Source organism: Nelumbo nucifera, chromosome 6, assembly GCF_055504915.1.
Source record: "Nelumbo nucifera cultivar China Antique chromosome 6, China Antique-T2T, whole genome shotgun sequence".
Lineage (NCBI taxonomy): Eukaryota > Viridiplantae > Streptophyta > Magnoliopsida > Proteales > Nelumbonaceae > Nelumbo > Nelumbo nucifera.
Window position 1 is genome coordinate 3,466,562 of NC_142654.1, and position 144,179 is coordinate 3,610,740.

Sequence of the window (144,179 nt, forward strand, 5' to 3'; positions counted from 1 at the left end):
GTTTTTTTCCTTGCTTCCATGTCTGCATTAGTTTATTTTTTTGTACTTTAGAGAGAACATAGTTTGAACTTTCATGGGGATGGATCCTTGAATTGAATGGTGTTTTTCATGATTTTTATTTAATATCTGATCTTGAATTCCCGCCAAGTAGTAATCACTTACTGGTGCAAGTGAGTGAATGTAAAAATAATTATTGATCGGGAAGTGTATTAAATATTCACCATAAACAATAAATTGATCTGAAAGTTCATTTACTTGATTAAGTATCCATCACTAATCCATATATGAATTGAGGCAGAGGTTCTCATCACAATACTGATTTAAAGATCAATACCAAGTTTTCATGCGAGTTGATTCTTTTAACTCTATAGGGATTTTAATCACTAATTGTGGTTTTATTTTATAATAACAACTTTAATATAGTTTTGAAGGATATCCAAGCATGTAGTTTTCTTTATTGGATTGTTAACAAGATCTAAACAAAACATTAAGAAAACAGTTAGAGTAGAAAAGTGCAAGGAACTAGCTTGAAGTCCACTAGCACAACACAGCTTGCCATGAGCCCCCAAACAACAAATTGGAAACTGAGCCTTGTCACATCCAATGGCCTAATCCATAGCCCCCGCCCCCAAGCCCAATCTACATCTCATAACACTTTAAGCTAAGGGTCCATTTGGTTCAGACGGGAATCAGAATTATAATTGGAATAAGCTGGAATGAGATCTCATTCCCAAGGGAGGGGGAGTGAATGGCCATTTCCTCAAATGGGGGAATGCCACTCCACCAGGAATGGGAATGTGATTCCGATTCTACCCAAACAGTTGGAATCGGAATGGGCTATTTCAATTCAGATTTGAGACCCCTATTCCCACAAGACAGGCCCTAGGAACAATTAGCCTCCCAAAGCCTAAAGCACATTGGTTTTTTTCTTTATTTCCTTGAGCTTTTAGTAATTGATTATATTATGATTTTCATATGCACTCTTATATAAAATCTCCTATGCATAAGCATTACTTTGGAAGGTTCTAGCATCTCGCCTTACTCCCCTGCCTTTTAAAACATTGCATAAGCATTACTTTTTTTTTTTTTTTTTTTTGAGAAGCATTACTGATATTGCATCATACAAATCTCTCTCTAAAACTAGACAAAATAACATTTGAATCAGACTTCACACAAATCCCTGACAATTAAAATACTCTAAATTATAAACATATTTGATGAAATAATTCTGCAGCCACAGAACCGCATTTCATTAGACAGGAAAAAAGTTTTATATAAAAATCACTTAAACATTTTTCTAAATCACTTCTCCTATTTTCTACCACATGGAGGAATTGATAACAACTTTCATTCAAAAGAAAAGGGAATGAACGATATGAGAAGATGCTATAATGTAGGGGCACCTAAGCTGAAAATAGGGTGATGTAATAAATATATGTGATGCAATTGCTTGGGCTGAGAAAAGGGAAACAACAATCATGTTTTTCTCTAGGCCTGCATAGAACTTATATATGTCTATGCAGGGTGATGTAGTAAACATATGTGATGCAATGGATATTTATATTGTCTGATTACCATTCTATGTTATTAGTGTGATGATGCTATTAATATATACTTGTCAGGTCTGATCTGGAAGCTGTTTTAATTGCAACCTTTGATGCTATTTTTCCTTGAAAGAATGCTGAAACTGGATTGAGTTCACAACAGTACATCATCCGTGTATTTCTTAATGCTACAAAATTTTCCTTCAGCAGTACCACCATTCCGGCTAACCTCTGCAAGAGAGAGTCCACAATGCCAAGATTATGTAATTCCTATCATCCAGATTATCATTCAGATGTTTTGAAGTTGGATGATGGAGAAACAACACTTAGGCTTTGACATCTTTGAAATTTGCAAGTTTAATGGCATCTAATTCCGCTTTTGAATTTTTTGATTGTTTTAGTTTAAGAGGAGGAACTAGCCTAATTATAAAATTAATTGAAGCATGGATTTTTCATAGATTTGATGCCTCAAAACTTAGACCCTTGGTTAGTATCTCTTGGCCTTTAAATTTAGTTTATTTGTATCAAATGTGTGGCGAGCTTGATATGCAAAGAAATCATAATTACTGTGGTATTTGGCAATATGCAAAGAAAAGACCCAACATCTTAGATATGCTTTTGCATCTTACTATGGTGGAGAGCACAAAACTAAATAGATCAAAATGATTTAAGTGGGGAGTCCAGACAAAATATAAATGTTTGAATGAGTCTAAATTTTGTTTACCAATAAAATTACAAAACTCTAATACCAACGCTTCAGTGTTCACTCTTATGCCATTAAGCTATCATTCCAATACTTGCAAAATCTTTTGGCACACATATAACACAAGCCTTAAGCTTTACTGATTAATGAACATCTATCATTTGGAATCCAACTTAGCTCTATTGTCCAAGGGCAGTAACACAATTATAGTTACAGGTCAGTTGGTTGCAAAATAGGACTACTAGCTGTTGTTGCATGGGGCCATAACTTGTCATATGAAATTCAAATGACGTGGGCCCATCATTGGTCTGTATCAAATGTGATGGTTACAGTCAACATCATTAAAATATGATTCTAAAAATATATATAAGTTGGATTACATCAACTAGTTTGGCTGTTTGGCCCTTAATTCACTTCATTAATTCATAATATGAGAGGGAAAGAAACATGGGAAAATGAATTTTCTCATTAAACAAACATATGAAAATGATTTTTTTCACTATTTCCCCTTGTACAACCAAACAGTGGAAAGTAAAATTTTCACACTTTCTCATCCCATCCCATCCCATCCCACCATTTTCCATCCCACCCAAACTTTCCCTCAAACGAAATGGAGCCTAAGTTATTTATTTGAGTAAATGCATTTATCCAGGTAAGTGTTTTTTAGGAAAGACTTACCCATGTTCTTTTATTTTCCTTGTATATAAGGCAATGACCATTTTAGTTATAAAAATCCATTATTACAAGGGGCATTTTTGTCCCATTTAAGTGTTGGCAACTTTCCTCTAAGGTGAAAAAGTTATTTATCCACTTAAGAGATGAGTATCACTTACCCAAGAAAATAAACTTTTCCTGATCCCCACATAAATCTGATTCCCCCCTCTCAAAATCTAGAAAAAGAACGCCCCCAGAAAGTAAAATAAGTCCTTATGAGTGTTTTTTGCTCTTTGAGCCACTAGATGTGCTAGGATATTATACTTTCTAATTCCTATTTACACAATAAAAAGAAATGGATCTAAATTGCAAGAGTTGTTGTTTGGTATTAAACAAAAGCCAAAGGCAAGACCAAAGTAGAGAAGATTTTGATTAAAACACTTGAATCATTCAGGCTCTGTTCGTTTTTTGGTAAGTAATTTATCTGGGTAAATACAATTATCTGTGTAAGTTTTTCTTGGGAAACACTTACCCAGATAAGTGCATTTATCCATGTTCTTTTATTTCTCAGGTAAATAAGATAATGACCATTTTAATAATAAAAATCCATTATTAAAAGGGCATTTTTGGTCAATGGAAACTTTCCCTGGTCCCCACATTAATCTGAAAAACGAGTATGATATTCCTGGTCAATGGGAACCAAAATCCCATTGACCAACTTTTCCCCTCTCAAAATCTAAAAAAGAACGCCCCCTCAATGAATTGAGTATATCAAAATCTTGTTTTTAAAAGTTAAACAGTATGCTATATTCTTTGCAAAATAACGAACAATTCAGCTTCCTCAACAGATTCCAAATTCACAGCTTTACCCCAACAATACCTAATAAGCAAAAGAATTGTTTGGTAAGGCGATAGGACCAACAGAAAATAAATTTGGGGATAGGCTGAGAGTGAAAACGATTAAGTCTGTTTGGGTATTCAGTCTTAAATTAAACTTCTTAGATAACAGAAGATATAGACATATTAGAAGTGGGCTGCATTACCATATTGAAAAATATTATTGACTCTCATCAATATCCATTGCGGTGAAACTTGTCTTTAAAACATTTTGCATTTTTTTGCAAATTAGGTACAATAGAGAGTAATCTCATACATATATGATGAGATATGTATTATTTATTAATACATATATGATGTGGTAAATTAGTAAAACATATTTCATCAACACAACGCCAATATACCAAACACGCCCTTAATATTTTATCAAAGATTATGTCCGGGTTAGTGAATATAAAGTCGGGTCACATTCTGATTTAGCTTAACCCGTACTTAACCCCAATACGCTGACATACTTGTCGAAGGCCAGAAGAGCTCTTGCGTGAAGGAACAGTTGATCCGTCACTCCGCATGTCACCCACGTGTGAGAAGGATAAGTCATAAGTTTTCCGTAGCTAAAGGTCTTTCCTTCCTGAGTTCAGATGGGCTCCCTACTCAGAGCGCCCCACAACACATCGCCCCCGTGCATTGGGAACATCTCCTGTAAATGCACGGGGCGCGCTCGGTCTTGGTGGGGAGCCCATCTAAATTCTCCTTCCGCGGGTAGTAGGCTCTTGAGTCTTGAGTTCTAAGACTTCTTTAATTTTTTCTGTTGATATTTAAATGCGATTGAGGGCACGCAGGCTAATTGCAATTTGGCACTCCACAGGTCACCTTCCTCCGAGTCCCTGAAACAGAGAAGTGAGATGGAGACGAAACAGAAACGTGAGCAGTTCAAAGGCCAGCCGAGACTACCGAAATTTGCAGTCCCGAAACGTTACGATCTGAAGCTCAAACCGGACCTTGTCGCCTGTAAATTCACTGGAATCGTGGAGATCGACGTCAACATAGTTGAGGACACTAAATTTATCGTTCTCAATGCAGCTGATCTCATCGTTGATAATGGCTCTGTGTGGTTCAGGAATCGGAGCTCGTCCAAGGTATAAATTCTATTCACAATCTTTCGTCCTTTTTTTCCTGAACCGGCGTGGGAATTACTTATCGGATGAATAGAACTCAGAGATGATAGGACTTTTTCTGATGTTTCTGTCAGGAATTTCGACCTTTGGAGGTTGAAATGGTGGAGCAGGACGAGGTCATGGTGTTGGAGTTCGAAGACATTCTTCCCGTCGGAGAGGGGATTTTGGCTATCGGATTTGAAGGAACCCTAAATGACAAGATGAAAGGATTCTACAGAAGGTAATTTAATGTGCTACTCTCTCACATACGTAATTTATTTTGTTTACTTGCTTATGAAGTTCTATCGGGGATTAATAATTGTTTTTATCTAGTACTTATGAGATTAATGGGGAGAAGAAGAACATGGCGGTCACACAGTTCGAACCCGCAGATGCGAGGCGCTGTTTTCCATGCTGGGACGAACCTGCCGTTAAGGTGTTTGAGTGTTTCACATTATTTTTCTTTTTCATTGCTAATGAATATTCGGCAATATGATGTTCTCCTGTTTCAAATCCTTATCTGATTAGTTTGATGAAACTCTGTTACCACTTTGATTGATTTGTTCGTCGTTAGGAAACCATGTGGATGCAATTATTTCATTCAAGTTTTATCCTTAAAATTTGAAAACAAAAATACCTTCATAGTCTAAAATTGATGTACGAGGGGAATGTTAATGGAGATGGAAATGAAATAATTTTATAAGTTAGCTCATTTATAATTCTTGTCTCTTTTTCGATTATCAATCTGTCTTAGGTAATGCGTTTATGCTTTCAAAATTCAAATGCTGTGGGAAACTACTATTAATATGATTTCATCCTGTGTTTCTTCCAAATGTCCACTCAAAGTTGGTGATTTACCAGTGCTTGTGACCATCGAAATATAATATTCTGATTGTACATATAAATAAGAAGTTATTTTCTCCCGCTTTACATGCTATTATGCTTATCATTGTTCTCCGTTTGTGCTACTTCCAGGTTTATTTCAATTCTATTTTGTTCCCTCCCCTATAAGAGTGGTGTTAGGATCATATCTGCGGGATTGCTGTTTAAATGTGCCTCAGATAAAACTAGCCAAGTTTATAATGATTGATAAATATTCCTAAAATCTTCGGCTAACACCCTGTGTTCCAGGCAACGTTCAAAATAACATTGGACGTGCCATCTGATCTGATGGCTTTGTCCAATATGCCAGTTGTTGAAGAAAAGCTTGATGGACATTACAAAACAGTTTTCTTTCAGGAGTCACCAATTATGTCAACTTATTTGGTGGCTATTGTTGTTGGCCTGTTTGATTATGTAGAAGATGCGACACCTGATGGTATAGAACTATGCAAGTGCTATCCTCCATTTCTTGTATAAGGGTTGCTTGCATTTCTGATCGCCTTGATCTTTGCATCAATTTTTAGGGGTTAAGGTTGGGGTGTACTGCCAAGTTGGTAAGGGAAATCAAGGAAAATTTGCTCTAGATGTTGCTGTCAGGACACTCGATCTATATAAAATGTATGTTTTCTTAACAACTTTTACTTATTATTGATTTCTTTTTGAGAGATCAGGTGTTTGCATGGTGCTTTTGGATATTCAGTGTCTAACATGCTTTTTTCAAGTTATACAGGTACTTTGATGTACCATATCCACTTCCCAAATTGGATATGGTTGCCATTCCTGATTTTGCTGCTGGGGCCATGGAGAACTATGGTTTGGTTACATATCGTGAAACAGCTTTACTCTATGATGACCAGCATTCAGCAGCTGCTAACAAGCAAAGGGTATGTAAAATAGTTTGAGATTTGATATGGATGTCAAAATTCACCATGTCATTCTATTTTAGAGTCATCTGGTCTATGTTAAGAAATGTCTCTTTGAATGTCTCATAACGACAATTTGCTTCGTTTCAGGTTGCTATTGTAGTGGCCCATGAGCTGGCACACCAGTGGTTTGGAAATCTTGTAACAATGGAATGGTGGACTCATTTGTGGCTTAATGAGGGATTTGCCACATGGGTATACTGATGAAATCCTTTACCTCTATTATATACTGGCAGGATTGAAGATAATGTAGTAAATGCCCAATTGCCCATTAAACAACTGTGTTTTCAGGTGAGTTATTTAGCAGCTGACAAGTTGTTTCCCGAATGGAAAATTTGGACCCAATTTCTTGACCAAACTACTGAGGGTCTTAGGTTGGATGGGCTTGCAGAGTCACACCCTATTGAGGTAATTAACTATGATTAATCTTTCATCCAAGTGGTATGTTCCGGAAGTTGGATTACTTCTTGTTAGTATTTGCATTTTTATTTAATTCAGTATATGCTATTTTCTTAATATTTCCTACAATGCCCATGTTTCAGGTGGAGATTGGCCATGCTGGTGAGATTGATGAAATTTTTGATGCAATAAGTTATAGAAAAGGTGCCTCTGTTATCCGTATGCTGCAAAGTTATCTTGGTCCTGAGTGTTTTCAGGTTAGGCCATTTGGTTTCTTCTTTCCATGTTTCCCCTTACATGGTTCCCATAGTCTCTGTATATATATTATTTGATAATTCCATAGTCTCTGTATATCTTGGTCATGCTGTGGATGTTTTGTAACTATTAGACTAGGAGCTATTCATAACATTCCTTGGATGTAAAGTATTTGTAGACAATTTGACAGAATATGCAGTTAGAATCAAACGACAAATTATGGAGTTTGACTATGATACTGGAAAGGCATGATACCCAAAAAATTCGCAACCAATCAGCTGGTATCATAAAAGGGGTAACCATTCAGTTAGTTTTTCATCAAAATTTGCGCCCGGGGGGGGCATTGGTCAAAGTTCTTTTATCATTCCTTTCTAGCATCATAGATATTTCTCTAATTATGAGAAGAAATAAGAAATGTACAGCATATGAAACATTGAACTGCTCTTTCTTTTTGGATTATTTAACAACAGACATGGCACTGAATAGATAGGAATGGTGGAAGTTTGGAACATGATTTATATATCTGACATATGGTTTGGAGGCTTTGTTGAGTTGAATATGGTGTTCTAATGTTTTAGGAGCTATCTTTCTCTTGCAATGAACATGATTTTTTTTTTCATGCAATTAGAGATCGTTGGCTTCATACATAAAAAGGCATGCTTACTCAAATGCAAAGACAGAAGATTTATGGGCTGCTCTTGAGGAGGGATCTGGTCAGCCAGTTAACATGCTAATGAACTCATGGACAAAGCAAAAGGGATATCCGGTTGTCTCTGTGAAGGTCAATGATAACAAGTTGGAGTTTGAGCAGGTTTGCTTATTACCCACTTCAAAGTGCTGTTTTCAGCCATCCAATTAGAAGCAACACTTATTAGCTAGTAGACAGCATGGTTTCTAGACATGCTCTTTTGGGTATATATTTCTTTTGAATTCACTTTCCGGATGACGTTTCTAGCATTGAAATCATGTTTACTTGTTTAGGTTGAAAATAGTTGGTTTCCATGCACAATTTAATTGTTCCAAGAATACAAATGCTTAATTGAAGAGAACAAGAATTATTGTCTTATATGCATGAGTAGGTAATTAGTTACATGCCAATTGAACACAAAGTCCTTCCTACAAAACCCTTGAAATCTGTAAGGCTGGAGCCTAGTCCATAAGAAAACTACCATGATCACTGCACAATCAAAGAGAAGTGCCATCCTTCCCTTCAAAGACCCTATTATTTGTTTCTTTCTAGATAGTCCAACAAATAGTAAAAGGTATTATGGCCCATGAGGCCACAACTAACATGTGCCCATCATCTCTTTTCTCTATTTACTTGATCCTCTAATTCTTAGTACTTGTTTTTACTAGTATAATGACTTCAAAGGCATTGCTTATGTTTCTTCAACATTTTTTTGTACTTCTATGAAGGTTAATTATCAAAACAAAGTTTCCTACTTTGGTATATAGCTTCAAAGAACCCTCTTGTGGTAGGATGCAGCTTGGGTTGGGTTGGGTTAGGTTAAGCATTTATCAAATTTTGAATGGGTCCAAAAGCTAATCCTAGCCTTATGTTGTTTTTTCCTAATAGGTAGCTCAATGCAATTGAAGTTACTCAATTCAAGGAACCCAACTTGCACCCCTGTCTCTTGGTTGGGGGGGGGGGTTAACTTCTTGACCCTTTAGAAGATTTCCCATCATTCATCCCTAAGTTCACCTCTTCTGCTCTCAAAGTCTGAGTTTCTCTTGTATTAGTCAATATATGTTTCTTTAAGGAGACTCTGACTGACCTAGACAATCTAATTAAGATTTGCTTCTTTAAATTTTTGCTCTATTATCATTTCCTTTTTGATCAGCAACCACAAAAAAATAAAGATTTTAATTAATGATTAAAGGAAATAGATACAACAAGAAGTTGTGAGCAATTAGCATGCCAGATACAAGAAACTGTGAGAAATTTGCTCTATTATTATTTCAGCAGCCAACCCCATATAGTTGGGAGCTTAGATGATGCCTAGCTTATAAAAAAAGGGGCTTAGGTGATGATATAAGGTATCAATGAGTCCTAGTGAAGATAGATTCATCAAAAAAAAAAAAAAATTATGATACCTTTCTGACCTCCTATTCTATGAGCTCCACATGACATTCCAAACCACAATTCCTCTATCCTTCTTGCTAGGCCCGCAGGTCAGGTTGCCTGATTTGAAGAACTTCAAATACATTGGGCTCAGGTTAGGGTTCAAGCTCATTGAAAATTTAACAAATTCCCACCCCAACCTGACTCAATTGCACCTTTGTGCTGTGATTTCAAAAGACAATACCTTGTTTTGCAGGCAGTGCTAGGTAATAATTGCTGCCTAGGTGGTTTAAGATTACATGGCACTCAAGTCTAGCTGCTTTTCATTTTTCTCGTTATTAGGATTATATGAAAATGGTCTGCGGCGTCTACTGAAGCACTTGAGAAAATCCAATTTTACTTTGCTCTTTCTACTTGCTTCTGTTTCATACCTTCCTCTTCTTTCTCTACCATGTTTCGTTGCGTTGGAACTTTCCTCCTCATTTCTGCTTTGTTCATCTTCAAAGTGTCCAGGCATGTCTTTTCCAGTATTTCCTGATATTGCCCAAGCATTTTTGGCAAATTGTACCTTAGGCTCAGTTTGGAAGAAGTACAAATACAAATATGTACAATACATATACATATCAAATAATACAAAATACAAGGTTTTGCACTCTACGTATTTGTATTTGTACTCCTTTACTTTCTTCTTGTGGTCTGTCACAGTCATTGTTTTCTTTTGGATTTTGGATCTTGTTCAGAACATTTCTATATGTTTGTAAGAAAAGCTTACCAAGTTTTAAGTTAATGCCTAAGACGATGAATCTTATCCCTTTCATTTGGTTACTTTTGCTTTATGTTGGGGATCTGAAAGGAATGTAACTTCTCAATTGATGTAGATAAGCTTACCTTTTCTTTACTTGATTCAATGCTCAACTCTAAAGGAATATAAAGACATTAGATTGCATATTTTTTAACCAGATGGATGCATTAGTGAAGCCAAGGTGCATAGACAACACGTATGCATCTTGGCCTAGTGAGGTGTCGACATCATCTTTGTAAGAGAGCCAGAAGATGTTTGAAATTTCTGACAACTAAAGATGTTGAAAAACTAAAGTACTACATATATAAATAACAAAAGATGAATTGAAGTTTTTTATTTTTAGAAAAGTAAAGATATTTTTAGTTCTCATGTTTCTGCTTTCCTGTTGGTCCACCCCAACTGTGCCTCCAAACAAAAGGTATGGGACCATTGTCTAAGAAAATAATCATTTAATCATATTAAGTATGCTAAATAACATGCAAAAATAATTAAATTATATACCAAATGTATGGGAATATTGTCTAGTTCTTATTTCTTTCCTTTTTACACTTGATATGAAATAATATCTATTAACTTCTATGCTTAAATAGATATCCCATGGTTATTTTTCAGTAGAAAGTCCATGGTACGAAATACAATTTTGTTATGATATTTTTTTTATGTAATTTATTATTTGGATGTTTTTATCTCACATGGTCTTAGCTATCCTTTTGATTATGCATTTGATTGTTAAATTTTATTTTTTCCCCATTGTCCTTGCTTCTGTGGAAACCTGATGTTTATTCATCATTTTCCCCCATATCTAAGCTAGTAGAGATCTGAGAGGTTTTATGCAAATTTGCAGGCACAATTCTTGTCAAGTGGAGCCCCTGGGGATGGGCAATGGATTGTTCCTATAACACTATGTTGTGGTTCATATGATACCCAAAGGAATTTCCTTCTACAAACAAAATCGGAAACACTAGATATAAAGGAATTTCTTGGTTGCTCATTTTCTAAAAACATATGTGTGGAGAAAGAAAATCAAGAGAAATGCAGCAAAAGCAATGCAGAATGCACTTGGATTAAGCTCAATGTTGATCAGACTGGTTTCTACAGGGTGAAGTATGACGATGAGCTTGCCACCAGGCTTAGATATGCAATAGAGGCTCACCATCTATCTGAGACAGACAGATTTGGTAATATGGTGTTTTTGAACTCACTTTCTGATCTTTTATTCCTTGTTTTTGTAGTTATAGATAATGTTAACTCCAAGTTTATACTTTTATAGGTATTTTGGAAGATTCATATGCCCTTTGTGTGGCTTGCAAGCAATCATTATCCTCTTTGTTTTCACTGATGAGTGCTTACAGGGAGGAACTTGATTATACTGTGCTGTCATGCTTGATAAGTGTAATATGCTTATCTTTATTTTGATTAGTTTCCTTAAGTTAACTCATTTGTGCCTAATTCTGGCCATATCTGATTCCACAGATAAGTTATAAAGTTTCAACAATTGCAGCTGATGCCACTCCTGAATTGCTAGATGTCATTAAACAATTTTTCGTTAATCTTTTCCAGTATCCTGCAGAGTAAGTTCTTAGCACTATTTTGTAGTAAAAGCCAAATGGTCTATTTCAGAAGCCCATACATATTTCCATTTAAGAGGTATTAGATAGCGAAATGTGGAGTACAAAATGGGTGAGAGGGACCCACTATCAACCTTTTTAAAATTTTTTTTTCTTCTCACTCCTTTCTAACCAAAGAACCTTTTGTTCTTTTGTTATCTTTGGTTTTCATTTTAACTTTCTTTGACTTTATTTTTTTAATTTTCTTGAAAAAAGTTAGGTATAACTTGTAGTGCCATAAGATTTTTTTAATAAAATCCAAGGACAAAGGTAGCCCTCTATACACTTCATTTTGTTTTATTAGCAATCAAACAGAGCCTACATGTTTGAAGTCTGGTTTTCATTCTAGTGGATAATCTAGGAGCCTACTGGGGTTTGATATTAAACTGAAATGTTTGATGGTATGTTTTATTTGTTTATTTATTTTATTTTAACTTGTTTCACTGTTTATGGCTGTGAAATTTGTACATTTTTATCTGACAAGTCATTTGTTTACGTTCCATAATATTTTATTGTCTTTCCAATTTTCATCCATCAGACGGTAACTTGTACAGGAAATTAGGTTGGGAGCCTAGGAAAGGTGAGAGTCACTTGGATGCCATGTTGAGAGGGGAGCTTTTAACTGCACTTGCTCTATTTGGACATGCTGCTACACAAAAGGAAGCAATTAGACGTTTTGAAGCATTCTTAGAAGATAGAAATACACATCTTCTCCCTCCTGACTTAAGAAAGGTTGATAAATTCAAAGTGCTTTGGTTTTCTGTTTTATGCTGGTTTAATAATTGATTAAAAACCCAATGTTGTGTTGATGTACCTTTACTGGATGATTTTGTAGACAGCATATGTTGCTGTGATGCAGAATGTCAGCACATCAAACAGGGGCGGTTATGAATCTCTTCTTAGAGTTTATAGAGAGACTGATCTAAGCCAGGAGAAAGGGCGCATTTTAAGTAACGTATCAGTGCATATTGAGTTGTAACACAAATAACTTATGCCTATTGATTTTGTGATGAAATTTCTTTTTCATGTATTGTAGGTTCTCTTGCTTCTTGTCGAGATCCTGGTGTCATTCTTGAAGTTCTCAATTTTTTGTTGTCTTCTGAGGTACTGTGGCTTTGTTTTCTTATTATATTTCCTTGTATGTAGTTTAAGTTTTCTCATATACCCGTGCTATGGTTTTCCTTCTTGACAGTACTGAATTTATTTCTAAATCTTTTATCTAGGTAAGAAGCCAAGATGCTATTTTTGGACTTGCAGTAAGCAGGGAGGGACGTGAAACTGCCTGGGGATGGCTTAAGGTATTCCTTTATCTAGTTACCCCCCCGACGCCCAACCTTTCTTCAGCTAGAACATACACTACGATATTCAACTCAGACCAAGCCAATAATTAAACACCATCATCTGAAAAAGAAACAAGGACATCTAAACCACCTACCCCTCCAAATAAATAAAATAGTACATGCATGGTAATCTTCAGCTGACAATTTGCAACAACTGGAATGCAGGATAACTGGGAGTTCATCTCAAAGACATGGGGTTCTGGGTTTCTTATTACCCGCTTCATCAGTGCCATTGTGTCACCGGTCTGTCTCAGATTCCATATTTACTCTATTTTCTTCATAATCCTTGATTGCTTAAGTTTACATTACATTTACATCATTTCATCTCAGACTTGTCAAAGGATTTAAGCATTTGTAATTGCTTGTTTTCTTTCTTCCAGTTTTCTTCTCTCGAGAAGGCAAATGAAGTAGAGGAATTCTTCGCGAGCCGTATCAAGCCTTCAATTGCTAGGACTTTGAAGCAAAGCATTGAGCGGGTTCACATCAACGCGAAGTGGGTTGATAATATTAGGAATGAGAAGTCCCTTACGGAAATAGTCAATAAGCTTGTACCAAGGAAGTAGAATGGTGGTTTGCCAATTGCATCCGACTGGCGCTGGTTTTGGGTGGCTTACCGCTAGCTTTTTGCATCTACACAATTAATTCTGTATGGCAATAAGTGCTATTTTATAGTTTTAGACTTTTAGAAGTACTAGCATGTGAGAAAATTTTCTTTATATTAATTACTTGAATTTTAGATATACGATAGTTAAGATAGAAATTGAAAATTAACAAAAGTAATAATATGATTAAAAATAAATTTGTATCAAATAACAATTATTATTATTATTATTAAATTTTGTATTGTATTTTTTATTATAAATAAAAATAACTTTTATTTTAAAAATTATTTTTATTTCATATTGATGTATAACATAAAAAATGTTTTCAAATGTTTTTGACAAAATTTTGTACATTTTCATTTTTGGTGTTCTATCTTTTCTTAAATATTTATTATTCAATTATGATATCATGAATTAGACACAACAAAAAACTTATACTAAAATTGTCCCTTAATGTTGGGTGATTTGGAAAAAAAGAAAGAGTTTTTAGTTTTTCACTCTCATTCACTCGCTCTCACTCTCTCTCTCAATCTCCTTCACACTTTCACTTATACAGTCATCTTTATTTATTCAACGACTATGTGATTTGAAAATAAATAAAAATGGCATTTGGTTTTTATATTTACGTTCTCTACAATAATTATTATTATTATTAAATTTTGTATTGTATTTTTTATTATAAAATAAAATCATATGATGAATATATAACATCAAAAATGTTTTCAAATGTTTTCGACAAAATTTTGTACATTTTTATTTTTGGTGTTCTATCTTTTCTTAAATATTTATTATTCAATTATGATATCATGAGTTTTTTTGAAAAGTTAAATGATTAATTTTAAATTTGAGAAATTATAGTTAGAGATGACTATACATTTAAATTTAAGCTACAAGTTGGCCCATAAACCATCAAAACTCTGACAATCGACTCTACATTTCATATTATAAAAACCCTCGCTATGTCATCAGAGGTTTATGTGGTTGTTGCCAACATGAGATTCTTATTTCATATTGGACACAACAAAAAACTTATACCAAAATTGTCCTTTAATGTTGGGTGATTGGAAAATAAAGAAAAAAGAGTTTTTAGTTTCTCGCTCTCATTCACTCACTCTCACTCTCTCTCTCAATCTCTCTCACACTCACTCACACAGTCATCTTTATTTGTTCAACGACTATGTGATTTGAAAATAAATAAAAATGGCATTTGGTTTTTATATTTATGTTCTCTATATCAATTTCTCTTTTTCTCTCTACCTATTGTTCTCCCTCAATCTCTTTCATCCTCTTTCTCAGTCAATCTCTCATTCTCTTTTAATTTTTATCGTTCTCATTTAATTTCTCTCCCATTCCCTCTCATTTTGTTTTTTAATTTTCTTACACACTTATGTGATATTAATTAGATTGTATAAAAGAACATGAGACCAACTTGGTATGGTTCAAAAATCATTACACCTATTTGATAAAAATTCACAAGAAACTCTTGGTTATATAATTTACACAAATTGGAGAATGATAGAGATTGAGGGAGAGAGAATGAGATATTGACTGAGAGGGAGAATGAGGAAGAAGAATGAGAGAAAAAGAGAGATAAGTTTTGATTTGGCTATAGACCGAAGTTGGAAGAGTGGGAGAGACAAAGGGAGCGAGAGATCAAGAGATGACTGTGAGAGAGAGAGAGAGAACGGAGGGAGATTAAGAGATAGAGGGAGTGGGGGAGAAATTGAAAACCTATTTTCGTTATTGGCTTTTTGTTGTGTCCAACATGGACCAAGAGTTTCATGTTGGTAACAACCACATAAGCCTCCGATGACATGGCGAGGGTTTTTATAATTTGAAATGTAGAGCTGGTTGTTAGAGTTTTGTTGGTTTTTAGACCAACCTGCAACCTAATTTTAAATGTACAATTGACTTTGACTATAATTTTTCCTTTAAATTATACAATTCATTTATTTCATATAATATTTTTTACTTATCACACTTAATTTTTGTTTATCTTTGATATCATTTGACTCAATACACTAACTCACCATCTAAAAAGAAAAATATTTTGATTTCTAAGGTGACATTAAATTTCTGTATTACATTTATATCATTGATAAAATTATTTATTATGTATAAAACTTATTTTTGTTTAATATAATGAATGCATGATATTAGAGATGTATCCAATATTTTATTTTTTATAAATATATAACATTAGATATGTACCCAATTTTTTTTATCTTTTTTTAATACTTTTGTGATTCTTTGTATTTTCTATTATTAAAAATTTTATTAATTGATTATGGCATCATTTCATTTATAGGTGGATTTTAAATTTGGCATTCCATTTTCACCATTAATAAAAACACTTATTACATTTCCTAGTTATTTATTTTAAATTTTTATTATTTAATTACGACATTATTTATCAATCCATTTGATCCCAAATGGTCAAATTGCTTGCCCACCACCGGGAGGGAAGAAAATGGTTTTGTTTTCAAATTACTTTTTAAAATATTCATTTTTATACTATTAAAATTAATATTATGGATTGAATTACAAGAATTTAATGATGAAAAAAATATATCTTAAATATAGGATTTAATGAGAGAGAATAAGAAAATATTTTTATTTGCAATTGGTTTTAAATTTTACATTCCATTTCCATCATTAGTAAAAATATTTCTTATTTATCATAACTATTATTGTTTAATATGTATGTTAAAAAATGTTTTCAATTTTTTTAATTTTATTATTTAATCGTGGCAACATGGATTAACCCATTTGACCCAAAATGATTTAATTTTTTACCACCACCTAGATGAAAACACTATTTTTGCTAGGTAGATTTTAAAATTATAAGCTTTTCTATTATTGGCATTATTAATTTATTAAGTATGGATTCAATTAATAGAACTTAATGATTAAAAAAAAAACAAAACTAACTTAAATATATGATTCAATGAGCATTGAATGCATTGAATATCTTTAAATTACCTCTCTTCAACTCATTTAATATTAAGAACTGATTACCCTATTTGCTCTCATTCCTTTATTAATAAATTTAAATATAGAGGGATAAAATTTGTCCTTAAAAGAAATCCAGAAATATTTTTGAGGCCATTCGTACTTTTTAAAGTAGTATAGATAATGAGTATTGGATTTGGACTGTTAATTTCAATGGAAGTGAAGGGTTATTGTATTCAATGGATTATGTATGGGAAATTTCTCTTTAATCGTCGTGTCTGTAAAATTTTACCTTCAAGGGCAATCCCAAGATTTTGCTTTTAAGGGGTTTTAAAGAAAAAGTTAGGCAGATAAGGGCTGTTTCAGTTTTCTCTAAATGGATCAAATTAGGTGGATTTGTCTGTTTGAATAATAAAATAATATAAAAATGATTAAGACAGGAGCTGTTTTGAACTTATAATAGGATTAGTTCTTCAGAGAAAAAATATTAAAAGGGCTTCCAAATTTTATGACGATAAGATGGAGGAAAACACTTTTTAAAATAAAAGGAAATAAGATGAGGAAATATTTAAAAAGTTTAGCATTTAAAAGAAAACTACTTTAGTATCCTGAACCTGAATTTTGGGGTAGTGTTTAGTACTTGAACTTTTAAATGTCATTGTGGTATTCAAACTTTCAAAAAGTGTTAATTTGGTCTCTGCTGTTAATTGATCGTCAGTTATTTGTTGAAAATGTCAAAACCATCCTTTAAAAGAAGACAATGTTCATTGTTTTTTACCTTGAGACTGAACCGATTATCTTCAAAGAAAAAGAGAAAAAATATGAAATATGATAAATGGAAACAATAATTGAAAATAAAGAAATAATTAGACAAGAATATGTTTCAGATCTAAAGGTAGAAGATAATGACTTCATTAGTTTAGAATCTCAAGCACCTGAACCGGTTCAGTCTCAAGGTAAAAAAGATAATAGACAGTGTCTTCTTTTGAAGGGTATTTAACATTTTCAACAAATAACTGATGATCGATTAACGATAAGGGCTAACTTGACATTTTTTTTAATGTTTAGGTACTGTGATCATACTAACTTGACACTACCCTCAAAGTTCAGGGTAGTAAAGTGGATTTAGCCCTTGAAAGCAAAATATTAAAAGGGTTGCCAAAGGTAAAATCTTATGGGCTCGGATGATTAAGGCTAAAATTGAATATTCGGAGCTTGATTTACATAAGATTTAGCCATGACAGAAGATGTCAAATGTTGTGATCGATCCGGAAGGGGAGGGAAAGATTCATTCCCCCACTCTATTACTGTTCCAATTATAATAAAGTTTACGGGTGGATTGAACAATTATAATAAAGTTTATGGGTGGATCCACAAAATTGTATCATTTCTTCGGACCAATTTACTTCACAGAGGGGTGTAAATGTGTAAATGAGAACGGGATTCAAGGAGAGAAATGGTGGTGGGCCTTGATATTTCTTTTCCAAGCTTTGCCAGCCCATCATTAACAAAATAAACCTTTTTCAAAATGGGCAGCACTAAACTGCTAATTTGTAGAAAAATAACATTCCTTCTATCTTTATAACGCGGATACTTAGCCTTGGCTTCACAGCCGGACCACCATGGAAAAAATCTAATCCATTTATTCCCTTCTCTCTCTGCACGTGCCATTTAACTAGTTTTCTATAAATTATTTTAGTGGGTTACCTAACATGGTTGGTTGCTACATTGGCAAAATTTATTTTTCAGAAACAAAACCAACCATGCCGCAAAACATAATATAATTTTTATTATCTTCCATATAAATTATTTATTTCCCTTCTTTTCGTGTGGTTAACCACCCCACTTTTAGAATCATGTATAATGTACGACACAAAAGCTTAAACACAATATGGAAAGCCAATATTACGTACAGAATCTCTTTTATATTGGAACACCATCCAATCACATTGCATAGTTCACCCAATAAAGCAAAAAAGGAAAGAAAAAATGAGAAAAACTCAACATCTCAAACCCTCCAGCTCACAATTTATTATAAATAAAAGAATCAATAAATTAAAAAAATAGGAAAAATATGTATCTTTATCTTCTTTTATCCATATACTATTACTGTAAAAAAATTTTGTATTTTGTTAAGATCAAACCATATCAATAAAACCTGAAAAAAAAAAAAAAGAAAAGAAAGGGAGACGCCAAAGAAAGTAAAAGTAAAGAATCCTCAAATCTAGCTGGGCCCTGGGTCTTGTGCGGGGGCTGAGGTACCCATCTCAGTTTTCTCTCTGATCGAATTCATCTTTTCCAGCATCAATCCAGCCCGGAATCTGGCAATGAAGCTAGCGGCCTTTGTGTTAACATCTGGGCTCGGACAAAACGGTGATCCACCCACATCTGGGCTCGGACAGAATGGTGATCCACTTACATCTGGGCTCGGACAGAATGGTGAGAATGGTGATCCACAGGTATCTTCCCCGTCCATCGTAGTAGGTTGCGTTATCGTCGGCTCCTTGCTTGATGGGATATCGACGAAATCCGAGTCCCGCGAGCTACCATGAGAATGAGAGCTTGGATTATTTCGTTTTCTGACGTAATCACCGCGAACAACAAATTTCAGGTCTGGCATTCGAAACGGAGGTGGCGGAGGAGGTGGCATTGGAATCAGCGGAGACTGCCCGCCACTGTTCAAGTTCTCATCCTCATCGTACAAGTTGTTCGTCTTTGCCTGCAATGGAGGTTGGTTGGTTGCGGTTGACGATTTTCTTAGTCGAGAAGAATCCGATGGCAGTTCTGGTGCCGCTGGCGCTGTTCGAGATGCAGTCGTGCGTCTTGATGAACGTGATGATGAGGCAGGTGGCGGAGGCGGAGGTGGTGGGGGTGGGGGCGCGGGTGGTGCCTGCCTAAGATATGAGACCGACTGGATTACTTTACTCTTGCTGCCCTTTTTGTTAGAGAATAAATTGTGAAAGACAGAAGCTGGAGGTGGTGGTGGTGGCGGTGGCGGTGGCGGCGGTGGTGGAGGTGAGGGGGGCATTACTGGGTGCAAAGAAGTAGGTGAAGAATGACGGTCGCCATCGGAACTGTCCTTGTTCTTCTGCTTTATCTTCTTCTTCCGATGATGATACAGTGAAGCCAACGTGCTTGCTAAGTCTTTCGCTCCACTTCTCTTCTTATCGCTTCTACCACTCTTCTTCTCCGATTGATGTGATGCTGGTCTTGGTGGTGGTGGAGGTGGGGGTGGCGGCGGCGCGGGTTGTGATGGTGGTGGCTGCACGCGAACTTTCGTGAATTCCAGCACGCTATCATCGGGTTCTTGTGGTTTTTCTTTTCGTTCCACAGTTGGAAAGGTTCGCTTCCTTTTCTGCTTAACTGCCGGTGGTGGATGCGGAGGAGGAGGAGGAGGCGGCGGCGGCGGCGGCGGCGGCGCAGGTGCAGGTGCCGTTGGAAGAGGAGAAGGAGATGGAAGTGGCGACGATAATGACGATTTAATGGATGTAGGACGCTCCACAGAAGTATCCACTGGAATGGTCTTAAACTTAGAATCTTCGCTCTTGGTTGGTCTGTGTCGTCGTCGAACATGATCCGAACGCGCCCTGTATGGATTCACATCGGTGTCGTCATAGAAACGCCACCTGTTGTCACCGGAAACCCACGAAGATTCTTGCTTGAGATCCGGGTAGGAGCTGCTGTTCCTCCTCAAGAAACCAACGTTGGTGGAAGTGGAATTGGGGGAGGAGGATCCAATGGGATTGTAAATGCTTCGATCTGGATAATCAAACCAGTGACGTGGGGTTGATGGACGCGGTTTGTCGGCGACTTGAGAGATGCTGGCAACGTTGTTATGGTCGTCAGTGCCGGAGCCCTCATAGTTTCTCCGGCTGAGGATCCCACAGATAATAGCAACGAGGACGAGAAAGAAATTAAGCGAATCCCAGCTCTTCCTGACGAAACTGGGCCGAACAACGTGAGAAGCGAAGGAAAGAAACGAAGGAATAACAAAGAATAAGAGGAGGAGAACGGCGATGGGCAACACAACGAACAACACGGCGGGGGGATTGGAGAAGGGAGAGGAAGTACGGCGGTGGCTACGGCTGTGGGTGGTGCTGCTGCTCTGCACCCAAAAGGGTGTCATGTCTGCATCTCCTTCCATAATTTCAGTTTGCTTTGGCTTCTGGAGAGAGAGAGAGAAGAAAAGAAAGTGTGAGCTTTTTTCTCTCAGGCAAATATTTGCTTTATTGTATCGTGTGGTACAATTAAATATCATGATATAGAGTTGGCAAGAAAAGTTGGGATGAGCTACTAACAAAAGGCGTGTGTACAATGAGCTACGGAATCAATGTGGTGTGGGAAATAGAGATCGATAGAAGATAAAAATACTAGAAAAGTAGAAATACCACTAAAAAAATCCAGAGGCCAGAGGGGAGAGGGCTAGCTCTACTTTGGAGGTAGAGCGTAGACACGCAAAACACGGCTTTGAATGTTACATTTACAAACAAAGCCAACTCACTTCTAGATGACAGAGTTCAAACAATCCACCAACTGTTTGAAGAAAGAACAAAATAGAAGATCAGCCGCTTACAACTGTTGAACAGGTTGCACCAGTAGTTAAATTAAACCCACTTTACTGGACCACTGGAAAATGGAATCAAAACTCAAATGAACGGGGCAATGGGGGCATGGACTACTCTCTCTCTCTCTCTCTTCTGTTACAAAGTACATGCACGAAAATGTAGATTGAGGATAATTCGGTAGTTAGACTTTATTGTTAGCAGTACTCTGCTACTACTAGTAGTAGAGGAGAATAAATTTGTATTAATTTGATAGATTAGATTAGAGTTGTTTGAATATAATTGATCAATTGTGCCCTCTTAATAGAGAAATGATGAGATAAGATGATCCATCGTCTATATAGAAGTACCTTACAGCCCACTGCAGAATTTTAAATTCCATTATAGACATATAATAATTCAAAATGTTAAATACCCCCATTTTATACATCAATATCTGCCCATAAATTGACATCAATTCCGAATTGACATCTACCTCAACTGTACAGTGAAATTAAGAATTCTAACACTGGGCTGAACAGTCATTCTCCTTAAGATCTATCTACAGTCAACACCTCCTGTTATGATTGGAATCGATTGCTTGAGAGCTAGCATTTTAAAGATATCTCCAGCTGGCTAGCTGGAATTTTGGATTGAATTAGGTTGGGGTTGGGTTAGAAGAAATGTCCAGGTCCAGCATTACTCAACATCAATCAGGTATTCACACACCTTAAATTGGGGAAAGAACAACAGGGTTAATTGAATCCTTGTTCTTAAAATTAAAAGAGAAACACCCACCAAATTGAGATCAAATTCAGGTTGCTAATGGGATATTTTATCCAAATAGAACACAGAAAAACAAAACAAGGTTGGATTGGATTTGTTGGTCAGGTCAAATTCAGATTAAGCAAGGCGGCCAAGATAATTAACATAATGAATATTCAGATTATTAACATTAAAATATATTGTCTGGGACCCAATCATAATGGATTATCATCATATCTGATTATTTTTTTTTTCAGTAAAAGAGACGACCAAAATAGCTGGGATATTTGGGTTTGAAAAAATATAAATCGGCTATCTTGTAAAGAGGAAGAAAGCATAAAAAATTAACAAGAAATTGTATAAAATGGTGGTGAGGTTACTTGTTGTCGCAAGCATTACATTAACAAGTTTAGGAAATTTGAAGATTAGGAGAAGAAAGTGGTCTGTTGGTCCTGAAACAATCACGCAGGAAACTTCCTCTTTATTAAGTTACGTAACAGGGTTACTCCAAAGAAGATGGGCCATGGACAATTCTGCAGACAGCTTGGAAAACGACAACCAGACAGAGAGATAGAGAGAGGACTCATTTTCTTTTCTTTTTTCCATAGTTTTATTTACTATTGCTTCTATAAAATAATGGTCCATTCCCTTGATCCCTTACACTCTAAAAAAAGCAGAAGATTCGCAGAAAGTTTCCTTTTAAGTTTTAACAGCCTTTGGTTCCACTGAAATCAGTATGGATGATTAACTAGTGAGTTTGCTTTTATAATATTACCATTACTTACGCCATGTAAGGACACACAATAATAGTTCTCTGAAGATATTTAATTGTTTCTAAATTTGCTTTCATTAATTAATCAGAATTCAGCAAGTACTTCTAGTGGGTCATTTCTTCAAAGTCTTTTTCTCTGAATTTTAAAATGGGGTATTTTGAATTTTTGTATTTAGGGTTGGTTGAAGATGATTGACAAGAGAGAGAGAGATTCAAATATTTGTGAACCAAGCCCAACGCAAGTACAATAGAGATTAGTGAGGAGGCCCATAACATTTCCAAGTGATCTTGACTTCTCCGAGTGAAACCCCATAATAGACGGGGCTCATCATGGTCCCGGGGATGGGCTAATGGGCTATGCAGGAGTCTTATGAAGTGGTCCATCTGCCCAGTGTTTCCTTAATTATTACGGAATACAGACCCCAGATAGCAGACTCACATCTTCATTCTTCAATCAATCTATCTAAAAGAGTAGAAATGGTTATTGAAACGAATACATTCTTTTTATTTTGGGGCCACTTCTCTTTTTCGTTTTTTATTTAAACTAAACCACGCTTAGACTTTATAGCTTTACTGGATGTGGCCCAAAAGAGGCCCACTCGCCACTCTCTTTTACGTGGCAATATAAAACCCACAAACAATTTTTTTAGAAGGCCCCTTAGGGCTAATCCGTTCAACTATTCTCGATCATCATTTCTTGTACAATGATAGATGACAGAAACTCAGAGAAAGTCTACCAGGCTTGCACTCTGGAACAAGTAAGAGAAAATTTAGCCACTCAATGAGTAGCTGCATTTGCAGTTCTACATACCGAGAATTCAGAAAATTGATGTCAAAATGGATGTTTGCATTCAACAACCAAATTAAATTGTTTATTCTTTTCACTTAAAATAATAACCATCGTCACATTTTTTATGGATTCAGGTTGGGCGTTGCTGTTTCTACTTGATACGTTTGGGTTCATCGGTACAAGTTGATATATAATTCTTATTTGAGGTTGTTTATAATCAGAAAAAACAAAAACAGGCAGGCTGGAAAAAATGTCAAATTAACTTTTCAGATAGGAGAAAATCTAAGATGCCGGAAAAGGCATGATACAAGAAAGGCTTTGACCAATTAAAACCCCTATGAATTGGTGGGAATTTTTTTTTTTTTTTTGTGTGGGGGAGTGGGGAGAAAATCCGATAGAAGAAAATCTGATTTCCATTGCAGAGCTATAAACATTCAAAATGTCAATAATTCACATTTTATGCACCAACACCCACTCATGAATTAGCATCAATTCTGAGCTAGCACCTACCCAACAGTACTTTGGATCTACAAATTCTGACCCTGGACTGCACGGTCATTCTCCCAAACAACAATGGCAGTAATCATTATAACTGAAGTGATTCATATATCATATGCGTGATGTGACAATATTGTATTATATAAAGTAGAAACAGCAATGATATCAAATACAATCTCAATTAGGCAATCTTAGACCGCACTTGGCATTCCTTGTATTAAGAACTTATCTCTTTTTTGTAATTAAAAACTTTGTTTATAGAGACATTTTAACTGCAAAAAGGAGATAAATCCTTACAATAAGAAATGCCAAATGCAGCCTTAATTGGGTAGATTTATGGCAAGTTATTCATCAAAATGTCGAAACTGTTGCATCCCTAGCAGTCTTTTTCACCATTGGAAAAGTTTTAGGTGGAATGACTTATTAAAGCTTGTGCTGTGTTACCCTGATTGAGAGGAGAAATGAGCTACTCCCTTTGGATTAGAATTGGGCTAAAATGGTAAATCACGGCTTTCAATGCATTTTTGTGAGACACCTAATATCACTTCATGTCTTCATCCAATTTAAGGTGGCTACTCCAACGGGAGTAGTTGATTTTTGAGCCCAGATTGTCATGCTGATGAATGAATGTGTATCTGATTTTGTCATACAAGAAGAAGAATTAGGGAAAAGTACGGAAACACACGATGCAGAATTCTGAATTCCAGCACCCCCCCTTACAAGTAGCCCTGTCCCCCCCTATAGACCACATCCTGCCCATGAATTTGGCATCAATTCACGGTCAGGATGCATTTCCCCTATACTTTGGGCCTAGTAAAATCTGAGCTGGGCTGGTTTGTACGTCTCCCTATATTAATATCTGACCCCTTTGTATATCATCATTATCATTCGAACCTTATCCCAATGATATGGGGTTAGCTACATTCGATACTATTTTGCCATTCAGTTTTGTTTAATGTTATATCCATTGTTAGATTAGTGAACACTTATTAAAATAATTTCTAATTATTTCCACTTGTGTCATTATTTTTATCTACCTCTAACCCTTCTAACCCCTTCAACTTGCAACATATCACTCCTTAGGGTGACCTGTTCTTTGTTGATTATGATTATATGGTCAAGCAATATTGAATTTGTAAGTTTGGCTTCAGCAAGATATTTGGATCTCGATATCAATATCTTATCTGGTCAAGCAATATTGAATTAGGTGTTAATGCTGAGGCAAACAAAAGGTGAATTGGAACACCTATGGCATGTCTCTTGAGGTGGGAGTGAACTGGCTTATTCCCTTTATTTATTCATAATTAGGATCCATTTGGGACAGTTGCATTTGCATTAACTGAGTACCCATGTTCCAAACAAGCTACTCGGAGTAATTTATTGTTATAGACTTACAGTCTTCTGGCATTTGGAACGTCCATACTGGCTTTCTGTATTTTCACCAAACCAATGCGAGGCCCAATATGGAACGCCAGAAGCTGCATTCTAAAAGCCGTCTTCTCAAACGGGTACTTAGTAGTTCCCAACATCCCGGTCCTTGAGAATGTAAGAAATGATGTTTCAAATTTCTCAGCATTTTTGTTTCATCTGTTTTCTCTTTAGCCAGAAATGAATTTGTTTAGAATTTAGATTAATACTTGGGAGTGCTAGTGGAGGTTAATATACACATAATTGACTATAATTATGCCATTGTCCTTGATTTTCTCCTGCATTTATCAATATGAAGAATCTGATCGGCTGAAACCCAGCAGCGACAACTGATTTATGCATATTCTCTTCATCATCTGATTATCCATGCTACTTACAACATTGTGGGCAGAATCTGGCCTTTTTAGTCATATAGTTCGCATTTTACAAAATATATTGGAAAATGCAGTTTTTCCTGTTGCTACTTGCTGCAACCTTTTTTGTACAATATGTACCTGGGCTTCTCATTCTGGGATAATACAAAGGTGAGAAGCATTGGCGAAACTGAAGCACCATCATTTAAAAAATAAGTAAAGCCACAACGATCAACAGCACAACCGAGCAGATCAATGCCTGGAACCATGTCAGAATTAGATTAAAAGCCAAGGTGATTAAAAGACAGCCCCAATGTCAATATTACTTTGGGAAATTGGCTGAAATTTCAAAAAACAAAACGAAAGGTGTGTGCGCGCACGAGAGAGAGAGAGAGATTACCGCAATTGCAGAAGCAGCAAGGCCCGCTCGCTCTCTTGGATCCTTGCGATAGTAATTTCCAAAGTAGAGAATTGTGGCATAGTACCACATACATGGAAACACAAAACCTAGTAATAGACTGCAAGAAACGGTGTAACCATGAGAGAGAGAGAGAGAGTGAGAGAGAGAGAGAGAGAGAGAGATTTACTTACGAGAACCACCCTATACCACAACCAAAGCAAGGGAGAGGTTTGTCATACATCCCCAACTGACAGCTTTCTGTATCCCTCATAAGGGTATAGTTCCCTTTCGCATGGTCTGAAATATCTGGTGATTGCCCTGTAAACAGGGTATTTTGAGTTGGCTTCATCAATAAAACATGAGAGGGGCTACATGCTTGTGGAATCAATCACAAGGTAGCCATTTCCATCACAAACTATTAATAAATCCAACAGAAATCAGGAGGCAAGGGATTAAGTTCCATACCATGAAAGAAACAAATGTACTTGAAGAATCACAATTCTAACAACTAAAATCTAGTTCCTTTTTATTATTATCATTTTTTGGGGGGGAGGGGGAATCCAAGGAATACTAACTTAAACAACTGAATAATATTGAGCTGATGGCCTCAAAAGATCAAGTTGCTTATAGGAAATTGGTCTATCTTGCCAACCTGAGGCCATTTTGTCAAACCTTCCACCTCCTCAACATCTGAAACACCAAGGCCCCATTTATGATCATTAAGGAAGCAAATGTCTATCCTTTTCCCATCAATCTGTGTATATCTTGCATGCTACATAATCTGTTGTAATGGTGTATGTACATCTTGTACACATTTGACTTTTGTTAAAAAAACTTCATTGTTGCCTATCAAAAAGAAAAAGAAAACCGAGGAAGGTATAATCTGGCTGTTTAATATCTGGGAGAGTGAAAAATAATTTCTTCATATATCAGTTCTTTGATGTATCCCAACTTAACATTCCTCAAAGTACCTGACAAGGCAGTTGATTATTATTGTTGTCATTGTACTGGAACAAAATATACACAGCACATGAACGAATGCATTGAACAGTTGACATGTCGGGGCACACGTATACAAACCAACCAGTAGCAAATAGTATTTCAGGGCTAAGTGTCTTTCTATCAAAATTATACTTGGAAACATTGGCAAGAAAACAACAGTGGACACCAGTAGTGAGAACGCAGACTAACTTGATGTTCAAATTAAAGACACCAACAGAAAGGGTAATGTTATTATTATTTTTATCAGCAACAGAAAGGGTATTATTATTATTATTATTTTATCAGCAACAGAAAGGGTAATATTAACTCCTGACACTTAACTTGCTAAAGAAGATGGACAGATTTGAAGAGAATAATAGATACTTGGTAACAGAAGAACAACTTCAGTTTTGTTTGCAGGAGATTCAACCAAGGCCAGGGCTATGTGAAGGAGGATGCAATCTAAGACAAGGTTAAATAGTGAAACCACTCCCACCAAACCAAATCTAGAGATTACTCAGCATCAGACTTCAAATTATCATTGGAAGAAAGGCCAGCACAAACCCCCAAAACAATATTTACCACCATTATAATCTATGGGAGAAACCTAGTTCTTTTTTAGAATCAATAAATTGGAGAATCTGGAATCTTGGCCATTTTGCAACTACAGGATCATCAGCTGGTCCATGTTGGATACCAAATGCAATTCTTATGTTTAAGAAGAAATAAAAACGACTGCATTCTCAAGATTAAAAGACAGTTTTAGCATTCCATTCATAATTTTATGCATGATAGAAATCCTATACCTAACAATTTCCTAATAAACAGCAACACAGCAAACATCTACAATCAAGAACCAAAACAAGATAAGCTCCTTCTCTTAGCCTAACTCTATAGACTATATCTATCATGCCTTCAACCCACAACATTGGGCACACTTCAATGGATGTCCAAGAACAAGATTATTATGTTACTAAAATTTACTTGATTATTTTTCCATGAAATTTTCATATACTTTCCCTATTCTGAGGATAACACTAATTTATAGAAAACCTAAAAACATTTCAAACATCGTTGTGTAGATTACAGGTTTATGCTTCTCATATATTCTATCCCTAAATCCTTTTATCGCTTTTTGTTTAAATATTAATATTTGGCCGAAAACCGAATCCTAACAACTAAAGAATCTTGACAAACAAATAAAATTCCAATACATTATTTCCACCAAGATATGTTATCTTTGCCACATCATTTTTTTTTTTTTGAGAACTGTAAGGTAAATTATTTCATTAATAACAAAAGGGCAGAATACAAAAGGCCCCTGTACAATAAGAGACTGTACGGCAGAAATAGACAGAAGAACTCAGAAAAGCCAGCCTCTTAAAAACATCCCAACAAAAAAAAAAAAAAAAAACTATGGTCTTCTTACAAAAAGGAAATCAAGCTCAAAAAAGAACAAGTTTGCCTGTTTATAAAGAGTGGATGGTTTGTCATCCACGAAAACACCATCCCCATAATCCTGTTGAACACCTCTTCTTTTGTTTTCTGTCTTCCTTCGAAAATTCTCAAATTTCTTTCACCCCATACTGCCCAGAAAATAGTTTCCAGCCTTGCTGAGGCCTCCTAGGAACCAAGCCTCTAGGAAGCCCTTCACATCCTGTGGGAAACAAATATTAACTCCGAAAATCTCTAGCAGTGTTGTCCAAACCCAGTAAGTGAAGTCACAATGCAGTAATAAATGGCTGGTACTTTCCACATTTCCATTACAGAGTGTGCATTCTAGATCTGTCACTTCAAAACCTCTTCTAGATAAATTCTCCTTAGTTAAAATCTTATCCAGCACTGCAGACCAAACAAAAAAAGCTAGTTTTGAAGGAATAGGCCTGATCCAGATCCTGTTGCTCGGAAAGTGAGAGGTCTCTTCCCTTGACAGGTAGTTAAAAAAGGACTTTACCGTGAAAGAGCCCGACTTCTCAATTTTTTTTTGATAGGCAATGAAAACTTTATTAAGAATTAATCAGAAAGTGTACAGACATGCATCACAAAGAGAGGTGCAAGTGACAGCCTCCAGTACAAATCAGCTTGCAATTGAGCCCAAAACATAGATTCCCTAAAAACCCCTTGCTTAGCTAAAGAGTACTAAGCCATTAGCTGACCTCCTTTGCCACTGAATTCTTACAATCATATTAGAGGTCATCATTTTGAATTTCATCACAGCTTCCCTACAGGTCCAAATAACAGAGCCTGGATCTGTTAGCCACCCAACTACCAGCTTGGGATCCCCCTCAATTATCACTCTCTCCATATTCATCTGTTTTGCAAGCTGCACCCCATGGAGGACTACTTGGAAGTTGGAACTCAGCTAAGATAGAGTCCCCTATACCAGCCAGTCCTGAAAAAATGCAATTATAATCCCACCTTCACCCTTCTTCCAGTGGAGCCCATGCTGGATTACTGTTCATGGCAGAAAAGTTGTTTCCCCATAGTTCTGAAACTGAATATAGATGTTCTGTTGGGATGGTGATTTGAACATATCTTATTAAGGGGACATACCCCTAATTATTAATAAAAAGAAGATATTTAAATAAATTACTGTTATGTTTTGACTCATCCTTACCACAGAGTTTCTTCTCATCTTTTCACTAGGGATGCTATGTGCCCAATTTATCAAAAATAGGATGTGTCCAAATCATCCCTCTTCTGTTAGGATGAACAATATTTAATAACTATATTTTATTGAGGAATAACAAACGATTATATAGTTAGTAAATTTCTTTTCTTCCCATTTTTTCCCATTGAAGAAGTGCTCTCAGACCAGAGATAAAGTCATGCCCTAAGAATGGGAAGGTATGAGGTTTCACAAGAAACTTCAATTTCTGAAAGCAAATTAGGGAGTGGAACCAATTGGAGTTTAGTATATTAGAAGAAAGAAAAAGAATATTGATGGATCAAATTGAGATTCTGGATTTGAAAGAAGAAAGGGGAGAATTTGAAGAGGGAGACAAGGAACAGAGAGGGGGTTTGAGAAGACAATTGGAGGATTGTTTGCACAAGGAGGAAATAAGTTGGAGACAGAAATCTTGATGCAAGTGGTTAAAGGAGGGAGATGGAAACACTAGATTTTATCTCCAGATTGGAAGTTGAAGGATCTATTCTGAAACAATAGGATGAGATAGCAAGGGCCTTTGTAGAACACTTTTAAGTCCATCTTTAGAAGGCCTTTAAGGGGGGGGGGGGGGAAGGATTGGAATGGCCAGAATTAGGGGTAGAAAGGCAAAGGATGGAAAGGAGTTTTGAACTAGAGGAGATTAGGGAGGCTGTGTTTTCTATGGATAGAACAAAAGCTCCAGGCCCGGTTGGTTTTGTGATGGCCTTTTACCAAGACTGTTGGGATATCTTGGAAAGAGATCTAATGCTAGTGTTTGAGGAATTTCATAGGAGAGGAGTAATTAATCCTGGATTGAAATCTACCTTCCTTGCATTGATCCCAAAGAAGAAAGATGCCTCCCAACCAGAGGACTTTAGACCAGTAAGTTTGGTAAATAGTTTGTATAAGATAATCGCAAAGGTGTTGTCGTTAAGGTTAAAGTGAGTCATGCCATCTATCATTGCACCAAATCAAGGAGCTTTTGTGAGTGGAAGACAAACTGATCACATCTTAATGGCCAATGAGAGTGTGGAGAATTTCAAAAAGGTTAGAAAGAAGGGAGTGATTTGCAAGTTGGACCTGGAAAAAGGCTTATGACTTGGTTGATTGGTCTTTCCTGAAGAAAGTTATGGTTAATTTTGGGTTTAGGGAAAGATGGTTTAAATGGTATTCATAAAAAAAAAAAAAAAAAAAAGATGGTGTAAATGGATTATGAGGTGTGTTCAGAATTGTCATTACTCTGTGTTGGTAAATGGGACAGTGGTAGATTTCTTCCTAGCCATGAGGGGAATAAGACAAGGGGATCCACTCTCTCCCTTCTTGTTTACATTGATTGTAGATGTTTTGGGGAGGATACCCCCCTTACCCACTTACAGTTTGCAGATGACACAGTTTTGTTCTGTGAAGGTGGAAATCTGAGGTGGCCCAAAAACATGAAATTGATGATACAACTCTTTGAACAAATGTCCAGCCTTAAGATGAATTTTGAGAAAAGTTGTGTAGTGGGAGTGAATATGGAGGGGGAGGTCAGGGAGTGTGCAGAGTAAATCTTAGGTGGGTTAGGGCTTGGGAATACCAGGAAAAGGAATGTGGCTCTTCTGGGGAAATGGTTATGGAAGTTCTCTTGCTAAAATAGTGGCTAGCATTCATGGGCTGGAGAACAACGGATGGGATCCTGGAATTCAGGCAAAGACTAGAAGTGCATCACCTTGGAAAGCCATCCATGACTTGTTACCAATTTTTTTTCTCCCCTCTCATCAAGTATGAGTTAAACTCAGGCAACCTTATAAAATTTTGGGAACAAACTTGGGTGGGGAATGCTCCTCTGAAGGATCAGTTTACATCCTTATATGCCCTCTCCGACTTGAAAAATGAGCCAATTTCTTCCTCCATCATCCCGTATTCTTCAAACTCTGGGTTTGGGTGGAATTTGGGTTTGAGGAGGGTTGTTAGAGATACAGACCTAAACAGCATCTTGAGTCTCCTAGGTCTTCTTGAAAATATCTTCTTGGAGCCCACAAAGGAAGACACTAGAATTTGGACCCCAACTCTCCATGGGCTCTTTCTCTTGCGCCTCTTTCTTCAAAGTCTTAACTCAGCCAACCAGCTCCCTAGGCCTTCCTTTCCCTACCAAAGAGATTTGGTGCAAACCAATTCCCCCCTAGGGTTGGTAGTTTTTTGTTGGGAACCGTTTCTAGAAAGAATCAACACTAGTGATTTGATTCAAAAGAAGGGACCCAAGACATGTTTATCCCTTCACAGGTGTGTTCTTTGTAAAGCCAATGGGGAGACTGGTTTTCACCTATTGGTGTCATGCCAGTTTGCAAAGACTATTTGGGAATGGGCTTCTTCCCTCTTTGGGTGTAGTTGGACCCCTCCATTGAACTTGCAGAGCCTTTTATCTTTTTCTTTTTTTCAGGTGGCATTTGAAAGGGGGTAGAACTATGTGGAGATGCCCAAGGGCTGTGGTTTGCTAGTCTCTATGGGAAGAAAAAAACTCCAAGATCTTCTCCGAAATAGAGAGAAGCGCTGAAAATCTGAGAGATATGATTCATATAAGGGTGGTACAGTGGCTGAAATCATTAGATCTGTTCATAGATTATAAACTGGATGATTTGTTAAGGAAATGGGGAGAGATTGTTAGATGCACCTAGGTCAAAACAGGACTGAGTTTGTCTTGGACCCCTCCCCCCTTTGGCTTTATGATTTGATGGTAGTAGTAGAGAAAACCCGGGGCATGCAGGGGTTGGGAGTGTGTTTAGGGATGGGAATGGAAATGTTTCAGCCCTGTTCTCAGGTCCAATTGGGGTGGGTAATTCTCTAAGAGCCGAGATATATGCAGTTATGGAAGGTGACCAAAGAGCAAAGGAAATGAATATAAGAAGGCTTGTAATTGAAGGGGATTCGGAGGTGGTTGTAGGGTCACTGAATAAAGACAATACTGGGTTATGGAATTACAGCAATGGAAGGAGAAAGTTTAGGTGGCTGGTTAAAGACATGGGAGTCAAGATCAGCTGGGTGAAGAGATCTGCTAACTCATTTGCTGATGGGTTAGCTAAGCAAGGGATGGCGAGGGAATCTATGTTCTGGGCTCAGTTGTAACTCTAATTCCTATTCATGGGGGCTCAAGCCTCAGTTGGGGGAGATAAGAAAGTTTATCCCTTTCTTTGTAATTATTATTTCTGATTGATTAATGAAATGCATTATTGATAAAAAAAAAGAATTGCAACTATTGACAAAAAAAAAGAATTGCAACTATTGACCCCTGACCTATTTCTCATAAGATAATAACAATACTGGACTATCAGTTAAAATCAAGCATAAAAGGTAAGGCAAAAATACAAGCCTCATACTGATGGCAGCGAATTTCTGTTTGCATACCAACATAAGCATGAAAAATAGCATGCAACTATGATAAAGGTCAAATGGATAAGGAGAAACAAGTACTTTGTTCCATTTATTCTGTAGCAAATGTACAGTATGTGATGTGTTTACTTGTCAGTTCTTGTGCCAGTCTCTGATAGACCTGCATTGAATAGCATGAACATATCATTAGCCAGGAAAGTAATAACAGAAATTCAGGCCTGAGTTACCTAAAGTTTCCTCTCCATGTTCATTTTTGTGATAGACTACTGTATTATTATTCTGATTTTATATATCTGTATCACAAAATTAATTTACAGAAATTGTGGCATGCAGAAAGAAGTTTCTGATTCAGGTTCCAAGTAAAAGAAGAAAAAAATGTTATTAACCGGAGATACAAAGTGCAGTTTGGATAGAATCAGAAATAACATCTGGCCCAACTGTTATGGTGTCTCAATAAAAAGTGGAAAATTCCTCGCATTGGAGCAAGCTTCCAATGTCATAAGTGCAGATGAAATTTCCTGCATAGAAAAGAACTGCGGAATTGCATTCAGGATGGCGCCTCTCGCTTCTCAAACTGTACCAATAGCCTAACAAGGATGAATCATAACCGCTTCACCGGTGACACCTCTTAGATGCAGTACACGGTCCAATTTTAAATCAGGAACCAACAAAAGACCACAACCTTCTTAGAGTAGAAAAAGAAAACAATGGAAATCCAGGAAAAAATGGAGAAAAAGGAAGCTAACAATAAGGCTCAATAAATAAATAAGGTTCTAGATTAATCAGTACATAGGACAATTTCGTGTATTTCTGCTTGGTAAAACCTCTCAGTAATCAGCAGGGGAAGCGGGAAAACATATATACATAAAGGCCTCCCCCGGGAATATTAAAAGAAAGAAATTCAGAAAGAAGGAAGAAGACCCTAAGAAACCTCCCCTGTATGATGTGAGATAAAAGGTTTAAAATGCACATGATGATGATAATCATCAGAAGCCATAGTATCAAAGGTTGGGGAATCCAAATCCCAAGTCTTTTCCACTTCAAGAAAAACTACTCGTTACATACACAGAATCCCACTTGAAGTTAATTCCAATCACATCTCATAAGCTGACAACTGAAATTATTCCCCAAAAAATCAATAACAACAACGACAGTGACAATAATCCAGTATTCAGAACGGTGATATGACTGCAAAAGAGTAGGAATCAATACTTGTTTTCGAGCATGATCCTCCCTCATTTTTCCCCTCTAACTCATTCCACAAAAAAATCACACCCGGAAAGCAAAAAAGGTAAAAAGAAAATAAATTCAAATTAAAACGACTTCAGTTCCATCAAAACCCATCAACCACAAACCCAAAATTTCTACAGAGAAATGAAAAAGTGGGTAGGAAACAAGGCGAATATAAAAACTTAAAAAGTAAAGAATCAGAAAAACACACACAATTACGATGTTTACAGTAATACGAAAGAAAACAAGAAAAGCCGATGAGACGACTTGCCTTTGCGAACTCAGAACCGATAGAACCGATAGACAAGGGAAAAACTTAGACCTGAAACCATGAAATTCAGCGAAGTATTGCCCACCCAAAAAATTGTCAAGAGAATTTTTAAGGGAAAAAGATTTCTTGGTGAAATATAGGCTGCTTCTTCCTTGGATGAGTCGCAACGCAACGCTCCCCACTTTCATTAAGGAATTTTACTCACTACCATGTAAACGGAAACGGACAACTTACTCCATGAGAGAGAGAGAGAGAGAGATGCGACCTCTCCCCGGAGAGTACTTGTCTGAGACTCTAAAGACACTTGAGTAGCAAGTATGTAATTTTCTCTTTGCCGTACTAGGAAGTATGACAACACACCCAAGTTTTTTTATCCCAAAATGTAAACCGTCGGATTGAATCCTTTATTACGCTGCCTGTGCCACATATCTAGAAAGTATGCGAATCCAACAGCAAATGTAATTATGATACCAATCCCTTCCGTCTCTTTTAACGGAAGGAGGAAAAGAACTGCTGTAGTCCTCAAGAGTTCCAACTTTTCTTCGACCCATCGTCCCGACTCACCGTATCTGCCGACATCGATCTTATTTTATTGAATGAAGGCAACAGGGTACGGTACCGAAGGGAAGGCAGGGAGGAGTACAAGAACAAGAGACACTCAACAGGAAATGGGCTCACCATGTCCGAAGCCTAAGCGCCAAAGAAAGTAAGCTCTTCGAGGAAAGCCAATGCTTCTGCTTATGCTTCGGGAGCTGTGCAGACAGCCAGACAACGACGGAAGGGACTCAATCTCTGGTCACTTGAACGTTAGGCAGAAGAACATTTGCCCACTTTCGAGAAGGTGCATATTAATCGATTGTTGCTGCCTGTGACTGAGAAACCCGTGATTTGGCTCTTGCTCCATCAATTGACCAGTGTCTAGTCTAGTGTGCCCAACGGCCAACGAAAAGCTCCCGGAGCCGAATGGGGTCCCAGCCGGAGACAAAGGCGCTTATCACAGAGACTGACTCTACGGAAACATGGGCTGGGCCATTAGGACTAGAGTTGACAGGCTTGAAGCCCGGGAGCCCAGGTCTCTGCGATTATGGGCATCCCGAATACCTACCTGAGTTGAGATGTCGGGCGGCTAATTCGCAAGCCCATAGGCTATAGCCATATTTGGCCCTTCACTAATATCATGACACATGGCATATGAGAACAACTAGACTACATCCTAGTATCATTTAAGTGATAACTTGCATTAGCCAAAATGGGGTCCCAACTCGCGACCTGCCTCTACCATCGAGCATCGACCTGGTGACCTACTTCTACTGCTGACTTGGCAACCTGCCTCTGTCACCGACCTAGCGACCTACATCTGTCGCCAACCTGGTGACCTACCTCTGCCGTCGACCTGGTGATCTACTTCTATCGCCTACCTGGAGACCTACCTCTGTTGCCGACCTAGAGATCTGCCTCTGTCGCCGACCTGGCGACCTACCTCTCTAGAAGCTTGCCAATTGCCTCCGAACCTTTCGGGATCATGCTGCGTAATTGTAGGCCTTATCCTCATCCCACCCGAATCGAAGGGAAACGGTAAGCCTTATTAACTGGTGCATTATCCTCCTTCCAAAGCGAAACGGACCCTACGTCACGGACCGAGGATTCTGGGAGCGTTTCGCAAGACCCACGGTAGCCCAACTATATAAGAGCATCAACCTCTAAGACCCAAGTATATGCGCAATTTTTAGTTCTCGCAATTCTCCAGCTATCTTAAAATCTTTGATTCGCTAACTTAAGCATCGGAATGCCCACCCCGGATAAAGCAACCCGGACACTAACACTGTTTCCTTACAAGTCGCATCAGAGCCACCTCTCCAACTCGTCACCATTCAGCTAGGCATCAGAGCCACCTCTCCAGCTTGTCACCATTCAGCTAGGCATTAGAGCCACCTCTCCAGCTCGTTACCATTTAGCTAGGCATCAAAGCCACCTCTCCAGCTTGTCACCACTCAGTTAGGCATCAAAAGCCACCTCTCCAGTTTGTCACCATTTAGCTAGGCATTAGAGCCACCTTTCTAGCTCGTTACACATTTAACTAGGCATTAGAGCCACCTCTTCAGCTTGTCACCACTCAGTTAGGCATCAGAGCCACCTCTCCATCTCGTCACCATTCAGCTAGGCATTAGAGCCACCTTTCCAGTTTGTCACTACTCAGTTAGGTATCAGAGCCACCTCTCCAGCTCGTCACCATTTAATTAGGCATCAGAGCCACCTCTCCAGTTCATCACCATTTAGCTAGGCATCAGAGCCACCTCTCCAGCTCGTCACCATTCAATTAGGCATCAGAGCCACCTCTCCAGCTCATCACCACTCAGTTAGGCATCAAAGCCACATTTCCAGCTCGTCACCATTCAGCTAGGCATCAGAGCCACCTCTTCAGTTTGTCACCATTTAGCTAGGCATCAGAGCCACATCTCCTGCTCGTCACCATTCAGTTAGACGTCCAAGCCATCTTCCAAGTAAGAATTATTCAGCCAGTCATCTGAGTCATTAGCTAGTCGGGAGCTGCCAAAATGCGCATCATCAATTGGCGTCGTCTGTAGGAAACACTACAAAAGGTTATGTTCTCGCTTGATTCTCTGAACCTCAAGTAATAACATCTTCAAGCAACAACAACAACGCTTGATCGAAAGAATCCCCTAAGGGGGCAGAAACAAAATGATTAGCCCAAACAAGTTCTCGCAGTTTTGCCAGGGCAGAATCTCCCTAATTGTAAGGCCACCACCATTTATCGAGCTCTACGTGCTCTTTGCGAGAGTTGGCGGCCAACAGAATGTGAGGCCACCCCACAGGTCGAGCCCTCTGTGGTTCCCGTGGGAGTTGATAGCCAACAAACTGTGAGGTCACGCCGCAGATCGAGCCCTCCATGCTTTACGTGGGAGTTGATGGCTAGCTGGTTGTGGAGTCGCCCTCATAGGTCAGTCTTGCCGAGGTGACAAGGTGTCTGTAGGCCAAGGTGTTGAGAGCAAAACTAGACTGTCAAAATTCCGATGACCTGGCAACTTGGAGACCTGCCTCTGACCTGGTGACCTACTTCCACTGACCTAGTGATCTGCCTCTGTCGTCGAGATGGCGAACTACCTCCGTTGACCTGGCGACACACATAATCAGCCCGAACGAGCCTTGCCAGCCCTGTTCGCGAGGTTGCCCCTACAGGTCGAGCCCTCCGTGGCTCCCGCAGGAGTCGGCCAATGGACTATAGTTGCCCTTGCGGGTTGAACCTTTTAAGGTTCCCATGCAAGCTGGCAACCTGCAGCTAGTAAAGTTGCCCCTGCAGGTTGATCTCCTTGTGGCTTATCGTATGAGCAGATGACCAACACCTTCAAGGACTGACACACTGCAACCGTGACACTGATCCGCTATTTAAATTCCAACATCAACGCACATATCGCAAGGGGAAGCCAAACAACTTTTAGGAAGTAGATTCATGCTTCGTCGTAGGTCCGTTGGCCTATTACCAACATATTTCAAGGTCGGCTTAGGGGTCCTTGATGCTAAAAGTTGTTTGGCTTCCCCTTGCGATATGTGCGTTGATGTTGGAATTTAAATAGCGGATCAGTGTCACGGTTGCAGTGTGTCAGTTGGACTACATCATGGCATATCAAAACAAGCTGAGATCAGCTCAGCGAAGGGAGTGGGGGGCAATTGATGAGGGTAGATTTGGCCCTCCACTGACATCATGGCATATCAAAACAGTTGGACTACATCCCAGTATCACCTAGGCAACAACTTGCCTTAGCCAAAATGGGGTCCCAGTTGGCAACCTACCTCTGCCGCCGACTTGGTGACCTAGTTCTATTGCCGACCTGGCGACCTGCCTTTGTCACTGACTTGGCAACCTACTTTTTCCATCGACCTGGTGACCTGCCTCTGGCGTCGACCTGGCGGTCTACTTTTATCGCCGACTTGGCGACCTACCTCTGCCGCCGACCTGGCAACCTACCTCTCTAGAAGCTTACCAGTTGTCTCCAAACCTTTCAGGATCACGTCGCGTAACCGTAGGCCTTATCCTCATCCCGTCCGAATCGGAGGGAAAAGGTAAGCCTTAGTACTGGCACGCTATCCTCCTTTCAAAGTGGAACGGACCCCTACATCGTGGGCCGAGGATTCCGGGAGCGTTTCGCAAGACCCACGACAACCCAACTATATAAGGGCATCAGCCCCTGAGACCCAGGTAGATGCGTAATTTTTAGTTCTCGCAGCTCTCCAGCTCTCTCACATTTAGCTATCTTAAAATCTTTGATTCACTAACTTAAGCATCAGAGTGCCCACCCCGGGTAAAGCAACTCGGGCACTCTGACACTGTTCCCTTGCAGGTCACATTAGAGCCACCTCTCCAGCTTGTCACCATTCAGCTAGGCATCAAAGCCACCACTCCAGCTCGTCACGTTTAGCTAGGCATTAGAGCCACCTCTCCAGCTCGTCACCACTCAGTTAGGCATCAGAGCCACCTCTCCAGCTCGTCACCATTCAGTTAGGCATTTGAGCCACCTCTCCAGCTTGTCACCATTCAGCTAGGCATCAGAGCCACCTCTCCAGCTCGTTATCATTCAGCTAAGCCACCTCTCCAGCTTGTCACCACTCTATTAGGCATCAGAGCCACCTCTCCAGCTCGTTATCATTCAGCTAAGCCACCTCTCCAGCTTGTCACCACTCTATTAGGCATCAGAGCCACCTCTCCAGTTCGTCACCATTTAGCTAGGCATCAAAGCCACCTCTCTAGTTTGTCACCATTCAGTTAGGCATCAGAGCCACCTCTCCAGCTCGTCACCACTCATTTAGGCATCGGAGCCACCTCTCCAGCTCGTCACCATTCAGCTAGGCATTAGAGCCACCTCTCCAGCTCGTCACCACTCAGTTAGGCATCAGATCCACCTCTCCAGCTCATCACCATTCAAGTAGGCATTTGAGCCACCTCTCTAGCTTGTCACCATTCAGCTAGGCATTAGAGCCACATCTCCAGCTCGTTACCATTCAGCTAGGCATCAGAGCCACCTCTCCAGCTTGTCACCACTCAGTTAGGCATCAAAAGCCACCTCTCCGGTTTGTCACCATTTAGCTAGGCATTAGAGCCACCTTTCTAGCTCGTCACACATTCAACTAGGCATCAGAGCCACCTCTTCAGCTCGTCACCACTCAGTTAGGCATCAGAGCCACCTCTACAACTCATCACCATTTAGCCAGGCATCAAAGACACCTCTCCAGTTCGTCACCACTCAGTTAGGCATCAAAACCACCTCTCTAGCTCGTCACCGTTCAGCTAGGCATCAGAGCCACTTCTCCAACTCGTCACCACCCAGTTAGGCATCAAAGCTACCTCTCCAGCTCGTCACCATTCAGCTAGGCATCAGAGCCACTTGTCCTGCGCGTCACCACCCAGTTAGGCATCAAAGTTACCTCTCCAGCTCGTCACCATTCAGATAGGCTAAGAGCCACCTCTCCATCTTGTCACCATTCAGCTAGGCATCAGAGCCACCTCTCTAGCTCCTCACCATTCAGGTAGGCGTCCAAGCCACCTTCCAGGTATGGATTATTCAGCCAGGCATCTGAGTCACTAGCAAGCCGGGAATTACCAAAATGTGCATCATCATTTTGCTTTATAGTTAATTGCTTTGTCTATTTGATAAGAATGGTATCATACATAAAATACTTCTATGAATCAAAATCTTTTGAGGGAAAAATCTTTGATACGCGAAAAATATGGTATGGAAAGAGTTTTGACCAATTAAAATCCACTCTCAATTTTGATAAATAGCACCTGATTTGATTGGCAAACATTTTTAAGATATTATAACTTTTCCATAGTCGAACCCGAAATGAAAATGTAGAAGAATGCTAATCCCACTATCAAAAGTATCATAGGAGATTATTACCAAAAAAAGGTATCAATGGAGATCTGCTCTCACTTGTGACATGTATGATATATCCATCTCAAGGGGGTTTTATTATAGATATTCACTCATCTGGACTAAAATCTTAATGTTGGGGTATTTTATGAAAGAAAGTTAATTATATGAAATTTGAGCATATATATATATATATATCAAATCAAATTAGATTATATTGGATCGATAGGGATGGATTCATATTCGATCCATTTATAAACATATCAAATTTGGATCACCCTTCATGGGATTGAATTCGAATTTGAAATTTAAATTTGGACAATCAAATACCATTTGAAACCCCAAAAATCTTTGCAAAATTTTTGCTTTAATGGTAAGTTGTGCCAATTAGATCCTCTTTATACTGAGTTCACATCTGTTATAACCACAACCGTAGTAATTTTTTGCAATTGCCAAAACAAAGCATGAATACACTAATTATTAACTAAGAGCATATTATTCATATTTTGAATTTAAACCAGGGAAAATTACAAAGAGCCCCTGTACTATAGGGTTAGTGACAAGTACCCCCCGTATTTTCATTTGCGACAAACACCCCTGAACTTTTACATTACAACAAAAACCCCTCCGTTAGCATTTCATCAATTAACTTCGGAAAATATTTTCATTTGACTGTTTAAAGCTTTTTAAACATTGGTTCCCATATGGTCAAAATAATTGGCATGGCATATGTATACATAGGTTCTTCTTCTCCGACAACAATGATAAAAATACCTTCTTCTTTACTGATGGCATAAAAGATATAAATGATTTTCTTTTTGGTATCGCTGCAAATTCTTCTATATCTGATGATGGCATATCAGACAGCTCCTTGCTCCTAAGATAGTGGCAACAATTTCCAATGAAGTTTTCAAGTCAAATGGTTCTTTGATGGTATGTTTGTGTAGGTTAGGGTTGAAGAGAAAATAAGAAAATGGGCAAGGAATGGATAAAAGGTGAAATGACTTTGCCCATTTCGTCATTTTGAAATTTTCATTTCACATACATTGAATTATGAAGAGAGCACTTTGATAATTTAGTGCTTTTTGTCAACTGACTTTGACTGTAAGGGATTTTTGTCACAATGTAAAAGTCATCAGGGAGTATTTATCACTAACCCCATAGTGTCGGGGGGTCTTTGTAATTTACAACAAAACAAATTGGGATTGTTTGCATGTTTTATTGGCCATTGCAAAAAATGTTATGATGGTTGTGGCAAATATCCCAATTAGCCATCATTGGTTTCATCATTCATGGTTTGTTTGCTATCATAGCAAGAGATGGACAGAATAATGGCTAGCAGCAACGATTTTCATTTCAACCATTCAGTGTCACCTCGTTGTCATTGAAGGTTGTAACAATGATTTATATGGTGTTTGGTACAAGTCATGATCTCTTGGAAGCAAAAAAGTCTTATAGAACATGAGAGTCTATTCGCACATTGGGAATATCTCCCATACATGTATCTTAAATTCATGGGTCATGGGAGATATTCCCATTGTGCAGCTAGATGCCGGTGTTTGCTTTCAGGAGACATTTGATACTCTGGTTGTTTAAATGTTTGAGTATATCTTAATGCCACAAGGGTGTCAAGTAGAAAAGTGAGGAGGAGTTGTATAGAAAAGTCAAGGGAGTTTTAAGAAACATCAAATTGATGTTTTTGCTCTAAATGAAAACACATTTTCCACTAAACAAGATTTAAGCACCAAAAGGTGGTAATTTAGTATGGGTAGTGTTTCAATCCAAAACGGTTCAAGTTGATACGCCAATTATACCAACTACAACTATAGATTAAGGATTAAAATATCGATATATCCGATAATGTATTGATATCATTGATACTTTCATATTTTTATTTTTTATTATTTTTTCCATCATATAATTATTGTCTTTGCCATAGACTCACAAGTATGCTGCTTGATCTCATTGGTAAAGAAGAAGGTGGTGATGACCATTCGCTTTAGTGCTCTTGCTCTAAAACATCACTTGAAAGAAAAACAGAAGCATGGTAAAGTGGACATCACCTTTGCCACTTGGCGCCATCAACTATATAGAAGTGTTGTTAGATTTTTTGTCCCTAAATTTTTTCATAAACCTAATGTATATTTATAGGTTTTTCAATGGTAAATGAACTCAAAAATCTACAAATCTCCTCTATCACCAATATTTAGATGCTATAAGAATTATCATCATATAAATGTTGTCTACAAGAATCCTGTTTTGCCATTCTATTATATTCATGAAAGTGAAGTGTAGCAAATAGAAAGAATCAATTCTTACAGTTAAACCAATATCTCCATTGGAATTTGACTAAATTTTTTTTTCATCCATACCTGTATGTAGATGATTCTTACGTTTTGGACTGAAGAAAAGTTTGAATTTCTCCCTTTATTGCAATGATCCAACCAACCCAAGATGTTCTTTGATAGAAATCACATTGCTTCCACAATTTGCAGCTTTTAAGCTTTTTAGTCTGGATCAGCTTGGCACCTGAAGCAAAAGCTTGATTTCCACTCTCTAAGGTTTCTTTTCTCACTCTAGTTTTTTTTTTCAGTTACTTCTCTTCTAGAGCTCTCTATATCTTATATAGAACAGCAAGTGTATTGGCACTTGGGGGGGGGGGGGGGAGATCATTTCAAGGTTTCCAAAACTTAAGAATCAAGTAAGAACAGGAGAAAGAAACTCCTCTCCACCTTGAGATAGGAATCTTTATTCATTCTCTAGTATGTGTGGTCAATATTAAAACATCTTTTTAATATTACAGTCAAATCTAACATATCTTCTGCAATTGATCTTAAGTCTTTGGAAATTATCATTTAATCCCTCTCATGTAAAGACCATTTCAGTTCTAGCCCTCCACAGAACAATGCCCTATTATGATTGGGAAACCACATTTGTATCACTATGAGATTTACCCAAGAGTTCTACTCAAATTGGGATACCTCTTGAAGAAGTCAAATATGCCTAGAAACACAAAGCAGCTAGTATATGATAATCTTGGTATGTTAAGGATTCCCTAATCAATCAGGGCATTGTGGATAAGCCTTATAATTAAACTTTCATGTATATTCCAATGCTACTAGGACACTTCCTATATTCATCATAGGGTGATCTAGGGCTAGAATGTTAGAGTCCTAGTGCAATTGGGATCCATTTCCAAGAGTCTTAGTTCAATTAGGATTCCTTACATATTCATCTCAATGTTACCTAAAGACTTATCACTAGGATGCTATTGCTAGAGCTCTAATCCGACTAGGACTCATAGTCAGAGTCTTGATGCAAACCAATTTCTTAGTTGACAGTCTCCTCTTGTCTAAGGGTGTAGATTCCTTATTAGCCAACCTCCAAAATTGCAGCATCATTTTCAATATCTCAACATATAGAATATGTTAATCGCAATCCAGTAGTGACCTCACTCATAGTATATATCAAAGTGATTGATCATGATAATGCAACCTTGAGGATCCCTCAGGTCCAAGGGCATAAAAGTCTTTAAACTTGAGCGATCCTATTCTTTGATAGTGGTTTAAAAAATCTTGTGATGGATCAAATTCAGCTAGATTAGTATCAGTGTTATATATAAGATATACACCCATATGACAGCCCAGAGTCTCACCCCAGTAATTGAGATATCACTATTAATTGTCCATGTGTCAATCATAGAGTGAATTGCCTGAGTCCACCCTTAGTTGGGATATTCCAGATTTATAAAGAACCGGGTCATTCATATCTCTCATGATGATGGGTCTCCCTCACCACTTGAATGCCTTACAATGTAACCTCTCAACTATATAATAAAGAGCACAAGCATTCAATATCAATAATGCCTCAAACAAAAGTCCTTCTTTATTAATTAAAGAAATAGTACAAAGATACAAATTGCTTTAAAGGAGCACATGGAAATTATGCTTCTAACAATTTAGTGTCACGTCCATCATTATATTATGGGAATTTAAATCATTTCTTATTATTTCAATCATGTTCCTTCTCATTCATTTTTTTGAAAGCTATGATCACTCATTGAGATGATATAAGTATAGTATATGTTTGGCATAGATGCTCAGTTGCAGCACCGTTTTTTAAATGGTGCTGCTGACATGTGGCTTGGAGCATGGTGCTTTTTTTTTTGTTTGGAATCATTACTGTTAGGTATGACGTTTTCTGTAGCAATGACAACTTTTTTCTGTTTGGTACCAATGCTCCAAGAAGAGTTTTCTGCACTTCTACCCATTATCCACTGTTACATCACTGTCCTGTTGGCAGCAACGAGCTGCAGCTCCAGAAAACGTCAAATTTGGCATTGCTCCAAGCCATGCCTTCCTGATTTCTAAGGCACGGCTTAGAATACCATTTTCTATGAAAAAACGGTTCCAAATAGAAGGTTATTTTCTAAAGCACCGTTTTTTCCTACATGATACTGATGTAACACCATTTTCTGGAGTAACAGCAACGGTTCCAAACAGGCACATAGAGTTTCAAAATATTTGGTGTTTAAGACATTAATTAGGATAAACAATTCAAGACTGACGTTGTCTGGTGGCTTGAACCATTAACCAGGAAATGGTTTGAAAATTTTAACTATGTAGCCGGCCGGTTGGGTCAATGCATGGTTTCTTGACCACGTTAGTTGGGACTTCATAGTGAACATTATGAAAAAGATGGGTTTTTTTGAAGGAGTGGTGCAAAAAATGGTGTATTATTTGCATTAGAACTCCAACTTTTGCCATTAAAATAAATGGCCAAGTTCAGGAGCATTTTAAATTATGTAGAGTGAGATAGGGAAATCCCATCTTTCTCATACTTGTTTATTCTAGGTATGCAAGTTTTATCATCATTAATTGAATAAGCAATAAATAAAAGGGGAGTTGGAAGCATTGGAAGTAGGAAAAATAAAACAAAGGTGTTGCATCTATTTTTTATTTTTTTTTTTTTTTTTGCAAATGATTGCATGCTGTTATGCAAAGCAAAGAAACATCAACTAAGGATTCTTAGGAGGGTCTTGCGTGAATTTGAGAAGCTTTCAAGTCAACAAATAAACTTCTCCAAATCAAGAATTTATTTTGATATGAATGTTCATCTTAAATTAGGAAGATTTTTATTGAAATATATGGGGATGAAACCCCTAAGCAAGAATGACAAGTATTTGGGTGCAATCCATGTATGCACACCCAAAGAATAAAGAGTAATTAATAAAGACTATGATTGAAGCCAACTTAGCTACATGGAAGGATAAACTCTTTGAGACAGGATTCCCTACAAGTGAAAACTCTGTATACACTCTGGGAATCCATAGTCATACATTGGGAATATCTCCCTATGAATTTAATATAAATGTATGAAGGATATTCTTAATGTGTGATTGGATGTTATATGAGCAGTGTTTTTGCTTGCAGGCGATCTGGACTCAAACTTGTGTCTATCTATTGTACTAGCAGCAATTCCTATACTTTAAATACAAGTGAATAAGTACCTCTCAAGTGTTATTAAGAATATAAAAAAAGGATAATCATCCAGCAAACAGGCACTTAATAATAGGGGTGTCAACGATATTCAAAAATTCGATTTTGAAATTTAGATTTGACATAATCGAATTGAATTCGGATATCCTATTTATACTCGGATTCAAATTGAGATATGACCTGATTCGATTCTATAAGTATCCAAATTTGACTGATTATTTAATTCTTATATATAATATATGAAATATTTAAATGTTATACAATTTATATATTTTATATAAATAAAATGTTTATTTTATATATTTAGTAATTACCTAAAATAATTAATTGGTCGAATTCAAATTGGAACGAATATTTGAAAATTTATTCGAATTCGAATTTGCATATTAATTTTCAATATCCATCGGATATCAATTTTTCTAATCTAATTCAAATTTGGATATTGCCTGATTAGATTTGAATTTGATCCCCTTTATACCCCTAATTAATAGCATGGAAAAGAAGGGGGGCGGCGAAGAATTAAATCTGTCTCTCCTAAGTCCTCATAAAGCAACTATATAGAAACTAATGGCTGAGCCTGATAGTTGATAGTTGGTGGACTAGCTTCATGAAATCCATCTATTTTCCACATAGCAGTTTCCGGGAAGAAGGAAAACTAAAAACATGGATCCAACTATTGCTAGAAAACTACAGCAGATTCTAATCAACTTTTCTTGGAAAATTAGCAAATGGATCTCAACTGCAAGCCCTAACAAACCCTCGGGTGCCATCATCAATAGGAGGTGGGATTCCAACCCTCAAAGAAGGAGAACCTTCTGCTAGAGATGACATGAAAATGGCAGATTTAATTTTGCCAAATGGTAGCTATAAATAGAGGTTATAATATCAACTAACAGAAGGTTTGAAGGAAGCTATAAATAAAGGTTATAAATAAGCCATACAACTTATATCGAAGCTCTCATAAAAGATGAAAAATCTTGGATGGAAGGAGATGCTTCATTCTGATGAATTACAGGAATTTTGAATATGCGAAGCTTTTATATATATATATATAGAGAGAGAGAGAGAAAGAGAGGAAGTCAAATATTATATAGATCATGACTTTGCTTAGTTCCAGTAAGAACTTGTACTCTTTTATATATTGTAGTTCTTCATTAGTTTAAGAAAAAAGTAAGTTTTTGCGGTAAATAAATGAAATCATATGAAATTTGCTACACAAAAAAGAAAAAAGAAAAAAGAAAAAAGAAAAAAGAAATTTGACTCATTGTGGCATGCCAGCACGAATAAAATTCCTAAATAACCAGGAAACTTCTCAAGCATTAATTTTTTTTTTCTTTGGTTCAAATAGAAACTTTGATCTCTCCTAATAATGACTAATTGATATTGAGAAGTGACTGGCCGGTGATAGTTACAAAAGGTTATGTGGGGGTGGGGTCCAAATTGATGGCATAAAGTCAAAAGATTCACCTTCCTCCCAATTTCTCAATGACGCTCAGAGCCTCAGACAATAATATCTTTCCTCTTTCCTGCTTGTACATTGCAAGGTCCCTAGCTATTTTCTAATGGAGCTGATGAATTTGGCCATGGCCATGGGGAATGTTAGAATTTGAGGAAGAAAAACTTGGTTGTGTGAAAGTGTTGCATAGAGACGATTACGATAGAATTAGTCTTCCATCATTATGTGGCTTGTCACATGGCCATAGGAGTAGAGCATATGGCCGCTCTACCATCAGGGAAAACTTGAAAACAATCACCAACTGCACACAAATGAGAAGAAAGATATCCCATGCAGAGGGCAACTAGGCAGCTAATTTTGAGTTCACATCTGCACCCCACAAGGGGGCGCCCCGCAATGTCCCACAGCGCATCCCCGCCGTGTATTGAGAACATCTCCTGATGATAATACCAGACCCGATGATGATGAGATGTCATCATCGAGAGATGTTCCCAATACAAGGTGGGGATGCACTGTGGGACGTTGTGGGGCGCAGATCTAAACTCGCTAATTTTGTGTTCAATGGGTGGTTATACCTGTAAAAGAGAGAGAACTAAATGCCCTTTTAGGCTCCGTTTGTTTACAGTGAAATTTCATTTGTTAAAATGCATGCGAGTACAAATCAGATTCAGAAGAGTGTAAATTCTGGGTCACTTTTGTTTTGGATTTATTTTGTTTCATCTGTACTGCAAACAAGCAAAACAAATGAAATAAGTCATCCAGCCAATATTAATTTCATTTGTATTGTGAGCTCCTTAATGGGTAATGGTTGAATATCTTATGTTGGTTTGATTTCTAGCTAGAACTCGTAAACAAATGAAACGAGTCATCCGGCCAGTTAGACAGTACAACAGTTATCAAATAGCAGCCCTTAATTGTTGTAATTATCCCTGCACTGATTGTTGATCTTGAAGTTGGTGTGTCTTCAATGTTTATATCAGCTTAATCTTTGGAAGCATCATCAATGGAGTTTTCCATTTCCTGATTTTTGTTTGATATAGAGAAAAACTCCGCGTTAGATCCCACTAACATAGTAGTGAGCTTAGAAAGAATAACCACAGAGCTAACAATCTCTGGAACAACATGAAATCCTCTTGAATCAATAAAGAGAGAATTGAGAAAATCTTAAAATGGAAAATTTTAAAACTCCCTTCAATACTAAAGTTTTGTTAAATGTTAAAAATTCTTTACAATGCTTCCATAGCACCCATTTCTAATAAATGAAATCATAATTCAAGACCCCCAAAAAAATCTAATTAAGATAAAATTTTTAAAACTCAAATATAATCTCCAAATTGACACCTTAATTGCTAGTAAAATTATCACAACTTTTTTAAATCACTTAAGATTTGCTTGCTCTAGGACTTATTGGATTAGTGATTGAAAATTCTCTTTGATGACATCATAAAGATGGAAGTTTAGTATTTTACTACTCAAACCAAAACAGAGGAGCAGTAAGGTAACCATGAAGTATGAACTGAAAATGAAAACCTGAATTTCTGTTATTGGGCATTCACTCACCTTACCATATTGATCAAGCGTCAAAAAGTGGCATGACCCCCAATCTCTATTGCAAGATACAGTCGTTGCATGATCAGAAATGGGGTTCATAAGGAAGATGTAGAGCTAAAGCAATGTAAGGCTATGACAAGTGCGGAAGCAAGAGATTTCAGAGGAAACCTCTGCGGAGTTAAAGCAAAGTCCCTAGTTTTCTACGTCTGTCGCCTGTCGACAGTTGATGTTGCGGAAGCCACAACTACATGGCAGGCTATTTACTTGGCAAGGCATGGCTTGAAATCTTCTAAATAGTTCACTGCTTACTAAGAAAAATTACTATGTCTTGGAAAACCCAGGTACCCAACTCACCATTGAAGGCATTTGGAATATAACAGAGAGAAAGCATCTCAATAAGTTCTCTGTTTTTAGTCTCCTTTTCAAAGAATCATAGAAAGGTCCAAAGTGGCCGATCGTGTAAAGTAGCCTGGGTTTGAACTGTAAACCCAGGTACCCAACTCACCATTGTTGGGGGTCTATTGGTTTGTACTAGTGGCTCACTGGCTCTGTGTGACTGTGTCTGTGGCTGAGATATGCAAGAGGCTAAACAGCTATTTTACTTGCCTCCTTTTCGAAGTTCCTTTGTGTGGATAAGGCTTATAAAGAAGGGAAAGTACTATTTACGACAAGGTAAATTCTCTCGTTTGTATTTTTCTGGTAAGCATTTCTTTCTTTATTTGTTTATGGCTCGTCATATAAGACTCCAGAGGTCACCCACTGAACTGTCTAGAGACCCTCTCTCTCTCTCTCTTCACAAACACAGCAGCTGTATCGCCTCTTGCAGCAACAGCTTTTCAAAATCTGGGACGGGAGCTCCTCTCTCGAACGCTTTACATCTCAAGACGCCGTAGGAAACTTGAGTAAAGATACGCTTTTCCTCTTGTTCTACTCCAATATATTATATAGAAATCTTCCCGGACTCCTCCATCTTTTCCCCTTTCTTGTTTATCTCTGTGGAAAGCTTTCTGGGTCTCATAAATGGAGGATCAAATGGTCTCATCTTTAGACGGTAGGAATGGTAGTATCAGTAGAAGTAACAGCCTTGTCGTGAACCTTTATCCCCTCAGTTGTTACTACTTTGGATCCAAAGAAGCTGTTACCATCAGGGATGAAACCTTGGCCGATCGTGTACAGCGCATGAGGACCAAGTAAGTTACCCTATATTAAATTATTAATCCTTCCGTCTATTTTTAGCCGAGAGAATGGTTTCAAGATTATCCAGGCTTCTGAATCAATTCTTTCCCCCCTTCATATTCAAGCTATGCTGCAAACGGGTTAAGGACTTGTGTGGAAGCAGTCATGTTGGTCAGTTCTCTGTTTCTTTTTCTTTCATTCCTTACAATTTTCCTTTTAGCTTCAAGATCGAAACTTTAAGCTGTTAGTTTATCTGATAAAATATTAAACATATGGTGTCTGCATTTTGGTGAAAGAAGCTTTACAGAATTTGGAGGCTAAGACTGATCTCCTTGCAATTTCGCATATAGTTTTGATGTCTCTTTTTTATATCAAAATGTTTGTTACCCATATCTAAGTATGTGATTTCTACTGTATTGTCTGCACATAGTTGTTGCAGAAGGAATTGGGAGTTCAATTGTGGTGTTGATCGGATGGCTTCGTATTGGCATAAGAAAAACAAATGTCTTTGGATTGAATATTAAGAGAAGTTACAGAAAGATCTAATACCTCTGAAAACAACTTACTTGATATTGTCTGGGTCCATATTTAGCAGACAAGTCACTAAGTGTCAATAATCGCATCATTTATATTACTCCTGCTATTTTTGGTAATACAATGGAAAGGAACTACACAAGTCTGGTAGCTTGTCCTAATAATCTTGAACGTTACGTTATTCTTCTCTGTGAGTGTGCAAGACTACCTAATCCTGCTTACATCAGACTCTGCACGCACAAGCTTTGGTATTTGATGAGATGGAGGTCAGAGGCTTTATATATTTAGGCTTTTGCATGTGGGTCATCTTGGATGGTGCTATTCTTGACATCTAGCTGGAAGAAGGATCAAGGGTATTGTGAATCTAAGAATCTTTATGGAGAGTTGAGAGTTCAGAAATCCAAGTTGGCGATAGCAGCCAACCATGCTTTTGGGTCTATGATTCCTATTGAGGATGTCATTGTTTTGATGATTATTTGTTGGTAAATATTACTTACCCATAAAACCGTATAAGATTGCTGAATTTCATTGGAGACTGCATTTTCTCATTGATTGGGTCCGTTAAAAAATCAGAATGGTAGATATTAATATCATACCATGTTAGTCATAAGTTGGATGCCCATATTGGTGCATTTACTTGGTGTAACAAACTAAAGTTCCGTACATGTTGCCAGGTGCATGGGTATCTGTTCCTTCCACTAGTGGTAGCAATTAAAACTTGTTTCATTCTTTACTCATGTATGTTAATTTCATCAATCAACAATATTATCGTATTTTGAACCTGGTTTGAGAGGCCCTAGTTAGCTTAAAGGTCTACATCAATGATTTTTCATTTGATAGAATCTCTTGTCTTTAATTTTTCAAGCTGCAAATTTGTATTGCTTTTCAAGAGATATGGTCATATCCTTCTTAGGTTGCTTTTGATTCCATGCAAAAGGGGTGGAAAATAAAGATTTTACAAGAGATAGTTCTGACATATATTGCTAGAGTTGCTATGCTGAAAACTTGAGAGATTAACATTTCTGTTGGTAAAGTTTTGTACCATGTGCTGTTACTTTCAAATGATCACGTAACTGTTGTTGAAACAGGTAGAGCTGTTCAAACATCCTCATTTGTTAGTACTACAAGTAAGGAATTCCTTCTATAAGCTTCCTGGTGGCCGCTTACGACCGGGTGAATCAGGTATGCTTCTCTTACATCCATCATTCTTCTTGGCAGCATAATTATCAGTAAAGTCATTCTGATTTTGGGGTGAAGAACTTCTCTTGACTTCTAGAGAACACTCTTGTAATTCAGAAGGTTTCTATTTGTTTAGAATGCACATTCTCAATAATTAGGAGCTTCAAATTTCCAATTTTTTAGATGTATATGTTTGCTTTCTATTCATGTAAATTAAAATTATTTTAAAAAATTCCTCAGCTAAAATGAACATGTTTTGTAGACACCGACGGACTGAAGCGCAAGCTTTCAAGAAAGCTCTCTGTTAATGAAGATGGCACCAGTACTGAGTGGGCGGTTAAGTGACATCTTCTGTTACATTTGTGTTGTGATGCTGCCAATAAAAAAATTGTGTTGTGATGCTTTCATCACAGAAATATGCATTGTATTTATACCAAAGTAATATAAGGTGCATTTATTCTTGACCTTCAGGTTGGAGAATGCCTTGGAATGTGGTGGAGGCCTGACTATGAAACTTTGATTTATCCATATTTGTCACCAAATGTAAAAAAGCCTAAGGTTGTTGCTTCTCACAAGCTATGAACTTGAAGATTTGGTGACATACTTTGCCTAATTGATTTCTCTATTATTATATAGGAATGTATAAAACTCTTTCTTGTAAGGTTGCCGGAGAGTAGAAAGTTCATTGTACCGAGAAACATGAAATTGCTTGCTGTTCCACTGTCTCAGATTCATGAAAACCATAAGGTATAAGAAATTACTAGAAGTTACATAGTACTTAGCAATGGTCCTATTGATTTATATGCATTATTAGGTCTTTGATGTGTTTATGCTATTGCATTTTGTAGACATATGGTCCAATAATTTCTGGAGTTCCACAGTTGCTGTCTAAATTCTCCTTCAACATCATTGAAGCCTGAGTTGTACCTTTCAATTGGGACCATCTGGTTATAGGGTTGAAGTATGGAAGAACAAATTTTGGAAAATGAGATATATCTGAAAGGGATGGGTCATATGGATGACTTTAGATACTGTGTTAACTCTGCAGAGTGGTTATGGATATCATAGCCTTGTAGAGGTAGTTGCTCTGTCATAGCTTCAACAAATTTTGAGATGTTTTTCAATACAAGTCTTCCTGTTCAGTGTGTTCACATTATTTGTGCAAATATTACTCTCACTCTGTCAATGTTTAGTCTGTTTGATTACAAAAGAATCAAGTTTTGATCAGTCAGTTGCTATACGAGGAAGCAAATTCAGAACCTAAAATTGTCATTAAGTAATGAAAAGACAAGTCCAGAACTTGAAAGTGGCCATGAATGTGTAATCCAGTATAAGGTCATATCATTTTGAACAATACATCTAAGCATAGCTGGTAGACTATGAACCAAGGAGATCAAAGAAACAACTGAAATGTTTAATAAGAAGGTATGAAGTAGGCAAAATATATTCCTGTTTTCAAGCTCTGTGATGGATGTAATACCATTAAATGGGAGGAAAATACTGTGGCTTTTAGATGAACCTTCTAAAGGTAGCTGTTAAATTATATCATATCTTCTGTCACTCAGTCTAGAAAAACTAAGATATTTGATACCAAATCAGTTTTGTGATGTAGTGCTTATTGTATGAGTTGGATATGTTTAAATAAATAAGAACAACAGCAAAAGATATTAGTAAGGTTTACGATCATGAAAACTTCTAGAGCTGCTCCTATCAACAAGGGGGAGGGAGGGAAGGAAGGGAGTAAGGCTAAAAATTCAAAGGTCTAACTGGGATGAAAAAGGAGTAGTGAACTAAAGGAGAGGCAACCCCCCCCCCCCCCCCCCCCCCCCCTCCCCCCTCCCAGGGATTGATCTGTGTATGTACTTTGACCATTGTTTTTTGGTTATTTGCAAGTATCAAATGGTTGGTAGAGTTTTCACAACTTGAAAAATGTACCCATAACTGGCTGTCTAGCAATGACTCAAGATGTTGCCTAGAGTCCATTGTCATGATTACTCATATAGAAAATATCTGCAAGTGTGCCTGTGTGGTATGCATTTATGTTAAATGTATGATTCAAAGATGTCCGGAAACCATCCGACATCTTTCCCCCACCCCCACCCCATCTTTTACAATTTATTATGCTTTCTTGGCGTGCAAGCACATGAATTTTATATTGTGCTAAAAATTCAAAGGTCTAACTGGGATGAAAAAGGAGTAGTGAACTAAAGGAGAGGCAACCCCCCCCCCTCCCCCCTCCCAGGGATTGATCTGTGTATGTACTTTGACCATTGTTTTTTGGTTATTTGCAAGTATCAAATGGTTGGTAGAGTTTTCACAACTTGAAAAATGTACCCATAACTGGCTGTCTAGCAATGACTCAAGATGTTGCCTAGAGTCCATTGTCATGATTACTCATATAGAAAATATCTGCAAGTGTGCCTGTGTGGTATGCATTTATGTTAAATGTATGATTCAAAGATGTCCGGAAACCATCCGACATCTTTCCCCCACCCCCACCCCATCTTTTACAATTTATTATGCTTTCTTGGCGTGCAAGCACATGAATTTTATATTGTGCTAAAAATTCAAAGGTCTAACTGGGATGAAAAAGGAGTAGTGAACTAAAGGAGAGGCAACCCCCCCCCCCTCCCCCCTCCCAGGGATTGATCTGTGTATGTACTTTGACCATTGTTTTTTGGTTATTTGCAAGTATCAAATGGTTGGTAGAGTTTTCACAACTTGAAAAATGTACCCATAACTGGCTGTCTAGCAATGACTCAAGATGTTGCCTAGAGTCCATTGTCATGATTACTCATATAGAAAATATCTGCAAGTGTGCCTGTGTGGTATGCATTTATGTTAAATGTATGATTCAAAGATGTCCGGAAACCATCCGACATCTTTCCCCCACCCCCACCCCATCTTTTACAATTTATTATGCTTTCTTGGCGTGCAAGCACATGAATTTTATATTGTGCTAAATTAAAAATGACAATCCTTTTTCTGAGATCTGGGCATGAAGCACCATGCCCTGTTCATGTGTTAGGCACATGCCTTGCAGCAAAAACTTACGAATCTCTGATTTTTGTTCATCACTTATATCATTCATGCAAACCAGCTTAACCTAGTGCATTGTTCTTTGCAACTTAGATGGCCTAAATTTTGCTAGGAGCCTGTGATTTGTGAAATAAGCTTATCTTGTTTCAGGTATCCAGGAGTCCGTGTCAGATGCCATCACATCTTGGTGCTCTTGTTACATATTGTTCATATCCTTTTTAGATTCTTACCCTTACATGTTTTCATACCTGATGTGCATGTGTGGTTTGTACATGTGGTATTTTGATTATCTTCTACCCCCCCCCCCCCCCCTTTTTTTTTCCTTCAGGAACTACAAACAGGGGAGTTTCTGGGGACCATGGATTATTCCCCCCGCATTCTCTTTCTAGTGGTGCATAGAAAGCAGCTAGTTGGGATAAACTTGGCATGTAAAGTTGGGACATAAGCAAGACTAGATACAATATTTGATTTAAAGTAAATTTGGTAATCATCTTTCATTCTCTAGCAGTATTTCTTGCTGCCACATGATAAACATGGTTTTTTACCCAGATGGTTTGATATGATGATCTCTTTCTAGATTGGTTTCTCTAACCTCCTCTGTACATGTTGTTTGGGTAATGTCATATGATATTGTTTAGGTAAGCTTATCTTATTAAGCGCCTTTTATCTCTGGTTTCTCAGATTCATTTGTAATGAACCACCCTTTCTTGGCCTGAGAAAAATGAAAGCATCATGCTTAGAAAATGAACTAGGACCCTGCAGTTACATATCAATAAATGCACGACTCTATAATGGATGTGCCTTACATAGAGATGAAATTGAAGTCTCTTTAAACTAGGCGTATCAAGAAGGCTCAAAGGCCAAGCTTGCCAAACATGTACTACCGCTTGCAATTGAAACCATGAAAACAGGCTCTCTTTTCTTGTTCTAGTTGTACCATAGTGAAAATAATGTTTATGATGGATTGGTGGTGGCAATGATCAAGCATATGTTTGGTTCCGTGACAGTTTCTTGAGGGGTTGTTTATCAGATAAACGTTTATCTGATAAATGCTGCTTTAAACGTTTTTTGCTTTTATTGTTTGGTTAGACATTTTATGGAGTGTTTCATAAAACACCCCATAAAAGTACTTTCCACATCAGCATTAATGAACGTTTCTTTGAACTTTGATTGTTTGGTGGGGCATTTCAAGAAGCAACCGCATGAACCATTCAGTGTGGCATATTTTCTTGATACTTGAGTGTCATTGAATCGATCTAACGGTCCAAATTACTTGAGTGTCATTGGACAGGTTCCGCTCGATCTAACGGTCCAAATTACTTGTCATTAGACAGGTTCCTCCGAGCGGAACACCTGCACGATGAGATCAACTCATAATGGACAAGTTCCTCTGAGATGGAAAACTTGTCGTGGACCAATATCGAGTCTTTACGGTTGCTTATATGGAGCAGAGCAGCGAAGCTGCTGCTCTAGTTTTGAGTCTACCCAGCAGAGCTGTTCTTCCCCAGCTTTGGAGCTGCACCTCCAGCATAGACTTGCGTTTTTCGCTCGGAATGAACCTAAAGTTTGCAGAGATTGCTGTGAGGACAACCATGGTGTTTTCTTTAATTTCCAACTGTCTAAACCTACTCGTAGCTTTTGGGTAACCGTAGATGACGAAGAAGGAAAAGCAAGAAAATACCTTTAACGGATTTGTTTCCCCTGCTTCTGATGCAGGGGTTGGGGTTGACCTTGTACCGGTGGTTGCTCCGGTTATCTGTGGGCCGCCGCCCGCAACTTGGCCGGCGTCGCTGCTATAGATTGTACCGCCTTCTACTGCCTCGACGCCACCGAAGTGTTTGAAGCACGGCAAGGAAGCAGAGGAGGCCTGGGAGAAGCTGGTGGCAGGACCAGGCACCAACCGCTTGGCATTTCTTCTACAAATCCAAAGACCATGTGAACGATGATGGTGGCAGGGCCGGGAGAAGCTGCCTGACGATGCACCGGTGAACAACGATGTTGCGACTCTGGGATAAGCTGGTGGCAGGCCTAGGAGAAGTTGCCTGACAATGTACCAGTGAACGACGATGCTGCAACAAGCCTAGGAGAAGCCGAGAAGCTGCGACTCGGTGCACGACGACGCACCGGATTAGAGTTATGGCCCGCCACATCGGCAACCACGTCATCGCCAGGGAAGCGAGAATTTGAAGCTTCTCTCAACGGCTCCGTTCACAAAAATCAGACATTTACGTTTTTCTAATTTTTTTATAAACGTATGTGGCATTCATGTGATGGCGTTTATTGAAAAAACGCCCGTAAAACCAAATATGCCCGTAAAACCAAATATGCGCCAAAGTATCCTATCGGATGGCTCAGATATAGATGCATATATGGTTTAGAAATTATCGAAACAGGATAGGAATTGCGTACAATACATTATTAACCTTAAATCTAAAGTCGAATTATCTACGAATAAGGCATAAAGACATGAGAAATGCACACCTTAATAACATTGCAATTAATGAGACTAAAACATGTATACATTATTACATCATACAATAATCATCTTTTATAAATTTTAATTTTTATTAAAATTTTGGAAAACTTTATTTATTTAGATTTTTTATATAAGTAATAGCTATTTTTTCAAATAGTAAATATGTTTTCATTTTTAAAATATGATTTATATGTAAATTAAAACATATAAATCATTTAAGGTAAATAGAATAAATTATTTTTATAACTTTTGGTTTTTATTAAATATTTGAAAAATAAATAAATTTTAATTTATTGATTTTAGGTTTTATAATTACAATTTTATTTCAATTTTTTATAATTACAAATTTAAATTTTTATTAAAATTCAAAAAACAACCCAAAAAAATATACAGTTTGTCAAATTAGGCACTGACCATACTGGTGCATATTGGACCATATTCATCTATACAACACAATACGGCCCGGTATGAAAGCCTATCATATGTGTACGCTTGACTTGTGGGATATATACCCAATAAGTCATGGCATATCCCAACATCTCGATCTGTGACTATGGATATGGATACGATAATACCCTACATCGAGAATATTGCATAAATACCTTCAACATTGTTGTACCGTAGGTACAAATGGCTGTAGGAAATTTTGGGCAAAATGACTGTAGGAAAGGGGATAATTTCCTAATTGACCGATATTTTCAAATCCTAATCTTCAGTAAACAAAGCAGAGTCTGAACGGGCTTGTTGCTAATACTTTTAGAATGTTTGAGTTTTCGATGTAAGATATCTTGAACACTATAAAATATGTCGCCATCATCATCAAGAAGAGTAACATGATTTGGGGATAATTTTAGGTTGTCACTCAGAACTTGGAAGCCAAATTAGGAGTCTAATTGTCTAAGACTCTAAAAGATTTTTCTTCAATGTACTTTTCATTTTGTCGGTTAGACTTTTGATAACCTCAAAGTGATGTTACACTTCTTAAGTGGAAGCTTATCTCCCTCCTTTATTAGAGTTCAAATCAGCCCCCAAAAGATTGTCCCAACTTTCTACAGCACATCCGTGCTGTGTATTTGGAACATCTTCTGATGATGATATCATTATTTCTCCCTCATTTATTAAAGTTCAAATTATCCCACATAAGATTGTCCCCACAACTTTTCACAGCACATTCTTTCTGTGTAGTAAAAATATCTCCCGATAATAATACCAGAAATCTTGTGGGACGTTTGGGGCGTTGGTCCATCCTCTGGTTCATAACTAGAGATGGGTGGGTCATTTTCCTCTGTGGTTGGTTTCTCTGACGGGCTGTCGCTGGGTGTAATTATAAAATCTTAGGACAAATTAGGCCTGTCAATGAGTTTGGTTCTACCTGATGGAACCGATTATATTGGTCCTATTTTTATTATCTCGATTAATAATTGTAGGGATGAGCAGGGGTCGCTTCAGTTTGTTTTTAAGGTAGAACCTGGAACTAAAACCTATTCTGTTAAGATTGGTTATGATCTTGGTGGCTTCAAGGGTGATTCTAGGGTTTATCTTTGAAACCTGTTAATAATATCATTGTATTGGATAACAATCTATAATAAGCATTCCACATTTTGAAGTAGTTATTTTCAATTCATTCTCTTCCTGATGCTAAATATTAAAGTTATTTTTAATTTATTTTATCCATGGTATATAAAATTTCAATAATTTTGAGCCATTTTTATTAAAGCTATTCATCTGATTGCAATCCAATTTCAATTTTAATTGAATGAGATTTTACCAAAAATATAGGTGAATTAAATTTGGATCAAGATATAATATATAAGGTGAATCAAATTTGAATTTACCTGTATCCGGTTCAATTCAATCTATTTGGAGTGCTCTAAAATTTGGGGGCTGACATGACAAGTGTGCATACGGGTTTGAATATGAGCAGAAAATCGAATCAAATTTGAATTTACCTATTTCTTTTTTACTTTTGTGAGGCGTTCTTCAAAATGTGTTAGCCCATACTCTCGCTAATAGGTATTGGGTTAACGATGGCATTTTGGTTTGGTTGTCCCCGCCTGATGTTATTAGTGATTTCTTTGGGCTTCGTTTGTTTGAGGTGTAAATCCAAAAATACATCGATGTAAATGAAAACCGGCGAGATGTGTAAATGCAAAAATTAAACCGGTCAATGTTAATTTTGCATTGTAATACGTTTGGAAGAAAATTGTAAATTTTTAGTGTTTATTCTACACTGTTTGGAATTAACCTGGGTGTAAAACTACACACAGAATTGAAAGGTGTCAATTTCAAACTGCTTACACCTGCTTGTTTGAAATTAATACGTTTGTGTGTGTACATAGCATGAGATTACACATGCTTACACTCAGAATTAAAAACGTGTATATGAGATCAACACCTGTGCGTGTATATAGAACCACACACATTTCGCTTAAACAAAGTCCAACTCACTTTTTTGCTTAACAAAGCATTACACCTATGCGTATACACCTGTGCGTGTACATAGCATTAAACAAAGCCCAACTTTGGTCTTACTTGCCTAGCCTACCCAACGACAACAAAGTTGGTAAAAATAGAAGTAGAAACCAAAGTGGAGTCAAATCATGACAAAATAAGAACTGTGAGAAAATATTTCAGGCATTTCAGGAAACCAAAGTGTAGAAACCAAAGAATCAAATTCAGGCCTTTCAAGTTACTTTTCTGCATACACAAAATAAGAAAAATATTAAGAATGACAAAATAAACCTAACCACTAAACCATTTGATCATCTGTTTGTGGAGTTTCAGCTGTTGGATTATTCATCTGTATTTGATCAGCTTCTATAGATTTCCTACTAGGCTTCTTTTGAATTCTACCTTTCTCTGGTTCAGCAATTATTTCTATCTCCCCTTCCACAGTTTCATTCAACTTTTCAGCAGACTTCTCTTTGTTTTCATCAAGTCCAATGACCTGGACCCCAACAACTAGAGATGATTCATTTGCTACTCCTTTTCAAACAAGTTATAGAGCGATCTGTCAAAACAGTAAGCATGAACTCAGTACCAAGTTTGTGCATGTGCCCTTTGCATGATGCGACTTTCTAACTTGCACTTAGATCACAGATTTGGGCAAGAATTTTTGGGGGTTTAAAGTCCTGTGATTTCAAAACCTTGCTCTCTAGGTTGATCTCATGTCTATCTGGTGGTTTCTCTAACTTTTTCCTGTGAATGGTGTAGCATGTGTAATTGGTGTCACAACTGCATTTTGTTTAATCCTACTTCATGTCATCTAAAGCCCAAGGCTGGTCAATGGTGATGAAGGAAGATTTGGCCCGACCTCGTAACCACTCAACACGTGGCAAAGGCAACAGTTCGGCACAACAGCTCGCCAAGGCGCGAGCTCCAAAAGGAGGAACCAGTGGTCCGAACTCCCCGCAAGGAGCCCGAACTCCCAGTAAGGAGCCCGAGCTCTCCCTTAGGCCCCGAGCCTTACAAACACAAAGGGCAACAACCCGAACTGGCCTGCCCCACGGCAGTTCGGGCCACACCACTGTCCGAACTCAAGACTTCACCTCGCACACCACTCCAGCACTTCGCCCCCAGGACACCGAACTGAACAAACCGTACCTGACACCGAAGGAGTCCGTATCCAGGGGCGGCGCACCTGACTGACTTGGGATCTGACGCTTGACAGCCGCATTCCAACGGCCACCTGCCACCGCCATCTCCAGTTACAGAGATGGCTCCGACAAGGAGCACTGGCGGTTCTGTCCCAGCATAGGTGATGACACCCGAACTGGCAGAAGCACAGAAATAATCATACCCGACCTGACCACCCAACCGGACCGAGGCCTCGGAGTGAGTGCGCGAGGTGGTTATAAAAAGGCTCTCTACCCCCTGAGGACAAGGTATGTGAACTTTGCGCCATCTCGTTTTATCTTGCCTTTGAGAGAATACTAACTTGAGCTTCGGAGTGATCTCGTCGGGTTCCTCCCCGGAGATTCCCCACTTTCTTCTCCGTTTCAGGCCCCCCTGTTGCTCCAATCAGAGGCAAGGTCGTTGACAGCTAGGATCGGCCGGATTGCACACCATCAATTGGCGTCGTCTGTGGGAAACGCTTCTAAAAGCCTCCCTCTAAAACTCTCATAACCTCTTTTCTCCAAAAACCCCAACACTCATGGCTTCTTCCAGCAATGCCAGACGTGGCATGGAGATGAACACCACCGGGGAACAACTTCAAGTCCCTGTGGTGTGCGTCGGACAGTTCACCATCCCCCTTCCGGTGGATGGGATCCCCAGCTTGAATGCGCCACAAGCAGTGGCGCCCGTAAACCTTCCTGCCATGAGCATCCCCTTTCCTCTCCCTATCGAAACAACCTTTACCGAACCAACTGTTGTCCCCCTAGCAACCAGCCAGAACTAGTTGGACGACCTGATGCAATGCATGCGGGCAATGCAAGCCCAAATGCAACAATTCCAGCAACATCAGCTCCAGCAGCACCAAGTACTACACCACATCTCCTAGTATCACTATCAGCAGCAATTCCCCCAACTGCCTCTGAACCAACCACTTCTTCCACCTCGGCACCCTGCTCCAAAGCCGGTTAAGCCCTCCCCTCAGGGTGGACGCCGTCACCGAGGAGAGGCCTCCCAACCTCAGAACCCCCAGAAGAGACAGGCCTCATCCCCGGGCCGAGGGCAAAGAAAGATCACCCCCGCCTCGCAGCTCGCTGACGGGTCGAGCACCTCGCCCGCCAAGTCAATATCCCGACACTCCAAGTCTGAGCTCCCGCCGACAGAGAATCGGTTCAGTGTCCTGGCGGCAGACTACCAACAGCCCGGGCCCATCGAGCTCGGCAACACAGAGGCCAGCAGCGCCAGCACCAGGCCCACTCAACAACGAAGGCGCCGGCGAAGTTGCCAAACTGCCACCCGTGTCCTGCCCGAGCTCAGAGGTAAAGAATAGACGAGCTCAGACGAGGTAAAAGCCGCCCCAACTCTCTCAGTTCCTTCCCCCTCGCATCAGAACTCCTGGCAGTCCCCATGCCCAGAGACTTCAAGCTCCCGCCTTTGGACAAGTATGATGGGTCCTTCGACCCCAACGACCACGTCGATGCTTTCCAATCCCAAATGCACCTCGCCAGGGCCAGTGAATCGTGCATGTGCGTGGCCTTCACCACCACCTTCAGGGGGGTAGCCCGCACTTGGTACAGGAACCTGGCCCCCGGGTCGATAAGATGCTGGGCCCAGTTCGTGCAGGTCTTCACCGCACACTTTGTCACCAGCAAGCGGTGCCCCAAAACTAAGGAAAGCATCTTTGGAGTAATCCAGAGAGAAGGAGAATCCATCCGGGGCTACATCAAGCAGTTCAATGAAGTGTGCTTGCAGATACCGCGATTAGACCCCGCGGTGCAGCTCGCGGCGGCCAAGAAAGGAGTAACGCACAAGGAGTTCAAATGGCACATGGTAGCTAACCAGCCCGCAACCGTGGCCGAATTCCTCAAGCTCGTGGATAAGTTCATGAGAACAGAGGAAGAAATCAACCAACGGACCGAAAGCGGGAACGAGAAAAGAAAGAGGGAAGGCGAGCCCTCCAACCTAGTCGACAGAAAAAACCCGGCCCAGGAGACGAAGCCAAACCAGCCGTTCCGAGCTCCCTCAGCAGTTCGGACGGATTACACACCGTTAAACACGAGGCAGACCGAGATCTTGATGACGATCAAAGACGCCCCATACGTAAAGTGGCCACCTCGCATAAAGGGGAATACAAACGAGTGAAATAAAAATTTGTACTGTAGTTTCCATAGAGACCACGGTCATAGTACCGAACAATGTAATAATCTCCGGGACGAGATAGAGGGACTCATCTGTCGCAGATACTTGAGGAATTCTGTACAGCATGATAATAATAATAACAATAAGGCAGGTCGACAAGGGGAGCACGGAAAGGATGCCCCCGAATCCAGTAGCAGGCCAGCCGAACCGTTGCAGCGACAGCCTCCGGAAGAGAGGCCAGTTCGGGGAACCATCCATGCAATAGTGGGGGGTTCGGTGGTAGCAGGGTGTACTTCGGCAGCGGCCCGGACGTCAGTTCGCGAAGCAGCCCAAGAGGAACAGAACCCTCCAAAGAGACCGAAGACTGAAGAACCGATCTTCACAGAAGACGATGCGCGAGGGGTCCACTACCCCCACGATGACGCGCTTGTCATAAAACTGAGGATCAGCGACTTCGAGGTCAGGCACGTACTCGTGGATTCGGGCAGCTCGACGGACATCCTCTTCAAGTCAGCATTTGACCAGCTACAGTTGCAGAAGAGCGAGCTGAAGCCCGCAAACACTCCTTTGCTGGGCTTCAGCGAAGAGGAAGTTAGGCCCCTCGGAAAAATAACAGTACCTGTGGAAGTCGGCACATGGCCTTGTGCGGTCAGACTCAACCACGATTTCCTGGTGGTCGCGACCCCCTCCCCATACAATGCCATAATAGGGCGGCCAATTACGCATATCCTGCGGGCAGTGGTCTCCACATACTATTTGGCAATGAAGTTCCCTACAGACTTCGGTGTGGGGGTAGCGCGGGGCGACCAGCTTGAGTCCTGCAAGTGTTATGTTGCCGCCCTGAAGGGAAAAACCAAGGCGGCCGATGACCTTGAACTGGAGCGGCCTACGGAGCAAGGCGAGGAACGAGGTTCGCCCATAGAAGAAACGGTCGCAATCCCGACTTCGGCTATAGACCCAGCTCGCACGCTGCAGATCGGTGCTTCCGTCAAGGAACCACTACGAACCGAACTGGTGAGTTTTTTACTTCAAAATTTAGATATTTTTGCCTGGTCCGCGGCCGACATGCCCGGTATTGACCCCAGCCTTATAACTCACAAACTTAATACTGACCTTGTAGTCAGACCCGTTAGACAGAAGAAACGCAACTTAGCCCCAGAGCGCTGGAGGGCGGTCGACGAGGAGGTCGAAAAGCTCCTCGCAGCAGACTTCATAAGGGAAGTTCATTACCCGAGCTGGGTAGCCAACCCAGTGCTGGTGAAAAAGGCAAACGGCAAGTGGCGCATGTGCGTCGACTACACCAACCTGAACCGAGCTTGCCCGAAAGATTGCTTCCCCCTCCCCAGAATTGACCGCCTAGTGGACACGACCTCGGGACATGAGTTGCTAAGCTTCTTGGACGCCTACTCGGGCTACAACCAAATCAGGATGGACCAGTCTGATGAGAAAAAAACCAGTTTCATAACCGAGTTTGGCCTGTACTGCTACAAGGTCATGCCCTTCGGATCAAAAAATGTCGGGGCAACCTTCCAAAGACTTGTAAATAGACTGTTTCGGCCCTTAATTGGCATGAAAATAGAATGTTATGTAGACGACATGGTTGTCAAGACGCAGTTTTCACAAAAATTAATACAAGACTTAGATTCTGTCTTCCAAATTCTGCGTCAATTTAGCATGAAATTGAACCTTAACAAGTGTGTCTTCGGTTTCACCTCGGGTAAGTTCCTAGGGTATATTGTCAACCGACGTGGTATTGAGGCCAACCCGGACAAGATAAATGCCATCCTAGATATGAGACCACCCCGAAAAGTAAAAGAGGTTCAGAGGCTAAACGGCCGCATAGCCGCTTTGAGCCACTTCATGTCCAAATCAGTAGACCGCTGCCTGCCTTTCTTCAAAGCAATCAAAGGCAAAGGGTTCGAGTGGACCCGAGACTGCCAACTCGCGTTCGACGAGCTAAAAAACTACATCGCTAGTGTGCCGACCTTAGCCCAGCCCGAGGAAGGCGAGGTCTTGGAACTGTACCTCTCGGCAAGCGACGAGGTGGTCAGTTCGGTACTAAAAAAAGAAGTAGATTGGGTCCAACGACCCATCTATTATGTTAGTAAAATTTTGCAGGGAGCAGAGACAAGGTACCCGCAGATAGAAAAGCTAGCATACGCACTGGTGGGAGAAAAGCTGGCATACGCGCTAATCGGGTCCACCATCAGCCTGCTGCCAACCTCAAGTACCTCACCAGTCCTTGGCCCTTTGCGCAATGGGGCATCGACCTCCTGGGGCCATTCCCGCCAACAACAGGTGGGAGGAAATTCCTAGTGGTGGTGGTAGATTACTTTACAAAGTGAATAGAAGCTGAACCTCTGGCAACAGTTACAGCCCGAAACATACAGAACTTCTTTTGGAAGAACATAGTATGTCGCTTCGGTCTACCTCGGGTACTGATCTCCGACAACGGCAAGCAGTTCAAGGATATCAAGTTCCAAGAATGGTGCCAAGATATGGGAATTCGTTAGAACTTCACATCGGTAGCACACCCGCAGGCAAACGGTCAGACAGAAGTAATGAACAGAGCCATCCTCCGCGGACTGAAAGCACGACTAGACCGAGCTAAAGGGTTGTGGGCGGACGAGCTACCAAGTGTTCTATGGGCTCACCGAACTACGAAAAAAACCGCCACGAGAGAGACCCCCTTTAACCTCACCTATGGCACTAAAGCGGTAATCCCGACGGAAATCGAAATACCTACACTGCAACTAGAAGCATATGACGATCATACAAACCGAGACGAGTTACGTACCAACCTCGACCTGCTGGATGAGGTAAGAGACCTCGCGCACATCCGGACCAGCAAAAAGTAGCTCGGTACTACAATGCCAGAGTAAAGAAGCGGAGCTTCCGCGTCGGCAACCTAGTTCTCCGTAAGATCATGGTACCCGAACCCGGTGTGGGCAAACTTGGACCAAATTGGGAAGGGCCATACAGAGTAAAGAGAGCGCTCGGGGGGGCATACGAGCTCGAGACCTTAGAGGGCAAACAAGTACCCCGAGCGTGGAACATCGTCAACTTAAGGCGATACTACCTATAACCACCAAGCGAAGTGGACAAAATCGCTATCAAAGCCCAAGGGCTAGGATGCCGAGCTAACGAAGTGGTGACAATGAACTAATAAGGACATCGGCATCTCAAAGACTAAGTATTAACACCAAAACAGGCCGCGCGTGTGTAGTAACCTGGGCAAGAAAAAATAAGGGAGTGTACATTTCGAACAAAAAATAAGAGTGTACAATTCGGGAGAAAAAACAACCAACACTTAACCAAAAGAGTCATTCCATTTCAAAATAAGGGAGTGTACATTTCGAACAAAAAAAAATACATATCGAGCTCACAGGCCCGAAGATGCTTATTCTTCATCAGAAGGCACTTCAACAACACCCGAAGGTCCTGCCTCGCCCTCGGAATCCGACTCACCATCAACAGCGTCGGCCATCTCCTGAGTAATGCGCGAGGTGGATATCGCACTAATATCAAACTCGGGGTATGTATTCCAGATCATCCACCGGCTTAGTTTAAAGCCCTTTCTGTACGAGTCCACCATCTAGTCATCAAAGCGCGGCGAAGGGATGTACTCATCAACAGCCTTCTTCTTGGCGTCCTCAATGCCTTGGGAAAAAATCTGCGTCCTCTCCCTGATATCCTCTTGAAGATATTCAACCTGATGCTGCAAGTCCAGCCTCAAGTCCGCCATATGCTTCACCACAACTCCCATGGCCTCAGCATCTCTCTGAGACCTCGCCTGCCTGGCCTGTGCAGCGCGAGCAGCCGCCTCAGCAGCTCGGGAAGCCGCCTCGGCAGCTCGCGCCTGCCTCGAGCTCCTTTCCACCTAGGCCGCCAACGCATGGATTAAAGAATTCACCTACCAAAAGGGGAAGAACAAAATGATCAAAGGAACGACAGAAGGATAAAAGCAAAGAGTCGGACAAGAAATCTAACTTACCACCATGGCATGAGTGGCAGCACGACAAGCTACCTGGTTCAAAGGAAGCTCGGACCATGCCGCGACCTCCTCAGGATGGATGGCCTCCCTACTCTTCTGTAGAGCGTGGTTCGGTGACACCACGCTCCTGAACTCGCATTGGGCCCCCAAGCCTGAGGGCCCAGCTCGCGTGTAAGCGGATTCAAAGTAAGCAGGAGCCTCCGTATAAGTAGCTTCAACATAAGGAGCCCCTGCCGCCTCATGGATTGGAGGGGCCATCTCGGGCTCCCTAGACGGATCCACAGATGGGTAGTCTGGTACTTCGGGCTTCGCGTCTCGGGGCACCTCGGCACGAGTTCGTTTGGCAACCTGCTTCCTCCTCTTCATGCCGTGAAACAAGTGCCCACCGCGAGTCCTCTCTAAGTCCATCACACCTGCAAAATGAGTTCGGCATCAGGAAAAAGCGAAAGAACAAAACAAAACAAAAGACAAACCTGAGTAAGGAACCTACCCGAACTCAAACCGGCCTCAATGAGCTTGGCCTCCGACAGATAAAGATGGCATTTTAGCCCAAGCCGTGCCCATTGCCGGAGGCCCTTCGCCGTCTCTTTATCAAGCGTAACACCGGAGTCAGGGGCGGCGATTCCCCACCCGGTTTGAAACGGCCACCCCAATACACTTCGCACCCCGAAGTAGTCCCGCTTCCACGTCGGGACCTTGTTGAGAAGTCCATGTAAAAGCTAAAAACCCGGGCGGGGAGACAGGTAATACGCCCGCCTACGCTCGGGAAGGGGACCCGCTTGCTTCTTAAGCATTAGGATGGAAGAGAAGATCTCAAAGTCTAAAGGAAAGCCCTGTTCGCAAAATAAGGAGATAGTCCCCACCAAGTTATGAATGGAGTTCGGGTGAAGCTGACCGACAGTAACGCCGAAGTGGTTCATGACCTCGACAAGGAGGGGATGGAAAGGCAGTCGCAGCCCCGCAGTGAGTTGCTCCCGGAATATCACAATCTCTTCAGGACCGTGTTCCCAAGGAAAGCTACCCGAAGGTATGAAGTAGGCGTACTCCCCAAGCAAGTTGTAATAGGTAATAAGGGATTGGAGCCCCTCAGGCGTCATGGTCGAGGGACCGAACTTGTCTAACGTCCGACCTCAACGAGAGGTGGACGCCAAGCTACCCGAGGCGACTCGGCCTACGGGTTCAAACTCTTCCTCAAGCTCTACCTCTGGTTCGCTAGGACCATCACGGGATGCAACTCGGTTCGTAGAACCTGCATCTGACCCCCTTGAAGAACCGTCTGAGCTATCCGAGTTAGACATCGGGGAGAGAAGATAGATTCCAGGAAAGTACTCACCCGAAAAAATGCTTGAACGGACTACGGGAACTTGAACACGAGCAAAAGACCTTGAAGGCAAACTAAAGGCTTGGACGCGAGCTCAAGAAGCAAAGCGCAGAAGTGACAAAAGCAACTGGGGTCCCCCACTATTTATACCCACAGTAACCAAGAATCAACGGCTCAGATCAAAGCAAATCCGACGGCCCGCAGTCGCGCTGACCGCACGTCTCCTAAGACCAAGACGTGAGTGGCCACACGTCTCTCAAAACTAACCGCACGTCTCCTCACATTAAAGGCGACAGCAGCACGTTTTCAAATTTGAAAAAGACGCCCGCTGTCGCATCTCCCAGCGGCGCGCTTTTTTGAATTTTAAAATAAAGCGCGCGCTGTCACATCTCCCAATAGTGCGCTTTTTGAATTTTGAAATAAGGCGCGCGCTGTCACGTCTCCCAACAATGCGCTTTTTGAATTTTGAAATAAGGCGCGTGTTGTCACGTCTGTCAGCATTTGTAGGCAGATCGACGCGTTTCCCGTCTTTTGGGTGCTCGAGAAACCCAAAAAATCCTAACGACGCACCTTGCGCTATCAGTCAACCAAGCCGAAGTACGGGACAAATCCACCAGCCACCTCGCAAACTCCCCACGCCAGGGCAAGACCCTTAGCACGAGGAGTGGGGGGCAATTGATGAAGGAAGATTTGGCCCGACCTCGTAACCACTCAACACGTGGCAAAGGCAACAGTTCGCCAAGGCGCAAGCTCCGAAACGAGGAACCAGTGGTCCGAACTCCCCGCAAGGAGCCCGAACTCCCAATAAGGAGCCCGAGCTCTCCCTTAGGCCCCGAGCCTTACGAACACAAAGGGCAACAACCCGAACTGGCCTGCCCCACGGCAGTTCGGGCCACACCACTGTCCGAACTCAAGACTTCACCTCGCACACCACTCCAGCACTTCGCCCCCAGGACACCGAACTGAACAAACCGTACCTAACACCGAAGGAGTCCGTATCCAGGGGCGACGCACCTGACTGACTTGGGATCTGACGCTTGATAGCCGCATTCCAACAGCCACCTGGCACCGCCATCTCCAGTTACAGAGACGGCTCCGACAAGGAGCAGTGGCGGTTCTGTCCCAGCAGAGGTGATGACACCCGAACTGGCAGAAGCACAGAAATAATCATACCCGACCTGACCGAGGCCTCGGAGTGAGTGTGCAAGGTGGTTATAAAAAGGCTCTCTACCCCCCGAGGACAAGGTATGTGAACTTTGCGCCATCTCGTTTTATATTGCCTTTGAGAGAATACTAACTTGAGCTTCGGAGTGATCTCACCGGGTTCCTCCTCGGAGATTCCCCACTTTCTTCTCCGTTTCAGGCCCCCCTGTTGCTCCAATCAGAAGCAAGGTCGTTGACAGCTAGGATCGGTCGGATTGTGCACCATCAAATGGAATTCCTCAAAGTCAACCAAACTGGTCCTGGTTTCGAGGTTGTTGAAGTTTTGAGGTTCGGTACCCCTCTTTTTGTCATTAGATTTGGAACCCAGGTTTATACCAGCCCTATACACTTCCCTCTTTTGGGGTTTGATTTCAAATCAGCATTGCAACACTAGGTTTCTATCAGAAGCTGATTCACTCTCATAGGGAATCAATTGAGTTTCCAGGATGGTAGAATAGCCCATGTACCTTTCCTCTCCCGAGGGCTCATGTCAATCTAAAAGTCTCCTACAAAAAACATAAGTCCAATTTCTACACTAACCGTAGGAGGACCAATCAGTTCTTATTTCAATTAGGAGAGGGTATTTTCAAATTTTTTTCTTGTTTTTAGAAGCATGATTGTTGTTCATCACCTGATTATCTCCATCAATGTTAAGAAAAAAAGTGATGATAAGTGATAAATGGACCAAACAACTCTTTTCAATCTTAAGCCTAATCAGTACAGTTTGAACTTGGTACCCCGACCCCTCTCTCTAAACAGCAAGTGTTTTGGATAGAGACCTGTCTAGGAGTGGTTATTTGGCATTAAGACCTCCTAAGGTAGCTTCCTGTTGTCTGGGTCATATCAACACACCTTGCTAACCAGAATACTCCTTTGGACTATTGCTGCTTTGCGAAGATAATCTTGTGGCTGCAGATCTTGAATGTTTAGGAAAAAGAAGCCTACTCTGAGGATAACTGTTTATAGCAGCAAAATCTCGACCTTGGGACTCAATTTATCACTAAGGCTTGCTGAAACATGACAAGCCTACTTTGAATTGGACTCAATATAGCTAGGCACTTAAGCAAGGCAACCAACCATGGCCACCTTGCCGCCTTGACAACTATTTTTCCTGGCTAAGAAAACTAGAATTCCTAGTGTTCAAAGAACTCTTATCTATGGTCCTAGAACAATGAGATTTGGGGTTCCAAATCCATAAACCCAAGTCAAATAATTCCAAATTGTGGTTTCATGTTCCAAAGCCAAACAGAAAAAGAAGCCAACCACCAACCAAATGCACCATGCGTCTTGTTAGCGGAGGGGTATTTCTGTCTTTATACCTTGATTGATGTTGCTGATCTGTAATGTTGTGTTGAAACATGTGCTCTTAACTAAGGGCACATAGGTCTTTTCAATTATGTTTTAATAATAATATAAATACTTACTGGCCGACTGGGAGAAGTCAAGTTGACTCTTTCAGTTCGAACCAGAATTCTCTCTTTCTCTCTTTCTCTCTTTCTCTCTTTCTTTATCACTTTTTCTTCTTCTACATAACTGAACTCAGTCGGGCCGAACTCTAAGGCAGACCTAAATTATAACATGGTATCAGAGCTAGGTTAAATCTGCCTAGATTTCTGCTTGCCTAGGGTTCATTCTCTGCGCACCCTATCTAGGGTTTTCTTCTTTTTTTTCTGTGTTCGATTGGAGATAAGGGAAAGTGTTGAAAAGGAGTGATCGCCCTCTTCCCTTGGGGGTCTCTATGCCTCCAGTCAGGTCGTATGTGGTCGGTTGCTGTGATTTCTGAGATCGCCCTCTCCTAGTAGAGGAAGAATAGAGGGTCGAACTGTGTGTGAAGCGGCTGTTGTGTGTGGACTGCTCTCCTGCTCGCATGGGTGTAACTTCAGCGGTAAGGTAAGGGATTTCGGTGCATGATATCTGTTATGGATTAAATAGGAGGTGTGTTTCAGACCATTTGCTAGGGTTTCGACCAGTAAGAGCTAGGGTTTATGCTGGTTTCTTTGTGCATTTTGAAGGAAGAGATATGATCATATAGTGGTGAGATTTCAGGTAGTTGTAGGAGTAGGGTTTGTGGTGTAAAGAGCACACATTCCAGCAACAATTAGTGCTGCAATCAGTGTGACAGGTGTGACCTAGTGGTGTGTAGTGTGCAAATCTCAGTGATAATAGAATTCAGCAAGTGTGCAGAATTGGTGATAACATAATGGGAGACAATAAGGATTATAAACCTAGTGTGATGGTGCCTACAGACTACCTGAATGTTCAGATGACCACCATTAAGTTAAATGGAGAGAATTATGTGCCTTGGGCTAAATCCGTTGAAGTCTTTCTGAAAGCAAAGAAGAAGGTAAAACACATCAGAGAGGAGAAACCCTCCTCTGACTCTCACGAGTATGAAGACTGGGAGCAAGAGGATGCTCAGACCATCACATGGTTGTGGAACAATATGGAACCCAGGATTAGTGTGAACTTCATGTTCCTTGATACTGCCAAAGATGTGTGGGACCATGCGAAGAAATTGTATTCGGGGCAGGACAATACAATCAAAGTTTATCAACTTTATCAAAAGTACTTTAATCTGCAACAGGGCAATCAGAGTCTTGAGGAGTACCATGCCAACATGAGGAACATACGTAATGAGTTGAATGTCTATCATCCTCTCACTTCTGATGTCAAGATTCAGCAACAACAGAGAGAACAGCTAGATGTGACTAGATTTTTGGTGGGACTAAAGTCTGAATATGAACCAGTACGGGCTCAGATATTAGAGGGATTAGCTCTTCCGTCCCTAGAAGAGGTATTTGCTCGACTTCGGAGGATTTCTATTGGATCTACTGAGAACTCTAATATCTCAGATAGATCTGCCTTTGCTGCATCGAGAGGCCGTGGTGGTAGAGGTGGAGCTCGGGGAGCTCAGTCTAGCCATGGTGTTGGTAGTGGTTCTGCATATGGCCGAAGTGGCAATGGTGGGTCTACTTATAATCGTGGTGGTGGTCGTACTGGGAGCAGAGATTCAGGGGGTGCCCGTGGTAGAGGACGTAGCTCAGGCCCGAGGAAGTGCACTCATTGTGGTATGGATGGACATACCATCAACTATTGTTATGAGTTACATGGTCCTCCCTCAACCTGGGCCAATCATGTCATGACCGGTGACTCAAGTTCCAGCTTTAGACAGGAGAATCATTCATCTGACCAATTGCCTCCTACATCCATAGATGGTCCCATGAAGGAGATGGTGAGTGTTCCCCGTGATGAATATGAGATGTTTATTCAATCACAGCAAAACACGACGACTTTTGCTCACTCAGGTATGGCTTGTTTGGCATCTACACCCAATCCCTGGATCATTGACTCTGGAGCCTCCGATCACATGACTGGAACTCCAGGTGTGTTTTCCTCCTTATCTCATTGCTCAACATCACAATCAGTTACCCTTGCTAATGGTTCCACATCCTCAATTTGTGGTGTTAGTAATATTGACCTAGATCCTGTATCCCTTTCATCAGTTCTGTATGTTCCTAAATTGCCTTTTAACCTTATGTCTGTTAGTAAGCTGACCAAATCACTTAACTGCTCCATTACCTTTTATCCTTCTATGTGTGTCTTTTAGGATCTCAATACGGGGATGAAGATTGGTGGAGGGCATGAAGCAGGTGGACTGTATTATCTTGACGGTGGTGGTGGTAGAACTTCAACAGCTCTCCAGTCATCTCTTTCTCCTCTTCAGTGGCACTGCCGATTTGGTCATCCGTCGCTCAAAGTCTTGAAGTCCTTAGTTCCGTCCTTGAGTCAGCTTTCTGTTTTGGATTGTGAGTCGTGTCAGTTTGGGAAACACCATCGTGTTCCCTTTAGTTCTAGGGTTGATAACCGTGTGTCGAGTCCTTTTTCTTTAGTTCATTCAGATGTTTGGGGTCCTTATAAAGTAATGTCATATAATGGATACAGATATTTTGTCATTTTTGTGGATGATTTTTCAAGGATGACGTGGCTCTATTTAATGAAAGAAGTGAATTGTTTACCATTTTTCAAAAATTTTATGCTGAAATTCGTAACCAATTTGGTACCCACATCAAAGTTTTTCGTTCTGATAATGGCCGCGAATATTTATCCTCATCATTTCAGGAATACCTGGACCAGCACGGCATTATACATCAGACCTCGTGTACCTACACCCCACAACAAAACGGGGTGGCTAAGAGAAAGAATCGCCATCTCCTTGAAACAGCAAGATCCCTAATGCATCACATGCATGTTCCCAAACCTTTTTGGAGTGATGCAGTGCTTACCTCTTGTTTTTTGATTAATCGGATGCCCACGTTCATCCTTGATGGTCAATCTCCGTTTCAGGTCTTGTTTCCCACTTTGTCTCCGTTTCCTCTTACGTAGAGAGTTTTTTGGTGTATCTGTTTTGTCCATAATCTGGGTCCTGGGAACGACAAGTTTGATGCCCGTTCTCTCAAGTGCATCTTCCTTGGCTATTCTCGGACCCAGAAAGGGTATAGGTGTTACCATCCTGGTTCTCGACAGTCCTTTGTGTGTGTTGATGTCAGTTTCTTTGAGTCTACTCCGTTCTTTTTGGGGTCTGGTGATGCTTCTTCCTCCTCATCACCTCCTCCTCTTCCACTTCCCGTTGTCGATCCTCCTCCCTTTGTTCCAGTCGTGACCAAATCCTTGCCTCCAGTGCCACCACCTGTTGAACGCCCACCTATTCGTCATGTGTATACACATCGCCCACGTGCACCAGCTACTACTCCTCCGGCTACATCTCCGTCGACGGATCCGACACCAGACCCCCACTTAGCATCTGAGATTGATCTACCCATTGCTTTGCGGAAAGGTAAACGTACTTGCACCCTTCATCCCATTTCTAATTATGTTTCTCTTACTCACATTTCCGCTTCCCATCGCCAGTTTGTTACCTTGGTATCATCAGTTATTGTTCCTAAAGATGTACAGGAAGCCCTTGCCTCTCCAGGGTGGTGCCATGCCATGGAAGAAGAACTCTCAGCCCTTCATCATAATCATACTTGGGACCTCACTACTCTTCCTCCTGGGAAGCAAGTTGTTAGTTGTAAGTGGGTTTATACAATTAAGTATCTGCCTGATGGTAGTGTTGAACGTCTGAAAGCACGATTAGTTGCAAAAGGGTACTCCCAAACCTATGGCATTGACTACATAGAGAACTTCTCACCGGTTGCTAAGATAGGGTCAGTTCGTGTTGTGATCTCTCTTGCAGCCATGTATGAGTGGCCTTTATATCAGGTTGATATCAAGAATGCCTTTTTGCATGGTGACTTACTCGAGGAGGTCTACATGGAGCAACCTCCAGGGTTTGTTGCTCAGGGGGAGGATGGTAAGGTGTACAGACTAAGGAAGGCTATATATGGGCTTAAACAGTCTCCTCGAGCATGGTTTGGTAGGTTCAGTGAGGTGGTAAAGAAATTTGGCATGAAACAGTGCAAAGTTGACCATTCTGTATTTAGTCATGACTCTCCGGGAGGAAAAATACTGTTGGTGGTGTATGTAGATGATATTGTTATTACTGGAAATGATAACATTGGTATTGACAGGCTGAAGACTTATCTGCAGGATCACTTTCAGACAAAGGATCTGGGTAAACTGAAATACTTCTTAGGAATAGAGGTAGCGAGATCCAAGTATGGGATTAACCTGTGCCAGAGGAAGTATGTGCTTGATTTGCTGGAAGAAACAGGCTTGTTGGGTGCCAAACCAGCTGAAACACCCATGGACACAAATACCAAGCTAAGCAGTGATATGGGTGAAGTGTTTGAAGACCCTAGCAGATGCCGACGACTTGTGGGCAAACTGAACTACCTAACCATTACCAGACCAGACATCTCATTTGCAGTTAGTGTGGTAAGCCAGTTCATGCAAAAATCTCTGATCCCTCATTGGAATGCGGTTCTGAAAATTGTGAAGTATCTAAAAGGAGTCACGGGTCGCGGTTTGATATACAAGAGTGGGGGAAAACTTGAAATAGAAGGGTATTCTGATGCTGATTGGGCCGGTTCTATGTCTGATAGGCGGTCTACTACAGGCTATTGCACGTTTCTAGGAAGTAACCTGGTGACATGGAAAAGTAAGAAGCAGACGGTTGTGGCAAGAAGCAGTGCAGAAGCAGAATATAGGGCTATGGCGCATACCGCTTGTGAATTAGTGTGGCTAAGGAACCTTCTACAGGAAGTAGGGTACAACATTAACACTCCAATGAAGCTCTATTGTGATAATCAGGCTGCAGTTCATATCTCCTCTAATCCAGTGTTTCATGAAAGAACCAAGCACATTGAGGTTGATTGTCACTTTGTGAGGGAGAAGGTGCTGAATGGAGAACTAGACACTACACATGTTAATACAGGAAATCAGTAGGCTGACTTATTTACAAAAGGCTTGAGTCGGGGAAGAGTGGACTACATATGTAACAATATACCTTGAGGGGGAGTGTTAGCGTAGGGGTATTTCTGTCTTTATACCTTGATTGATGTTGCTGATCTGTAATGTTGTGTTGAAACATGTGCTCTTAACTTAAGTAAGGGCACATAGGTCTTTTCAGTTATGTTTTAATAATAATATAAATACTTACTGGCCGACTGGGAGAAGTCAAGTTGACTCTTTCAGTTCGAACCAGAATTCTCTCTTTCTCTCTTTCTCTCTTTCTTTATCACTTTTTCATCTTCTACATAACTGAACTCAGTCAGGTCGAACTCTAAGGCAGACCTGAATTATAACACGTCTTAACCTAAATCAAAATAATAATTTTATATGAAATTTTCACCAACAACATTAGCTTTATTTGCAAACACAATCTATATATTTCAAGATTCCTACAATTACTTAATACCCCATTTCAATTCACATTTTGACCAAAAGGTGGTGAAGATTGACATTAAGTTGATGATTTAAATAGCATCTATCCAACATTCAATTAATCTAGCCAAGAGGCAAGTGAATCTTCTTCAAAAGGGAGAGTAAACAGCCTATCATTCAAACATTCAATTCAATCCATTAACATGCATTATGTAAACCTACAATGAATTAAGAAATCTATATACTTCAAAAGGTTGTAAATTAAAGGTTGACTCTGCTATTCTCTGTGTATATAATGAATCCATAGTGCTATAAATAGCTAAAGGTCCTGTAAAGAATGATACAATTGAGTAGAAAATGAAAAAAATGCAAAAGAACAAGAAACAAGAGATGTTCACATGCCACTAATTGACTTCACCAACCAAGAATCAAAAGAACTCCAACCCCTAAGCGTTTATTGCAAAAACCCCTTATCACATAGCTGGTGTGAGTAGCTTAGATTCAGGTAGAAATTGAACAATTAGGAAGTGAGTTTGGTAGGATCTAGTTGAGGGAGAAATTAGATCCGTTTTCTACTAAGTCTTGTCACTCGAGAACAACCCCATTCTCCCCAAAAGCCTTGGAATCTATAGAGTTAGTGCAGAAATCTATATATCCATACTATGCGACATCATTCAACTCCCCAACATATTAAATAGACTTCAAACCAGAACCAAGAAAACCAGTAGAGTAACGCTATATACACACAAAACAATAAAATGAATAAACAATAACAACGATAAAAAGATAATACACAACAACAATAATAACACACTACAAATCCAACAAAAACCACATGCGGATCGAGCGCCAAATCCACCCTAGGAATGATGGAACATAGAAATCAACAAGGAGGGAAAAGAAAATAAAATAATATTAATATTAATATCTTTCTGGTTCTTCCGATGAAAACAATACCTGCACTGCAAGAGCTGGGATTGATTTCCCTTGAATATAGGATGGGATCTGCAATACAGAGCAGATCAATGAGAGGGAGATCCGAGAGGGGGTGAGAGAGCGAGAGAGTGTGAGTGGGAGAACAGAGAGGGGTGAAAGAGAGATAGAGTGAGTGAGAGGGAGATCCGAGAGGGGGTGATAGAGCGAGAGAGTGTGAGAGGGAGAACTGAGAGGGGTGAAAAAGAGATAGAGTGAGTGAGAGGGAGAACTGAGAGGGGTGAAAGAGAGATAGAGTGAGTGAGTGAGATTACCAGAAGTTCGGCGAAGAAGCAGCGGCACCGGCGAGAGAGCTAACGGAGTAGACAAAGAACGGAGGAGAGAGACGCGCGAGACAGCCAAGGTAGAGTGAGAGGAGTTTACCTCAATGATAGAAACTGACAAGTTTTACATTGATAATTTCGATGTATAATTTACATCAATTATCGATGTAAAGAAAAATGGAAGTGGAGTTTTACACCGATTTTCGGTGTAAAATTACATGCTTACCAAACATGTGTAAAATCGAACCGGGGTGTAAAGTTTACTCCGTTCGATTTTCCACCCCAAATAAATGCAGCCTTGGTGAATAATTTTTTCCTTTGGAAGGAAAAAAATAAAAGGCTATAAGTTGGGCTGTAATTATTATTAGATGGAAGCAAGTTCGGGTCGACTTTTGGTTTGGTTAGTCGTTTTAAAATATTTAAACTTAAAAAATTAAATTTAAATTTAAAAATACAGTAGTATTATTAAAAAATAAATTTATGATATAAAATATTTTATACTAAGAAACATGGGAATTTTTCCACTTTCTTGTATTAAAAAACAATATTTAAAATATAAAATATTAATATATACTTATGATCAGGTCATTCGATTTTGGTCAGTTTACAAATGGCTAAATCGAAACTGATCCAACCTAGTCGAGTTGAGAAATTGTTGAACCAAAGCTAACTGAAAATACTAGAAAATCGACTAACTTGGATCAAGTTGATTAGATTGGTTGGTTTCATCAGTTTGATGAACAACCCTAGTTGAAATTAATTAAGGTTTCTATATAAAATATAAATAATTATTAATTATTTAAAAAATTAAAAATATAAAACAATTGTATATTCTTATGTGTTTCTATTATTTACCTTTCGCTTCACAAATCTCATGCATCACATGTGTTCCCACTAGTTATTAGATGGAAGCAAGTTTATAATATAAATTAATGAATCAAGCCACTTAATTCAACATTCAAAACTTATAAAAAAACGAGTCATAACCTTGTCATCTATCAATAAAAAAGTAGAAGTAAGTACTTTATGGAATGAGAATGACCGAAGGAGCTAAACTTTGTAGGCACTTGGTCCATTGTATGATATTTATTATAACTAGTAAATGAGAACGTGCATTGCACGTGGCAATTTTTTTTTCTTCATTTAAATTTTTTTATTGATGGATCAACATTCTTTATACCATTTTTGCCTACTTATTCTTGTTCATGTGGGACTGAGGGAACCCCGATTTCTTATGACATTAGCTCCAAGTATATTAGTCAAATGGGTGAAGTAGAAGAAGTGAAATTATAAGAGGACACAATGAGTTTTGGAAGAGATCTGAAGGTGAGAAGGTGAAGTGGTGAACCGAAAGGATGTTTGCACTGTACATATTTGTATTAGTTATTGGCTTAGGTTGGAAGGAGTACAAATGCAAATATGTGGAATGCAAAACCTTGTACTTTGTATGTATTTATATATATTGTACATATTTCTATTTATACCCTTTCTAAACTGAGCCTTTTTTACAAGTTTTGCAAAAAAAAATGATTTATCATCGACCATTCAAGCTTTATTAATATAGCTTGTGATTGGGATGTGGCTAGCTTCAACATTGTATTGTGTTGCTCTTAAACCTTCAACTTTCTTAGTAGAATCCATAGCTTATATCTCATCATCATGTGTGTCGTTTACTTGCCAAAAATCAAACAAAATGATCTACTTTAGGGATGGCAATTTCCCATCCCCGATGGGTACCCAACTTTTCCAACCCGATAGCAGGGTGGGAGTGGGGACATGGATTAATAGGGATCCCCGACCAAGGTCAGATTCGAGGGTGGGGAATGAGGTCCCCGCCCCACCCTGACCCTGATTATACATATATAATGATATTATTTATATTATTTATATATTAAAAATTATTTAAAATATTATTGATATTTTAATTAATTATTTATTTATTTTAAGTAATTTTATTTTTCAAAAACCCCATCCACTCATTATGAGATAAGTTTAGATGGTTTATTAGAGTCAAAACCAATCCATAACTATTCCAACATTCAATTGACCAAAAGAGAGAGAAGGGAAGTATTAGTCCATTAAACATAAGCCCACCATTGATTTTGTAACTTGTAAGGTTATATTTGTCTTTTAAAATTTTTTATTAGATATAATGCTAAAGCATTTGATAGGGAAGGTATTATTGCATTTTGAAAAGAGAATATAAGGATTAATATTTAACACAAAAATCAGGTGATGTTTAAGTCTTTTACCTTTGATTTAATTAGTGGAATTTAATGATATAAAAATACCTTAAATATAGGATTTAATGAGAGAAAGTGGGAGTTAATGTCTTAAATATGGGACTTAATTAAGGAATAGGGGTATTTTTTTCAAAAAAAAATTCAGAAGCATAGGAGCTATTCACACTTTTATAATAGTATAGAGAGGTTTAAGTCTTTTAACCTTGATTTAATTAGTGTTATTTAATGATATAAAATACCTTAAATATAGGATTTAATGAGAGAAAGTGGGAGTTAATGTCTTAAATATGGGACTTAATTAGGGAAGAGGGATATTTTAGTCAAAAAAATTCCAGAAGCCATAGGAGCTATTCACACTTTAATAGTAGTATAGATATAGATAAAAGTGGATTCATTCTTTGACCGTCAATGTTAAAGAGCAAAACTCTCTCCTTGTATAACACATTAGGGTCTCCTTCTTTAACAAGTTAGGTCACCCCGTGAATACGGATATTGTTACAACTTAACTTTCCTCTTTCAAGATTAACCATCATCTCAAGATTTATTCAAATCATACATAATTAGGGATGGCAACGGGTGGGCTTGGGGAGGGTTTTGTAAATTCTAGATTCTATCTGTCTTCTTAAACCTTTCAACTTGTACCCTCTCCGACCCTACCCTCCTCATATTCAAGGGTAGGGGTGGATAAATAAGCAATAAACCCGTGTCTAATTTCCTATTCTTTCTTGTTATATATAAGCAATAAATTAGTAAAATAATACAAACAACAAAAATTTCAATTATTTGATTATCAAAACATGTTAAAAACACAAACTATCAATTATCATTCACATACAATTCAAAATATCATTAAATTCAATACCTAGGACATAAAGTTTATATGCTTTCCAACAATAAGTGCTCATGAGTGATAAAAAATATATTTATTTCAAACAGGGGTAGTATAGGTATTTTCAAAATGACATGGCAATCCAAGATGTGCCAAAATGAAAATAGGCAATTATTGAATAAGCATTTTAAAATAAACATAAATTTTGGGCTTCTTGAATAAGTACTTATTTTCAAGAATACAAACACAATTAAATGCTTATTGGTATGGTCCTGGCCCAAAATAAGTGATTATTTGACTAAACACTTAAAAATAAGCACTCCCAATTCCCAAACATGGGCTTAATTGGTTGCTTATCGAACTAGGATATGCTATAATCAAAGGTGTGTACCTTAAGCTACATAACACTCAAGAGCGAAAATATTAGGCCGTGTTTGTTTGAGGTGTAAATGGGAACCGGGTAAAACTCCATCTTCTTAGAACTCGATGAAAACTTCTCTCTCTCTCTCTCCCTCTCTACCTCACATTCCCGCCATCTTCGTCCCCAATATCTCCTGTTTTGTTTCCACACCAAACTGGTAAAGCTCTCGGTCAGGCTTGCCCGCACCTCGGTCAGGCTTGGTCATGTAATTAGGCCCGTGGGTCTGACCTCAAGCCTAACACAATAAGCCCGATTGTGTTTCAGGCCGGGCTCGGGATTTGTCAAAAAAACCTGGCCCGACTCAGCATTATATATTTTATAAAATATATAATATGTATTTTATATATTATATAAATTATATAATATTTATTGAAATATATATTTATAATTTAATATATATATTTATATATATTCAGCCGCTTCATCAGTAGTAACAGTATGGGCTAAATTTCAGGCTCGGGCTCAGGCCCAGGCTTCGGGCTTTTAATTTATTATCTATCTTGTTAATTTATTTTAATTTTTCATTATTTTTCAATTTTTCTAAAAAATCGTGTATGAGAGAATCCACACCACACTATCTTTTTGTAGGTCTAAGCAAAAACTTCTCTAAAGCTTTTGAAGTTTCTACTTGCTCCATTTTTAAATGGATCTTTTAACTACAAACTCCCTCAGCTATCCATGCAATGACTTGAACACAGTACTCATGTGACAAGTTTGGCTACCAAATCCTGATTCCTTAGAGTGATAAGTGGCTGTTCACACGATAGATTGGATTTTGAAATTCGCTTTTTAGAATCTTCCAACGAATATATCCAGTCCAGCAACTATTTCCTTTCCAAAAAGGAAAATTAATTACCCAGAACCACTGAAATATTATATAAATTTATTCAGAAATTCATCGCCATTTGCAGGTCTCATAAATTGTCCTCTTCCACTGCTCGGGTTTACATGTTTCTTGCTTAAATTGGTTTGCTTTTCTAATAACTATTTTCCTTTTCAAAAAAGGAAAATTAATTACTCAGAACCACTAAAATATTACACAAATTTATTCAGAAATACATTGCCATTTGCAGGGGTCTCATAAATTGTCCTCTCCCACTGCTTGCCTGCTCGGCTTTACATGTTTCTTACTTCGATAGAGCAGATTGGTTTGTTTTTCTGATAACTGATTAGTGTAATTTCTCTGTCTTTCTCATTGAAAAAGAGGAAGAAATAGACAAACATGCTTACCGTTGGATTTTTTGCTGCTGCCGGTGAAATGGGAGGGAGTGTTCAGGTTCACGGACGACAGTGGGATGCTTAGAGGAGGAAATGGGATGCTTCGATCTATTAACTAATTTTTGTCATTTTGTGTCCGGTTCAACCGGATTCCTTCAACTAACGAGTTAACAGCAATAACGTTTGAAGGTGCTGATGTGTAGAGGTATTCATGGTATGGTTTGGTTAATCGAACTGTTGGATAATTTTTGTAAACTGAACCAACACCACCAGCTTTTTCATTCCTCCAAATCGGTACCACCGTTTAAGTGGTTCGTCGGTTTCAACTTTTGACCGATTTGATTCTTCGGTTCTTTAGTTCTTCGATTTTTTATATTTATAATATATATAATATTATATTATAAATAATAAATTATATATAATATATTATAAATATTATAAAAATATATAATATATTTATAAATAAATTATTATAAATATAATAAAGTATAGATTTATATATAATATATAAAGCATACATATAAATATATACCGGTCGATTTGATTAATCGCCCTATAGGTTAATCAAAAATCAAACCGATCCTTCAATTTTTCAAAAATACTAAATTAAAGTCGAACCAGTCGATTCGATTAACCATATTTTCCTACTCGATTTTTTCAGTTAAATTCGATTTTTCGGTTTTTGGATTTTTCATGGACACACCTAAGCGATGTGTTTGGGTTCACATGATGCGAACTCGAAAATGGCATTGGACGGATCCACATCCGGGTTCGACTTTCTATCTCCTTAATTTACTTAACACGCGGCAATGGGCCTATCCGTACTTCTCCGATTTTTCAAGCATTGACGAGGAAAATTTGACATTAGAGAGATGAGTTTCTCGATTGGTCTCTCACTGGATTGTCTCTGTGCAAGTTCAGTTTTCTCTTAAGACGAAGAAGATATCAGTGTTTACCCTTCATGTATTAAAAAAAAATCAAAAGAATTTTATTTTTTGGGTAAGACAAAGTTATAAGGCGATTTGCAACGACTCTGCAACTTCTGCGCGACAAGGAACTAGGAAGCCATGAGGAACGGGAGCTTAAACACTAAGCTCAAGCTCTCCCTACCTTCTCCAGATGAGACTTTCATCGCCCAATTCCTGTAAAAAACTTTTTCTCTTGCTCTGTGTGATTATCTTCTCTGCATTTCTATGGTTTACTACAGTTGGGTGTTCGTACCAGAACGCAAAGTGGTACCTTTAGGGACGGCGATCTGCTTGTCAACAAGGATGGAGTTCGGGTTGTCCCAAAAAACGAAGCCGGCGAGGTAAATATACACATCAATCGATTTTCAGTACGCCCTCTTTTTTATTATTTGCTTCTCATATTTCCTCGTCTCGATGCTTGGAAACTTATACTCCATAATTGGACTCCTGCATTCTTCATTAGTGTTTCAGAGGATGAACAGAAAACTACCCTTAAGCCTTATTATGTGCCCAGGAAGCCGAGGAAAGTTAGCTTCTGCTGATTAATAGTTACAGCTTTGCATGTGTTGAGATTGAGAGTGAAGAGAGTTAGGACTCTTATGCAATATCTCCCTTGTCAAACCGAGGATTTGGAATTTACCAGTTAATCTATCCTCCCCTGCCTAACTGAGACTGAAAAGTCAATAAGTTCTAACTCGATTAAAGTTCCATCCAAGTTCCTGGATGGATGAGATTGAAATTACATAGAAAAATAAAAATTTGCATTTGATCAACTCAGACATAGTGAACCACTGGCTTAAGCTTGTGAACGGTGACTGTGATCTTCATATGTTCTGTTACTCCTGGTTTATTTATTGTGATCATTCATTATCAATGTTATTCATGCCTATATTACCTACTCTAGTAAATTTGAACCTCTTTATTTTGTGCTTTCTCATGTACAGCATTCCATTATAATGCCATCGGACAACCAGTTGACCTTAGATGACATAGACACAATTAAAGTAATCGGAAAGGGTAATGGTGGGATCCTGCAATTGGTGCAACACAAATGGACTCAAAACATGTCAGGTTTAACAATATCTTGCTCTCTCTGAAGTTACCTATCTATCTAACGACAACAAAATCATGCAAGACTGACAAGTGTTGAGCCTTGAAAATAGGATGAAAGAAAAGTGCTCCCTTTGGTTTACCTATTAACTTACTCCTTAGTTTCGGGTGAGTTCTTATTTAACCCCTTCACTAAGTTGCCCTCAGTTTCTGTGACTGACTGAAAGTGTTAACATGACATTTCAAATTTTTTTAAAGGACAATTTTTATGTCTTTAAGGGACAATTTGTCATAACATCAAGGTGGAAATGAAAAGTTGAAAATAGGTTCAAGAAAAATAAAATAAGATAAATGTTTGAGATGGTAAAACTGTATTAGTGTTATAGATGAGGTCACTTTATCAATTTCAAAATATATGTTTTAAAGGAAAAACTGATATTTTATCACTAAGTGCATTTTGATAAAACACACAGTCCTTGAGAAGCTAACACACACTGTCCTTTAATTTCTACAGAACTCAGATTTGGAGATGAGTTTATGAGAGTACTTATCAGAAGAAAGATAAATGAAGTGAAAAAGAAAGTTCCTACGCTGGTGACAGGGATGTGGATATTGGATCTTAAATATCAGCAACATCTCATGGAACCAAATGCCTGGAAGTTGGAATGAGACAACTTTCCTGCGATTTCTAAGAGCTTATCTTCTTACTTATTTTGTTTTTTTTTTTTCTTACTTTAGGGTAATCCAGGGTTTTTACCAGACGAAACTGTATCATTTTGTAATTCTTGTCTGAAAAAAATAGAAGAAACTTTTGCTGCCATGTTAAACTTTAAACTCTCCACATGATTCAGTTTCTGGGTATCTGGTACTTTGTTGATCTAAGGGACAATCTAGATCTCCTGCACTTAACAATTTGTGCAAAGTTGTACACTAACCAATGGGAATTCATCAAAATTCATAGGGTGGTTTTGATTGGTCAAACTCTAAAACCTGAGCTGAGAGTGGGTAGGTATGAATCGTATGATACCAGAAGATCTCATGTTTGAGTTTGACCCATCAAAACCATCTCCTGAATTTTGATGAATTCTCATTGGTTAGTGTACAACTTAATACAAATAGTAAGATATCTAAAGTCATCTAGGGATGCCACATCATTGGCTGCACTTGGTCGAATTATCAATCAAAAACAGCCACATCACACTTGTTTATTTGTTGCTGTATAGCCTGTATTAGTCCGTCCAATACACAATGATACTCAAGAAAACAGTGGAATCGCTTTGAGATGGCAGGATCCCAGCTCTAAATCGTACTTCTTGGCCCCAAAATATAGTTAGTTTTCTATACAACTCAGTATATCAAAACCTTTACGGTGGATTCTTAATTGAAGAGAAGACAGTTCAAATGGATTAGGCAGCAATGCGGAGCTTATAGGTTGATCAAAGGGGAAAGTAATAACTAACAACACCTTAGTAGTCAAAATGAACCTGTGCCATGCCTTGATTTTGAAAATAGTGAAACACCCCTTTTGTGACTTCTGTCGGAAAGAGATGGAACCATTTTCCATGCCTTGATTTTGAAAGCCCTATACAAACCATATCTCTTGCTTCCAGGAATTTAGAACTCTAAACAAATGAGGATGATTCCATCCATGGAATTGTACAGTTTTAGAACGAATGGCCGGGTGTTACAGGACATTTCGTAATATTGCTGCTCATAAATGATCATCTGCATCAACGTAAATGATGGGATGGAACTAGGGTTGTTCCAATCCAATTTGTCCATTGACACCTGTATTCTAATCTTCTATCAACACGAACAGGATATTGGTTCAATTTAACCTCAATTCGATATAAACCCATTACGGATGGACCAGGTTCAATCCAATCTAATAAATACTTTGGACCATCAAATTTTGACTGGTCCAATTCAATAAGTCTTAGTGATCCATCCAATTTGTCCAAATTGATTTTGATTTGGATGGGATCCACCTCAACCGGTCCACTGACACTCTTTTGATGTAACCATGTTTAATTAAATTCAGTCTAAACAAATAGCACATGATCTGTGAGCACTTCCTACTTATTTTAACCTCCATATATACTTAAATTCTCCTTAAATGCCCATTAACCATTTCCCCAAAGAAACCCCATAAAACATATTGCCATGCCTGGAGCCCTGGATTACAAAGTTGTGCAAGCCTATTCAGATTTCAGTGCAAGTCCTGTAACTTAGAACCCCCCGAGTTATTTAAACAGAACTCCAAACCCCTGATCAACCGAGAGCTGACTCGGTGGTGTATTGACTGATTTGTTCCAGCTTCAACACAGAATCGAATCCCGCAACCAGCACTTTGGGGGAAAAGGGGTGAAGGGGGAAGTTGTTAATAGTGTAGGGCACCGAATACCAAAAACAAGCATCCAAACCCTGACTGCATTATCACTAAAACCTAACTTGATTCTGAACTAATCACACCAGACACCAAAGGTGGGTGGTGGGGTAGGAACAAAATGATGTTTATTTAGCATTTTGCTTTTTGCTGATAGAAATAATTTTGGTAGAGGGAAGTGAAATCAAAATGAAGTTTTACAGAGACATCAAAAACCCTTTTTTTCAATCTTGGTATTTCTTTTACAAGGCAAAAGGCAGGAAGTCGTAGAAACAATATAAGTGAAACACCTCTCATAGCCTTGAACTCGGAGGCAAAAACAAATACAATCAACCAGAGCTCCACTACAAGGGAAAGAACCCTAGCCCCTACCCTACACGGCATCTCAAATTTACATGGCCAAGACTTAGCATGATGTATGGCAAAAACTTTTATGATAGGAGTTCCAGTAGGGTGCAGATCCTATAGTACATACAGAAAGCCATTCTTGTACAGCAATTACGCCCAAGTGAAAAACAGATGGGCAAAGTTATCCATTAATGGTAATAACCATATAAACTTGGAGTATATCGTACAGTTATAGACCAGAAGACCAAATTAGCAGTGAATTTAATCACAGTCAGGCTTTGCTCTTAAATTTTCTTTGAGATTTCAAGTCAACCACGATGACAGTGATGTTGTCCTTGCTTCCCTTTTGAAGAGCAAGCTTAGAGAGGAATTCAGCAGCTGCTTGAGCAGCAGGATCTATTCCATTACCCCTTTCTGCAGGAAGGGTAACACCATTCTTTTTGTGCCAGAGAAGGATTCGCCTTCGAGCCACCTCACAAACCTCCTCATTTGTCAAAACATCCCATAAACCATCACTGGCTAGAACTAGGCATTCATCTTCTTTGGTACGAGGAACAAACATGACTTCTGGTACCGGAATGATCCATGGTTTCAAATATCTATCACCTGTATGCCATTACAGATTAACCACAATATTAAGAACGTTATAGAATCTTGTAAGATAAGCATTTACAAGGCTGACATGGCCACTACTCCGCCGCCCTCCCAACCTCCCCCCACCCCTTCCCCATTTTTTAGCAATAAATACATGGTAACAGATGATACAAAACTTATAACACTATATAATTGCGTGCAGAAACCATAATGACATTCACAAGCCTATAAAATGGATTCAATTATCTGTAAGCACCGAGTATGCCATCAGCTAAGCAGATCCATGCTTACTGGTTACTACATTGGCATGGCATCCATCTTCAATCAGAAATCTTAAAAGTATGGCACATCCACTAATTGAAACCCAAATTCACTGGGTCAATTTATTACATCAGCACAATGTCTTTACAATATTTAATTCTTTTAAAAATAAAAAGTCAGTTAACTTTCACACTTTCCAGTAATTGAACTCTATGGACAAGTACGCCACAATTATATGAAGCAAAAAGGACGGAATCCCCTCAGTGATGTGAACCACCTTCTATCAAACCAACCATAACACACTACAATTAATAATTTAGTACCATTTATGATTTAAATTGCACCCGAAGTATTCAATTCAAAACATGACTTTTTATTCTTTTTCTAGCAAACTGCTTTTTGGCCTGAATTTTGGTACTTCTACAAATAAAGCACCCTACATGCACATCAACAGAAATCTCTCCTTAGAGAAACCAGATCCATCAGTTTTTCAGTTAATCCCCAACATTACTTCCCATAAGGCCATAATCCCTCCCTCACCTATATATATATATATGGGTTGACATAATCAAATGTCCAAAATGGTTTTGTTTTGAGAATGACCCAAGGCTTTCCATAACTGTAGGTGTTGCCTACTAAAGGTCTGAATAATTCATCCATATGGTCCAGCCATTTTTCAAAACAAGGATTTAAAAACATTATTCATACAAAAAAAAAATGCTCTTTGGGGATTCTGAGCGAACAAGAAGATTGTACAAGATATGCAGTCAACTGCTTTCTTGAACAGCATTCCAGCTAGGCCTGAAATTTGATTTGTCTCATTTATGTTAAGATAAAATCAAACCCTCAATTAACCACAATTGTAGCAACTGAAAGAATGGAGAGGCAGCAAAAATATGTGATTGCTTTATGCAGAACATGACCATAATCAACTATTTGACCCTATGCAGAATTTTGCATCTTTATGCTTAAACTAACAAAAACATAAGATTTTCAACGAGTATAATTTCCATCTCAGGGCACTGGTCTAGTAAACCCACACAACTTGGATATTAAAAGCATGAAAATGCAACAAAATCATGGCAATTCCACATACCTATGGACCTTGACATTGCTAGAACACCACACACACGGTATCCATTCCATGGTATAACCTTGCCTCCTGCTGCTTCAATCCGTGCATATTCATCTTCTCTATTTGGCTGAAAAAAAAGGTAAATAAATAGGATTGGTTTTCCAAAAAGATGCAGCTACTTATAAATTCCATAAGCAAGACTACAAATGCATGCCTTACTTTATGATCAACAGACAATGGAATAGGTTCCTTGCCACGACATAGGACTGCCCTAGAATCACCACAATTTGCAACTATAATGTGTGATGAGCAAATGACAGCAACCACAGCAGTAGAACCAACAGTTTCTGGGGCAACAGGCTCAGGACTGGGTTCAAAGGCATCATCCCTACCCTCAGTAATTCCTCTGCTAGCTCTTCCTGCAACCTCAGCATCAACTTTTACAAAACAATTGGTGAATGCTTTCTCCCACAACATATGCCAATTATGTGCAATACTTCCACCACCCATGCTTTCTTTCAGAATTTCTATCTCCTCAATTAAAGCCATATGGATACGATCATGGCAGTAATTAGCAACCTGCTTGAAGAGGCACAGATCCATGAAATAAACACTACTGCATACATGCATGACACATCATACATATAAAATGAAAAGGAGTCAGAATGCCAAAGGAAACAAAAAAGTACCTGTGAGCCTCCATGGCCATCATAAACTCCAAAGAAATGAGCAGTTGAGTGAGTCAAACTTTGGTTCATACCATCTACAACATGATCACTGGTTAGCATTTTGATAGGGATATTCAGAAACCGAGGTACAGCAGCAACAGCATCTTCCATCTCTGGTCTCCTTCCACATATAGATGTGCATCCCCAAAGGGGTATACAATCCAATTCAAAAACGCTGCGAATTCCTGTTCTTCGTATTCCTTTCTCCTGAGGCAACTGAAGAACCTTATCTGATGCTTTTGGATCAAACCGTTCTCCAACCTCAACATCAAGGACTGATGGTACAGCAAGTATATCATCCATTGGCTCCTGATCAACATTTAAATCCCCCAAAGAGGCGGTTTTTGCAATAATGTGGACATTCCCAAAACTCTTCTGGATGCCAAGAGAACCTGACTCAAAAGCAGTATCTGAAGATGAGATTTCATCACCACAAAGGCTACTGGTATCACTAGCCACAGAAAGAGAACAAGGGCTATCTAATGTTTGGTCGCCACCCACAGATAGAGAATCATCTTCTTCACTATCATGCATTTTAGTATCAGTAGCAACCCAATTGCTTGCATTTTCTGGCTTTGCCATCTCTGTGGAAGCAGCAGTGCCTCCTCCCCCTACTTCTTCTTGAGGAGCTGACATGGTTACAGTAACACCTTCACTCTGCTGATCACTACAACTGCAACCTTCATCTTCACCAGAAGCAGACTCAGAAGACAGCTTGGATTCTGGATCCGACAACAAACTTGCTGTGTCCGTTATCAACTTGAGCCGTGTGATTTCCATGTGAGGTGCTACGGCAGAGTTATCACAGATTGAACTATCTAACCTAAATGGTACTGCAACTGCAGGAGACATCTCCTCCATCAACTCTCCTATCTGAGTAGTGGCAATAGTAGCAAACTTCCAACCCCTCCAAAATCACATGCCCTGTCATTTTTCAACTACTTCATCTCCTTCTCCCATATGCAACATCGGAGCTACAAGTTCCAACAGACCACCTTCCATGCCAAAGAAACTCAATATCTGGGCGGCAAATCGATTCCAATAGCCGACAGAGGAAACATAATCATCAAACGCCCACGGAGCAAATAAAAGGAACTCAACTGCGCCTAAAGAATGAGGAAAGGAGCAGTACCTTGGAAATGGCTGGTCAGATCTGGTGAGGAACAATGGATCCAGACTTCCATTTATGGAAACTTAAACAATGGAAAGATGGATTAGATCCCTCAACTAACTACACCCCCAGGAATCTTCACTAACCACTCCTATCAACTAAAGTGAAAGAGAAACAACAAGAAAAGGCCCCAAATCGCTACCAACCCATAAATCCGACCAGGAAATGGAGAGAGAGAGAGAGTACAACCAAGATTAAATTCAAAGCCTTATCTATAAGCACAAGATAGAGAACACAAAAAGGGTCATGAGAAAGAACACAGGAAAGGCGAACTCCCAAGAATCACAGGAAGACCCTAAAAAGAAGAAGCCCTTTTCACATAACACCTGGCTTCCCTGGATCTGAGGTAACCCATCTCAGCCTCTACAAAATTTTGGGTCTCCTCTCCTCTCTTTTTCACTAAAATCACTTCCAATTATTAACCAGCAAATAAAGAAAGCTTACATAAAGGAGAAAACGAAGTTACCACCAACTCTTCTGCAGTCCTTTCTAGGTTTCTCTACTCCTTCCTTCTAAAACTAATAATATTCATATCAAGTAGAAAAACTTCAAGATTCAGAAAAAGAAAACCAAAAAAGATAAGAAACAGACGTGAGTTTCTTACCGTTCAATGAGCAGCAGGGATGATCAGTAAACCTCCCTCCCTCTCCCTCTTTCTTCATTTTAATTGGACATGAAGATCAGAAGACGAGAGAATGGAGAAAGAGAGTTAATAATAATAATAATAATAATAAAGAAGTAAGCAATGAAGATGTAAATTGGAGAGAGCGAGATAGAGATGGTGATGGACAGGTATCCGATACAAGGGGCATCATATTAAAAGCATTTCCGGTCATCTCAGGTCAGAGTCCGAACCGATTATTAGTGTTGTTCAATGTGGCCAATCACGAAATGCCACGTATCCTAAGAAGATGATGGTAAAAGGAAACGGAACGAAGTTGAGACACACTCCCTTCATCCCATTCAACCGTCTTTTTCAAATCCGGTGGACAGCAAAGAATCTCTGACGTGTCCTTTTTCTGGCTTATTACCTTGAAGCGTAACCAGGTCCAGCCATCCAGCGTTGGATTACTGAGTCCCGAGTCCTGACAATGCGTTTCTTATTAGATAGGTTCGGTTTTGCAAGGGGCTGCACTCTGAACGATCGAGCCGGAGACCAGGCTCGGTTCGGCGCTGGACCCATGACACCCGTATCTACCTTCAATTTTGTGTCTCAACTCTAGACGATCGAGCAGATCTTGACGAGCCAAAAAGACTGAGAAAAAGCAGAAATTGACAGGACTCATTGACATGTGTATGCTGAAGAATGGATGATACATGGGCTCACATGTTTATGTTTCATTCAGCTAAAAGAAGGGATGATACATGTTTATATGTTTCCTTACCTTTTCCTTCCTTTTTCATACCTTTTCCTTTAAACCAAACACAATCTTAAAGCTATCAATGAGTGGAAGACCCGAGGATATGAGGATTTGACAGCACTAAGGTGATGTTTGGTATCATTTACATTTATTGATGTTGCCACATAAGCGTCATCTTAGTATTTTCTCTCTTACTCTTCTGCATACATCGAAAATGTAGAAAGTGAATTTCTGTTTATGTGCATGTCAGTCATTTGTAAAATTTATTTTTGAAGCTTCCACAAACAGCAAGGTTTTTATTCACTGTTACGCTGAAATGGTGCCTAATGGTGTCCAATTGTCATAAACGATTGCAATTGTTGCACTTCTCAATTTTACTAGTAAATAAAGTACAATCATTTATTTAATAAACATAAACGGTACCAAGCACATATTAAATATGCTCAAACAAAATAAATCTCAAACATAGAATGAAAATCCAAGCATAGATTTTGGGATTCCAGGCTTTCCAGCTTCCAAGCTTTTGCCATGATCATTCCATTTTATATAGAGACTTTCCTCCTTTCTTTCCTGGGATCAAATCCTTTGATCCTTTCCCATTGATCAAATGTTGCACATCAAAAGTTAGAAGAAGAAAGAAAGATTTGATCAAATGTTGCGCATTATACGTTAGAAGAAGAAAGAAAGAAGAGAGAACAAAGAACGTGCGGCAAATGAATAGGAATGTTTATCTAAGCAAGCTAGAGCTAATAACTGCCAAATCTACAAGCAGGCAGAGGTGACAATAAGTACCCAATTACTTGGATGTCCAATATTCCTGTCCCCATTAGTAGGTCTAGCTGTACCAACATTGGACCTACCAAATTAGGTCCATATATTTAAGACACATTATATGAACCTAGCTGATGTGCATTAAAATAAAAATAAATTCAAGTTTCCAAATATTAAAATTTATAGGAAGCAGGTATAAATCTTAGATTTTACCCCCCTTTTTAGATCTTAAAGTCCTTTTCCACTAACTAAAATGAAAAACATTCAATTGCCTTAGTACTACCATAAATATGGCAGTACCTAATTTACTTCAGACAGCTGGTTGAAGATATTTTCAAACTGAACCATGGATGTTAGAGTACTAAAGTAAGAGATTTGCTGAGACAAATTACAAATTAGATTTTTCAGTGACACTTGGCAAGTCTTTTAAACAAGATCTTCCAATGGCTTAGATGGTCAAAAGATGTATTTAACTTTTGGAGTCTTATTTTAAGGCCCCATTTGCTTTTTGATAAGTTATTTATCTACGTAAATGTAATTAATTGGTTAAGTTTTTTTTGGGAAATATTTATCCGAGTAAAACTTATTCAGGTAATTGCATTTACCCATGTTCTTTTATTTTCCAAGTAAATAAGGCAATGACCATTTTAGCCGTAAAAATCCATTATTAAAAGGGGAAGTTGGCAACTTTACCCCCAAACCATTGGATAAGTTTCCTGGTCTACTATGGTCTACTGAGTTGTTAGAGTAAAGATTTTTTAAGTGCAAAAAGATGAAAAGCTTCATTTGAAGCTTCCTAACTTTTTGGTGTTCCAACCTTCCAGGCTTCCATGAGTTTTTTTAGGATGCGGGGTCATTCTAACTTCCTTTCTTTCATTGTCAAACAAAAACAAAAACAAAGAAGTACACTGCAGCCCACGGCAGAATTCTGGAATTACAGCCCCCATAGTCTATTAATGGCCCCCTATAAATTGCATCCTGCTCATGGATTTGGCACAAATCCACGGTCAGAATTCATCCCACTTGTACAGTGAGGCTAATAATTCTGAGGTGGGCTGGGCAGTCATTCTCCCAGATGAAAAATAACTTTGGTCTTATGAGATTTGAAAAGCCCGAAAGGCCATGCAGAAGATACTTGCCAAATGGACTTTTCCCCTTTTTTTTTTACAAATCATCAAATTAATGAGGAGCTACTGAGACCTGACAAGGCCTATGATATTGTGGGTGTCGGTGAAAATGGACTAGACCTAGACCTGCAATAGTAGTTGACACCCATTGAAACGAAAGCCTTATTGGTGTTCAATATCCTTCATGTTTTTCGAACTCAATGGATGTAGAACTTTGAGTGGCTCACACCATTTCCTAATTCCTAATTGTTCTAATTAGGAATAATCTTTTAGTAATGTATTTGAATAATTAAAAGAAGTATGTGAAATGAAATAAATCTATTATTAAGGAGGTTTTCTACGACATGAAGTTTTTGTTTTCATTTATTTATTGCACCATTAGAAAAAAACAAAAAAAGAACACCATAGAATTACATTTTTGTTTTGAAAAGCAAAAAAGTTGGTTTTGTTTAACAAAACAATTAAACCGACAAAATTGTGATTTTTCAAAACTAAAACAAATTTATAGTACATATATTATATAATTTATAAAACATAATATTAAATAACCAGAAAACATGTGTTTGGGTTATGGTTGAATTGACTGCGGGCATCACGTGGCAGCCTCCGTGGCCGCCTTATCCCTTTAGCCACGTCAGCACCATGCAGGATGGATAAACACGACCAAGGAGAGTCCTGCACAGACATAGGAGACAAGTCCATTGGGGAATTGGACTTATCTCGAAGACCTTGGCAGGTAATCTCATCCCGACAACCCCGAAAATCTCATCCGAATTGGACACGAATATTTGGCTATAAATAGGTAACCTCCGCTTAGGGTAAGGGACTTTTGACTCCTCATACTGTTACATTGCCTCTTCTGCTCAAATTAGCATTATTCTCATTTGTTCGGCCTAACCACTTATCTTTCATACCACTAACTTGAGCGTCGAAGTGTCTATCTGGAAAATAATTCATCGGACCTTTGATCTTTTTCTCAATTCTAGATCTTGGTATGCAGCTTCGTCCTTCCACCTCGCCTTCACCAATTGCCAAGATTATGTAACTGTGATCTTAATTCAAGATTATGCTCTTTGAAATTGAAATTCAAGAATGGCTTTTGGTTTCAATTTTGAAAACAAAAAACACATACCACCAAGAACATGTCTTCTCTATTTTTGTTTTAAGAACCAATTTATTTACAAAGCATATGGATTTGATTTGCTTTTGAAACTAACAACAAAAATAATACATTGAAGAACACTTCGTGAGTATAAAAACATTCGAAGTTCCATTTTTCAATAATGTAAACTTGACTAGGAACCAAGTGACTTGGCAATAGACTAAAAGGAGTCAACCACTTTGACTCACTAGACTATCACTTGACCCGAAGGAGTCATTAGCAAAAGGAATCACGGCCATGTCACAATCTAAAAATAAGCTTAATTTATTCGAAGCGTATCAGGCAGTATCGATAGTTTTTATTTTTTTAGTTTTTTTTTTTCAAATTACAAAGGGGTCAGTTTAAGGTCCGTCCACCCCTGAACTGGTTAAGATCCCGAAACACTTCTTGTAGGGGTGTATTGGGAAGCTTCTGATATGATACGTATTGGCTGATACGGTCCGATATGTATTGAAATTTTGAACCTTGCCCCCAATACCACATATTAAGAGTTCGGATCTGTTTCTCATAAAATGTTCCCCATATCAAACCGTATTGGCCGATACGGTCCGATATGTATTAAAATTTTGAACCTTGCTCCCAAGACCACATATTAAGAGTTCGGATCTGCTCCTCATAAAATGCTCCCCACAACAAATTCTAAGCGCACATCGAGAATACATCATAAACTATACAAGAGCTTTAACCATAAGCAATAAGGTCATGATCCAATGCCAATGACCTTAGTAAAACCATCAATATGGCTTTACTTGGCCCTTGCATCACAAAATGCTTATCCTAAAATGCAAGGATTCGCTTAGCCCTTACATCACAAAATGCTTGTGCTAGATGCATGGGTTTCTTCCGCTGCCAAACCAAACCCTGTAAAATCATGACTCGGTCCCCTATAGTTATGAGTGAAATGAAGTTGAGACTCGGCAAGCTGTGAGTAGAGATGTGGTGGTAATTTGAACCGAGCCGACCAAGGGGACCACTGGCCTGCCCACGGCTATAATACTAAGACGGCAAAACAAGGCATCTAAATAATGTCATTAGGGGATACTAGTAGACCAATGCATGAATTGTTACTATTCTTTGGGTTAGGTTGGAAATGGGCCCCCGGCTACAGCTGGTCAAAGATGAGGATGGGCTGGGGTGGGCAATCTGGGCCTCGATAGACTTTGTTCTGCGCGTGTACGTAATTGTTTTGAAGTATGAAAATACAAGAAAAATCTATGATGTCGTAACGTTTATATACCATATGATTATGATTGTTGGCTCAACATATTGGCCGGTCTGATCTCAGGCTAAGCTAAGATATTCGAAATGGGTCATAGCCTCATAGCTGATCCCGATCCCACGTCCCACCTAAGACTTGTTTGTCAACCGTACTACACACGAAGCTTCCAGCCTATAAGTTTATTTGAAGAGATAAGTAGACTGTATTCTATCTCAAAAATTTGAAATTATATCCCTTTTTAATTTATTAATAGCCCCTTTTATAAATTGCCTGTCCATAAATTTGACTCAATGGTTAGGATTTATCTCACGTGTATAGTAAAATTAAGATTTTTAGAATGGACTGAACAGTAAAAACCTTTAGATTTTTAGAATGGTTAGGATTTATCTCACACAACGAGTCACTCACTGTCCCACACTGACATCATCATTGGGATAACCATTCGATCGGAAGATGAGTCAGGATTAACCAATTCCATTTCAGAGTAAACCCAGTTGCAAGTTGCAACGTTTACTCAAAAGCAGGTTCCACTTAAAAAAAAAAAAGAAAAGAAAGAAAAGGAAAAAAACACGTAATATAGATATATAAGAAGAAAATAGAAGGATTTTTATTATTATTTATTTATTGGTCAGAACTCATTACAGAGAACTGACAAGATGATAGGTAGAAATATAGAATGGAAGGGATGGGCTTTGATGAGGGCGGATTTGGCCCTCTAATGATATTGTGATATATTGCACCTCGGAACAACTAGGTGATACCTAGAACCACTTAGGCAATAAATTGCCTTAGCCAAGTTGATGGTATCCCACCTGGCGGTCTGGTCCAGACGCAAACTGGTGACCTGGCACAGGCGCCGACCTAGCGACCTAAGAGACGTGCTCGTCGACAAATTCGGCATGCATATCCTAACACTCCCACGATCCTTGGAAGTTGGCCCACATGCCGAATAATCCAAAGGGTGGTCAACGTGTATGGCGGTTGCCTCAGGGAATCTTGAACCATTTAGACGACTTCTTGGAAATCTCAAATGCGGTGCGTAAAGCCTACGCCAAACAATGCCTATATAAAGGCACCAACCCCAATGGCATAGAGGGGCAAGTAAGCATATTCTAGCTCTCATACTTTATGATTTTTAGCTCGCAGTCTACTATGAGAGTACTGATTTAAGCTTCAGAGTGACATTGCCGGGTTAATCACCCCGGGTCCTCTAGCATTGATTCCTTGCAGGTCTCTAAAGAGCTACAAAGCTCAATAATCAATCCAGCTCGCCACTGGTAAGCTCGGCACCTAATAGGCAGCTCGGCACCCTGGTCAGCTCGGCCTTCTGGTCAGCTCATCACCTAACCTGCCCAACTCGGCCCAGTCAGTTTGACACCTAACTTGCCCAACTCGGCTCAGTCAACTCGGCCTGGTCAACCTGGCATCCAAGTCCTCATCCAACAAAGTTCTCCACTTTAATCTCTGAGTCATCGACTACTTGAAAACAGACCAAATGACAAAATACTTAGCACAAAAAACTGATAGATCACCAAAAATTTATTCATCAGGCTTGGCGTTGTCCCGTTGAGGATAATCCAAAGGACAAAAGGCCGTAACAACCATTCAATGTGTGGAGCCAACAGGGATAATCCCAGCCATATGTTTTTTTTTTTCTTTCTATATAGTTTTTGGTCAGTGTAACGGCATGCCAATCAGAGAGAGTTAGGATCACAAGATCTGGTCAACCTTTGGCAAGGAAGAGTTAAACGGTGGGTCCCGATGACTAGGAAGACACGTACGCCGATACCTCGTGGTCGTAGATCAAGCCCATAAATTGTACAAAGAGGAGACTGTAGAGGGCCCTCTCACATCCAAAAGCCCAAAATATTGACCCAATTGATTCCACTTACTTATTAGACCCTCGAGAAAGTGATATAAAACAAGTTGAAAAGATAAGATAGATATCTGGCTGTGTGTCACGTTTTAAAGTGGGGAAAAACGTTGCAACGTATTCTAGAGCTAACTTGCCACGTGGAAAACTCCTGGAAACAGCGAGTTTATCTAATTCAATGTTTCCATCGTTTTGACTTTCCTGCATCTGACGATGTCTGTAGGCGAAGAATCAAGTTGCGTAAACTCGTTGACTATAGGCAAACCTCTTATATCAATCAAAGCCTATTATTTTCCTTCAGTGGATACGATTGAAGAAACAAAAAGAAACGGCAAAATTTTGGATTGAAAGGAGTGTTTTAGTAATACGCAAGCTGAAGGATAGGTTTTACAAAACACGTGAAACCATAAGGTGTAGTGAACTACTAAATTACTCATGATGATTCAGTTGCAGCGGAGACTTGAATCAAATCCTGTTATAAATTTCTTTTCAATTATATATCAAAAAAAAAATCTTATTACAACGGTTGGGGGTTACCATTTTTTCGATATTTAACGCAATACACTATTAACCCTCAAGGTAGGTGAAAACAAGGGGACTCAAGTCCACATATTCACATGGATTACCCAGCGAATATACCAACGGAGCCACCACTCGAGTCTATACCCCTACTGTATGATGGAGTTAAGATATATATGGACTGAATAGAAAAAACCCCTATTTTTATATTAAGGGAATTAGACAAGATAAGGCAAAGCAAAACTAAAACCAATGGAGAAGGGTAGATCCGCTGCAACAAGAAATATCACGATCCTCTCCTTTGTTAGTCAACTACTCTGCAGCAACATTTTCCTTCCCTGGAGCCGCCTATGGCATGGCACGGCCCGCATTTCCTGGCATGTCCAAATGCGGGTCGTGTCGGGCACAGTACAATCATGCGAGCCATGCCACACTGGGGGTTTATGTTCAAGGGCCGGCATGGCATGGTATGACTATACGTGTCATGCCACCCACAGCCCACATGTCGGCACAGCCCAGCACAGCAATTGGGGTTAAGGTAGGGGATCATACCGGTCCCTAACCCCTCCCAATGGCTACTTTCATCTTTTTTTGGGTTTTTTTAAGAAAAATACCCCCTCAATAGCCATATAACAACTACTTTAAGGGGCATTTGGGTAAAGTGATAAATAATTTTATAATAACCAAAATATCCTTCTTAACAACTAAGAAAGACAAGTTTTTAAGGTATTTTAAACAATTGAATTATTTTCAATTCCTATAAATAACCCTATCCTCCACACCAATTCAGTAATTCTCTTCTCAATTCTTGTACTGTCATACTCTCTCAATCTCTCATACACCCATACTGTAGGATTGACTCCTCTTCCCAAAACCAATTCCCCAATAGTAAGTTCATTAGCATGATTTGGAAAATATTTAAAATAGAGGAGGTTGAGGAGAAAAGAAAAAGAATTGTTTGGCAAAAATGTAGGATTGACTTTCCTTCAGTAACAAGGGTGGTGGTATTGGCCACTTTACCAGACATTTGCTCTTCCACGAGAAACAAGAAAAAGACATCTACTTTAAAATAAATGAATTACAAGACAAAGATGGACATGACACTACTACACCTCATGAAGCAGATAATTAAAGTCAATGAGATGAAATAATTTTTTCAATTTTATTACAATTATTTGTTAATTTTTAAACAATGTAATTTTTTATTTTCAATTTGTAATTTTTATATTTTAAATGAAATAAAATTCTTATTTTTTTTTCAATTTATTGTCATTTTTGTATTTTGGTAAGTACTTTTTTTTCATTTCTTTATTAGATTTTTTATTTTTTCCAATTTGTTTCCAAAGCAAGCAAAACCCAAAAAAAAACAATCTAGGCCCACGGGCTTGGGCCATGAGCCATACCAGGCTAACCTCCCAAATTATCCCAAGGGAGGGAGGTGACCTTTGCTGAGGTTCTTGACACTCCTCAGCTATCGCAAGACACTACCATAGGATCTTAGAGACCTTGGAGGATGTTGATAACGATGAGGGAATCTCCTTTGACAGGCATAATTTCTCCGAGCCAAATTGGGATATGCTCATCATAGAACATTTCTCACATCAACCTCACAACCACATCCCACCGTGTATTGAGAATATCTCCTATGAACAATAACAATGTAGCTGGAATATGCTGAGGTCGGTACGAGGTGCAAATCCAGACTACTCACGGTCAGGTATGAACTCTCCAATGCATCAGAATTCAAGACACATGGCATGAGCCGGGCCACCGGCTCGAACAGGGTTTTACAGCGGATCTGCTCCTCGCAAAACGCACCCCGTAGGGTAGGATGTGACTGAGGTCGGTGTGAAGCGCGCAAGGTGAGGAACAGATCCCAATTCACACTAACGGCCGTTGCTACTACCTTGGCCTAGGCTAGGCATCGGGGGTAGACAGTATAAATTAATAAAATAACACCTTTTAAAAAAATAGAAATTTAATTATATACATTAGGCCATCAGAACTCTAACTGCATGACACGTTACAGTGCTGAATGCATGGTTGTATGGAACATGTCACGCGGAGAGAGCCTGTGGACAGCAAAGGCTGTCGAACATGGAAAACCAGGTTTCGTCGCCAGTAGTCCCCCCACTTGATGGATGATGGTTAGGATTGGCCGCATACCTTCACATAGAAGAAAAATGACAAGCTGTTTGCAGAAGTTCTCTTATTAACCCGACTAGAGAACCCATGAATTTGGCTCCCTCTTCCTCGACTCTCAACCGTTAAGACTTCTGATCTTCTGATATAGCCTGTGTGAACTGTTCTATATTTCTGGCTTTTTGTTTGAAATTTGAATTATATACCAGATCCAAGTAAAATCCCAGTAATGTAAATAAATTCAAAAATATCATTACATAACGGTCACAGCAGATGTTATATCCTCAAAAACATGTCTACAAATGGAAAACAGCGATTTATGACTACATTCTGATACAGTTCCAACAGGCTTCAATCTCTTGCAGATTAAAAAAGCCAACCAGTCAGACGGCTAAAGGACGTGAAATTCAAAAATTGGGAAGCCAACAGATATGTAGTCCAATAGTACAGTAATGACTCCAAAGCATCTCAGCACCAAAAATTGCATCAATTTTAATAAAAGTCCGAATATTTAATAATAGTAAAGTGGTCACCAAAAGATTATCATGCAAAGCCAAATAACATCACATGCCAGGCTCTCACCATGAATGGTTCAGTCTGCAACTCTGCATAGCGTTTCTTATGTGGCTGCCAACCATTGACTGAAGCCAAGCACTGGGAGAGAATGTCAATGAACATATTCTGTGTCTCTGCATAACAGACCACTGGAAGCAGATGGGAAGATGACAATACATGTAGACAATAAATTATAACTAAAACTCTATTAAAAATCAAGTTGGATAAGAGATGCATATTCTCATAGTTTATAGGAAAAAATTGAAGAACTCAATTCATTTGTTACTAAGTACAGGGAAGATTTCATACTCATCAGAGAAGATCACAAAAGAAAAATAAAAACTCCTACCAACTTACCGCAAATACTGTAGTTTAAGTGGTAATGAAATGGCTGAAGTTCTTCGATCCATCAGGTTAGTGCTTTTGTTTATACTGAAGATATTACCACGGCCATTCACAACTGAGGGCAATGTATCGTCCTTGTAAAGATGCAACTATAGGACTTCATGAAAGGATACCAGCCCATTTAAAAGAAAAGAAAGAAAAGAAAAAACTACTATGTTACGTGTCCAACATTCGTCCTGCAAAAACACCTCAAGGCAATTGTTCAATAGCATAGATATGGGAATGCAACAATGGACCTTTAGGAGCATCATCTTTATTTTTTTATTTCTACTTGATTTTGTTTTGTTTTGGGTAATCATGACTGAGGCTTAACTGATTTCTGTAGAATGATTAAATTCAAATTAACAACTAACGATGACCTAAGACCTACAACCATTGGATCTCCAGTATTCAAGGAGAATAAAGAATTAAGGGTGTAAAATTAACTTTGTAGAGAAGAAAGTATGCTTATTCAGCTACATTAAATACATACCCCAAAGACAAACAAATGATCTGCCTGGCAAAATGAAAAAATAAAACGCTTCTGAACCAATTCACCATTTCGGTGAGAAGACAAGCCATGATGTTACAAAGAAAATATCTCTTTAATGTATTCAAAAACAAAAAAAACAAGAAAGAAAAAAGAGCCTAGTCACAGTGGCAACAAATAGCAAGTAACAAAACATTTCCATTAACGGTCACATTCCAGACAGACAGGACAAGGCAGAAACCAACATTGGATTTCACATGCAATAAATTATTGCATCAAATTTGATGCCCTATTTATTAAAAAAATAAAATGTATGTACAAATGGCCTTATACCCCAGTTCTGTCAAACAATAATCAGGAGATTGTGCCTATAAATGTTGACCTTAGGGTTTAGCTAGCTTGTGGATCAAGAAGAAAGATCTTTACAACTAAAATTTACCAACGTGTTACAAGAGGAGCACATCCAAAGACAATTTTTGCTCCAAAATGTACCTCCACAAATCCTCAGATCCATAACCTACTTATCCATGCAATCAGCCTTGTCTAATTCGGTTTTACTTTTATAGCTTAACTTCTATAAATGAACAAAATATACAGAGAGAGCAATCTTAAACCATCATGTTTAATTCAGAAAGGTCATCCATTGGAATTTCAAGGCCCATACAGTCATGGTCTTGCAATCCATCATCATCAATGTTTAACCATGAACTAAGATCTTGGCCTTGCCCGTCAAGATCATCTGGAACACCTAGTACATCCATTCCAGGTAGTTGCAGGCTGGATAAATCAATAGCCTCAGTGTCATTCAACATATCCAAACTCAATACATCTTTCCCATTCATATTACCATCATTAGCCACCTTACGTGACTTTGGGACCGGAGGCGGCATTGCTTTTACAGAAGCAGATAATTGGGTTGTCTTCTGCTTAGGCTTTGTTTTAGACTTCCTTTCACCCTTGACATTGCCTAAAGCTGGCCGACCAATTTTAGGAGTGCAATTTCTTGAAAGCACCTCTCTTTTATGCCCTTTTCCCTCTCGATCTCTTTCACTCCTCTTTCCTTTTGTACCACTTAAAAGAGAACCCCCAAATCCTGAAATGTTTCTCAGAGAAGTACCAATTGTCCCACCAACAACATCATCAAGCAACAACTCCTTTTTCTTCGCTCTATTTGACCAATTACCCTCCTTACCAGTAGTTGGCTCAGATAAGTGATTTACTAGATGGAAGGCATTAGAAGAATGCTTCTCAGGCATATCTATGTTCTGCCCCGACCGTGAAATCACAGGAGCAGTTTGATGTGAGTTCATGGAAGCTGCAAGAGAGACAAAATCACAATTTTATCCACTCAACCACCAAAAGAAAAAGAAGCATGATGCCAAAGACAACCAAGTAAATTGATACAACTAAACCGTAAAAAAAAAATCAATCACTTGCATCAGAAGAAGATGCAAATTATATTTATATATATACGTATGTACGTATGTATGTATGTATGTATGTATGTATGTATGTATATATATCAGTATGCAAATGCGACGTGATTTCCCCAAAGGACAATAGGGTAAGTACCTGAAACCCTAGCATCCAACGAACGGGTAGAAATGTCAGTACTAGCAGATTCCCCTTCAGTTATGGTTGTATCTAAACACTCTGATTCATTATGGCAGGAAGAAACAGAAAGAAACAAATCCCTGAATAATGGCCCATTAAAGCAGCTCTCGCCTGTATCTTCAAACTTATGACACCGTTCTAGTGTTCGTCTCACAAAAGCTAAAGTGGCACGCTTGGCCCATTTGCTGTTTGCACTCTTTCCACTAGAGATATTAGGAGCACAATATGTCTGTAAAACATACAATATATGAGATCTACCCTATGATGTAAAAATAGAAGAATCACCAAAACGGCAAATCCCAGCAGCACCTTCATGGTGTAGATTTAGGTATACAAACTAGCATATGCACTGTAGTATTTAATAATTAATAGTGATAGTAAAACGATGCCTTCAATACTAGTTTTAAAGATAGACAAATATTTACTAGAACAGACACCAATAATTTAAATTGATGGTAAGCATGCTTTGTCTAATATCTTGTAGCACAAACCATTCCGTTTGCATTAAGATGAAAATTTAGTCTTATAGGATACAAAAGTTTCGAACTGCACGGGTAAGATGGGCTCATACAAGGTGGGGAGGAGCTCTTCTCAATTTAACATAGTAAAGATAAAAAAAAGTCAGAAATTAGACAATCAACACTTACCATATAATTTTCATAAGCGATTTCAACAAGTTTGTTGACGGCATTTAATTCAATTTCCCTGCAAAACATTGCAACTTTGCATTAAAAATCATAGACAGTAAAGGGGATGACAAGAACAAGACATGGAACCATTTCTATAATAGTGAAATATTAAGAAAGGAAAATAAAGAAAAGGAAAAATCTATGCTGCTGGAAAGACATGATACTGGAAGGGCTTTGACCAATCAACCGCCCTCCCCTCCAGGTGAATTTGATAATTGATAAATAACCATCTGAATGATTACCATTTTTATGGTACCTGTTGATTGTTTACAGATTTTTCCAGTATCATGTCTTTCCGGTATCATAGTTGAACCCTAAAGAATAAGGAGCAGATTCCAGATATGAATAAAGGAGACTTGAAATAATCTCTTTTGGCCTGGATATATACATAATTGCATTTAATTGCTAACTCAAAACATGAATTACATTAAACCAAATTACAAGAAAACAGGTACTATGTATCCCCTCTAAAATCTATTACAAGACCAATCAAATGACTTCAGAGGATATTAAATTATTAACCACCAAATTGGCATTGCCATGCTTAATAATAAATTCATTACCTTTGTTGAGATTCCCTTGCCTCTGTAACAGACTTCTCCAGGTTACATAATAATCTCCTTTTCTTAAGAACCTATCAGCAAAAGACCTAACTATGAGATGGATGTAATCAAGAGTAGTGTATACTTCTATTTAAGACAAATTTCTTATTAGGTGTCATATTAAAAGAGGGCGGTCATATTTCTTGCTACTACCCTAGAATTACAAGAGCATGAACATTTATCACCTCATCCATGATTGACACAGAGGGAGGAACAAAATCAGAGATAGATAGACAAAAACTGACAAAATAGTCTATTTATATACCCACAATCCATATACACATGCATATATAGCATATGATTATATGAAGGCATAGTTTCATAACACATGCACACATAGAGCCAGGTATAACACAGAGAAATTTCAGATACTAAATCAACAGAGGAAAGCATCAAAGGAATATCATAACCGTGGTTTTTCTGACAGGACAAATTCTTTCACACTGCAACAATTTGGAACAAGAATTAAAAGAATTACCAAAAACCCATCCATTAATGCATGGGTTCCAATACAACTCATTGCAATTATGTGCCACTAACGAGCTATGGGTGTTAATTGAATTAGGTGAATGTTTGATAATTTACTGAAATAGTATCTCTAAGTGGAAAAAAATTAAAATATAAAATAGGCCATTCAGCAGTTCAGAAAGTCAAGCGTACTTAATAACTGAATGATGAAATACAGGCATTTGGATGATTATTTTATCCCTAGATATTTTTATCATATACCAATAATGCCCCTGAATTTAAGCCATTTTTGAGTTTGGAATCTTTTTGGCATTCCATTTTCAGCACCTACTTCAGCAGCTATCAAATAAACTACTTGGAGTTGGTGCACAAATCCTTTTCCACCAATATGCTCTATCAAGCATCAAGAGCCATGTTTTCTGTTAAAGTTTTTAAATCATTTTTTACCATTTCATCTTTATTTTGGTTTCCCCTGAATACTCTCCTTGTTGATGCAGTTACTCATAATCTATGAACATGAACAAACCATCTCAGTCAACCTTGTCTTGCCACTAATTGGAGCTATTCCTAAGTCCTTTCCATTGCACTCATTTCTGATTTAGTTATCAAATGGCCCCAAAGATATATGAATGAGTTGTGAAAGTCAGAGACACATTTGATCATCAGAGTAAATTCCTAATAAATGGAACTTCTAGAAACTTCTTGGTTGAATATAATCATAGTTGTCATTACTGCTCATGAACAATAAAAAAAAATTACCTGTTCTTGAAGCTTCTCCCTGAGACCGCTAATTTCTTCATTGATCTCTTCATCTTCACTCTGTTCTAAGTCAGGCTGAAAGAATAGGCATGTCTATTAGGCATCGGTAAGAAGTATAAATCCAAAGCAAAAGGTATGGCAGATTCCTTGGCAAGAAAAGAGGTGAATTGAACACAAATGTAGATTGAACAGTGCTAAGCCAATTCCACTTTGTACATAAGCATTTTTACCATAAAAATTAAAATTCTTTGTAGGTTAACAATAAGAAAAAAAGAGCATAAACATTTGAAAGTGGCACACAAGTACAAGAATATATTAAAGCATAATACCAAGATAGAAAGTGGCACATGAAACAAAACATTTGAAGTGAAGCAGCTCTAGTTAAGAGATGAATGTTGAATAACAAACATTTTGATTAGCAGGTTGTGAAGTTGAAGCTGTTGACTAACTTGTATTGTTGCTGTGAAGGGATACTTCAGTCCATTAGTTCACTTATTTTTTATACCTTTTTTATGTTGCCGTAGTTACTCATTATACCTTTCAGTTCATCATAACTCTCAGGTTAACAATAAAAAAAGAGTATAAACACAAAGTACAAGAATATATTAAAGCATAATACCAAGAAAGAAAGTGGCACATGAAACAAAACATTTGAAGTGAAGCAGCTCTAATTAAGACATGAATGTTGAAGACTACAAACATTTTGTTTAGCAGGCTGTGAAGTTGAAGCTGTTGACTAAATTGTATTGTTGCTATGAAGGGATACTTCAGTCCATTAGTTCACTTATTTTTTATACCTTTTTTATGTTTCTGTAGTTACTCGTTATACCTTTCAGTCCATTATAACTCTCTCTTCATGCTTTTACACTTGATTATTCAAGGAAAAAATACAGCAATTTTTATTGTTTTCTGGTTATTTCAAGACAAGTGAAGCAAACTATAGGGAGTACATGCACATAACCAACCTAAAACTAATCCTCTGCATGTAACATGAAAAAGTTACTACTATACAATGAAATAATACTTGGGAAAACAGCACACCAACTACTGCAAACTTTTTTTAGAATTAAACATACCAGTGCTTCTGGAAGAATTCCAATACTCTGGAGCTCTAGGAGAATTCTTTCATCGATGGACAACTGATCATATTGAGACTCAGTGCAAGCCATAGTAGCAATCACTGATTGGTCTGGATGAAATCCATTTAAGGAATACACAAAGTTCGAGTTCATCCCAGTATTTGCATCTGCCACTACACCATCATTTTCCAACTCATCATGTTCAATCTCATCAAGGACTCTCCAGGAGGATGTTGTCCTATAAGCATTTGAAGCAGTTTGTCCAACTGTCAGAAAACTCTCAAGTGTGAGGTGATTCAAACTATTGGACTTCAACCCCGAAGTTGGCAACTCAAAACCAGTTCCACATATATCAAACTTTACGTCTTCATCACATTCAGGAAAAAATTCATTATTGTCTTCCTCTGGAATTAGAGCCGCAATAAGTCTTTGGGCTAATGGCACTGTATTATGAACCCTTATTCCTGGTACCAAATGCTCGTCAAAAAATTCAGCATCCTTTCCTTTACTAGCAATCTCCAAATTTCTATTAGAATCAACCAACCCATTTCTGATGGGAACAGTACTACAATCATCTCTTCCACTAGCGCCTACCATTGGTAACAGTGAATTAGAACCAACATTTCCCTGAGAAAAAGAAGTAAACAGAACAAAATGAAAGTGGCATCACATGATAGAAATGATCCATGAAAAATGACTCTCAAACTAAGTAGTTGAAACTGTAAAAGCCTTCCCTCCTTTTGTTATGAGTTTCATTACATCCAATAACAGAAAAGAGAACATCATAACACTCACTAGTTCTTGTTCAATAAGTGGCATCTTTTTTATCTAGATCAGAAATATATTGAGAAATCATCAAGATGAGAAGAAATAGATATGCTTGTATACTAGGCACCTAATATACCTGTAGAAAATATTGGAATAAATATAATAATTAACTAAAAAGTATATGTCTATGAAGATTTGTGACACAAGTGGTCATCCAATGGCATTGCATACATAGAAGTCATAATAATATACTCGTACCTTAAGGTTAGTGGTACTGCAGCATTTAACGTCAATATTCTCCAATGGTTCATCTACAAGGCAAATCTGCAATACCAATTTCAGTACAGATGGAGAGATTAGTTGATAAAACAAATCTTTTGAATAAGAATAAATAAGTCACTTACAAAAATAAGAAAGAAAAGACAATACCTGTTGCTTTAAATAGGCTATATCTTCATCTGAAATAAAACCAAAGACTTGCTCCATTTGCATCCAAAATGAGTTGGAGCAAGCATGAGCTACAACAATAGCCACAAAAATTAGTCAACTGAAGTTAATTTTTGAGAAGCAAATGGATACCGTGCATAGTGAGAGACTGAGTTATACTGGGAGTTATAGCAGCATTTGCAGCAGCCAAGAGCTCTTTATGGCCATCACCTGGTTCTATGAAAAAACAAATGAAATAGTAAAAGTTAAACAATGAAATTAACAGATAAGCACAGTGTTTTGCAAATTTTGAATTGCATGGAGACCAAATACCAAGAATATCTGCTATTCCACTATTCATTGCATGTTTGGGACGTGTATAAGCCTTGTAATTAGACGGCTTCCTAGTTGCTGGACGACCTGCTTTACTGAGTCAAAGAATTTAATCCAGTAAGAGGTTTAACCAAGAAAATTTAAAGGGTTAACCAAGAAATAAAATGTAGATGCATTGGAGAATATAAGTTAAGATAAATTTATCACCTTTCACCCTTATCAAGACCAAGTCTTGCGCTTCTGAGCTGTTTTGCTGTAGCCACATTGTTGAGCTTATCCATAGTTGTTGGCATCCCAGACCTTGTGGAAGTGAAACCACGTCCAGACCTTCCCAATCTCCGAACACCATCTCCAAGATCTTCATCAGCAGATATCTTGTTCTTTCTTGATGAAAATACTAGACTGGCAACCCTTTGAATGCTCTGTCCAACTTTCTCATTCATATTACAAGACTTCTTGCATTTGTCTTTGGACTTAATTTCAGCAGCTCCTGACTCCTCAATTTCTGGCAATGCAACTGAAGACAAATGTTCACCTTTTAATTTAACCTGTTGATGAGCCTTACTAGACAAGCACCTTGGGACTCCAAACCCATTTTCAGTACCAGCAACATGAGATACTATATCAGAAGCCAGGTTGTCATCCTGGCTTGACATGGGATGAACAAAATTTGTTCTTCTTGCCATACGTGATATCTTTTGGGGTCTTTGCCCAGCCCACTGTGTCACAGGTGGTGATGAAGATGGTGTTGGTGGTGTATGTTTGCGACTGTTACTCCCAGCAACATCCTGGACCTTGTTCATGCATTGGGAAAGTTGATAATCATCAGAAGATCCTACCTTGTGGGCACTTGGAGATGACTTGGGTATTGTGCTTGAACTAAATCTTTGTGCCCGAGCAGATGTATTTACTTTTATGGTTGAGGTAGGACTCACTGAACAAATAGTATCTTCACGGCTGATTGGCCTGAAAATGTTTTGTATGAAGTAGAAGAATTTAAGCAGTAAATAATTGGATTGTGAAAGAATGAGAAAACAGGGGGTTTCATTAAGGAAAAAGAAACACCCAAACAGGGAACAAAGTTTCACAGAAGTAAACTGTTCTGCAATTAAATGAAAAAGAAGAGAACCTTACAGAATATGAGATCCATAGAAATAAAACCTTGCAAATGCAAGACAAAAAGGTTGGGTTGGGAGGGGAGAAACTAAGAAAAAAAAAGAAAGAATAATCCTATTACGGATATTTTACATACCTGTTAACAGCCTTAAGATTGACACGTTCCTTATCTGAACCAACTGGACGATCTCTTCTGTCATTAACAGCAGAGCCATTGTCTTGGTCAATCCTAGGGGTGGAAGAGCGCATTCCAAGGCCATTTTGTTGAGAAGACATATCAAATTTTCCAATTCCACCAGCGCTTGGTCTGTATTTAAGATACTCAAATAAATACAACATAAGAAACCCAATAACAAGGGGAGGGATCACTCTGAAGAAAAATAATTTGGATACATGGTGAAACATACAGGAAATGGGATATGTGAATCAGATAATAAAGACCTAATTATTCATACAAAGATCCATGTAGTAATAACCACAGGGAATAATATACAAGAAAGGAATAAAAACTTTTCTAGAACAAATTAAGAACTCAACAGCAAGGTTCAAAGTATCGATACAATATGCCCCATATCGGGCGTATTGTATTGTATCAGCAAGGTTCTGATACAGCTATTTAAAGGTGATTTCAGGAACCTATTTGTTTCATTAATTAAATAATATAAAAACATTTATAAAATGAAATTTTGGAAAAAAAACAAAAAAAATTAAAAAGCACATTGTATAAAGCACCGATACACCTCTGCCAATACACAATGGTGTATCTACTTTGAATCATGCTCAACAGTCATAATATATATATATATATGGTGCATGGTAAGATGCATTTTGAGGAGCCATTGCTTGGTGCAATGGTAAAATCCCAGACTGACAAGCATGAGAACATGGTTGGAGTCTGAGCAGACACTTAATGCAAAAAATACCAAAGATCTGTATCCAGCCTACCCCTCCTGACCCCAGATAGATAGCCAGGTCCATCATTGGGTAATGGTCTATTTGGATGATAGGTAAAACATAATGAGAAATAAGCTTAAGCACAAGAAAATAACAACAATAAACTGAATAGCAGAGAAAGCATCTATTAAGTGTTCCAGAGTAAGAATTTGTTTCAGACTTCCTAAAATCTTCAAAAAGCATTTTTTTAGAAAACTTAGAAGATTAGAACTTTCCATCGTAACAACTAAAACTGAAAAGGTTTTATCATCCCGACTGCTTCATATAAATATTTATACAGTTTATTTATGGTGAAATACAAAGAAACATCCCGACTGCTTCATATAAATATTTATACAGTTTATTTATGGTGAAATACAAAGAAACATTATTAAAGGAAAAAGAAACCATAGAAGCTCAGTTCCATGTTTCTAGTTGTTTATCCCAAAAAATAATGATAAAAGTGCATATATTGTCCTAAAAAATAATAGCCTCCAAGTGATTCTTTGTGGATGAAAGTTCCATTCACATTAAATAAAAATGAAGGGAATATAAAATGGTTGGTTGCTGATTAAAAAAAATGAAGGTAATATTCAACCATCAAGCAATAACCATAATAAATAGGATATGAAAAAATCATAGGTCCTGCCACATATGACCCAAAATAGGACTCATATATAACCTCAACTCAACAAGCCTCAACCCCTCTAATATGGGGTCAACTAGAACAAAATGTCCAATACAGACTAGTAGAAAGAAATGGTATTTTTTTGTGAAGGAACAGAAGTTTAGTGACCCTACAACAGGTTCAGACTTTTTATCTGAAAAACTCTTCAACTAGACCTTGACTTGAAAATTCAGATCAGTTATTCAATTATTAAATGCAAATGCACGAGTTGTGCTGTAAGAAGTTACACCTGATCAACCTTGTTCGGGCATCTGTGACATGCCTTTGCTGCATACCACATTTAGATTCCCGATCACCATCAAGAGGTCTTGTCAACATTGTGCTAGCACAAACATCTGACTTTATCCCAGACCGCTTCTTCCTCATTTTTGGCTTTTCCCAACCATCCACACCAATGGCTAAAGCCTGACCCTTTTCTTCAGATGGAACTGCACTACAATTTGCAGCTCTGAACATTTCTCTATCCCTATCCATTGCCCCAGATGGCACTCCAAGAGTATTAGCCTGTAAATCCATCTAATGGGTCAAAATCATAGTCCTAAATGAATAAATTAAAAGCATGTTAATAGTTTAGTTAAATGACAGAAAGATAGCAAAACAATTCATATTTACCAGAAACAGAGACATGAAACAAATAAAATAAGCAAATTTATAACCATGGCATAAACAAGAAATATGGGAAGGGCTCCCAGATAGAGACATAAGGAGTTGAGACTTGTAAATCAACAAGCTAAGAATATGCATGGTAATATCTGCAGTTGTATGAAATATTAAATTGAGAACAGAAGGTATCAATAATTTTCATAACATAGTTGTCAAAGTGTCACCTAGGCTAGAAATACCAGAAGACAGGCATGTTCTTGTAATGTTATTACTGTGCCAATATATTATTACTATTGGTGCTAATACGCCATATTATATATTATATGTATCACCTGTGCTTTGACTAAGGATTTTACAATTAAAACACAAATTATAATGGGTGTTAGGATGATAAAATTAAAGAAAGAATTCATCATAAAAAAAATTAAAGAAAGAAGAATAAAGAATGTTCTCCTTTTTTCTACAGTCGCTTTCTCATACATTAAATAAAAAAGGGGCTCTGCCCCTTGTTCTCATCGTGTTATAATGTTGTGTTTGTAGTATCAAAATTAATCGAATTAAAATGCTATTGTCTTTTAAAATCGATGATACGCTACATTTTAAGGAGAAAATTAATGTTTTAGACTGGGGAACTAACCTAAAATTTTGTTTTTATTCTTTGTAAAATTCTCTCACCTAGGCAAGTAGATACCTTACTTTCGCCTAGAATCACCTGGACATCTTAACGACTATAGTTCATAACATGCAGAAACATAAACACAAAGGTAACTGAAAACAGGAAGTGTGAGGAGAGGCACCAAACTTTTTTTTTATCAATAGAGAGGCACCAAACTTCTAGATTCACGAGGCATAAACTTTCAGTGTTTATTATAATAAAAGTTAAATTCTGTTATGGATGCATTCGTAGGAAGGAGATACCGCCGCCGCCGGCAGCAGCAGTGAGGAGGGCCCACGCAGCAACTTATCTTGCCACATCAGCTTATCCTGCCAGCTCTCCATTAGCTTACTTTATCCAGTTCTGTTCTTACTTATCTATTAGAGATAGGAGTTAAGTTCTGTTCTTAGGAGTCTGTTTACCTATTAGAAGTAGGAGTTTGATTTAAAGTTGGATTGTCCTAGCTTAGCCGAATGAAATAAGGAGTCACCTCTTGTAATCTCCTATTTAAGGAGCTGTGAATTGGAATAAAGGCATTCAGTTTTCCAGTTAAGAGAAGAGTGAGGAGAGTTCGGGTGGTCTCTTGGACAAATCACCCATTTGGTTGCCACAATAGGGTCTGCATGCAAGGGAAGGCGCAAGGGGAAGCAAGAGGTTCTCCCCGTGGACCGACCCGTGACGAGATCCTACGCCCGGGCCCATAACATTCTGGTATCAGAGCCTACCGTCATGGGGGATCAAAAGCCGCTGCCATCTAGGGTCCACAAACTGGAGCATAGGCTCACAGAAACCAGCATGGAGGTTTGTGAAGTCAAGGATGATGTCCGGGAGCTGCGACGCCTGCTGGAAACGTTCCTCTCCAACAAAGAAAGAAACTCCGAGGGAACCGCCACCACCAACAGTCGCCGTCCAGACTAGGCAAAGACGTCCAGCGAACAGCAGATCGCTGCCCCGACAGCCGCAGTTATTCCCAAGTATAGTCGGCTAGAATTTCCGTCTTACAACGGCACCAGAGACCCGTTAGGATGGTTGTATCGCTGCGAACAGTTCTTCCGTAATCAGCGCACTGATGACAAAAACAAGGTCAGTCTGGCCGCTTTCCACCTATCGGAAGAGGCACAACTCTGGTTCTACCGTCTGGAGCAGGAAGAACCAGGGCTCAGTTGGGGTCAATTTAAATCCTATTGCCTCCTCAAGTTTGGACCCCCATTGACAAGCAACCCACTGAGCGAGTTAATTAACCTCAAGCAAACTGGAACCGTGGCAGAATACCAACGCCAGTTCCAAACCCTTCTCACCAGAGCAACCTCGGTTCGTGCAAATCAGCAAGTCGATATGTTCACCGCGGGGCTAGCAGAACCCCTAAGGGTGGACGTGGAGATGCAACACCCTCCCAACCTGGTCACAGCGATGAACCTCGCACGCGCCTTCGAACGGAAATTGCAGCTCACCCACGGAACCTTCAGTGTAGGTCGGCCAACAACGACCTGGGCTCCTTCGAAGGTAGCAGGAGTGCCTCCTTCTTCAACCGCCAACAGGGAACCGAGGCTTCCTACCGGTAACCCTTCCAGATTGGCATCAAGTATAGGGAGTAGCAGGACAACACCCCCTATTAGACGACTATCCCGAGCCAAGATGGCAGAACGGCGCACAAGAGGGCAGTGCTTCAATTGCGATGATCTGTACTCCTCCGGGCACAGGGGCAAGAAGCTATTTTGTCTTCTGGTAGACGAACCCGAAGAGGACGAGGATGAACCTACAGCATCAGACCCCGAGATCTCCCTCCATGCAATCACGGGGATCAAAACCTCACAAACCATGCAACTAAGGGCGCTGGTAGCAGGGAAACCAGTACGTATTCTCATAGACTCCAGCAGCACCCACAACTTTGTCAGTGAACAGACTGCCCGCTAGTTAGAACTAACGATAGAAATCAGGCCACAGTTATAGGTAGCCGTGGCAAACGGGGAAAGAGTTCACAGCCCCGGAATCTGCAAGAACACCAAGATTCAGGTCGGATCAAAATCTTTCCTTGCTGATTTATTCGTACTCTCCTTGGATGAATTCGACATCGTCCTGAGAGTCAAATGGCTGATCACTCTAAGGCCAATCCTATGGGATTTCAGCGCCCTGACTATGACATTCTAGCTGGACGGAAAACCAGTTACATGGCAGGGAACTAGGATAAGATCAAAGACACAGTTGCATACACTTCAAGGTGAGAATTTGTGCACCACAGATATGGAGAGGCTTCTCACAGATTTTTCTGCAGTATTCCAAGAACCCAAGGGGCTTCCACCTTCCAGAGCCTGCGATCATCGGATCCCTCTGATAGCCGGATCGGATCCCATCATCGTCCGACCCTATCGCTATCCACACCGACAAAAGGATGAAATAGAGAGGCAGTGTGCGGATATGTTACAGCAAGGGATCATCCGTCCCAGCCGCTCCCCTTTTTCCTCTCCGGTTCTGTTGGTACCCAAGCAGGATGGGACTTGGAGATTTTGTGTGAACTACAGAGAGCTTAACAGCCGAACGGTCAAGGATAAATTTCCTATCCCCATCGTAGATGAGCTGTTGGACGAACTCCATGGCGCCCAATACTTCTCAAAATTAGACCTCCGGTCAGGTTACTTCCAGGTCCGGATGACTCCCGAAGATATAGAGAAAACGGCCTTCAGGACACATCATGGCCATTTTGAGTTCCTAGTCATGCCATTCAGCCTCAGCAACACTCCTTCCACGTTCCAGTCCCTGATGAACGAAGTGTTTCACTCCCACCTTCGCAGATTTGTCTTGGTATTCTTTGACGGCATCCTAGTCTATAGCAAGTCGTGGGTAGAACATGTGCAGCATCTACGGATCATTTTTGAACTCCTGCGACAGCACCAACTCTTCCTTAAGCGATCCAAATGCTCCTTTGGGGAACGATGGGTCCTTTACTTAAGACATGTGATCAGCGGGCAAGGGGTCACTGTGGATGATTCCAAGATTTAGGCGATCAAGAAATGGCCCAGACTGCAATCCGCCAAGGCTCCCCGCGGATTCCTAGGGTTGACGGGTTACTACCGCAAGTTCGTACAAAATTACGGACTTTTGGCGGCACCACTAACCAATCTACTCATGAAGAATGCTTTTCACTGGGATCATACAGCCGATGCAGCCTTTGTGAGTTTAAGAGAGGCCCTCTCCTCCACTCCGATCCTACAGCTGCCAAACTTTGAGCTCGAGTTCACAGTCGAATGCGATGCATCCGGCACCGGCATCGGTGCCATACTACAGCAGCAAGGACATCCGGTCACCTTCGTCAGCCGCAAACTGGCTGACCGCCACCTTAAATTAACCGCCTATGAACGGGAACTGATTGGGCTGGCTAAGGCAGCGCAGCACTGGAGGCCATACTTATGGGGAAGGTCTTTCGTTGTCAAGACGAACCACTACAGCCTCAAATATTTGTTGGAACAACGGCTTACCACTTCGCCGCAATAGCATTGGGTCAGCAAACTACTGGGTTTCGATTTTCGGGTGGACTACAAGGCGGGAACCTTGAACCGTGCAGCAGATGCCTTGTCTCGCCGAGCAGAAGAAGACAGTATGCTCCTCCATGCGATCCCCCAACCCCGAGCCACCCTGCTGGAAGACATTCGAAACACGCTGCCACAATCACCAGAGTGGAATGATCTTGTCCAGAAAATACAATCCAAAACGACCAACCTAAACTGGTCCATGCACGACGGGTTAGCACTCTATAAGGGACGGATATATCTTCCAGCCGAATGTCCCTTAATCCCCTCTGTCATCTCCAGCATACACAACTCCACGCATGAAGGTGTCCAGAAAACATTGCACCGCATCCACACCGATTTCCACTGGCGGGGCATGAGGGCTTCGGTGCGGGACTTCATTTAGAATTGCTCTATGTGCCAACAACAAAAGTGGGAAAACTTGCACCCAGCAGGCCTTCTCCAACCGCTTTCACTCCCAACTCAGATCTAGGCCGATATTTCCAGGGATTTCATTGAGGGCCTACCCAAGGTTGGCGGGAAATCGGTCTTATTTGTGGTGGTGGACCGTTTTTCCAAGTATGCTCATTTCCTCCCCTTATCCCACCCATATAGCGCGGTCTCAGTCGCCCACACCTTCTTCACCCATATTTTCCGACTGCATGGGCTACCCGAATCCATCGTCAGTGACAGGGACCCGATTTTTACTAGTACCTTCCGGAAGGAGCTATTTCGACTGGAGGGAACAGCCCTAGCCTTCTCCTCCGCCTACCACCATCCACAGACAAACGGCCAAACGGAGGTGGTAAACCGAACGATAGAGATGTACCTCCGCTGTTTTGTGGGAGACCAGCCACGGCGTTGGGTGGAGTACCTCCCGTGGGCCGAATACTGTTACAACACATCTTATCACTCCTCTCTTGGCATGACTCCCTTCCGAGTTATTCATGGTCGGGACCCTCCCCGTCTATTGTCTTACAAACCGGGTTCGACACGGTTGGGAAGTGTTGGACAGTTTTGTATGCCCTTAGCTTCAATCAGAATGATGTACTTTATGAGTTTATTGTAAATGAATAAAAGTGCATACTTGATTCATGTTCCCTTGGTACGTTTCTGTGTAATGCCCTTAAACTGGACACTTAATGAGACTCGTGTTAGTTTAGAATGTTCACAGCCAGTGGGTCGGTCTGGGGAGATCTATCCTGACAAGGCTGACACTGTTGTGCCACCAAGTTGGTTGGGGTGGCCTGTCTCAGCTGCCAGGGTGAGACCCTAGGCACGTACAGTGTAGGATTAATTGAATCTTTGAACTGGACCAGATTTCCAGTATTGCCCTGGACCTTGGAGATTGATGGGCAAAACTGGAAAGTTACACCCGACCCCTATACTCGATTATGATACTGCACTAGGTGTCGGATTGGGCTGTCTTTGATGTACCAGTCAATGAGATCCTTAGCGGGGTTTAAAACCTGGGTATGTTGGGACAGTCTGAGAATTCATCTGAGTGGGTGATCATAGTGACAGGATCAGCCCCTTTGTCGGACAAAGGTAATGATCGGGGATGCACTCTCACTGATGGAAACCAAGACTGCCGGCAGCCGATTTCAATCGTTGAGATTTGTTTTGCAAAGTATATTTTATATGAGATATAAAAGTATATATATTATGGTTTCTAAAATGTTTGCAAAAGATTTTAATTCCCGGGATCCATATAAGTAGAGAGTGCAACACTGTTCATTGCAGCCGAGGGAGAGGTCCTCACTTGTCGGGCAGTGTATGATCATTATGGGCTGAGAGGTTAAATGTAAGACCATTGAGGTTAATGCCTGATGGGCTAATCTTGCGTTTGCCCACAGTCCCTAGGTGTTACAAGGTGGCTTGGCCCAGGAACCACCTAGGGTAAGTGTCGGGCCCATAGAGCCCATTTGATGGGTTTCAGGGGGTGCATTGTCCATAACAGTGTATTCGGTCAAGCCTTGTAACAAAGGCTGGGCCGAACCCATGTGGCTGATGTGTAGATCAATGCTTGGGTCCCACGCCATACAAGGAAGCCCAACTGGGCAGCAGTTAGGAAGGTTAAGTGAGCACATAAGCTTAATGGGCCTAAAGCCCATTTCGAACTGGACTTATTTAATAAGTTAAATATGGGCGATTTCTGAGATGAATCAGCAGATAGGATAGGGTCTTAACCCTATCCACTCGGAGAGTCCAGATCTGAATATGATTCGAATCTAGAAACCTCCTAATGAGATTAGGAGAGGGCTGATCTAATCTACAGATAAGATAAGGGTTTATCCTTATCACCTAAAGAGAGGTCTGATCCAAATATGATTTGGATAAGCAGCTCCTAATTGGATTAGGAGCTGATCCTTTGGGTTTACAAAAGAAGGAGGGGGCGGCAACCTTTAGAATCATCAGATAATCAGATCCTCTTAAGTGTTGAAATTACAGAAGAAAGAATTAAGCAACCCTGCAAAATTCTCTCTTGCAGCCTCCTTGTTCTTGCCGCCCAGTTTGCCAGTTCGATCTCCAGTTGTGGGAGAAGTCAAGATTCGATCTTGACATCAGTTCTTTGAGAAAGAATTGATAGGAAGCTGTGCTCACGTGCCATCCTGTTATTTCTTGCGAAGAACAGAATTCTTGAAGAAGAATACTGCTGATTTTGCTCCATCCTGCACTGCGCCATCTTCAGTGGGAGCAATCTTCGGATCCTTCCTTGGGCGTGAACACCTTCGTTGGGAGATAATGTTTCTCCGTATCAGGTATAATCTTCTCCTACTCCTTTTGGTTTAGATCTAGTTCAGTTTATGGTTCAAGATTGATCCTTGAAAATATGATTTTCTAAATAGGGAATGCGATTCCCAGTTGAAGGGAGAGAAAAATTTTTGAAATTGGCCCCTTTATTCCGCAAGACTTGGGCGTCCATACGATGGATCTCTCATCCCTTCAGGAAGAAGTGGATCGACGCCTGCAAGACCGCGATGCCCTCCTCGCCGAAGTCTCCCTACGCTTACAGCAGGCTCAGGCACGCATGAAGAACGCCTACGATCAGCACCACAGAGAATTAACCTTTGAACCCGAACAATTCGTATGGCTGAAGCTCCAACCCTATCGGCAGCAATCCCTCAGACGCAGAGCTTCCCCTAAACTGGCCCCCAAATTCTACGGGCCCTTCAAGATTTTACGGCAGATCGGGAAGGTTGCATATCAACTCGAGCTACCAGACCACAGCAGACTCCATGATACCTTCCACGTGTCCTTACTCAAGCTATTTACAGGGACTCCTCCTGAGAAGATACCTCCCCTACCACCCTTAAAGGACGGCAGACCCATTCTCCAACCTCGGGCTCTTGTCCGGTCCCGCGTCAATCGAGGGACCTTAGAAGTGCTAGTAGAGTGGGACAAACTATCATCAGCTGAGGCCACCTGGATTCCCTGGTCTGATCTTCACAACGCCTATCCAGATCTCGAGCTTGAGGACAAGCTCGTTGCCCAGGAGGGGTGTGATGTTATGAATGGCATTCGTAGGAAGGACATACTGCCGCCGCCGGCAGCAGCAGTGAGGAGGGCCCACACAGCAACTTATCTTGCCACGTCAGCTTATCCTGCCAGCTCTCCATTAGCTTACTTTATCCAGTTTTGTTCTTACTTATCTATTAGAGATAGGAGTTAAGTTATGTTCTTAGTAGGAGTTTGTTTACCTATTAGAAGTAGGAGTTTGATTTAAAGTTGGATTGTCCTAGCTTAGTCAAATGAAATAAGGAGTCACCTCTTGTAATCTCCTATTTAAGAAGCTGTGAATTGGAATAAAGGCATTCAGTTTTCCAGTTAAGAGAAGAGTGAGGAGAGTTCGGGTGGTCTCTTGGACAAATCACCCATTCGGTTGCCACAATAGGGTCTGCACGCAAGGGAAGGCGCAAGGGAAAGCAAGAGGTTCTCCCCGTGGACCGACCCGTGACGAGATCCTACGCCCGGGCCCATAACAAATTCATTAAAAGAAAAAGGCAGTAGAAGAAAATGTGATAAGGAATCACCCAAGACAGAAATAACAAAGGTAGACAACCCATTCCCCTAAACACTTTCAACTCTAAGAGAAATAGACCACATATAATGTCCTCAATTCAGAAACAAAAGCCACATCCCAAACATCTAGAGCTTCTCTTTTTTCAAACCTCAAACCCACTCTTCTTCTCAAAATCTAATAATTCCCTTCAGCCCAGTACCCATAAATCACATAATTTTCTTATTCTTCATGAAAATGGCCTAAAACCCAAAAAAAAATGATTTGATTATTACTAAAGAAGTATAAAATTAGAAAAATACAAGAAAATATTTAAGTATATATTTATATAATTATATATTTAATATGGCACTAACCAGAGCGGAATGGCGAAAAAGGATTCATGTAGCCAACCCCATATAGTTGAGACAAGGCCACATGAGTCAACAATTACATAAAAGATCAAGCTAAATTTAGAAAATGGTTCAATTAAGAACTACCATTTATATTTATATAATGTTCAGTTAAAATCAGACGGTAATAGAAGTTATGGATTTAAAAGCAAATGGATGGAAAGAGATAAAAACCTTTCAATGCCACTCAGAGAAATTCCCACGTGAAAAGAACATCAAAAAGGGTCTAGAATAAGTCACCTATACTAAGTTATGTTCAAACAAGTATAGAAAATAAGAAGTTAATCTTAGAACTCCCAATTTTGTAATAACAACCCTACTTTTGATTATATGAGGCACAAATCCTTAACATAAGGCACCTAAAGGGGTCAAATATGTGCTTTACAGTTTGTCCTGTGAGCTTCCATGGTTAAACCTCAGTGTCTTCCAGCTTCCCTAGGGCTTTCTCTAAAGTGTACTCATCCTATAAACCACTTCTTCAAGTGACTGCGGCACTGGGCACACCAAAAAAAATTTACCTAAAGTAATTTTCTTGAAGGAATGCAGTTTTCTATGAGAATGTAATGGATCTTAAAAGTAGGTCCAAAGTAAAAGACAAACAAATCATATTCAAAAGCAATAAAGACAATTTGAAGGCCGCAAAAAAAATATAAAGAACAGTTTAATCCATGAGCATTTGTGACTACTAAAATAACTGGTATAAGCAAACGTTGTCCTTTTGGTTTAATGAGATTGTTGGGGATTAACAGAAATAGCAGAAAGATATAAAGACTAGGAGACAAACCCGTACATCCACCATAGATGTTCTGACACGTTTATTGGGTAGACCATTTTTAAGCTTCTCTTCCAACTTTTGTGGCTCTACATCAAAAGGTTTTGAGATCATATGACTATGAGACCCCATGTTAGCCATGCTTCCTCCAAGAACTGGTCGTTCACTTGGTATTGAGGCATTTGGCCTGTCACTTGATGAAGCATCTGCTCGTGTTCTCTTCCTTACCAGAGTGCTTTGGAAAAACTTCCCAAATTTGGATATGGCATCATTCAAGTTTCTTCCTCTATCCCTGCATAGAGAAAATTTTGTTAAACAGTCCATATGCTCCAAATTGCAGCAGAAATAAAAGTAGCAAATACCTTGCTCTCATACTGGTCTCATTTAGAATAATCTTAGCTCGTTTAAGATCCTCTATCGCAGCCACCTTGCTACTTAAAGAGATAGATGGAGAATCACTACTGGCAGTGGCAGCAACTAGAATTCTCTTTAGTTCAAATTGTCGAGGGAACCTATGGTCCACAGCCATCAGTTTTGTATCCAGATGCAAGCATTGGAAAAAATTAATTATATCAAATTGAGTGACTGATGAACCACTTCTCGACATGCTTGGAAGTGCTGGCGGGATGCGATTTTCCATGCTCTCATGGAAGTTGCCTGACTTGTCCAATGAAGAACCATAGGCTCCACGCTGTCCAGTAGGGTAAGATGGCCTATCGGGGCTACCAGAAGAGAGCCTGAATTTACTACTGGTTGCCATTGCATTAATTTCTCCAAACCTTTTGAGTTGCACGCGCAGAGAATGAAGTAATATATGAAATAAGTATAGAGCAACCACACATGAAAGCCAAGTTAAGAATCCTAATGACAGTGAGAGCACAAACAGTAAGAGGCATGCCTGCAAAGAATGATGAAGAGAAGAGATCAGAACCCATAATCAAATGCAAACTTAAAAAGCAAATCAAATTCACTGCTCAAATTCAAAAGACAACTCTTCAACATCCATCAAAGAATTAGAAATACCAAATAGAAGCAATAATTTACAAACAATAAGAAAAGCAAGCAATAATCCTAAAGCTCCAAAAGGAAAAATCTCTTAGAATGATTATAATAGTTAGTGCAAGGATCAAACAAAATGTACTTATTTGAGATAAGGCATGGGAAATTCTATTTATAATATGAGAATCATAAGCCAATTTCTAGGTTTGGCTCATAATATTAAAATAGAGTTTAAGAAAAGCCTCATTCACAACATGACTGTGGGGCATTGGATTTTAGAAGCATTTGAAAATCCAAAAAATTAGAATTAGTATGGTTGTATTGCTTCCTGCCTTCTGGATTACCTTGTTTGTTCATAAATTTTTGGGGGATAAGAACTTGAAGAAGTTAGAAGACGCTCCATATATGAGGAGACCTTGCACAAATCATCTACAATCAGAGATTTCTCGTGGATAACATCTTGATTAATTTAGGAGTACTTAATAACAAAATTATAACACCTTAACATACACTAATATACAACAGAAGATCCCATACAATATCATTAAACCCTTACTAGAAGCTCTTTCTCTCCTTGATTTCAGTCTCTTGCAATTAATCAGAATGAAGAAGCCTTTTCCATTTGATCTTTATATTCACCTACACTCGACTAAAGAAAGCACTCTTTGAAGTCTTTTTTTGCTTCTATCTGTGCTTCCCTTTTTCTTTATATGCACATAGAGGGCTTACCAAATGATCTAAAGATCAAGAGCATGGTAACCTAGGAAAAATATCTCATGGGATTTAAATTTCTTTTCGTTCCGTTTCTATGATCCTAATTCAAACATTGCCACCTTCTATTCATGGAACATAAAGTTTATTGTTATAGTATTATATAAAATTTTTTTTTACCAACATAGGATGCAGGGGCTCACCTAAATTAATAAGTGTCTATGTTGGACAAACATCAGATTCCGAGACTCCAGGAACTCTTCAGGGAAACTTCTAAGAAAGCAAAAGTGCAGATCTTTGGAATCAATCGTAGAGGCAGATATTTATCTGAGAAATGGTGTTGGAGATTTGTAATTTAATGATTCTGAACAGATTCAGTACTTTATGTGCTTCATCTAAATATATCAAAGCCAATTGAATACATTACTAAGAAAAAAAAACAATATTCATAGAACAAGACCGAGCATAGAACTGGAAAAAGGATATAGGTTCATAGGTCAGAGGTTCAACTGAGGTCAAATTGGGGATCAGACCATGATAACATATATACTGTGGGTCACATAAATAGTATATGTAATATAATCACAAATGGTACCACACTTGAATGTGGTGGATAGATGGTTACTTCCTTAATCTTTAAAGCAAATGACCAGGGTTCAAGCCTCTCAACTTGCATTGTCTTTAAAACATGTGTATTAAAACAATATACACATTAAAAGAGGCAAAGTGAGCACAAATAAAGCAATGGATTAATGGTAACATACACATAAATACAAGGTCATAGGTTCAAGTCTTGCCATTAGCATTTAGAAATTTCCATTCATTTAGTGGCCTGGGCAGTTTTATGAAACCGGGACCAGTTCACCAGTTCTTCGGTTAAACTGGACAGTCAAACCAGTTTTGGCAAGTTTGTTATGAGTTCCGATTTTTAGGGTATGACCGAACTGGCCAGGGGGCCTGGTCATAGGTCAACCGGTTCAACCAGCCAGTTCAGTCCAGTTTTCCAAACACTTGAAATTTTTAAATTCTAATATTGGAAAACACTTCAAGCAATGGTGATTGCTAGTTGTTGCAAATTTCATAAGCTATATTGAACAAATGCTGATAAGTAGTAGGTATTTATATACATTGACAATTTAAATATAAGAACACCAAAAATTCTACATAATTACAGGAATAAACAAAAATTAGGTGCTATTGTCAGATTGGTCCAGTCCCCTTAAAATTTTTTGAATGTCTTTGGACTAAAATAACACAAAGATCACAGATTGCTTTTTCTTAATGCCTCTCATTTTTTTCTCAAAAAAATCCAGCTAAATGGCTAAAATAGAAGAGTTATTTTAGTCAATGAGTACTTAAAATTTTCATAGCAAGAGTGACAACTGGCAATAGCAGCTCCCATTGTGTATGTCTTTACATATATGTATACATTCCAAAGTTCATACCAAGTCTATAGATGGCAAGTACCCATTTGATTACTCAAATAGGACCCAACTACCAATAAAAAATATTGGACCTGAAATGAGTGCATCCATTTCATTTTATTTCTGTAGTAAAGCTTCAACTTTTTGTATCTTTCTACAGTCACCAACTGTCTTATAGATACTTTGCTGATTGTACTTAGTTTTTCAGGGACCTAGCTCAGTAATAAAATCATACTTTACCTTCTTCAGAAAAACATACGGCCCTGAATTGGACCCATATTGAATTAGTCATATAGGACGAAATTATAACAATACAGTCCTGTAAGTTAGACACCTACCTAAATAGATTTAACATTTAGACAAGCCGACAGGAGGTCCTAGGCTTCCAATTCTATGACAGATTTCATATAAAGTAGTGGACATTTTAGACTATACCATAAAAGATGATTGAATCAAGCTTATTGATCTTTGGTTATCAGAGGTGAAGATTTACTTATTCTTCCTACTTGCAGTTTGCACAAGTAAAATCAAATTTCACACATATTAAATCACCATTAAAATCCATTACCAGTAAAACGATAATCCTAAATGGCTAAATCTGGACAAGCTTGGTGAGAATGAAAACTAGCAACCTTCCTCAGATGCAAAGAAAAGTATATGTCATCATTTGCTAGGAATTGTGGGAAGTAATACTTAAGATGTATCAAGAGCCTCCTATATGCCATGGTTTTTGTGGTAGCTATCTGGATGCCCCAACACCACAACTGATTGTTCCATGGCTTAGGTCTATGAAATAGGAGAATTGACCCTCAAGGGAAATGACCTGTATTTGGCAGAAGCCATGTCTTCTAAGGCTCTTTCTTAGTTTCCTCGCCTTTATCAAAAAAGGAAAATCCACACGACTAAATTAATATGATCCACCACTTATAGTTCTTCATTTGTGGATGATTTTCTATGGTTGTAGTTATTCATTGTGAGTACTCATAAAGCATTATCAGTGGTTCTAGAAGAGATAAGGGCAGACCAAAAAATGTACATGGGTTGTGATGAGAAATGACTTAAGGGACCACAATTTAACAATAGATGTAGCACTGAACAGAGAAGAATGGTGGAACAGAATTCATGTAGCCAACCCAATATAGTTGTAGCAAGGCTTAGTTGAGTTGAATTTGTACATCAGTAGGTGATGGGGAAGTTTTCAGAGTGAATACTCGCAGTGCAATGATTCACCAAATCCAAAACAACAAAAAATCACATCTAGTAAAATTTACCTTTTGGTGCAATGATTCACCAAAAAAACTAAAAGAAAAAATAGTCACATCTGGTAAAATTTACCTCCATCTTCCATCTGTTGGCATTTTGGAAAGAAAGAAACATCCCTAACTCCCAAGCAATGTTTTAAAAGTGCAAGGTGCAAAAAAAGCGCAAGGGCCAATTTGTGCCTAAGGTGCAAGGCGCAAGGCGAGACACGCGCCCTTTTAAGCAAGGCACAAAATTACGAAAAAAAAAGCTAAAAAATAACAAAAAAGTGAAAATCCAAAAAAAATTGCCAAAAATTTTTAAAAAATGCAAAAAAAATCAAAAAATATTAAGCATAATGTTAATAAAAAATATAACCTTAAATTTTAAAATAAATGTTTTAAAAAGCCTATTATCTAAAATTAAAATACATAAACATAGCATGTAAAGCATATTCAAATGAAAATTTAAAAATAAAAGCGAACATATAAAGCATTTTCAAGCATGTAAACCCACAATCTCTTTTTTTCCTTAATTGCATTGCTTCAAGTAGCTAATGTGATGTAAAACATATTGCATTTTTTATTCTATGAGTCGCCTTTGTACCACGCCCTTCGAGGCAAGCCCGAACAAGTCTATGTTAGGGTCTGATATTCTTTTTTTTTTATCAGTGAATTGTCAAATTTATTAAATCAAAGCCAAAGATAGTACAAATTAGGGAGAGGCATGAGATGCTACCTCCCCTTTAAGGAGGGGAGATGGAAGAAACCATCAACCCTTTAGCTAAATAACAAAGCAAAGGAAAAAGAAAATTACAAAGAAGCCTAATACAATGAAACCCGAGTAGCCCCTTGTTTAGCAAGATAATCAGCCAAGGCATTAGCCGATCTACCCAACCACTAAACTCTAACTGTCATGCCCCTCAATAGCCATTTTACCTTTTTTAGGATATCCTTAAAGTTCCAAGTGACAGTACATGGGTCACCCAACCATCCTACTACCACCTTGGAGTCTCCTTCAATAATTAAGTTTTGCACTCCAAGTTGATAAGCAATTTGTACCCCCTGTGGTACAACTAGGAGTTCAGCCCTCAAAGAGTCTCCTATTCCCACCAGTCCCGAAAAAAAACAATGATGTTGATGTTCTCATCTCTCAGTACACCACCAATCCCAAATGACCCTAGGTTACCCTGACTACATCTGTCAAAGTTCAGCTTAACAAAACCCTCCATCGGCGGAGTCCAAGTTACTTGAACTCTAGGCTTTCTAGAGGAAGTGAGGACAACTACATACCAATTCCTCATTAAATCCTCAAAGGAATAATCTTGAAAGAGTTTTAAGGATTTCAGCCACAAAATAGTCATTGTAATAATATAGTCTTTGACCTCAAGAATGCTTCTTTACTTCTCCTGAAAAATTCTGGAATTTCTCTCTTCCCAAATAGTCCAAAGGAGAGCTGCTCTTATACACTTCAACATGATTCTCCCTCTTCTTGTGGTCCACACAAAGGTAGAAGGGCAAAAGAGCAAATTTACCTCAATTGGCAAGTTCCACCTGCATTCAAGCAAATCAAATACCCAATTCCAAATGACTACAGCAAAAGGACAAGAAATCAATAAGTGGTAACAGTCCTCATTATGCACTTTGCACAAAATACACCAGTTAGGGGATAAACACAAGAAAGGTCTTTTCTTCTGTAGGTTATTCATCGTATTGATTTTACCAATAGTAAACTTCCCAACAAAACATGGCTATTTTTGGGAGAATAGGCCTAGACAAGACTTCCTTAACTGGGAAAGCCCCAGGAGAGGAAATGGAACAAAGAGAATTAAAGAAAGAAGCACAAGTAAACGACCCTTTCGGAATCAAAGTCCAAATCCTCCTATCAGAAATGAGTGGGTCCAAGCAAACAGAATCAAGTAGCAATAAGAGCTCAGAAACTGATAGGGATTCCTCATCCCTCAACCCTCTACGAAAGCCAAGGTCCCAATTTGTCAACAAGGGGGTATACGGGAACGAAAGAAAGGAAGACACTGGTTCTTTTTTATAAAGGGAAATAGAGAAGAGAGAAGAGAATAGATCCTTAAGGGGCAAATTTCCCACCCAAGTGTCTTCCCAGAAAAGAACCTAAGTCCCAGAGCAAGCATCATACCTTACAAAGCGTAGGAACTGTGGGAGGCTGCCATGAATTGCCTTCCAAGGTGTTGCAAGAGTTGCCCATCTGGATACCCCTACATCCCAACCATTTCCAGAACAGCCATGGATACTTGCCACCACTTCACACCATAACCTCTCCCTCTCTAAAGGCCATCTCCACAACCACTTACCTAGAAGAGCTGCATTCTTAAAAGTGATATTCCCTAATCCTAATCCTCCTTACTTTGACTAACTAACTCCCATCTAGTCAAATGATCCTTCTTCTCTTGCCCCAGCTCCCACAAGAAGTCCCTCATCATCTTCTCTATCCTCTTAGCTTCCCTAGTAGGAACCTTAAAGATAAACAGAAAGTAAACCGGTAAATTAGCAAGTGTGGATTTAATCAAAATCACTCTACCCCCCACAAAGTTATAATTCTTTTTCCAGCTTGCCAACTTCTTTCCAAACTTTTCCACAACAGGGATCCAAAACCGGCTTTCCTTTGGGTTAGCTCCTAGGGAAAGACCCAGATAAGTTAAGGGCCAGGATGAGGTGGAGCACTCTTAAGCAACATGCAATAGCCTCTATTTCTTGAGCATCCATAATGATTCCCACCACACAACTTTTTTCAAAGTTGATTTTTAGATTTGAGGCCTTTTCAAAAAAATTAATTATTTCTCACATAAAAATTAGATTTGAGGTCTGATATTCTTATTTCTCACATAAAAAATAATGGTTTTATAACTTTCATTGACTTTTAAGAAGATTTTTTATTACAATGAATGAATGAACAACATTAGCAAATAGGGGGGTTCTCAGAGCTCCGGTGAGCAAGCAAAAGCCCCCAGCCCAACCGTTAGACTCAAAAAAAAAAAGCAAAAGCGCAAATTTTTAAAAAGGACACGCCTGGGTTGAGGAGCAAGGCGCATCAGGCGCATGCCTAGGCGCATCAGGCTCACGCCTAGGCACACCAGGCGTGCGCCTTTTGAAAGGGGTGCGCCTAGGACCTGGAGGAGGCGCATACCCCAAAATGCGCCTTGCCTATGCGCCTAGGCGTGCCTTTTAAATCATTGCTCCCAAGGCAAAAGGTGTCCCAAGTTGTTGGTTATTGGTGAAGTGGAGTGCTAATTTACTTTTAGTCCTCTATCTTAGAGGGGTTTAGAGATTTAGGATAGAGTCATATTTATAATAATAATAATAATACCATTATCATTGAAGCTCAAACTGCAAAAGTTCCATATTTTGTACTTGTATAAATACATACCAACTAGTCAACTACTGTGTGTGATTTTTTCATACAAGGTTTCATAACTGTTTTACCCATATTAAATACAATACTTCTCACACATGCATATACCAACTATTGTAAGCCTTTTGCATACAGGATTTCCATATTTTGCACAATGTAGATTCATACCAACTATGAGTTTTCACATATAGGGCTTCTTTCCCCTTTTTATCTATATTCAATCAGATATTGCTCAGTTGTGTATATACATATGTATGGTGATATCCATCATTAAAAATATAAGATAGCAAAGATATCTTGGTTAATTCCCAGCTGATTTCAACATCAAAGGTGAGCCTAATCTGCTTATTTACCATGGGGGGAGGAACATCCTATATCATACAAAAACATAGTAAGTACAGCAAACATTGGGTAATCCTGTAAGTTTTGTAATTTTGTTAAAATGTATTATGCATGGAAGGTTGTGAAGCACTGCAATAAACTCCGCTGTATCAGAGGCACCTACCAAAAATTCAATACCACTCATAAGTGGAATTATATCAGTTACAAAAGGAATCATATGTCACTTAGTCAAGGAGTGGGGATAATTAATGACAGTGGGCCTCTTTGGGACATCTAATGAAATTAGAACTATATGAAGATGATTAAAATGGCCCCTGTGCCTGCACAATCCATGGTCCAAATTTTTACTGACCAAAAAAAGAACAATGACAACAAGTGGATTAGATGTTTCAGACGAGAGGAACCTCTAATATAACAATTAGACCAAGAGACTTAGAAATGATTACACTACTTAAAACTGTGCATATACATTCATAAATGTATATATACATATATTTGCAAGTTAGTTTTGGGGAATAAATGGATATAATATTTTAATTTCAATCATTTAACTTAAGGTATATCTTCTACATCATGTTTCACAAATGGGACTCACAAATTTCTTTTGCAATGGAGTTTTTTATTTACCCATCGTAACAAAACTTATTTATATACTAATGGAAATGAGATATTCTCCATTCAATAAGAATGTACTTAAATAATGACTACTTGCTTTGCTCGATCCAAAGAAATCTTTCACCATTTCCGTTTTAGATTCATATTCCAGATTTTGAGTTCTCAAGATCCATAAATACTGTCGCCAGACCATGTTAATGAATTTATGACCGAAGAATTTGCTGTGGAACTTAGAAGTATTTATACGTAACTTATGATATTAATAAATACACTACTACCACAACATCTGATACGGCTATTTTTGTAATTATTTACTCGCTCTAAACCAAAATATATTATCCTGGGGCCGATGATCTACTTATAGTTAGTTATATTTAGTACTGGGTCTATACAGGACAATGAAAACAAAACCTCAGAAAAAAATTAATACAAGTAAAAGCTACCTTTCAGGTTGCATAAAAAAAATATGTAAAAAGTACACAATTGGTTTAAATGTAAGTATACAGCGAACAAAGCTAGATAGCAGATTGAAGGTTTTCTGCTTCTTTAACGGAATATAAATTTCATTACATATCATCACAAGCTAATAGAAAATAAATAAACACGCATTCGCGATCACTAAGCGGAACAACTACGACCTATACGAACATCGAACAAACTTTTTTTTACTCCAAACAAACTAAGGTTCTAAGCATATTAGTAAAAGAGAGAAATAATAAATAATTGAAGCCTTTGCATGGAACCGATCTATATTAAATCGTGTATACAAGGGAAGATACGATAAACAAATGATGAAGAATAAGATGCATGAATTGAAATATGAATTACGAAAGCTATAGCAGTGAAATCGAGCATGCATTAAGGAAATGGATCAAGCTTACAACAAAGAAGCAGTAACCGATCGCCGACGAAGCAAGAACGAAGTTAGGGTTTTAGAAAATATAGGGTTTATAAGGAAATTAGGTCTTATAAGGAAATTTATTTTCTCCTCCACTGTGGTGCTGAATGATCGGGGAAGATAGGCAATTAGGAATGAACAGTCGTTACTCTTCTTAGTTCTTATGTTGAGAGGGAGAGATGAATAGCTGTATACAATTAATTTAATTAATTAATGCTTAGTAAGAAACTACTTTTCCCAGTGCACATGGACTATTTCTCTTGCCACGTGGATGAACAAACAGGCCAACCGACTTCCATTGTTCGTGTATGTGGGTCCCACCATGTCTTTAGAATTCCTTTGGTTTCAGGTTCCGATTTCCAAATAGGAGAGAGAGAGAGAGCGCGCACGGAACTCGCAGCCGTGCAGACTCGGGCTCTTGATTTACTATTTGAGATGCCACATGTAACATTTTAGTCACGTAGCTTTCCTACATTCACGATCCGTGTAGAGAACTGGTTATGCTTGGCGGGTGTTTGGAAAAACCGCGCCCGCCTTTTTCGAAGAGGAAGCTAATTTGTTGCAAACGTGGAACCCATGTGAGTTTGTGAGTTTGTGAGTTTGTTACTTTTTTTGTAAGGCAGTCGAATTGGAGAATTGATGATCGTAGCCTTTCGTAGGGAACTCCGATTGATTTGTTTCGCCAGAGCACGCCCCCACAACACATCTCAGTCGTGTATTGAGAATATTTTTCGTTGAGAATTCATCTGAAAAAAATAAATAAATGTATCCATTGCTACTCCCATTGGGCTATATTACCGATCACAAATGAATACACATGCATCAAGCAGCAGATCCCAAGTGGTGAGGATATCAATCACAAACTTCTATGCCAATGTTAAGCATTATGGTATATGGATGAAGTAAATTGCCATGTATATGAATAGTATAATAAATTAAATTCAATTTTATCAAAATATTATAATGTATTAATAAAATGAATTAAAAATGACTTTTATATAATATTTTGTGAACAAAATTAATTGAGCATCTATTATAAATATATACATATATATTATATATATTAAAGGAAGGTCTTCAAATTCCAGCCCCCACCATTTAGACACGTGGCATTCTCAATTTTTTTATAAATCTAAACACGTGGCATTTTTTTTAAAATTGCTATTAATGCCCACTACCAACATTTAAACAAGTGGCATTCCCAATTTCTGGAAAGCTAGACACATGGCACAAGAAACTCCTACTAAAGCCTACAACCCACTAACATGTTACAACCCTCCACCATTTAGACATGTGGCATTCTCATTTTCTGAAAAGGTAGACACATGACATTTTTTAAGAAATTGCCGCTAAAGCCAAGAGGCCACTACCACCGCGTCGCATCCTATTAATTCAATAAGTAGGATTCAAAAAGTGGGTAGTTTCACTCATAAGCATTCTCAATAGACATTTATTTATTAGATTAACACATGTTTATCCATATTTTATTAAATACAAATGGTGGGACCCATTAAAAAATTATCATAAACCCACTTTTGTTTTAAAATGTTTTTTTTTCAAAAATAAAATTATTTATTAATTACAATTTTGATTTAACTTTTAGGAAGCAACCTAATTAAACTTTTAAAATAGATTTATTGGATAAATAGTAAATACCAAATAAAGTAGGTTATTGTTTACGAATAAGGTCTCATTTAATATCTTAAATCAAATAAAATAAATTAATTAATAATGGTTTTCAAATAAAATAGGTTAGAATAGATTTTCAATAACAAATATGCAAGGCCCGTATTAGTTTTTTTTAATTTAATTTTTGATAACTAAATAATAAGCTTCAAACTAAATTATACACACATTTAGTTACCCCGTACCTAGTACAAGGGTCATTCTCTAATGTATACATACATACATACATACATACATACATACATACATACATACATACATACATACATACATACATACATACATACATACATACATACATACATACATACATACATACATACATACATACATACATACATACATACATGCATGCATGCATACATACATATCGATATATATATATATATATATATATATATATATTAAAACAAGGAAGTCTAGAAATTTTTTTCTTTTTTTGAATTTTTTATTTGTTTTATTCTGTCGTTTTTAAAATTACCACTTAGAAACTATACTTTTTCCCAAAAAAATCCTAAAACATCTCTCTCTACACGTTCCGATAACCTAAATAATCTAGTATCCTAAAATTTCTCCTATAGATTTTTTTTCCATAATTATCACTAAATTGTATTTATCTTCTCCCCCACTTTTTACCTACATCTATCTAAAGAAAGTTTGAATTACAAATTTAATAATTATTTAAATATTGTAACAAAAATTATATAATAAATTTAAAATATTTATTAAAAATACAAAAATAATTATAATCAATTTAATAATATTCATATTCTTAATAATATGAATATTTACTGAATAATTTCAAATAACAAAATACTAAAATTAATATTTTAAATCAATTAATAATATATTTCAAATATTTACTAAATAACTTTCAATTATAATAATAGATAAAGATTTTAAATATTTAGTTAAATAACTAAATATTTTAAATAATTAAATATTTAACATAACTAGATTTTAAATAGTTAAAATAACAAAATTATGTATTAATAGTAATATAATTTTATGGATTATAAAATTCAACAAGTAATTAATATTTTAAAATTTAAATAATGATAGTATTTCAATAAATAAATAATATTGCAAATAACTAATTTCATCTATACCAATTAATAATTATAGAAAATAAATTTAAAAAAATGTTTATAACAATAAATTTAAAAACTTAATCTATATTTATATATACTAAAATTAATATTTATTGTATTTCAGTAATTATTTATTATTTTTTGCGATAAATATATTTTCAATAATTATGTATAAATATATTTTTGTTTTGTTATTTAATAGAAAATTTTCAATAATTATTAAATCAATTAAAAATACGTTTTAAATAGTTACTTAATAACTTTCAATTATAATACATGGGTTATGATTTTAAACATTTAGCTAAATAACTAAATTTTTAACATAACTATATTTTAAATAGTTAAAATAACAAAATTATGTATTAATAGTACTATAATTATGGATTATTAAATTCAATAAGTAATTAATATTTTAAATTTTAAATAATGATATTATTTTAATAAATAAATAATATTGCAAATAACTATTTTCATTTATACCAATTAATAATTATAGAAAATAACTTTCAAAAAAAATTAATGTTTATTAATAATAATTTTAAAACCTATTCCATATTTATTATATATTTATATATACTAAAATTAATATTTATTATATTTTAGTAATTATTTATTGTTTTTTGTGATACATATATTTTCATTAATCATGTATAAATATATTTTTTGTTTTGTTATTTAATATTAAAGTTTTAATAGTTATTGGAATTTAAACTATTGTTACTTAGCTTTTCAAATTTAATTCATTATGTATTTTTGCTATAATTTTTTAATAATTATTGGAGATTAAACTATTGTTCACAGATTGGTTCGGTTTAGTTGTAAGTTGTTTGGCCAACCAAACCGACCTGATCAGGTTGGGGGGTTGGTCACTTAGGTTATCGGTTTGGGTCAATTTTTGGTTTGGTTGATCGGTTCAAAAGATTTAAACTTGAAAATTAAGTTTAGATTTTTTTAAAAAAATTACAATGGCATTATTAAAAATATTTTAGCATAAGAAATATTGGAATTTTCCCACTTTCCTGTATTAAAAAACATATTTAAAATATAAAATATTAATATATATTTATGATCGGGTTATTCGATTTTATTTAGTTTACAAATGGCCAAAGCAAAACTAATCCAACCCATTCGGGTTAGAAAATTGTTGAACCAAAGCCGACTGGAAATACCAGAAATTGGGTCGGTTAGTTTCATTAGTTTGATTGGGAATGGGAACGAGGCGGGGTGGGACGAGGAGCCTTTCCCCATCCCCGTCTCCACGAGGATCCTAACTCCCCGTGATTCTTTTCCACTTTCCCGTAATAAAAAAATTATATTAAAAATAATATATATATGTTGTGTCATTTGATTTTGGTCGATTTACAAATGGCCAAAGTGAAACTGATCTAATATGGTCAGGTTTGGAAATTGTTAAACCAACTCGGGTCGATTTGGTTGGTTTCATTAGTTTGATGAACAACCGTAGATGAAAATGATTATTGTTATTTTGTATTATGAAAAAATTATTAAAAGTAGTATATAAAATATAAGAGAAAATCTATAATGCAGGAAAGATACGGTATCGGAAGAGTTTTGACCAATCAAAATTCACCCTTAAATTTTCATAAATAACATCTGATTGGCTACCACGCTTTATGATACCAATTGATTGGTCAAAAAAATTTAGATATCATATCTTTCCCATATCATAGCCGAACCCAAAATATAAATAACTATTAATTATTTAAAAATATGAAAATATAAGACAATTGTATAATCTTATATGTTTCTATTGTTTAGCTTTCGCTTAACAAATCCCATACATCGCACGGGTCCCTGCAAGTTACTTGCATAAAACTTGAACCTATGAAAAATAAATTTTAAGTATCTCTAAGCATCTATCATATATACAAAGGCGGGATAGACCTTTGTTTTGGGCAACATGGCCTTTTCTTCCTACAGGAAAAGGTATCCGCATGTGAAATCATTTTTTTCCTTGCGAAAATAGCGTTCCCTATGATGAAACCGGAACCTCTATTCAAAAGGAGTCGTGGTCCATTTATCCTATTCCCCGATTACATTCAAGGTGTCTACATTCGTAGTGGTGCCAATCCCTTGTTCAAGCCCGTCGCTGGTCACTACTTCTTCGATGGTGACGGTATTGTTCATGCTATTAGCATCCACGACGGCTTGACTAGCTATGCTTGCCACTTCACTAAGACACAACATTTCATGTAGGAATGGGCACTTGGCCGCCCTGTCTTTTCAAAGGCCATTGGTGAGCTTCACGACCATTATGGAATTGCTCGGCTTCTTCTCTTCTATGACAGGGTACTTGTCATCTTCCCCGATTACATTCAAGGCAGTCGAGCTATCGTGGATGCTTATAGCGTGAACTATGCCATCACCATCGAAGAAATGGTGACCAATGACGGGCTCAGGCAGGGCATTGGCGCACGACCTCTAATGGCACGCTTAGTGGCCCCTAAAAGAAACCATTGTTGAATGGGTTGGTCACCGTCCCTGCTAGCATTGTCGCTAGGCTAATAATCATGCCGTCGACCCCGACATCATCGTTTGGAGGCACCAACGGCGGTGTCAATGGATCGTAAATCGGTTGGTGGGCATTGAGTCTCTAAGTTACCGATCCACATGTAGACGAATTTCATGCAAACAAACTTTGGACTTACTCTTCTTTGTTCCTGGAGTCCCCTAAGCAAAACTGTGGGTGCCGCAATGGCTCATATAAAACCCATCTACAACAACATCTTTGGCCGTGAAGACCACATTGATCGCATTCTTGTGGTCTCCTTTGGCAGCCAAAGCACATGTGAGAGGTCTTGAGAGGCTTCCCGAGAGAGCATTCCTCGTCCAGGATTTGCCTCCCTAAGAAGAGTTTGCTAGAACCCACTTTGTACTTGTCAGTAGATTCCCACCACGACGAGACGGAGGAAGCAACACGAAGTTAAGGGGCGTTTAGGGATTGAAGAAAGTTGACAAGTATGGAGCGCTGGACCGGGGAGAACTTGTTGTACCAGCTAATGTTAATCGTGAAATTGCCTTTCAGAATAACACCATTGTGATACTTGAGAACTAGTGGCTACTGTTGAACAAGAGCCAACATCCTCAAGATGGTGGTGGAGGGGTTTACGAAGGAGGAAAGCAGGTGAAGATTATTAACCTGGCGACGGTGTTGGCAGGGACGATGACCAACCCATTCAATAGCAGTTTCTTTCAAGGGTCACCGAGCACACCATTAGAGGCCTAATAACGTCTTTCAAAAGAATGCCATTAGCAAGCTGCCAAATTTTATCTCAATTATGATTTAATCCTAGCTCGCTTAGGCACCTAAAACCTAATCTTCAATATCGAGCTCTAGAGTAGGTAGTAGTATCATACGAGTAAATGCCAAACAAAGTAAGAGGCCCACAACTCAGGTTAGTCTAGATATTGGTCGATTGCAACCATCCAAATGTAGACTTTTGTCCCCTCATCAACGAGATTATGTGGTAAATATGTCACCACAGTTAACGTTGATTGTTGTGTTGACTCAATGCCCTGTCCAATATCACTCTCCTGTGCTCAACATGGGTTACTCCGCTAGTATATGTTTAAATCAAATTGAAATAGATAGGGGTGGATTCACATTCAATTTAATTATAAATGGAACAAAAGTGGATCACCCTTAATAGAATTGAATTCAATTTCAGACAATCAAATACTCTTTGAAGACCTAGATATTGGTCCCGTTTATATAGGGTTTGATGAGGGGTGGACCGGATAGAGACCTAGACTTTGGTTATATTTGTTTATTATTTGTTTTTTGCACAAAAATATTATTTAAAAAACAAAGAAGTATGGACAGGCCCGTTGTAGAATTATGATTTCCACTACAGATCTTCAACATTTTAAAAGGTCAATTACCCCCACCCTATGCATCAATGCCCGCTCGTGAATTGCATCAATTCCAAGTTGGCACCTACCCCAACTATATTTTGTGCCTATGAATTCTGACCCTGGGTTGAACCATCATTATCCCTTTAAAAAATGACCTGAAATTTAAGCACTTCTTTTATAGGTGATGGGTCAACAATTTATTGTTTGGGTCAACTTGAGTTATCCCATTTCATAAATATAAATATAAATAAGTTTATTGTAAACAAAAGGAGACACATATCTATTTGTTATCAAGTACGGATAATGATTAAAAATACAAAAAAAAAAATTGATTTATGACCCATGACCCACTACAGGTCAAATCTTTGAGAAAAGTACTTGCATCTCACTTCAGAATTATGAGTTACATCCTCCCATAGTCTACTAGTAGCCCCCCAGCAATTTAACTAACTAGATCGTCCATCATTGAGTAAGGCTCATCTTGGGGATAGTACAAACACAAACATATGTAGAGCAAATACAAATATATTTATATTTGCACTCCTAAATTGAGCCTAATGTTACTTAGAGGTGTAAAACGGGCCCTGTCGTGCTGGCCCGTGGGTCGTGCCGCCCTTCCTTGTGATAACTTGGGCGGTTGGTCTGGCATAGCCCATGGCTAGCCTTGCGGGCCTGTGTCGTGCCGTAGGCTAAGCTAGTTCGTGGGCCAAGCCTTGGGCCAGGCTGAGCCATGGATCGGGTCAAAGCTATTTATTTAAAAAAATTGAAAAGAGAAACTTAAAATTTTAATTTTATATGGATTTTGATGTATACAATTGCTTATATATTCAATAATTAAATAAATTAGTATAATAAAATTGAAGACAATTGTTTATTTTATCAATATATTATATACTATAATATATTATATATAAATATATAAATATATATAATATATATATGGGCCATGCCAGGCCGCGGGTGGCATGGCCCAATTTACACCTCTAATGTCACCAAGCAAAAAAAATAAAAAAGCATTCAATTCCTGACTAGTACTCAATACTTTGGCCGATGTGACAATTTGGTCCCCAAACTTTAAAATGCAACAATCCAATACCCGAACTTTCAATTTGCGACAATCTAGTATCTAGCATTAACTCACCACCAATTAGGGCCACCATGTGAGATCATGTGCAGTTTAAATAATTTCATAATGCCAAAATAGCCTTTATGATAAAATCCATACCATTTTACCATTTTCCTTTATTTTTACATGGAGGAGATTGTTAGATGTGTGAAGAAAAATCAAAAGTCCAATCATAGAAGAAATTGAGACACTCATTAACACTAGTAAACATGTACGTGCATTTGCACATGACAGTATCTCCAATACAAAACTATTCACAATTCATGGATAGTTTTTGAACAGTTATAGGTGGGCAGTTTCTTAACTGTTATAAGTGGACAGTTTTTGAATAGTTATAATTGGGCAGTTTTTTAACTGTTATAAGTAGACAGTTTTTTTAGTGAGAGTAAATGACATATATGCCCTTTTTTATGCATGTTGTATGTTGCTTATATAAGGGGTAAAAATGTATAATGAAAAGTCAAAAAAATGGAGCTATTCGCTCTTTTATTAGTAGTACATATTTTCTCTGGATCAATTCGTCACTTCTAGATTATTTTTTTTTTATGTTACATATGTCGAAACTTATCCCACTTCTGGATCAATTGGTCGCTTTTGGACTTCTTCCCTTTGTTCCCTCTAGCCCCTTTTCCGCCTTTGTCCCCAACCTCTCTGTGGTGCATCTGTCCCGCTGTCATAATTTATTATAGCGATGGATTTAGATGAAGTTTAAGGGTTAGAACCACCTTCCCCCCCCCCCCCCCCCCCCACTTTATCCCCATCTACTTTATCCAACATTTTGATTCCCCAACATTCATAGACCTCCCTTATCATGCTTTTCTTTACTGCTTAAGCGGGATTGACAGTAGTTGACATCATCAAGCATTTTCTCTCTTCATCTCCTACGAAATCCACCTCTTGAACATCACTTACTCATTATCTTGTTGGTCATGTGTAATCCACTAAAGCCATTTCTACCCAGAGGCAAACAATCTATGATAGATCAAAGTTGGTGGAAACTCCCTTGTTCCGTCGTGCAAATTCATGTTGAAATACACTCAGGTGAATTCACATATGAAAACTCATCACTCTTCTACAAATCCCCATATCACCCTCCATGAAGGCGATCTCCACTTGGCTCAGGCATTCCCACACATAAACTTAATGGAGCCAATGGTAGAGCCTGGTTGCAATCGTCGGTCATCCCATCGGTGGTAGTTTCTAATTCCCCTTTGCAACGTTCAATCCAAGGTCAACACCCAGCCCAGTTAAATCTTATAACTTTTCCCTTTGTTTAGTCTTTATTTTTCTATGATCATCTCCACAATGGATGTCCTAAAATCACTATAACTCTTCACCACTACAAAGCTCTCCTATAATTTGCCCTTGGTGGATTACGTGCAAAGACGCATATCATAATTCCTGCTCACTACTTTTCTTCATTGAGCTTCAACGGCTCTCCAGCAAGAACTCCTCTCGTTCAAGCGGTGAGACTCTGAGGAATCTGAAGAGAAGCTCTAGGAAGAGAGAACATTTCCATCTTGTCTTCTATTTTGTCGTCACAAATGCTTTTTTCTCTGACGACGGTGGGATTAAAAACACTTCCAAATTGCTTTTCACTGTTGAGTTCCGGAGGCTCTCCGGCGAGAACTCCTCTTGTTCAGTCGATGAGACTCCGATGAATCAAAAGAAAAGCTCCAAGAAGAGAAGAACACTTCTAATAGCGGCAAATGCTCTCTGTTTTGGCGATATTTTCCCAATAAAAGGGTGAAAATCTTCGTAAGATGCTCTTCAATGATGTTTTCCCCTTGATTTAAGCTTGTCCAATGACGTATTTCGATTATCAGCATTGGCAGGGAGAACTGTGCTCTTTGGAAGGTTAGAGCAATGAATAGTGGTTACTACTCACAAAGATAAGTTATTGTAGTGGATGTCCTTTTCGCCATTTTGAAAATGACTCAAACTCGATTATTGCAAATGAGACGGATATTTATGTCTTTTTACACACTAATTGATGATGAGTTAATGCCAAGTATTGGATTGTCGCAAATTGAAAGTTCGAGTACTGGATTATTGCATTTTAAAGTTTGGTGACCAAATTGCCACTCGAGCCAAAGTACAAGGTACCAGGAATTTTCCCTTTTTATAAATTAATGGTTATCTGGTGAAAATGGACTCAAAAACATTAAACATAGCCAAGTGATGATTTGAGTGGTTAAACTGATAAAATTGGCCATGGTTTGAACACGTTGACATAAAGGATGAAGTCAACATTTCTTTCTTGTAAATTAATGGTTTAGCAGGTGAAAATGAACTGAAAAAACATGGCCAAGTAATTGATTGACTTGTTCAACTGATCGATTTTGCCATGATTTGAAAACATTGACACAAACTAGTTCTTTTCAAACTCAAACCCACGTGTCAGTGTAATTTCATTTGTTTTGTCTCCATTTGGGAAGGGTATAAATACAAATATGCGATTTCATGAAAACAATAACATTTGTATTTTAAATCTTATGAAAGTGCAAATGAGATGTAGTTTAATTTAGGCTTGGCTTTATTGTAAGTTATACTTTATTTAGTTTGTTTGCAGTGCATAAGGTGAGGTATAGATTATAGACTACAGAAGAATAAAGTAAAACCATAAACAAAAATAAATAAATTTTGCAAAATTCTCATTTTAACTCACATTCTTCCATGCTAGTACAAATGAAATTCCATTACAAACAAATAATGGAACCTAAATAATATAATAATAGGGTGCAATTTGGAAGTGATTGAGATGAATGCTTATTAGGATTGGGATGAACTCAATGACAATGTAGTGAGAAAATCTTAAAATCAGATACCTTATACCTATTACACTTACCTTGACAGAGCAACGAAATATGAAAATAATGTAATTTTTTTCATAATGGATATAAGCCAAGCAATAATCTATATCATCATCATCATCATCATCATCGTCGTCGTCGTCATTAGACGTCATTGTTCTTATTATATATTGATGTCATATGTAAGTCTTATATAGTTTGTGATGTTCAGAGGCCATGGTATAAACTTGTATTCCAATTTTTAGTTGGTTGAGTGGTGCACTCATGCACATGGTCAAGGTTCAAGTGGATAAAGATAAATATATATATAAACATAACAGGGAGAGGGGAATAAATGTACTATTTTTTTCATATTAATCTCAATGTAAGCCAAGGCAAGAATCTACATTGTCATTGTTGTCATCATCAGTCATTCTTATATAATAAAATGTTATATGTGTTGACGGATGCACCCTAAATTGTTGTTTTTTTATTATGCAAACTATATACATTAATGTGTTCATGCAATTCTTAATTTTCTTTTGCAGTGGAACAAGATGAAATCCATAGGGAAAAAAACTTCTTTGACTAATAACAAGGGTTTTCATTAATATTCATAATTTCAATTTCAACCATAACATTTAGAGATCAGATTCAATACTCACAAGACCGTGTCCACTTTATTTTCATTGCCTTTTATAATCGTGCATTGGGAATATTTCCATACTTGTATGCTTTTTTTTCTTGGGAAGATATTCCCAATGCAAGGCTGCAAAGGACTGTGCCATTAAATCAAATTTCTAACATTTATATTTAACCATATTTATTTTGATATTTCTATGTATTATATATCCAAATAGACTACAATCCATTATTGATGTTTTTTATATTTTTCAATGGCCTAGCCGCCTCATGGGACTGCATAACCTAGGATACCACATCCCCATAACCCCCCAAACTCTTGTGACAATAACATTTAATCTTGAATCTCTGTTATGACCAGCAAGAGACCCCACCAACTGAGCCACCATCCGTTGAGAAATATGGAATGATTTGATTGCTTTTTTATTTGGAGGTTGTTAGTCTTGTCCTTAAAGTGTTATTTATGCTATGGTAGAGATATCTCTAATATCGCATTAATAATTGGGAAGGAAGAGAGGAAGAAAAATAATTTTGTTGGATTCCTCAAAGTACAAGAGTTCTGAAAATAAAGGTTCTTTTGGCATCATTGCAAGAGATTGTGATGGTATTCGTTGGTGCGGTGGTTACAGTTCTTTTGTGTCTACCTCATTCCCTATTGGTTGAAGTTGTCGCTCTTTTGAAAGCTATGAAATTGAATATTTGATTTAAAAAAAAAGGTATGTCAAACCTTGATGTGGATCTTGATAGTTTGCAATTGGTAAAACCTCATAACTAGGTTAGGTAGATTCTCTTATCAAGATGTACTTTTAGTTAGAGATGATATTTCAAAATCTTAGCTTGTCTTTGTTGGATCCCTCATGAATTTAATGTGGCGGCGCACAATATGGCCAAGTTCAACTTTTCTTCGACCTATTGGCTAGAACTTGATTTCTCGACTTGGTTTTCTTCAATAGTTTTGAATGGCTAAGTTTGTTTTTCAATCTATTTTTTTCACTAGTTTTATTGTTATTCGTTTAGTGTTTGTTCTATAAGCTTTTTTTTCCTTATTGTTGTCCCGTTCTTTGATGTTCTATTGCTTGGCTGTTCTTTTTTTCTAACGGTTTCGTGATGGGGCGATGGCCCTTGTTTTCCAG

The 144,179-nt window shown here is 38.6% G+C and overlaps 7 protein-coding genes, 1 long non-coding RNA gene and 1 pseudogene across 20 annotated transcripts; 3 read left to right on the plus strand and 6 right to left on the minus strand.

Annotated features, from left to right (window-relative positions):
- The first annotated feature begins 4,518 nt into the window (after positions 1–4,518).
- On the plus strand, positions 4,519–13,905 carry APM1 (aminopeptidase M1). The gene is made up of 19 exons (XM_088889881.1): positions 4,519–4,877; positions 4,991–5,136; positions 5,229–5,331; positions 6,027–6,213; positions 6,302–6,395; positions 6,508–6,661; positions 6,791–6,895; positions 6,992–7,108; positions 7,243–7,356; positions 7,983–8,165; positions 11,063–11,396; positions 11,489–11,610; positions 11,692–11,789; positions 12,380–12,557; positions 12,661–12,775; positions 12,862–12,929; positions 13,049–13,123; positions 13,331–13,408; positions 13,546–13,905. The coding sequence occupies exons 1-19, from the start codon at positions 4,644–4,646 to the stop codon at positions 13,726–13,728; spliced, it is 2,688 nt and encodes an 895-aa protein (XP_088746007.1). The 5' UTR covers positions 4,519–4,643; the 3' UTR covers positions 13,729–13,905.
- Positions 13,906–18,611: 4,706 nt separating this feature from the next.
- LOC104590406 (uncharacterized) lies at positions 18,612–21,052 on the minus strand. Its single transcript, XM_088889882.1, has one exon. It carries the CDS (start codon positions 20,975–20,977, stop codon positions 18,944–18,946), a length of 2,034 nt encoding a protein of 677 aa, XP_088746008.1. The 5' UTR covers positions 20,978–21,052; the 3' UTR covers positions 18,612–18,943.
- A 4,754-nt stretch (positions 21,053–25,806) lies between these two features.
- LOC104590391 (uncharacterized) lies at positions 25,807–43,233 on the minus strand. 4 transcript variants are annotated; one of them, XM_088890140.1, is made up of 5 exons: positions 43,022–43,233; positions 33,342–33,420; positions 26,458–26,584; positions 26,267–26,384; positions 25,807–26,125 (listed from the first exon to the last, which is right to left on the minus strand). In XM_088890140.1, exons 2-5 carry the CDS (start codon positions 33,349–33,351, stop codon positions 26,072–26,074), a joined length of 309 nt encoding a protein of 102 aa, XP_088746266.1. In that variant the 5' UTR covers positions 33,352–33,420; positions 43,022–43,233; the 3' UTR covers positions 25,807–26,071. The 4 variants fall into 4 exon arrangements, with proteins under 4 accessions (XP_088746266.1, XP_010247354.1, XP_010247353.1 ...); XM_010249052.3 differs by lacking the exon at positions 43,022–43,233 and adding an exon at positions 35,440–35,806; XM_010249051.3 differs by lacking the exon at positions 43,022–43,233 and adding an exon at positions 34,762–35,328.
- A 6,189-nt stretch (positions 43,234–49,422) lies between these two features.
- Positions 49,423–57,493, plus strand: CFIM-25 (homolog of CFIM-25). 6 transcript variants are annotated; one of them, XR_016077925.1, is made up of 10 exons: positions 49,897–50,344; positions 50,456–50,501; positions 51,953–52,046; positions 52,306–52,379; positions 52,515–52,601; positions 52,680–52,790; positions 52,892–53,121; positions 55,233–56,373; positions 56,417–56,662; positions 56,799–57,493. XR_016077925.1 is itself a non-coding variant. In XM_010249054.3 (7 exons), the coding sequence occupies exons 1-7, from the start codon at positions 50,175–50,177 to the stop codon at positions 52,961–52,963; spliced, it is 654 nt and encodes a 217-aa protein (XP_010247356.2). In that variant the 5' UTR covers positions 49,897–50,174; the 3' UTR covers positions 52,964–53,354. The 6 variants fall into 6 exon arrangements, 1 of the variants encoding a protein (XP_010247356.2); XR_016077927.1 differs by lacking the exons at positions 56,417–56,662; positions 56,799–57,493 and adding an exon at positions 49,423–49,826 and having other exon boundaries at positions 49,960–50,344; positions 55,233–55,673; XR_016077926.1 differs by lacking the exon at positions 56,417–56,662 and having other exon boundaries at positions 55,233–55,565.
- A 2,446-nt stretch (positions 57,494–59,939) lies between these two features.
- LOC148790557 (uncharacterized) lies at positions 59,940–78,036 on the minus strand. Its single transcript, XR_016077063.1, has 3 exons — positions 77,897–78,036; positions 77,607–77,654; positions 59,940–60,568 (listed from the first exon to the last, which is right to left on the minus strand). It is a non-coding gene; the product is annotated as an uncharacterized LOC148790557 (long non-coding RNA).
- Positions 78,037–83,359: 5,323 nt separating this feature from the next.
- Positions 83,360–85,448, plus strand: LOC104590395 (mitogen-activated protein kinase kinase SIPKK). Of its 3 annotated transcripts, XM_088890841.1 has the most exons (5): positions 83,371–83,760; positions 83,841–83,925; positions 84,529–84,655; positions 84,748–84,802; positions 85,149–85,448. In XM_088890841.1, the coding sequence occupies exons 1-4, from the start codon at positions 83,684–83,686 to the stop codon at positions 84,750–84,752; spliced, it is 294 nt and encodes a 97-aa protein (XP_088746967.1). In that variant the 5' UTR covers positions 83,371–83,683; the 3' UTR covers positions 84,753–84,802; positions 85,149–85,448. The 3 variants fall into 3 exon arrangements, 1 of the variants encoding a protein (XP_088746967.1); XR_016077964.1 differs by lacking the exons at positions 84,529–84,655; positions 84,748–84,802 and having other exon boundaries at positions 83,360–83,925; XR_016077965.1 differs by lacking the exons at positions 84,529–84,655; positions 84,748–84,802; positions 85,149–85,448 and adding an exon at positions 84,048–84,487 and having other exon boundaries at positions 83,360–83,925.
- Positions 85,449–87,437: 1,989 nt separating this feature from the next.
- LOC104590396 (protein phosphatase 2C 50) lies at positions 87,438–91,987 on the minus strand. Of its 2 annotated transcripts, none has more exons than XM_010249061.3 (5): positions 91,159–91,987; positions 89,988–91,046; positions 89,518–89,877; positions 89,320–89,425; positions 87,438–87,974 (listed from the first exon to the last, which is right to left on the minus strand). In XM_010249061.3, the coding sequence occupies exons 2-5, from the start codon at positions 90,885–90,887 to the stop codon at positions 87,640–87,642; spliced, it is 1,701 nt and encodes a 566-aa protein (XP_010247363.1). In that variant the 5' UTR covers positions 90,888–91,046; positions 91,159–91,987; the 3' UTR covers positions 87,438–87,639. The 2 variants fall into 2 exon arrangements, with proteins under 2 accessions (XP_010247363.1, XP_010247364.1); XM_010249062.3 differs by having other exon boundaries at positions 91,802–91,944.
- A 9,596-nt stretch (positions 91,988–101,583) lies between these two features.
- Positions 101,584–132,018, minus strand: LOC104590397 (uncharacterized). Of its 2 annotated transcripts, none has more exons than XM_010249063.3 (16): positions 131,817–132,018; positions 122,584–123,119; positions 122,234–122,513; positions 112,505–112,779; positions 110,791–110,961; positions 109,746–110,504; positions 109,539–109,633; positions 109,386–109,442; positions 109,209–109,297; positions 109,038–109,103; positions 108,009–108,638; positions 106,933–107,007; positions 105,667–105,737; positions 105,062–105,119; positions 104,373–104,643; positions 101,584–104,115 (listed from the first exon to the last, which is right to left on the minus strand). In XM_010249063.3, the coding sequence occupies exons 2-16, from the start codon at positions 122,979–122,981 to the stop codon at positions 103,409–103,411; spliced, it is 4,002 nt and encodes a 1,333-aa protein (XP_010247365.1). In that variant the 5' UTR covers positions 122,982–123,119; positions 131,817–132,018; the 3' UTR covers positions 101,584–103,408. The 2 variants fall into 2 exon arrangements, with proteins under 2 accessions (XP_010247365.1, XP_010247367.1); XM_010249065.3 differs by having other exon boundaries at positions 122,240–122,513; positions 131,817–131,987.
- Positions 132,019–137,026: 5,008 nt separating this feature from the next.
- Positions 137,027–142,580, minus strand: LOC148790558 (protein EXORDIUM-like 2 pseudogene; annotated as a pseudogene).
- Between the last annotated feature and the right edge of the window lie 1,599 nt (positions 142,581–144,179).

Bases quoted from the DNA above. Each gene is read 5' to 3' on its own strand.
- CFIM-25 (XM_010249054.3), top strand. From the start codon at position 50,175: ATGGAGGATCAAATGGTCTCATCTTTAGACGGTAGGAATGGTAGTATC. The intron at 50,345-50,455 runs GTAAGTTACCCT...TTCATATTCAAG, and splicing joins GTACAGCGCATGAGGACCAA to CTATGCTGCAAACGGGTTAA. The intron at 50,502-51,952 runs GTCAGTTCTCTG...TTGTTGAAACAG, and splicing joins GTGTGGAAGCAGTCATGTTG to GTAGAGCTGTTCAAACATCC.
- APM1 (XM_088889881.1), top strand. From the start codon at position 4,644: ATGGAGACGAAACAGAAACGTGAGCAGTTCAAAGGCCAGCCGAGACTA. The intron at 6,662-6,790 runs GTATGTAAAATA...GCTTCGTTTCAG, and splicing joins CAGCTGCTAACAAGCAAAGG to GTTGCTATTGTAGTGGCCCA. The intron at 11,611-11,691 runs GTAATATGCTTA...CTGATTCCACAG, and splicing joins TGCTGTCATGCTTGATAAGT to ATAAGTTATAAAGTTTCAAC.
- LOC104590396 (XM_010249061.3), bottom strand. From the start codon at position 90,887: ATGGAGGAGATGTCTCCTGCAGTTGCAGTACCATTTAGGTTAGATAGT. The intron at 89,878-89,987 runs GTACTTTTTTGT...CTCTTCAAGCAG, and splicing joins ATGGCCATGGAGGCTCACAG to GTTGCTAATTACTGCCATGA. The intron at 89,426-89,517 runs GTAAGGCATGCA...CTTTTTTTTCAG, and splicing joins CATTGTCTGTTGATCATAAA to CCAAATAGAGAAGATGAATA.
- LOC104590391 (XM_088890140.1), bottom strand. The intron at 26,385-26,457 runs GTAAGTAAATCT...CGTTTCTTGCAG, and splicing joins TGTGGTATAGGGTGGTTCTC to TCTATTACTAGGTTTTGTGT. The intron at 26,126-26,266 runs GTAATCTCTCTC...ACATGGTTCCAG, and splicing joins TTGCTGCTTCTGCAATTGCG to GCATTGATCTGCTCGGTTGT.
- LOC104590397 (XM_010249063.3), bottom strand. From the start codon at position 122,981: ATGGCAACCAGTAGTAAATTCAGGCTCTCTTCTGGTAGCCCCGATAGG. The intron at 109,634-109,745 runs GTGATAAATTTA...TCTTTGACTCAG, and splicing joins GGTCTTGATAAGGGTGAAAG to TAAAGCAGGTCGTCCAGCAA. The intron at 105,738-106,932 runs GTAATTTTTTTT...TTTTGCTGATAG, and splicing joins GGGAGAAGCTTCAAGAACAG to GTTCTTAAGAAAAGGAGATT.
- LOC104590395 (XM_088890841.1), top strand. From the start codon at position 83,684: ATGAGGAACGGGAGCTTAAACACTAAGCTCAAGCTCTCCCTACCTTCT. The intron at 83,761-83,840 runs GTAAAAAACTTT...TGTTCGTACCAG, and splicing joins ACTTTCATCGCCCAATTCCT to AACGCAAAGTGGTACCTTTA. The intron at 83,926-84,528 runs GTAAATATACAC...TCTCATGTACAG, and splicing joins CAAAAAACGAAGCCGGCGAG to CATTCCATTATAATGCCATC.
- LOC104590406 (XM_088889882.1), bottom strand. From the start codon at position 20,977: ATGATATTTAATTGTACCACACGATACAATAAAGCAAATATTTGCCTG.